Source organism: Oncorhynchus mykiss, chromosome 2, assembly GCF_057628025.1.
Source record: "Oncorhynchus mykiss isolate SJ-2025 chromosome 2, ASM5762802v1, whole genome shotgun sequence".
NCBI lineage: Eukaryota > Metazoa > Chordata > Actinopteri > Salmoniformes > Salmonidae > Oncorhynchus > Oncorhynchus mykiss.
Window position 1 is genome coordinate 89693791 of NC_143023.1, and position 101421 is coordinate 89795211.

The 101421-nt window shown below is 43.0% G+C and overlaps 5 protein-coding genes across 11 annotated transcripts; 2 read left to right on the forward strand and 3 right to left on the reverse strand.

Moving 5' to 3' along the window:
- Positions 1–205: 205 nt before the first annotated feature.
- LOC110499364 (uncharacterized) lies at positions 206–11355 on the forward strand. 2 transcript variants are annotated; one of them, XM_021576456.3, is made up of 6 exons: positions 206–352; positions 2585–2885; positions 3462–3590; positions 4372–4430; positions 10146–10451; positions 10618–11355. In XM_021576456.3, exons 2-6 carry the CDS (start codon positions 2633–2635, stop codon positions 10648–10650), a joined length of 780 nt encoding a protein of 259 aa, XP_021432131.3. In that variant the 5' UTR covers positions 206–352; positions 2585–2632; the 3' UTR covers positions 10651–11355. The 2 variants fall into 2 exon arrangements, with proteins under 2 accessions (XP_021432131.3, XP_021432149.3); XM_021576474.3 differs by having other exon boundaries at positions 3465–3590.
- Positions 11322–19354, reverse strand: tph2 (tryptophan hydroxylase 2 (tryptophan 5-monooxygenase)). Of its 2 annotated transcripts, XM_021576444.3 has the most exons (12): positions 19075–19354; positions 18748–18943; positions 17795–17938; positions 17528–17711; positions 15591–15691; positions 14766–14833; positions 14341–14537; positions 13885–14020; positions 13473–13599; positions 13233–13328; positions 12946–13079; positions 11322–12438 (listed from the first exon to the last, which is right to left on the reverse strand). In XM_021576444.3, exons 2-12 carry the CDS (start codon positions 18934–18936, stop codon positions 12264–12266), a joined length of 1551 nt encoding a protein of 516 aa, XP_021432119.1. In that variant the 5' UTR covers positions 18937–18943; positions 19075–19354; the 3' UTR covers positions 11322–12263. The 2 variants fall into 2 exon arrangements, with proteins under 2 accessions (XP_021432119.1, XP_090068108.1); XM_090211982.1 differs by lacking the exons at positions 17795–17938; positions 18748–18943; positions 19075–19354 and adding an exon at positions 17260–17287 and having other exon boundaries at positions 17528–17603.
- A 4322-nt stretch (positions 19355–23676) lies between these two features.
- On the reverse strand, positions 23677–35348 carry LOC110499378 (TBC1 domain family member 15). Its single transcript, XM_021576488.3, has 17 exons — positions 35168–35348; positions 33321–33419; positions 33169–33243; positions 32608–32767; positions 31693–31900; positions 28580–28682; positions 28167–28379; positions 27763–27891; positions 27387–27490; positions 27039–27133; positions 26518–26634; positions 26199–26299; positions 25965–26064; positions 25582–25679; positions 25265–25381; positions 25036–25122; positions 23677–24916 (listed from the first exon to the last, which is right to left on the reverse strand). Exons 1-17 carry the CDS (start codon positions 35189–35191, stop codon positions 24722–24724), a joined length of 2025 nt encoding a protein of 674 aa, XP_021432163.3. The 5' UTR covers positions 35192–35348; the 3' UTR covers positions 23677–24721.
- A 9157-nt stretch (positions 35349–44505) lies between these two features.
- Positions 44506–65113, forward strand: LOC110499385 (zinc finger C3H1 domain-containing protein). 4 transcript variants are annotated; one of them, XM_021576501.3, is made up of 35 exons: positions 44506–45272; positions 45708–46187; positions 46346–46533; positions 47402–47753; positions 47967–48184; positions 48430–48556; positions 48762–48856; positions 48941–49135; positions 49446–49607; positions 50402–50548; positions 50690–50808; positions 51028–51171; positions 51352–51526; positions 51974–52111; positions 52419–53048; positions 53259–53368; positions 53468–53599; positions 53712–53833; positions 53987–54088; positions 54226–54348; positions 54539–54719; positions 56682–56868; positions 57146–57337; positions 57534–57771; positions 58028–58133; positions 59823–60021; positions 60293–60387; positions 60545–60652; positions 60893–60997; positions 61355–61520; positions 62562–62662; positions 62920–63021; positions 63272–63311; positions 63837–63899; positions 64048–65113. In XM_021576501.3, the coding sequence occupies exons 1-35, from the start codon at positions 44720–44722 to the stop codon at positions 64183–64185; spliced, it is 6333 nt and encodes a 2110-aa protein (XP_021432176.3). In that variant the 5' UTR covers positions 44506–44719; the 3' UTR covers positions 64186–65113. The 4 variants fall into 4 exon arrangements, with proteins under 4 accessions (XP_021432176.3, XP_021432184.3, XP_036814472.2 ...); XM_021576509.3 differs by having other exon boundaries at positions 51031–51171; XM_036958577.2 differs by having other exon boundaries at positions 48430–48538.
- Positions 65114–65257: 144 nt separating this feature from the next.
- LOC110499401 (leucine-rich repeat-containing G protein-coupled receptor 5) lies at positions 65258–93068 on the reverse strand. Of its 2 annotated transcripts, XM_021576530.3 has the most exons (16): positions 92689–93068; positions 84211–84282; positions 83510–83581; positions 83348–83419; positions 81293–81508; positions 80996–81067; positions 76901–76969; positions 76740–76811; positions 76529–76600; positions 76337–76405; positions 75088–75159; positions 74851–74916; positions 68457–68582; positions 68222–68313; positions 67995–68081; positions 65258–66919 (listed from the first exon to the last, which is right to left on the reverse strand). In XM_021576530.3, exons 1-16 carry the CDS (start codon positions 92901–92903, stop codon positions 65907–65909), a joined length of 2457 nt encoding a protein of 818 aa, XP_021432205.3. In that variant the 5' UTR covers positions 92904–93068; the 3' UTR covers positions 65258–65906. The 2 variants fall into 2 exon arrangements, with proteins under 2 accessions (XP_021432205.3, XP_090068150.1); XM_090212024.1 differs by lacking the exon at positions 75088–75159.
- Between the last annotated feature and the right edge of the window lie 8353 nt (positions 93069–101421).

A 101421-nucleotide genomic window follows, 5' to 3' on the forward strand; every position in this document is an offset into this window, starting at 1 on the left:
TTATTTGTTTTTGGTAGTTTGTTCCGTTTTTGGGGGAGAATCCTGTTTCCACCCCGCACAGTAGGTGCACATGAAATTCTGTGAACGCCAATATATAACATAGAAGAAAAAAAACATCAAAGAGCCATACCAGACTCTTAAGTCTGGAGGACATGAGAGTTCGGTGTTAGCCAGACTAGAGGAACGCGCCCAAAAAATATAGTTCATCACATCCAGGGGGTGGCAGTACAGAGTAGTTTTCACCAGAAAAGTGTAGGAGGAAGTAGAATGTCCCGTTATGAATCTCAAATCTAGTTATGGTTCCTTATTCAAGGTGAAAGCATCATCATATATTTGCTGAAATAATTTATAGGTAAGTGTTTACGGTTTTGTATGCTTTTGGTTTTCTGTCGATGTTATTTGTGTAGACTGTCCTACAGCCACATCGATTTTTCAGTCAAAGAACTTTGAAAACGAGAAAGTGATTACTCCATTATTACAGTGAAAGTAACCTTGTTTACTCAAGTAGGTAACCCACGTTCGCTGTCTGTAACCGAGCAGCAAATTATTTAGTCTACGTGGCATACTGTATGGCTACAGTAAATATATTTTTGCATAAGCAATCACATGTAAAGTTTATGCGCTATTTGACTTTCACCATGAAAGTGAAACTAACTTGATGTGAAACAATACCTAAACCTTTCATAACTCCATGAAGCTGGTAGTATGGTGAACCAAAATGAGAAAACGAAGGCCAAACAAATAAAATAACATCAAATAAAGTTTGTCCACCACCAGTGGCGTGTATTCTTGCATAACAGGCTTCCCCAAATATTTGACCTATAAAATTATCTATAAAATTATCTATAAAATTATCTATCTTTGGTCAATTTTCACCGGAAAAATCACCCGAGCGAGGGAAACAGCGCCCCTCTGTCTCAGTATGGGTAGCCCACGTATCTGATTCTGTCTGGACCAAAAGAGTATGACATGTTGCCGGTGAAGCACTTGATTTGGCCTCCCTTGATAAATAAAATATAAAATAATTAGACAATCAGCGTTGAGGTGAGCTCAACTGTGGGTTGTCCTGGCGCAGAAAAACTCCCCGTAAGGGAGGCCAGTTTGAATTTGGCTTCACACCAATCAAATCACATCCGTTTATCTAACCATAAATTAATATATTGTGCCACTGGCCTGAGACGATTGAAGTTCAATATGTAGCCTAGTAGACTCACGTTAACTAGCTAGCTAGTAAGCTAGTAAGCAAGCATTTTAAGCAAGCATTTTAGCTTGGTAGCCTATGAAAACAGAAACTAAAAGTGTATGACAGCGCCATAGACCATTTGGCCAACATGACAGAGAGGAGTGTATTGGTGTTCAACTAGTCTACAACAAGCATGAGAAAACAATTATTTATTTTTTACCTTTAGGCTAGTCAGTTAAGAACAAATTCTTATTTTCAATGACAGCCCAAGAACAGTGGGTTAACTGTTCAGGAGCAGATTGACAGATTTGTACCTTGTCAGCTCAGTGGTTTGAACTTGCAACCTTCCGGTTACTAGTCCAACGCTCTAACCACTAGGCTACCCTGCGCACACACCAGTGGAGGCTGCTGAGGGGAGGACGGCTTATAGTAATGGCTGGGATGGAGTCAATGTAACATTATCAAACACATGGAAACCACGTTTGATACTCATTACTATGAGCTGTCCTCCCCTCAGCAGCCTCCACTGACACACACACACACACAGCCCGAAATCAGTAGGCCTACCATGGACAGCCATGTGATATTTAAGAACATCGATTTGACTAAATTGTTTTTGGTATCTTTAAGTTTGTTTTCAGTGTATTAAACTAAGCATATGTAGCCTAGTTGATTTGATGATGTTTAAGTTGAAACGTTGCTGGATAGTGGAGGCAGTTCTCCTGTTGTCTTTGTTCTGACTTGCGATAACTCCCTGATCAGTAGTAGTTTAGTAAACTGTCGAAAACATTAACTTTCTTGACCATGCTGCAGGTCATGTAACTGTTTAATGCAATATTTGCTTTGTGGATAGATGTTGCTCTCCAGTTTTGTGATGAAACAAACATAGTTGTAGTTATTCTGCCACTGTGTGTTGTCTTTGTTTTCTCGACCTTATTGTACTGTACATCACGGTGGCGTATGAATGAATGGGTTATAGGGAGAACAAAGCAATTATCACCACATAGGTTGTAATATGGATTTTTTTTGCTGGCTCGGCTTGGCTTCCCTAGTGATTTTGCCCACGTGCTGCCACTGTCCACCACAACCTTCAGGGAGGCAAATTTTGCACTGTAGGCCTAAGTGTCTGGTGTTGTTCGGTCCTGGGGACCCACATGCTGTGTAACATTTTGTTCCAGCCCAGTAATATGTCACACCTGATTCCACTTTATGATTTGAATCAGATGTTAATAGCCTACCCTGCTGTGCTGGAACAAAACCGTGCACTGTCTGTGGGTCCCCCAGAAAGATTATTGAAGAGGGAAACGGCGCCTGTTTTATACTAGAGATTATTGTTTTAAAATGGTTAGCGACCAACGTAAGTCAACATTACATTTCTTAATGTTTTATTTAATTCTGCAGATCCTGCAGTGTTCCAGGCTGTCAGGTTGTGTGTGGCGTGGCAGTGAGATGGAGAACCATGCAACAGCAGGGGCCGCCGTGGATGCATGCGGAGTGGACCAACGTAGCGATGAGTATCGACTGCTCATGGCTTACTGTGGCAAAAGGAAGAGGCAGCGGTCTGGCCCAATGCCTCAATGTCAAGGCCTCATTCAAAAAGAAGGTCCTCCTCCATCCAGACATAATGCTAGATTTTATGACACCGGTCCCATACACCGCAAATTTCAAGGTTGTGCTCCGTCCAGACATGGCCTAGTGGCAGGTAAGAGGTAGTTGAAAACAGTGGTGGTATGTTTCTGTGCCCTGGAACATTCTGTGGAGCTATAGGAGGACACACTCATTATAATGGCTGGAATGGAATGAATAGAACCTGTGGTTTCCTTATGTTTGATACCGTTCTATTGATTCCATTCCAACCGTTACAATTATCCCGGCCTCCTATAGATATTCTCACCAGCCTCCTCTGGTGTGGAATCATAGAATATTATATGTCAAATATATGGATTGATCACAGAATATTGTGCTACTTAGAACATGCAAGTTTATGTAACCCCTGCAACTAAAAACACTGTGTGTGGGTGGTGTGTGGGTGGTGTGGGTGGTGTGTGCGTGGTGTGCGTGTGGGTGGGTGGTGTGTGGGTGGGTGGTGCGTGTGTGCGTGCATGTGTGGGTGGGTGGTGTGTGCGTGGTGTGCGTGTGGGTGGGTGGTGTGTGCGTATGGGTGGGTGGTGTGTGCGTGCGTGCGTGTGTGGGTGGGTGGTGTGTGCGTGCGTGCGTTTGTGGGTGGGTGGTGTGTGCGTGTGGGTGGTGTATGGGTGGGTGGTGTGTGTGTGTAAAGCAGCTACTGGAGCTGCAGGAGGAGAGGGCAATACCTTGAATGGAGTAGCAGACAGGTTGACTCAGATTGCAGACTCTGTGCAGATCACAACAGACGACATAGAGTCAGACGGGACAGAGGATCAACATGGTGGGTCTCTTTCACACTTACAACAATAACGTTTATGATGATAAATGGATTAATTCTATTAAAGGTGCTATTAAAGGTGCTATTAAAGATGCATTGTAATTTCAGAAAGTGGCCGTAATATATGTGCAGTAATAGGGGAATTATAGTGTTTCACAGTACAACTTACCGGCCAGTGTTGTGATTGGCTGTGATATTCGACTATTGATTTCTCCCACCGGAGCGGCATCTGTTGTCAAAATGGGATGGCTGTGTGGCTGTGTTATCTAGTGGAAAATGGTTCAAGCGGCCAATGTAGAAGTCACTCTGTCATTTCCTGGTTGCAAAAATTTTACACTGTTCAATTTCAGTTTATGTTAGAAATCAAGCACTGAGTCGTGTAGGGAATCATTGTACCATCTAAATCGCTGAGAAATATATTTTTCAGTAACAAAAAATATATTTGTATAGCTGTTTGAAGCTGGTGGACCAAAACCGAAAGTAAAAGGCTCAAGCGTGAGTCTCCACCATGTTACGGGGAAATAGGATGTGGGTAGGGGGAGATGTGTTTTGAATGCAGCCAAGTGCTGTTGCAATTAGCTAGCTTCCACATAGGGGAGACATTCTGAGAAATGATATGTACAGCACCTTTAAGTGATTTTCCTTACAGTTGTAGCTTTCAAAGTACTTTACATGATATTGTAGGGTAATGCAATGATTTGCATAAAGTTGAACTTGAACTTAGTGCCTTTCTGATGCCGCAGATGTGAATGGACAGTTACTGATTGGTTTTGTCTCCCTGCAGATGTCATCCGAAGACTAGTGGAGTTGTTGAAGGCATCTGGAGACAAGCTGAATGAGGAGGTGTGTGTGTCTTCATGGGGAGAAAGGGGAAGGGTTTCAAATGCAATTGGACTACCCATTACAAATAAAATCTTATTTGTCACATGCGCGGAATACAACTGGTGTAGATCTTATAGTGAAATCCGGAATACAACTGGTGTCGACCTTACAGGGAAATGCTGAATACAACTGGTGTCGACCTTACAGTGAAACGCTGAATACAACTGGTGTCGACCTTACAGTGAAATGCTGAATACAACTGGTGTCGACCTTACAGTGAAATGCTTATTTACAAACCCTTTACCAACAATGCTGTTCAAGAAATAGAGCTAAGAAACTATTTACTAAATAAACTAAAGTTTAAAAAAAAATCAAAAAGTAACACAAGATATTTACAAAACAATACTAAGGCTATATACAGGGGGCACCGGTACCGAGTCAGTGTGCGGGGGTACAGGTTAGTCGGGGTAATTTGTAAAGTGACTGTGCATAGATAATGAACAGCGAGTAGCAGCAGTGTAAAAACAAAGGGATGCAATGTAAATAGTCCAGTGGCCATTTGAGTAGTTGTTCAGCAGTCTTGTGGCTTTGGGGTTCTAGCTGTTATAAGAAGCCTTTTGGTCCTAGACTTGGCGCTCCAGTACCGCTTGCCGTGCGGTAGCAGAGACAACAGTCTATGACTTTGATGACTGGAGTCTTTGACAATTTTTGGGGGCCTTCCTCTGACACTGCCTAGTATATAGGTCCAGGATGTCAGGAAGCTTTGCCTCTTCCGTCGTGACATCCCCCGAAGGCCCTTCTGCTAGCCCCGGCCCACTAGCTGTCTGAATCGCCGTGTCTCCAGCTCGCCAAGCTACTCACTGGATCCTATGATCACTAGTCTATGCATGCCTCTCCCTAATGTCAATATGCCTTGTCCATTGCTGTTTTGTGATTATTGTCTTATTTCACTGTAGCGCCTCCAGCCCTACTCAATATATATATATTTTTTTCACCTTTATTTAACCAGGTAAGCTAGTTGAGAACACGTTCTCATTTACAACTGCGACCTGGTCAAGATAAAGCATAGCAGTTCAACACATACAACAACACAGAGTTACACATGGAATTAACAAAACATACAGTCAATACAGTAGGAAAAAAAGGAAACAGTCTATATACAATGTGTGCAAATGAGGTCAAATAAGGGAGTTAAGGCCATGGTGGCGAAGTAATTACAATATGGCAATTAAACACTGGAATGGTAGATGTGCAAAATATGGATGTGCAAGTAGAGATACTGTGGTGCAAAAGAGCAAGATGAATAAAAACAGTATGGGATTGAGGTAGATAGATGGGCTGTATACAGATGGACTATGAACAGGTGCAGAGATCTGTGAGCTGCTCTGACAGCTGGATCTTAAAGCTAGTGAGGGAGATGGGAATCTCCAGCTTCAGTGATTTTTGCAGTTCGTTCCAGTCAGTGGCAGCAGAGAACTGGAAGGAAAGGCGACCAAAGGAGGAATTGGCTTTGGGGGTGACCAGTGAGATATACCTGCTGGAGCGTGTGCTACGAGTGGGTGCTGCTATGGTGACTGGCGAGCTGAGATAGGACGGGGCTTTGCCTTAGCTAGCCCTTTTGTTCCACCCCCCACACATGTGGTGACCTCACCTGGCTTAAATGGTGCCTCTAGAGACAAAACCTCTCATCGTCACTCAATGCCTAGGTTTACCTCCACTGTATTCACATCCTACCATACCCTTGTATGTACATTATGCCTTGAATCTATTATTCCACGCCCAGAAATCTGCTCCTTTTACTCTTTTTTTTTCCTGAAAGCACTAGACAACCAGTTCTTATAGCCTTTAGCCATACCCCTATCCTCCTCCTCTGTCCCTCTGGTGATGTAGAGGTTAACCCAGGCCCTGCAGCACCTAGCTCCACTCCCATTCCACAGGCGCTCTCATTTGTTGACTTCTGTAACCGTAAAAGCCTTGGTTTCATGCATGTTAACATTAGAAGCCTCCTCCCTAACTTTGTTTTATTCACTGCTTTAGCACACTCCGTCAACCCAGATGTCCTAGGCTTGTCTGAATCCTGGCTTAGGAAGGCCACCAAAAATCCTGACATTTCCATCCCTAACTATAACATTTTCCTACAAGATAGAACTGCCAAGGGGGATGAAGTTGCAATCTACTGCAGAGATAGCCTGCAGAGTTCTGTCATACTATCCAGGTCTGTGCCCAAACAATTCAAGCTTCTACTTTTAAAAATCCACCTTTCCAGAAACAAGTCTCTCACCATTGTCGCTTGTTATAGACCCCCTTCAGCCCCCAGCTGTGCCCTGTACACCATATGTGAATTGATTGCCCCCATCTATCTTCAGAGTTCGTACTGTTAGGTGACCTAAACTGGGACATGCTTAACACCCCGGGCGTCCTACAATCTAAGCTAGATGCCCTCAATCTCACACAAATTATCAGTGAACCTACTAGGTACAACCCTAAATCTGTAACCATGGGCACCATCTTAGATATCATCCTGCCCAACTTGCCCTCTAAATACACCTCTGCTGTCTTCAACCAGGATCTCAACGATCATTGCCTCATTGCCTGCGTGTGTATTTGGTCCGCTGTCAAACGACCACCCCTTATCACTGTCAAACGCTCCCTAAAACACTTCAGCGAGCAGCCCTTTCTAATCGACCTGATCCCATCAGTAGAGGATGCCTGGTTGCTCTTTTAAAAGTGCTTTCCTCTCCATCTTAAATAAGCATGCCCAGATCAAAAAAAAATGTAGAACTAAGAACAGATATAGCTCTTGGTTCACTCCAGACCTGACTGCCCTTGACCGGCATAAAAACATCCTGTGGCGTTCTGCATTTAGCATCGAATAGCCCCGCGATATGCACCTTTTCAGGGAAGTCAGGAACCAATATACTCAGTCAGTTAGGAAAGCGAAGGCTAGCTTTTTCAAACAGAAATTTGCATCCTGTAGCACGAATTCCCAAAAGTTTTGGGACACATAGAGAATAAGAGCATCTCCTCCCAGCTGCCCACTGCACTGAGGATAGGAAACTTTGTCACCAGCGATAAATCTACGATAATCGAGAATTTCAATAAGCATTTTTCTACGGCTGGCCATGCTTTCCACCTGGCTACCCCTACCCCGCCAACATCTCAGCACCTTCTGCAGCAACTTGCCCAAGCCCCACCCCACTTCTCCTTCACCCAAATCCACACATCTGATGTTCTGAAAGAGCTGCAAAATCTGGATCCCTACAAATCAGCTGGGCTAGACAATCTGAACCCTCTCTTTCTAAAATTATCAGTCGAAATTGTTGCAACCCCTATTGCTAGCCTGCTCAACCTCTCTTTTGTATTGTCTGAGATCCCCAATTATTGGAAAGCTGCCGCGGTCATCCCCCTCTTCAAAGGGGGAGACACTCTAGACCCAAACTGTTATAGACCTATATCCATCCTGTCCTGCCTTTCTAAAATCTTCGAAAGCCAAGTTAACAAACAGATCACCGACCATTTCGAATCCCACCGTACCTTCTCCACTATGCAATATGGTTTCCGAGTTGGTCATGGGTGCACCTCAGCCACGCTCAAGGTCCTAAACGATATCATAACCGCCATCGATAAAAGACAGTACTGTGCAGCTGTCTTCATCGACCTGGCCAAGGCTTTCGACTCTGTCAATCACTGCATTCTTATTGGCAGACTCAATAGCCTTCGCTTCTCAAATGACTGCCTCGCCTGGTTCACCAACTACTTCTCTGATAGAGTTCAGTGTGTCAAATTGGTGGACCTCTGGCAGTCTCTATAGGGGTGTGGGGTGCCACAGGGTTTGATTCTCGGGCCGACTCTTTTCTCTGTATATATCAGTGATGTCGCTCTTGCTGCTGGTGATTCTCTGATCCACCTCTACGCAGATGACACCATTCTGTATACATCTGACCCTTATTTGGACACTGTGCTAACTAACCTCCAAACGAGCTTCAATGCCATACAACACTCCTTCCATGGCCTCCAACTGCTTTTAAATGCAAGTAAAACTAAATGCATGCTCTTCAACCGATTGCTGCCCGCACCCTCCCACCCGACTAGCATCACTACTCTGGACAGTTCTGACTTAGAATATGTGGAAAACTACAAATACCTAGCTGTCTGGTTAGACTGTAAACTCACCTTCCAGACTCACATTAAGCATCTCCAATCCTAAATGAAATATTGAATCGGCTTCTTATTTCGCAACAAAGCCTCCTTCACTCATGCTGCCAAACATACCCTCGTAAAACTGACTATCCTACCGATCCCTGACTTCGGCGATGTCATTTACAAAATAGCCTCCAACACTCTACTCAGAAAATTGGGTGTAGTCTATCACAGTGAAATCCATTTTGTCACCAAAGCCCCATATACTACCCACCCTGTATGCTCACGTTGGCTGGCCCTCACTGCATATTTGTCGCCAAACCCACTGGCTCCAGGTCATCTATAAGTCTATGTTAGGTAAAGCCCCACCTTATCTCAGCTCACTGGTCACAATAGCAACACCCACCCGTAGCACGCGCTCCAGCAGGTGTATTTCACTGGTCACCCCCAAAGCCAACACTTCCTTTGGCCGCCTTTCCTTCCAGTTCTCTGCTGCCAATGACTGGAATGAATTGAAAAAAATCACTGAAGCTGGAGTCTTATATCTCCCTCTCAAACTTTAAGCATCAGTTGTCAGAGCAGCTTACCGATCACTGTACCTGTACACATCCAATCTGTAAATAGCACACCCAACTACCTCATCCCCATATTGTTACTTATCCTCTTGCTCTTTTGCACCCCAGTATCTCTACTTGCACATCATCATCTGCACATCTATCACTCCAGTGTTAATGCTAGATTGTAATTATTTCGCTTCCATGGCCTATTTATTGCCTTACCTCCCTACTCTTCTACATTTGCGAACACTGTACATAGATTTTTCTATTGTGTTATCGACTGTACGTTTGTTTATGTGTTACACTGTGTTGTTGTTTTTGTCACACTGCTTTGCTTTATTTTGACCAGGTCGCAGTTCTAAATGAGAACTTGTTCTCAACTGGCCTACCTGGTTAAATAAAGGTGAAATAAATCAAAAATGCAAAAGTGATGTACTGGGCCGTACGCACTACCCTCTGTAGCGCCTTACGGTTAGATGCCATACCAGGTGGTGATGCAACCGGTCAGGATGCTCTCAATGGTGCAGCTGTATAACTTTTTGAGGATCTGGGGACCCATGCCAAATCTTTTCAGTCTCCTGAGGGGAAAAGGTGTTGTCATGCCTGCTTCACAACTGTCTTGATGTGTTTGGACCATGATAGTCCGTTGGTGATGTGGACACCAAGGAACTTGAAACTCTCGACCTGCTCCATTACAGCCCTGTTGATGTTAATGCGGGCCTGTTTGACCCTCCTTTTCTTGTAGTCCACGATCAGCTCCATTTATCACCACAAGATGTCCTTGTTCCATAGTCAAACATCCCCTGACTCTCATTAACAGTATATAGTATTCTATATGTTACGAATTCAAAAATACCAAACACGGTATAAGGCTCTGTCCAAGACCAGGTACAGTACACTCTTCTTTCACAATTATGTGTTCAAATGTCTCCCTCCCTCTACCCAAACTCTTACTGACCTCATCCTCCTGGCATCCTCCTTCCCCGTCCTTTCACCCTTCCCCGTCCTTTCACCCTCCCTCCACCCTCCCGCATCTCAGATCATGAGTAACCACATCTTGCAGAGGCACCTCCAGACTTCCTTCACTTACAGTCTGTTTGAGACGGTGACCTCCACCCTGCTCCAGGGAGTGACGGGGGTAGAGGGTGATGGTCCTGTAGCCCGGACAGGCTGCCCTGCCCCTGAGAAGGAGGAGAGGGTCCAGAGGGAGCAGATTGCCCTGGCCTGCGAGGTGACTAGCAAGCTATCTGCCCTGGACCTCCACCCCATGAGCCGGGCCATGGGCTTTGGGACACGCTACCTCCAGGAGCACCACACGGCCTGGGTGAAGAAACACGGGGGCTGGGTGAGTACTGCAGAACCAGAGCAGGGTCGTCTGTCAGGAGAGTGTAAGGGGAATAGCAGCTTAAAGTGGATGATATTCCTAAATGAGAGAAAATATAGAAAAATGAACAGGGGAAAACATTGTATTGTTTTCTACATTCTGTAATTCTGTCTTTTCTTCCTTCCAGAATAACGTGTTTGACAGTGAAGACACTGATTAGACCTGTCAGGCATTTCAGCTGCTTCAACCAGCCATGGGAACTCATTTACATTTTGCTGAATATTACATGTTTAATTTGCTCCTTAAACTATGGATTCACTTACTGTACTTACATTAATAAGGCTGTTTCTTAGTGAAACTGACTACATTTTGTTCATGTTAAAGAGATCCTTCAAAAGTTATGTACTGTTAGATATTGGACATTGGTCCCAATTTAGACTTGAAATAAACAGACTTAACATGGACTTAAGTCTCATTAAAACATGGACTAAAGTATTTTTTTATTGACTTAAGTCCATGTTAAGTCACCTTATCTCAAGTTTTTAAATATTAGGGCCTATACTGAATGTATAGCTTTCAAGATGTTTGGGTTTATCTTAACCTCTAAAATGACATTGAACCTGTGATTTATGAATGAACTGCTCAGTGTGGATTATCAATGAATTGCCTTGAAATAGTTGTATGTGGGGATAAATCTAATGGTTAATACATTTCTGCAGCCAGTATGTGATGAAAGTAACAATAATCATCTTTAGATTGTTAGTTTTGGAAATTGTGTATGAACCTCTATCCCACAAACATTTTTTTTTATATTACAACATAAAGTCGTGTTAGTGGGATATGTTGCTATTTCAGTGGTGTTACTGTGATAAAGTACAAATTATTTGATACCATAAAGGAATTAAAGATTTATTTTGTCATTTAATAGTCATTCATTTGTATTCTTTTGAATATAATTGTCTTCCTCTTTGTAAAGCTGTGAATGAAGACTATACATTTGCAATGTGCAGTGAAAACAGTATAGTCGAACGATACATGAAAGCAAAAGCACAGAGATTCCAAATGGAATATTACACCAGTTACCTCATCAGAGACAATAAACCATTCCAGTCCTAGCATAACATGTATACATATACTTACAACAGTAAGGCCAAAGAAGCCTGACATTAAAAATATTAGAACAATGATTCTCTTTTCCTAATGTTTGTATTGTATTTGAATTACATTTGGGACATTTCTTTATTTCAAAGCAAATGGCAGCCGAGTTACATTTGACATATTTGCAACACATTTCGACTGCATAACAATGCAATACTCATGAATATCCTGTTGTATTCTTCACATTTGATGCACTGTACAGAATAAGTCAAAAAATATCTCTGAATTTCCCCCAACAATTTCAAATACTATATATTTCAAGTATAACATATCCATATATTATTTTCTGTATTATACTCTATCCCTCTTAAACTCAACTCTGAACGTGAAGCCAGTTCCACTGCATTTTTTTATTTGTTCCCCACTAATCAGGGACTGATTTAGACGGGTGTAATTATCAGGTAGAACAGAAAACCAGCAGCCTCCGGACCTCGCAGGGTCAGAGTTGAATACCCCTGCTCTATACAATAAACTCTGAGTGGAAAATAGATCTGATTTCTTTTTCATGTCACTTCAAACATGTTATTTATTTTTTAAGTGTAACATTTACTATTTTAATTTTAAGAGATATCTGTGCAATGTACAGGTCATGTCTGTTTCATTTCCACAAAGATGTTATATTCAACAAGATAAGTAACATATTTCCAAGATAAGTATGCCCAAGATATACAACTGCTATATTCCCAGGTATGTGTTCATCTTGCCCAGGGCATCACACACAGTGGTGAGGTCACTGCGAAGGTCCTGCACCACATTCTCAATGCTCCTGGTGTCCTTCAGCAGGTCTATGCTCTGGGTGTAGGGGTTGTAGTACACTGAGAACGGCCTCTTGATCGTCTTGGCAAACTCCCTGTTGGTAGAAGGAATATACCTAACTGCAAAGAAGAGTTACTCCAGTGGACTTCTGTCTTGTCAGCATGTAACCTACTAAACCAGTGGACTCCTGTCTTGTCAGCATGTAACCTACTAAACCAGTGGACTCCTGTATTGTCAGCATGTAACCTACTAAACCAGTGGACTCCTGTATTGTCAGCATGTAACCTACTAAACCAGTGGACTCCTGTATTGTCAGCATGTAACCTACTAAACTAGAGCATGCAGTTTTTAGGAGCAATTTGAATAACTTTGTCCTGATTCCTAGACTCTCATATTCAGTATATGTGGCCCATGTGGGAATCAAACACACAACCTTCATGTCCTAGGATGGTCTGGCCTAGCGGTTTAAGTCGCTGCCTCCAGAACACATATACTGCTGCAAAATGGGTTTCAAACAAATAATTGTGAGAGGAGTGGTACTACCCCAATCCTTAAAAATAAACTGTTATCCATTAAGCCATTGGGTTGCCCTTAGTTTTACCTCATCTTCTCTTTGGCTTCTTCAAAGCTGTCAGAGACAAAGTAGACCTCCTGGAAGGTTGTGATGAGGCACTCCTGGTAGCAGGTGGTCCCAGGGTCAAACATCTTCACTGAGGCTTTGTCAGACAGGGCATGCTGTGAGGAAATAATCAGCCTGTCACTGTGATGTCACTTTCTCTGTGTGTGTGTGTGTGTGTGTGTGTGTGTGTGTGTGTGTGTGTGTGTGTGTGTGTGTGTGTGTGTGTGTGTGTGTGTGTGTGTGTGTGTGTGTGTGTGTTTGCGCTTTACCTTCAGCTCTCCAATAGATGACAGCAAACCTGCACCATAGGCCCTCAGCTGGCCGTCTTGTTTGCACAAGCCGAACTCAATGGTGAAGAAATAACACTGTCAACAGCATAGAACGAAACAGTCAGTAAGCCTTTATTTAAAAAAATATATCAAAGTAACAAAATCCAAATCACGCTTATTTTTTTATCATTTTTTACAAATCACCCTGCATTAGGTGCATTATCAGGGTGTTGTACTCACGGTGGCTAGTTTCTGTACGTCCTCGTCAGATGCCCCTAGAGATGCCAGGCCTATCTCCTGGGAGAACTGGGCGAACTTGGGGTCGGCCAGGAGTGGAACATGACCGAGCAGCTCATGACACGTGTCCCTGTATCCAGATATCAGATAATATTCTGATATCATTAGATATGGGCTATTGAAATGCAAACGGCATCTATCGAAACTAAGAATATGCTACAGACTAAACTCCACATTATCGTTATCCCCTCTCTCTTTCTCTCCTGTTATCGTTATCCATCTCTCTCTCCCTCTCGAATAATCATACAATCGTTTATTTTACTTTGATGTTGAGTGCTTCAGTTTGAACAAGTAATGCGATGCCAAGTGCTGTGAAACTCGAAACATGTTATACCTCTGGTGATGATGTACTCACGGTTCGGGTGTGTAGAGCGGGTCAGTACTGTGCCGGACATATTGAGTGCAGTTAAACACCCGGTAAGCCAGACCGGCCAGGAAGTCCCGAGGAGACAGGTATCCTGCCACGGGCCTCACTGTGAACCCAGACGTCTCTGAAACAGTCACACACAAACAACAGGATCAATATATGATAATTATGGCCAATGCCTTTAGGGAACTTTGAAGGAAGGAACTGTCTTCTTCTTTGGACCTGAAGTTTCAATGACAGATGTGTTTTTTTAGGGTCAGCCTGAGGTTACACAGGTGAGACTGACAATGTCAGTGAGGATGAACGTGTTACCAAACTATCTGAGGCTGATTCAGTCTTGCTGTTATGAGTGAATGTGTTATGGTTCTACTGTACACTGATAATGGTGACAACAATGTGCTGTTACGGTCATCAGGGTTGTTAGAGGTATTCATCAGCCTATACCTTTCAAGAACAGGGACACGTCCTCCAGTTGGGGGATGTTGTCCTCCCGATACCCACAATGCTTAGTGAGCAGGGGGAGGTTCTTCAGGTACTCTCTACAGGCGTGTGTGGGGTAGAGCTTGGTGAGCTCCCTGTACACCACACCCCAGGTCCTCACCTCCTCTGGGGTGTACTTGATGTGGGGGATAGGCTGGCCACTGGGGAAAGGAGGTGGATGCAGAGAAGGATATAACCACACTTACATTTCACTCTTTTATTATATCATATGCACACTGAGCTGTTATTTCTTATCTGTATTTACATTGTAATACCAACTAAATAGTGTGCTAACACTGCAATTAGTATAACAGTATTAGTGTAAGAAAATAACAGGTCACCAGAGTGTTTCCACAGTAAAGAAAGAGAAGAGAAGAGACTACTCATACTATTTGTAATTCATGGCCATTTCCACAAAGTACTTCCTCCTCTGGCGGTATACGTTATCTTTGAAGCCCTGGAGTCAGAGCAGGGGACCAGAAGTTAGATAAGGAACAGGATCACACAGAGTTATCTGTCAAGTCAACCAGCCAACAGTGGTGATATACTGTAGTTCCTGTGAATTCCTGGAGTATTATCAGCACAAATATACATATATTTTTATATATATAATCATGGAATTATGATCATTAGTTGTACACTGAGTATACCAAACATTAGGAACACATAATGACTCAGAACAGCCTCAATTCGTAGGAGCATGGACTCTACAAGTTGTCAAAAGCGTTCCACAGGGATGCTGGCCCATGTTGACTCCAATGCTTCCCCACAATTGTGTCAAGTTGGCTGGATGTCCTTTGGGTGGTGGACCATTCTTGATGGTCCAGTGTTGCAGTTCTTGACACACGCCTACTATCACACCCTGTTCAAAGGCACCACTTAAAACTTTTGTCTGGCCCATTCATGGCACACATACACAATCCATGTCTTCATTTCTGAAGGCTTAACAATCCTTCTTTAGCCTGTCGTCTCTCCTTCATCTACACTGATTGAAGTGGATTTAACAAGTGACATCAATAAGGGATCATAGCTTTCACCTGGATTTGCCTGGTCAGTCTACGTCATGGAAAGAGCAGGTCTTAATGTTTTGTATACTCAGTATATATTAAAACACTATGTATCTAAGTCTTATTTACTTCCTTTGGTCATTCAGTTGAGAGACAATTCTAATTTTGAGATGATGACTCGGCCAAGCAGTGAACACACTAACTTACTGGGTGATCTGCATCAAGCTCTGATCCGTACATCAGCACTCTGTGAGAACACTGGTCGAGCTCTGCAATCTTCTGGGGGAACCAAGGAACTTCCTCCCCATCTAAGGATGCAAACACATCATATATATGCAGAATTAAGCATTACACACACACATCATATATACACTACCATTCAAAAGTTTGGGGTCACTTAGAAATGTCCTTGTTTTTTGAAAGAAAATAATTTTTTTTTGTCCATTAAAATAACATAAAATTGATTGGAAATACAGTGTAGACATTGTTAATGTTATAAATGACTATTGTAGCTGGAAACGGCAGATTTTTAATGGAATATCTACATAGGCGTACAGAGACCCATTATCAGCAACCATCACTCCTGTGTTCCAATGGCACGTTGTGTTAGCTAATCCAACTGTATCATTTTAAAAGGCTAATTGATCATTATAAAACCCTTTTGCAATTATGTTAGCACAGCTGAAAACTGTTGTCCTGATTAAAGAAGCAATAAAACTGGCCTTCTTTAGACTAGTTGAGTATCTGGAGCATCAGCATTTGTGGGTTCGATTACAGGCTCAAAATGTCCAGAAACATAGAATTTTCTTCTGAAACTCGTCAGTCTATTCTTGTTCTGAGAAATTAAGGCTATTCCATATGAGAAATTGGCAAGAAACTGAAGATCTTGTACAACGCTGTGTACTACTCTCTTCACAGAACAGCACAAACTGGCTCTAACCAGAATAGAAAGAGGAGTGGGAAGCCCCGGTGCACAACTGAGCAAGAGGACAAGTACATTAGAGTGTCTAGTTTGAGAAACAGACACCTCACAAGTCTTCAACTGACAGCTTCATTAAATAGTACCTGCAAAACACCAGTCTCAATGTCAACAGTGAAGAGGCGACTCCGGGATGCTGGCCTTCTAGGCAGAGTTCCTCTGTCCAGTGTCTGTGTTCTTTTGCCCATCTTAATCTTTTATTTTTATTGGCCAGTCTGAGATATGGCTTTTTCTTTGCAACTCTGCCAAGAAGGCCACCATCCTGGAGTCGCCTCTTCAATGTTGACGTTGAGACTGGTGTTTTGAGGGTCTGTAATTTACAACATTAACAATGTCTCCACTGTATTTCTGATCAATATGATGTTATTTTAATGGACAAAAAATGTGCTTTTCTTTCAAAACAAGGACATTTCCAAGTGACCCTAAACTTTTGAACGTTAGTGTACACAGGGTAAAGCATTACACACACACACGTCATCTATACACAGGATAAAGCATAACACACACATCATGTATACACAGGATAAAGCATCACACACACACACACACACACACACACACACACACACACATCATGAATACACAGGATAAAGCATTACACACACACACATCATGTATACACAGGATAAAGCACACACACACACATCACATCACACACACACATCATGTATACATAGGATAAAGCATTACACACACATCATATATACACAGGGTAAAGCATTACACACATTCAACTGAAGCACTACCCACTCTGAGAATTTCACATACATCAAGTAGTCATTGATGAACACTCATTCAAAAAAATGTCAAAATAGTTTTCACTAGCACTAAATTGTACAAAGAAGAAATGGTAAACAAAAGCACATTTTGTCTGGTTAAAAGTCACTCAGTACTCACAGATCTCCATTCAGATACATTTATACTCCTACAAGATGAGACAACAAACAGAACATAAGATGATATGGATAAGATGTGTACATTCACTCTGAACCATGAACAAAAGCTAAATGTCTTCATGTTCTTGCTGTAAGTCACTCAGTATTCCACATATGCCCATACAGATGTGAATGTTGAACTGAGACCTTAATAAGCTGTGGCTTATGTCCTGAATATGTCCTGAAAAACTATCAAACTGAAAGCCTACAACAAAACTCCTGGGTCATACCTGCTTCTGTAGACCACTGGTTTTGAGGCGTGTTGAAGGAGATGATATTGACGTGGTCTTTGAGGTGCTCCAGCAGCTCATTAAACTCCTTCTTGCTGCAGCTGCAGTCGGCGTAGATCTCCACCTCTGTAGCGATGCGCTTGGACATCCGCGACTCAATGTGAGCCAGGTTCACATGCTTCTCCTGGAAGAGCAGAGAATAGACAATGAGGAGAGGAGAGAATGTCGTTGGGGCAAATGGGGTGGAGCAGGACAGTAGATACTCACCTGAAAAAGGCGTAGGGCTTTGACCAGGCAGCCAACCTCGTTCTTCAGAGAGAAAACAACAGCCGTCTTCCCCGACTCCCTGCTCTCCCTGATCTCTTTGTCGGTTGGATTCTCATCTATTGGACAGAAGGAGGGCCGGCGCGACTGTCGGACAGGGAACAGAAAGTGACACAGACATGTCGATACAGATGACCAGATGTAACCCAATGTGACTGATCAGGTTCAAACAGGATTACCCACTGAGCTAAACCCTAGCTAGGCATAAGCTCAGACAGAAACAGTCTTCGGGTCTCAGGCAAGGTTACTCATCATGCGAGCGGAGGTCACTGAACCACCGTCGCTACACCAGCACATGTCCACCTGTTAACACAATTATTAATAAACAATAAACAAGTCAACACAGCACATACAAGATCTGATAGGTGATTGATGCATGAAGATAGAATGTTGATTACCAAACCATTTCCCAAGTGTAGGCCACATTAAAACCAGCCTGAGTATTTCAATCAATAGTCTCACTCAGTGCCTTAAACCATCCGTTCTACTAACACGCCTTCTTATCTTTGACATGACCAGAGAGATGAGCTAGCTAGCCATAAGAACATGTCATGAGAAAGAGGATTTCCTCCCCCTGTGATGGACACTAAGATATGGTTGCCTAGAAAACTGATTACGTGTGCTTCACTCAGAAAAGAAAGTCCATAGCAATATGCAGTCCGGTGGAAAAATAAATAAAATGGTGTGCACTAAATAGAACATGCAGTTTCTGCAGTTATCAGGAGAGCTTCAAACCTCAACCAACCAATCAATCAACCCATTCTTCAAGCCATCCATGTACTGCAGACAGTTTAAATTAATGAATCAACCAACCAACCAACCAGTCAACTAACAAACCATCCAACCCCTCCATTGCAGAGGACACTAGATCTCATTCCATGCAGTCTTTCACTTACCATCTGTCCCCCGGTATGGTGTTGTTTCTGCTGGTCAAACATGGCCGAGTCCAGAGAGAGCCCTCGCCGGGACCAGTACTTACTGGAGAACATCATCATGGCAGGCTGCATTCTTGGCACTGGCTCTGGGCCACCCCTCTTCTCCGGGCCGCCGCCCCGCTTCCTCAGCTGGGACGACGCCATCACCATGGGCTGCCTGCATGGAGAGAATGTTCTGATCAAATTCAAGTTGAAGGTTGATGACTTTCTCTTTGTAGACCCAAATGTCACAGTATGTTTTCAATATTTGATTTCTACTAAACATTAAATTGGAGAGTCACGCGTTACCTCCCAATGCACTGGAGAGGATGTTCCGGATCCAGAGTTCCTATTTGGTGTCTACTATAATTACTATTACAGTACTACCCTGTATTTACTCTCTACAATAGCTACTGCTACTACTACTACTACTACTGCCTCCTCCTCCTCCACTGAGCTACACTAGGCTCGTCTTCTGCCAGCCAGCACCACTGAAGCTCCTTTAAATAGTGTGATGGAGGCAGAGGGGGTAAGGCATCCCCTCCCTCTCTCTGCTGTTGACATGCATATAGACCAGGCAGGGGTGCGTGTGTGAAGAGCCATCTCTTCCCTTTATTTGGAGAGGCAGGAAACTCCATGGGAATACATTAGGAAATACATTTTATGGTGATCCCATTAATCTGACCAATAAGATCAGCTCTGAAAATTATCTGATGTGATTGGTCAAAAGACCAATTAGTGAAACATTTTTATTGTATTTTTTTTATTTTATTTCACCTTTATTTAACCAGGTAGGCTAGTTGAGAACAAGTTCTCATTTACAACTGCGACCTGGCCAAGATAAAGCGTAGCAATTCAACACATACAACAACACAGAGTTACACATGGAATAAACAAAACATAGTCAATAATACAGTAGAACAAAAGAAAACAAAAAGTCTATATACAGTGAGTGCAAATGAGGTAAGTTAAGGAAATAAATAGGCCATGGTGGCAAAGTAATTACAATATAGCAATTAAACACTGGAATAGTAGATCGGCAGAAGATGAATGTGCAGGTAGAGATACTGGGGTGCAAAGGAGCAAAATAAATAAATAACAGTATGGAGATGAGGTAGATAGATGGGCTGTTTACAGATGGGCTATGTACAGGTGCAGTGATCTGTAAACTGCTCTGACAGTTGGTGCTTAAAGCTAGTGAGGGAGATGTGAGTCTCTAAATGCAGCCTATGGCGTTCACTGTATTAATCCACCTTTCTGAATGCAAATCCACTAGTCAAATATGGTAACATAATAGAGGGACTCTCAATATACACTCATTCACACCAGAGAGAGGAGCCAAATCATACATAGGAATCCTCAATTTAAGTGACATATCCGATTGTATATCATAATTGTATTGGCCAGAGGAGGCTGGTGGGAGGCGCTATAGGAGGACAGGCTTATTGTTATGGCAGGGATGGAATAAATGGAACAGTCAAATGTGGTTTCCATTTGTTTTTAGTTTTTGTTTTAGTTTATTAATTTGACCTTTTTAAAAAACAAGCACACATCAAACTTGAAAAAGCCATACATGCACATGAGTAACATCAGGATAGAGGATAACACACCAAGTCTGGGACGTATTTCCATTGTTAAATCATGGAGGATAACACACCAAGTCTGGGACGTATTTCCATTGTTAAATCATGGAGGATAACACACCAAGTCTGGGATGTATTTCCATTGTTAAATCATGGAGGATAACACACCAAGTCTGGGATGTATTTCCATTGTTAAATCATGGAGGATAACACACCAAGTCTGGGACGTATTTCCATTGTTAAATCATGGAGGATAACACACCAAGTCTGGGATGTATTTCCATTGTTAAATCATGGAGGATAACACACCAAGTCTGGGACGTATTTCCATTGTTAAATCATGGAGGATAACACATCAAGTCTGGGATGTATTTCCATTGTTAAATCATGGAGGATAACACATCAAGTCTGGGACGTATTTCCATTGTTAAATCATGGAGGATAACACACCAAGTCTGGGACGTATTTCCATTGTTAAATCATGGAGGATAACACACCAAGTCTGGGACGTATTTCCATTGTTAAATCATGAAGGATAACACACCAAGTCTGGGACGTATTTCCATTGTTAAATCATGGAGGATAACACACCAAGTCTGGGACGTATTTCCATTGTTAAATCATGGAGGATAACACACCAAGTCTGGGACGTATTTCCATTGTTAAATCATGGAGGATAACACACCAAGTCTGGGACGTATTTCCATTGTTAAATCATGGAGGATAACACACCAAGTCTGGGATGTATTTCCATTGTTAAATCATGGAGGATAACACACAATACAGTCTGGAATGTATTTCCATTGTTAAATCATGGAGGATAACACATCAAGTCTGGGATGTATTTCCATTGTTAAATCGTGGAGGATAACACATCAAGTCTGGGACGTATTTCCATTGTTAAATCATGGAGGATAACACACCAAGTCTGGGATGTATTTCCATTGTTAAATCATGGAGGATAACACACAATACAGTCTGGAATGTATTTCCATTGTTAAATCGTGGAGGATAACACAAAGTCTGGGACGTATTTCCATTGTTAAATCATGGAGGATACGGGACTGAGTGTTTTTAATTTATCAAGCAAGATATTGAGCCCTGCCCATATCTTCTTGCTTAATAAAGGGTTATCTTTTGTGCCTACAAACCAGTGCAAAAATGTTGATGTTAAGGTAGACATGTTTAAGTTTTTAGAAACATCCGTTTAAGGGAATACTTTAGCTCCCCTAATCGTGATATTTCTATTGAACCAGTAGGTTGCTCACCTGCACATACTCCGACTCCTTTTAGAAGTACAAGTTATTTTGTACCTCCAACCAATCGCAATCCCTCTATTGAGACATATTGCAGACTTGTTGAAAAATATGTTGATCATCTCCTTAAGAACATACAGGAGTAAATATCTTTCCATAATTTACCTAAGGATGAAAAACAAGCTTTGCTTGATTTACAATCCGATATGTCAGTCCTTACCCACCCTGCTGTACTCATGGATAGGACTGTTTATGTAAATGAGTGTCACAGACAGTTTGACAACACCTTTTACAAGAAACACAGAAGTGACCCCACTGCCCAATTTCAGAACACAATCTTTCCTGTCCTAGATGGGTATTTAAGTTCTGGTCAGATAACCAAAAAATAACACAACTTTTTAGCTATTCAACACCCTAAAATTGCCACTTTTTATACTTTGCCGAAATTACACAACGTTACAAAACCTCCAGGGCGCCCTATTGTAGCGGACATTGATGCAGTAACGGCCCCTCTATAGACTTTTGTTGACTTTTTATTAGATCACTCGTAGAACAGCTCTCCTTCTTTGTAAAGGATACCAGCAGTAAGTCTGGGATGTATTTCCATTGTGGTCCTGATAACATTTCATGTCTGCCATTCTAGCCATTACAATGAGCCTGTCCTTCTATAGCTCCTACCACCAGCCTCTTCTGGTATTGGCCTACTGTACTTTAAACCTGATCTACAAAACCATGATTGGCATTCGAACAAAGGAAAAAGAGAATGGAGTACTTCAGATACTGTTTTAACGTCGGTTGTCCCCATCCAATAAGGTGTGGTCTTCCATCATACCCCTGGAAATGACATCATGGAGACAATCATGGACGGTGAATGTAATGGACAAAATTCTCATCTGCATATACAATTTACATGAGCTATGGTGACAACTGGATTAACTAATATTGTGTATCCTCACACAGAAACTGATGAGACTGGGTGTGTTTGGCTTCCCAACAAATTGTGCTGTCCATTCTGAATATTCACTCTTTCTGCCGTTCAGTCATTATCAACCCCAATGTTTACAGATAGGTGAGTAAGCACCTGTCAGTCAACACAAAGCAGCCTGAGCCTCTTCTTTAATGAAAACCCAGGGAGATGGCAGATAAATAAATCATAGTTGTGGGCAATAACCTATCGGCTGACTGAGGCAATTTCCTGTGGGACAGGAAATGAAAGAGCGTTGGGAGACAGGAGCCGAGGCCGGGGTGCTGCTGCTTTGTTCTAACTGCCTGCCCATTATGAACAGATTGTTGTGATAGGCAGGCTACCTCCACCTCACTTTTCCCATTCCCTCCCAGTCTGAGACCCTCAATCTATGTCTGAGACATCTCCAAATGTCTTCCATCAAAGACACAGGCATCGCTGTGAACTGTCACCAAGGCTGAAGATCGTCACGTCCTGACGTCTATCAGACTTGAAAGGGTGAAATGCCACTTGGAAGCTGTGCATGGCCTGCATTTTAAGTGGAATTATGGGGGAAGACGTGAGTTAGTCTGATACTTCAAGCAGCAGTGAAATGACTCACAGTGTGACATTTCTGCACAACTTCCTGAATGACTGGTCATTTGAATAAAAAAAGGGCATATACCATGTAAATATTGGAGACAAAAGGCTAATACAGATGGCTGACATTATGGAAAATTGCACCAAAAAAAAATCCAACAGGTTAAGGTTTTCTTGCAACACACCAAGAACACAAAAGCTATATCCCCATGTGAATTAGGACAATACCTAAAGTGACAGGAAACAGTTTTTGTAAATACGGACCTGTTATCTACGGATCTGTTATCAGTGCACACACTATCGTACATTCATGTGAACTGTTCATTTAAGGGAAGAGAGAGACGTAATTCTTAATCCGAGGTCAAGTGCATTATCAAACTATGAGATGACAAATTTGTAGCCAATTCACTAAAAAGAGTATTTCGAAACAGTAGAAATACATCCTGTTCTTAGTAATTTGGCTAAGAAAGTTGGGAAATGACAACACATGTAACAGGATCAGTCGCATATTCAACAGGATAAATTGAAATAAATCTTAAAAGGATTGCTTTTATTGCCTTAAGTAATAGTCCACAACTCAATGAGTTCTGAAGAACTCACTACTGTTTTCCTCCTGGGCCAGATAGACAGTCCACAATTAAAATAGTTGGAGAACAAGCAAAACCATTTTTTAATACTATGGTATAAACAGTCAACAAAATTGTAATACCATTGATATTTTGGAGCCCAAAAATCAATTTGAGTTTTTGCCAAATATGGTCAAAGGAAGTCTTCCAGGAAAATGTTACATACAAGTGATGTGGGTGGACTGGACCCAACCTTGCTCAAATAGTATTTTTGGGCCACGTCTACGAGGTGGGACCGGATCCTTCTACTCAAGAGGCTTTATCAATACAGTACCAGATACATATGAAATGAGAGTTAAAATGAAATCTTTCATCACTAAGAAAAGGTCCAATCTTATGGACCTAAATAAACGCATTAGTACTGATGTTTGAGTACACAATCAAAGGCTATATTTTTTATTTGAATTCACTGGTAAAGCTGAGTAACAAGGACATGTTGGTTTTTGTTTTGTTCTAAATATTTTAATCTTCAAAAGTGTCTTATTATCACAGAGCCTCAAGACAACACATATTGTACAGCCTTTTGTCATATACTATCAAATTAATATTTGGACAAATCTTAACTCCGTAAGCCTTTCCTTAACTTTTCAAAATTTGAATCAATAAACATTGAAATCCCAGGACTAGATTTTAATACTTGTGCGCATGACTCAGGAAAAGGTTATAGTTTAAATAAAAAACAGCACATTATAACTTTACAATGCAAACTCACCTTGCCCATCTTTACAAAATATCCTTAGCAAGGATTGAAGGAATGACTTACCATTTCAATGAAAGACAATATGGTACAAAAAAATTTAAATCATTTTTTTCATTCTTTTCTCTTCAAATTTCTTCTTATAGTTACTTGATAAACTGGTTTCAGTTACCAACTTATCCAATAACTGAATCCAAAATACTCTTTCTGGTATGTGGACATTGCAAAGTCTGTGTGAATGATATTGTTCACTATGATATGAAGGAGACTTTGCAGCCGTTGTGAGTAGGGGGTTCTCTGTAATGTCTGTTGTGACCATTAGAGAAGACCTCCTGTCTTTGTGTGGGTCTGGGGGAATCAAGAGTTCCAAACTCCCTCCCTTCTAATCTGGGAAATTTGCTTTCTGTGTTGAATCCCAGGATCTCACTTACTGAATAAGGCAAATCCTGAAAGGAAATGAAAAAAGAAAATGTAGATTATATACAACCAATATGTAATTATGAATCTGCAGGTTATTGACTTAATTGAACGTATAAATAAATAGCAATCCTTGAACATACTGTACCTTACAACTTCTGATTTGCATACAAATAGCCTCTGATTTGTGAAGGATTTCTTCAATGTCCAGCTTCATTGATAGTTCATTGATGTGCTGTGATAACATACAAAACAATGACATTTAAAACTAAATAACTTACAAAACACTCCAAACAACCCACCTTGAAAATATGTCTGATTAAAAAAAAAGAATTAAACTGACAAACCAGTTGAAACTTGCAAATAACAGCTGTTACCTTGAGGATCTCATTGAAGCCATAGTTTTCCTCCATGATTTTCCTTTTCTCTGAGTCTAGGATGGCACAGCACACCAGCAGATGGAAGTTTTGGCAGGGCAGGCCAGTCCACATGACCTAAGCAGAACCCGGAAGTCTTATTAACAAGAACCATCAGAATGCATAAAGATAAACCATGAAGTCAAAAAGAAATGTAATAAAAGCATCAACTAGAATCATTAAATAAATCTCATAAGCGCGAGACTGACAGATTGACTTCCCCCTAAATTACAAGGGAGACACTTACGCTGATAGGTCGATGCATGAACAGCACTCACCTCCCACAGACGAAGGACATCTGGATAACTGAGCTCCCTCTTGAAGCGGATCAGTAACCACCGGAAACAGAAATACAGGTAACCTGAATCCTGTGACTCTGGAGGAACCAAAACAAAACACTGATGAGGAGAAATCAAATGGGACCAAGGACGGTAGTCAGTCGCTACTTCCTTTTCAAAGATAGGTTGTTGTTTTTAACTTTAACTAAATTAAAACTATAAAATACTATTGGTATTGGTTGATAATCTGCATATTTGCTTAGTTTTCTTTTCAGGATTTACCTCAATCTTTATGGCTTCATGCAAAATAAAAATATATAAAAGAAGTATATACTTTTGTAAGTTGATCCTAAACAGGTGAATGTTTGAGGTGTGTTACGTACCGAGGTAGTTCCAGAAGGCCAGGTCCAGCAGCCTCAACAGAGTACTGAGCTGGATCAGCTGAGTCTTCATGCCCTGCATCGGCTCTTCGAAGTTCTGGTGCTGCGCGCACACACACACACACACGTTATGGTTGAGTAATGAAAGAGTCACACTCAGGCATATCAAAGTTAACATTAGTTTTGTTTCATCAAACTAACAGCAGCAGACAAAACAAAGCTAATCTGATTACTCACCATTTGATCCATGAAGGAGACAAAACACCAGAAGGCATCCACCTCGTTGTCCATCACATAGAGGATCGGGGAGAGGAGGTCACTCATACCCTGAACATAACCTGGAGACAAGTACAAGGAAACATTCCCACAACGTTAAATAAGGTGAACTTAACAAAAATCGCACTGATATGCAGTTGTCAGCTCATGATTGCCGTTACCACAGGTAAATTACAATAATTTCCTAAGGGACATCGATTGCATCTATGCCAATCAGATTACATTTTCATTCACATAAATTATCTCTGCTGCACTTCTTGGCAATAATGCTATAACTTACCCAGATCAAAATCATACATGCAGTACGTCATCAAGACGTCATGTAGTAACACCAGGCCTGGGTTGTCTATGCCTTCATAGAACCTGTTGGTTCTGTCTGTTCTGTTCACGTCCTTCTCTGAGAAGACAACACATTCACAGATGATAAATAAAGAACCATACTACGCCTCGTTCAGGAAAGGTACACCATGCTAAGGCAGTCATTACAGATGCATCCATTAACAAAATTGATCTAAAAGTGCATTTAAAATCACAACACATTTAACAGTAAAAACAACACAAGTGATGAAACAAAAGCCAAAAGGCTTAAAATGACTTAGATTTGTGTGCATTGGGTATATGTTGTGAAATTGTTAGATACTACTTGTAGATGTTCCGACAATGCAGTAATGAAGCACAAGCATTACACTACACTCGCAATAACATCTGCTAAACACGTGTATGTGACCAATAACATTTGATTTGAAATGAATCATCAACAACAACTCTCCTAAGACAGCAGGGTAGATATATATAAATTACCTATCAGGCTCCTGCAGTCTCTTAACCTGGAGTTTCTCCTTTCCTGCTCCTCACTCACCGACTTCCACTGGAGCTTCATCCTGAAGTACTCATCCCTTATTCACCAGGGGGAAGCAAGAGAGGGAAGAGAATATCTTCAGAATTACATTTTACTTTGCTGATATTCACAATCTCATATGGCTCTGCTGGTTAACAAAGGAAAATGTCAACAAAGACCTTATGACCTTCATGGTAACAGCCACTTTGATGGTAATGAAACCGCTCAAAATCTGCATTTGACTATTCCTGTCTTATAAGAAAGACATGTGGGTTTCATATAGAATGTCTGTCTTAGTAAAGCACACATACGTTTTCCTCCTCTGTTGGCCTTTCCGCTCGTCGTAGGTGCTGTCCCAGGTGTAATACCCCAGCAGAAACTTCCAGGCCTCTTTCCTCACCGCATGGCACAAGCCCTACAGGATCAGCACAACATTGACAGGAATCACTTTATAGACATACCCAGAATTTTTATGGATAGTTAGTTACCACACCAATGTATATAGAAGGTCAGTTTGGCAGAAACAAATTAAGCCTAGCCCTGGGCTAAACAGCATGTTCAATAGAAATTATTTTAGTCCCGTACTATGCTTATTCTGTGTCTGGGAAACTGTCCCAGAGAGTTTGGCTGGAGATTTACTAGAGAAGGTGCTTCATCATTCTGGTAATTTTACAAAACTCAACGTACGCCTTTGAATATGATTTTCTTGAGTTGAGGGACATTTTCCACCCTTCCTTCCTGGTCCTGGTGCTTAGCCCAGTCCTCTGCAGACAGTGGCTCCCTCCTTGTTACCTCTGGCCTGGCGCCCAGGTCCATCTGAGAGACACCAACCAATAAGACCATGCATTCTTCTGCGCTGTAACCACGTTAAAAGTCAAACCCCAGCTGAAGACCAGACACCCATTGTGCCAGCAGCCGTTATCATTACACCCTGCATCCAGCTGCTGGCTTGCCTCGGAAGATAAAGCCATAGTCAGACCAGGGGATCCCCTACTCACAACATGTAGTGTACGCACATACAGCAACGTCCAGGTGCAAGACACAAGTAAAGTCATGAAATAAAGATCATGTAGTTTTTATGTACTACTCACCCTGGTGATAACCTCAAAGCCAGGTTCCTCCTGCTGGTTGATCTCCAGGCCAGGGATGACCTCTCCCAGTCCCAGGATGTCCAGGTCAGCTACCTCCTCATGGGGCTTCCGCTGCTGCTGCTCCAGCTCTGGGCCGCGGAACGCATCGAAGATGTAGTTGGTGACCTTGGAGAAGCCGCCCAACGTTGTCACATAGGGATCCTTCTTCAGCTTCTGTTGGGGAAACAGGGTCAAAATAATTAGGCAACCAAACTGAGGTAAAAAAAAAAAAAAAACTCACTGAAACAGAGATGTACTACCTGAATTTATCCAATAACAAAAACTAACTTCTGTGCAAACCGTTTTGCTAAAGTAAGTTTTTTCCATACAGGTAAGTGCCATTCGTATAACAGGTATATTGCATGACACATTACAGTAACAAGGCCGTAGTTGTTGTCATCCAAAAGGTTCTCGAAGGACTGAGAGAGAGCTCGGTTGGGAGTGCTGACCAGCAGGCAGGTTTCATCATCTGGGGCCCTGAAAACATATGAGGAAATAGAGAATTTAAAAAAATACGTATTTGTTGTCAGCCTATAAGTAGAGATCCATCCCTATCAAGTGAGCTCTATTTCAGATAAAGGCATTCTATATGAGGGGAGGGACAGAACACAACATATACCCTATACCTCAAAAACGTGAGGGGTTTCTTTGTCATGCAAAGCCCATGAAAGCCCCAATATTATTCAAATTCACGTCAATTAATAGAGGATTAATCATACAAAAATAAGATATACAATTTGAGACAAGGCATGGTACAGGATGTGATGTCAATCATCGCCTGTTTTCAGTTCTAACCAGACGCCTGGCTGAAAATGGCCAGCCGGTACTTAATCCAAACAATTTCATTATGAAAAGCCATGATAAGAACTTTAATAACAGCTATCTGCTCTGACTGCGATAGAGGAGCACAGTGCCTCTATATAGGAGGAATTATCTGTTGTGATATTTGCCTCAAACAGAAAACCAGACTCTTTCATGAGGAGAAACTGCCCGCTAACCCCAACAGTCAGACAGAAGAAGGGACCAGGAGAGGGAAACCAAGTGTTTGCTATACATCTTATGCAAATCACTAGCATTAGCATATAGATAAGAAACACCATGAAAAGTCCAACAGCGTTTCAGCTGATAAAAGAATAAAAAACCGTTGTCAGAGCCAAAAAGAGGAAAAACACAGGTAGCTTACCAATTGTACCTACCAATTAACTCCTGGTCTAATGGTGGGCATTGCTACAAGAGGTAAAATGTATTCCTCAAAATCAAATAAAATTGTATTGGTCACATACACTCACAATAACATCAGCTAACCATGTGTATCGAAATGCTTATGCTTCTAGATCCGACCGTGAAGAAGTATCTAACAGGTAATATCTATCAATTCCACAACAAAACCTAATATCTGAAAAATTCCACAACAAAACCTAATACACACGATCTAGTAAAGGAATGGATGAGCAGTGACAGAGCGGCTAAGATGCAATAGATACTAAAGAATATATAGTGAAGGATACAGTATACAGTATATACATATGAGATGAGTAATGTGAGATATGTAAACATTCTTAAAGTGGCATTATTAAAGTGGACAATGATATCAAGTCTGTGGATAGGCAACAGCCTCTCTGTGCTAGCGATGGCTGTTTAACAAATCTGATGGCCTTGAGATAGAGATTGAAAAACAACTTCTGTCCCAGCATTGATGCACCTGTACCGACCTCGCCTTCTGGATGAAAGCGGGGTGAACAGGCCGTGGCTCAGGTGGTTATTGCCCTTGATGATCTTTATGGCCTTCCTGTGACATCGGGTTGTAGGTGTCCTGGAGGGCAGGTAGTTTGCCCCCGGTGATGCGTTGAGCAGACCTCACCACCCTCTGGTGACAAGACACATGTTTTGGCCTCCTGAGGTGTGCATGGACCATTTCAGTTTGTCGGTGATATGAACACTGAGTCCATCTTCTCCACTGCTGTCCCCTCAATGTGGATAGGGGGATGCTCCCTTTTCTGTTTCCTGAAGTCCACAATCATCTCTTTTGTTTTGGCAACGTTGAGGGCCCTCACCTCCTCCCTCCCTGTCGTTGTTGGTAATCAAGCCTACCACTGTAGGGTCGTCTACAAACTTGATGATTGAGTTGGAGGCGTGCATAGCCACGCAGTCATGGGTGAACAGGGAGCACAGGAGAGGGCTGAGAGCGCACCCTTGTGGGGCACCAGTGTTGAGGATCAGCGGAGTGGAGAGGTTGTTTCCTACCTTCACCACCTGAGGGGGTGGTCCGTCAGGAAGTCCAGGACCCAGTTGCACAGGGCAGGGTCAAGACACAGGGTCTCAAGCTTAATGATAAGTTGAGGGTACTATGGTGTTGAATGCTGAGCTGTAGTCAATGAGTAGCATTCATACATAGGTATTCCTCTTGTCCAGATGGGCTAGGGCAATGTGTAGTGTGATGGCGATTGCATTGTCTGTGGACGGTATGCAAACTTAAGTGGGTCTAGGGTGACAGGTAGGGTGGAGGTGATCTGATCCTTGACTAGTTTCTCAAAGCACTTCATGATGACAGAAGTGAGTGCTACGGGGAGATAGTCATTTAGTTCAGTTACCTTAGCTTTCTTGGGAACAGGAACAATGGTGGCCATCATGAAGCATGTGGGGACAGCAGACTGGGATAAGGATTGGTTGACTATGTCCGTAAACACACCAGCCAGCTGGTATGCGCATGCTCTGAGGACGCGGCTAGGGATGCCGTCTGGGCCGGCAGTCTTGTGAGGGTTAACACGTTTAAATGTTTTACTCACGTTGGCCACGGAGAAGGAGAGCCCACAGTCTTTGGTAGCGGGCCGCGTCGGTGGCACTGTATTGTCCTCAAAGAAGTTGTTTCATTTGTCTGGCAGCAAGACGTCAACATCCGCGACGGGGCTGCTGTTCTTTTTGTAATCCAGTCCAAGAAAGTCTCACAAATAGGTTTGACGCTACTGTGTAACTACTGTTTTCTTAGACTGTCTGTAAACATACACACTCATACAGTGTCTTTATACTGAGTCATTGTCCACACTGACACTCATTCACTGTCCTTTGGAGTAGTATTAAAGAACATAATCAACCTGTGATTCAAATGGGCTCATTGGCTCCCTCTGCTGGTGATACACTACACTGCATCCACTACGGTAACATTACCTGGCCTATGTAACATTGTCAGAGATCATTTAGCATCTGCGATTCCACTTAGAAACAAAATTGTACTCCTGCAATAACCACGGTGCTGGATGGAATCATAATATATCAACGTCTGATCCTTGTTCCTCTCTAGGTCTCTTTTTTCGAAAAACTTTTCACTGACCACGTCTGCTCCTGCTGGCTCTTCGGCGTCTACTCTATAGCACTTTGTGACAACTGCTGATAAATCAATTTGATTGATTAATCGTCAAACCACTATTTTCCATTTCAGAGCCAGTTGGACCATGCAAACTAGTTTAGCAGACCAGACACAGAGACTCACTCTGTGATTATGATGTATCTCCTCAGGCAGTCAATGAAGCCTTCACTGCCCCCCAGGTGGAAGTGGAGGGATGGCAGTAGGGTGGGTGGCTCCTTCATTCCGAACACCAGACGGGACCAGCCTTCCTCCTTCACTGTGATAGACCTCAAGTCCCACACACTGAAGGTGAAGGACCACTTGCTTTTCTCATGTGTGTGGTTCAATGCACCTGGAAGAAAGCAAAGGAATGAATCAGGTTTCATTCTGACCTTATCTGTTAAGTCAACATGCAATTCAAGTTCAGTCCTTAATAAACCAAAAGTGGAGATTGACAAAGGAAAGCCCAAACCTCGGCAAGAGATTATCATTCTTTCATATATAATATAATATAAATATATATATATATATATATCTCAGGGGGATATACAAGAAACGCATTTCAATGACATCCTGAAATATCACAGCTTTCAGCCAATCAGCATTCAGGGCTCAAACCACAGTTTATAATTGTAAATAGTGTATGAGGGTTGGGGTATGACCCTGGCCATCTGTAAAAAATCAAATATATATATTTGGTTTTTTTTAACTACGCTGCTTGATTTGCTTAATATAAGGAATTTTAAATGATTTATACTTTAACTTTTGATTCTTAAGTATATTTAAAACCAAATGCTTTTGGACTTTTACTCGAGTAGTTGTTTACTGAGTGACACACTATTACAGGAAAAATATAAGCAAACCCCAAATTACTTTAATTTAAAATCATATCATTTCAATCCCACTTCACACTACTTAGACAACTTCTGCTGTAAATTAACTCATGTATTGAGTGAATAAGTCTGAACGAAGCATCAGCAACAAAGCTCATGTTACATGTAGGATGCATTGCATTCCATCCGTGCGAGCTACAACGAATGCACCCAATTATCCACCCACCCTCTCCGTTGGAGCAGGGTTTCCTCTTGGGAAAGGAGACTGCGTTGATCATGTCCCACTCGGTCTCGTAGCTCTGCTGCTGCTCCAGCACCACGGCCTGCTGAGGTGACGACCTCTCCTCCCCAGGACAATAGGCCCACTCCATCACTGAGCTGGAATCCTGGGGGAATGGAATGGATATGCCTCGTTAATAACATGATTCAAGCCTTTACCTATCATTATCATTCAAATTATAGAATTTTAAAACAGATGTGTGAGAGGTGCTGCTAACTGTTGGAGTTCTGGAATTTGCTGAATCGTAAAGAATGTTAATGGAATAGTTATTGAAAGGCGGCTGTTTGTGAAGCCTATCCCTATCCGCCATTGTTGAAAACTTTGACAAATACACACAAATCTTCCATAAAGATGCATCTTAACACTTGTGATCTGAAACGCATGACCGGTTTTCCATCCAATTTACATGGTGGTAAATGTACACTGCTGCTGAACAACTGGGTAGCATTTCAGCGAGTAAAACATTTTTTTTTTTTTATAAAAATAAATAAAAATAAAAAGTCAAACCTTGCCAGCACAGAGCATGTTGGATGGATCAACAGTGTCCTCCAAGGGTTTGTATTCCACAATGATTTCACCATCCTAGTAAATATTAAAAACACAATAAGCAATCATGCAACCAGCAATTAAATATTATAAATACAATCAACAACTGATACCTTATCAATAATACGTAGGAACCCAGAAACAAGCAGATCTTGGTCTTCACTGTCTTCAGTATTTGAGTGAATGAAAACACCTTCATGTTCAAATAGCACCTGAAGAAAAAGACAATACAGCAGGAATATGAATAGGTGACATTATTTCCAAACAGCTTAGCTATCTATGTGTTTTTATATTGCCTTAAAAGCCTACCGTTGACATTCTACATGTTATTCTTCCTCACTATTACTAAGAATATTGGCCAACAATAGTTGGCAGTGGTGTAAAGTACTCAATTAAAAATACTTTAAAGTACTTAAGTAGTTTTCTGGGGTATCTGTACTTTACTGTTCATATTTTTTGACAACTTTTACTTCACTTACATACCTGAAGAAAATAATGTACTTTTTACTCCATACATTTTCCCTGACACCCAAAATAACTTGTTACATTTTGAATGCTTAGCAGGACAGGACATTTTTTAAATTCACACATTTATCAAGAGAACATCCCTGGTCATCCCTACTGCCTCTGATCTGGTGGACTCACTAAACACACATGCTTTAAGCAGTAAGGCCCGAGGGGGTGTGGTATATGGCCAATAGACCATGGCTAAGGGCTGTTCTTAGGCACAACTCAACGCATGATATACAGTGCAATATAACACGGCTTTCAGCCAATCAGCATTCAGGGTTCGAACCACCCAGTTTATAATTGCTGATTGGCTGACAGCCGTGGTATATCAGACCGTATGCATAGTGTCTAAGAACAGCCCTACCCATATACCACGGGTATGACAAAATATGTATTTTAACTGACAGCCATTTATTTACAAATTGCCAGGTCACACTCAGCCATTATTTAAGGCACGAGGGGGTGTGGTATATGGCCAATATATCATGACTAAGGGTTGTGTCCAGGCACTCCGCGAGGCGTTGTACATAACAACAGCCCTTAGCCGTGGTATACTGGCCATATACCACACCCTGTCGTGCTTTATTGCTTAAATAATGTCAGTGTTGGAGTGTGACCCTGGCTAACTGTAAATATAAAAACAAGAAAATGCTGCTGCCTGGTTTGCTTAATAAGGAACTTTAAATGATCTATACTCTTGATACTTAAGTATATTTAAAACCAAATAATTTTACTCAAGTAGTTTCTTTACTTTTACTCAAGTATGACAATTGGGTCATTTTTCCACCACTGTCTAGCAGTATTGTAACACGTTACATCCAAGTGCACTTGCCAACTACAACAACGAGACCGTTGGATACGGATGTCCACTGAAACATTATTGACATTTGCGTTCATTGGTCAGTTAGGCTCTCATGTGACAGAGAGGTAGCGATCTCAGAAAGAACAGTGCAGTATAAGATGTACTACTAAGAGCAATTTTAGTGGGAGGGTAGCTAGATGGCTAGCTAGGGAATCCATAACTGAACCAAATAGCCAGCCAGTTTAGCTAACAAGCTAAGTTACTGTAACTAGTTAGTGTTATAGACCAGCAATGAGCTAGCTAGGTAACGTTAGTAAGATGCTAATTGAGCAAACACTCGGCCGATGAATAGATTTTTTTTTGCAACTTGAAACCGGAAACTGATAGTACAACACAGGCGAGGTCATAAATTCAACTACCGAGATATATTGATATGTTTTCGTGGCATTGTGGGCGGTAAGCCAGCTAACGTTACGTTAGCTAGCAAGAAAGAGAAACAGCTGATGGAAACCACCAACAGTGGGAAAGATCAAGCGTCTGTATCAACGGACTCTACTCCATCCAGTTATATTCACATGTATTGATAGATCCATCTAAATACGAAAAAACTGACGCAAAGATATTCCACAAGTTGTGCATTTTCAGTACCTTGGGAGGAGTATCAGCCGACATATCGCCTATTACCACTTACGACGACGTAGCACAGCTCACGTGCCTGACAGCTTCCACAACAACAGTGACAAGTCATCTTCCGCATTTCCGTAGCAGCGCAGGCGCAGTAACGGCTTGGGTGTTACCACGCAGACGGAATTCCCAAATAAGGGACCATCTAAAAAGTGCCCGTTTTATTCAGATTTTTCTTGATTAGATGTAGAGGCAGGTGCATTGAATATAGCCTGTACCCCAGAGAGAGCCTTGGGAATATGAAACTCTGGTTTACCCTAAACCAAGGGATGCTGTGGTGGGAGGAGCTATAGGAGGTTGGACTCATTGTAATGGCTGGAATAGGAAAACATGGAACGGTATCAAACATATGGAAACTACATGTTTGACTCTGTTCCATGTATTCCAGCCATTACAATGAGCCAGTCCTCATATAGCTCCTCCAACCAGCCCCCACTGCCTTAAACTTGGTCAGTCACAACCATTGGCCATAAAATGGTCAAAACCTTTAAAGTGTTGGATATGTCATGGAACAGGACCATGTTGCTAACATATCCTGAACAAAAATATAAATGCAGCATGTAAAGTGTTGGTCCCATCTTTCATGAGCTGAAATATAGAATATCCCAGAAATGTTCTATTTGCACAAAAATATTATTTCTCTCAAATTTTGTCCACAAATGTATTTACATCTCTGTTAGGGAGCATTTCTCCTTTGCCAAGATTATTTAGCTACCTGACAGGTGTGGCATATTAAGAAGCTGATTAAACAGCATGGTCATTACACAGGTGGACCTTGTGCTGTGGACAATAAAAGGCCACTCTAATATGTGTAGTTCCGCCACACATCACAATGCCACAAATGCATCAAGTTTTGAGGGTGCGTGCAATTGGCATGCTGACTGCAGGAATGTCCACCAGAGCTGTTGCCAAATAATTGAATGTTAATTTCCACAAGTTACCTCCAACGTTGTTTTAGAGAATTTAGCAGTACGTCCAACCAGCCTCACACCCGCAGACCATGTGTAACTACGACAGCCCAGGACCTCCACATCCGGCTTCTTCACCTCTGGGATCATCTGAAACCAGCCACCCAGACAGCTGTGGGTTTGCACAACCGAAAAACCGTTTCAGGGAAGCTTATCTCTGTTCATCGTTCTCACCAGGGTCTTGACCTGACTGCAGTTCGGTATCGTAACCGACTTCAGTGGGCAAATGCTCACCTTCGATGAAAACTGGCACACTGGAGAAGTTTGCTCTTCAAGATTAAATCCCGGTTTCAACTGTACCGGGCAGATGGCAGACAGCGTGAATGGCGTCATGTGGGTGAGTGGTTTACTGATGTCAACGTTATGAACATAGTGCCCCGTGGTAGCGTTGGGGTTATGCTATTGGCAGGCGTAAGCTAGGACAATGAACACAGTTGACTTTTATCGATGCAATTTGAATGCACAGAGATACCGTGATGACATCCTGAGGCCCATTGTCATGCCATTCACCCGCTATCACCTTGTGTTTCAGCATGATAATACACTGCCCCATGTCACAAGGATCTGTACACAATTCCTGGAAGCTGAAAATGTCCCAGTTCTTCCATGGCCTGCATACTCACCAGACATGTCACCCACTAACCGGTGCCCCCGCACATTGGCTACCCGGACTATTTGCATTGTGTCCCGCCACCCACCCACCAACCCCCTCTTTCATGCTGCTGCTACTCTGTTTATCATCTATGCATAGTCACTTTATCTATATAGTGGCTTGCGAAAGTATTCACCACCCTTGGCATTTTTGCTATTTTGTTGGCTTACAACCTGGAATTAAAATATTTTTTTTTTTTTTGGGGGGGGGGGTTGTATCATTTGATTTACACAACATGCCTACCACTTTGAAGATGCAAAATATTTTTTACTGTGAAACAAGAAATAAACCCCCCCCCCCCCCCCCCCCCCCAAGTCAATACTTTGTCTCTCAATGCCTTTTGCAGCAATTACAGCTGTCTCTTGGGGTATGTCTCCATAAGCTTGGCACATCTAGCCACTGGGATTTTTGCCCATTCTTCAAGGAAAAACTGCTCCAGCTCCTTCAAGTTGGATGGGTTCTGCTGGTATACAGCAATCTTTAAGTCATACTACAGATTCTCAATTAGATTGAGGTCTGGGATTTTACTAGGCCATTCCAAGACATTTAAATGTTTCCCCTTAAACCACTCAAGTGTTGCTTTAGCAGTATGCTTAGGGTCATTGTCCTGCGGGAAGGTGAACCTCCGTCCCAGTCTCAAATCTCTGGAAGACTGAAACAGGTTTCCCTCAAGAATTTCCCTGTATTTAGCGCCATCCATCATTCCTTCAATTCTGACCAGTTTCCCAGTCCCTGCCGATGAAAAACATTCCCACAGCATGATGCTGCCACCACCATGCTTCACTGTGGGGATGATATTCTCGGGGTGATGAGAGGTACTGGGTTTGCACCATACAAAGTTTTCCTTGATGGCCAAAAAGCTCAATTTTAGTCTCATCTGACCAGAGTACCTTCTTCCATATGTTTGGGGAGTCTCCCACATGCCCTTTGGCCAAAACCAAATGTGTTTGCTTGTTTTTTTCTTTAAGAAATTGCTTTTTTTCTGGCCACTCTTCCGTAAAGGCCAGCTCTGTGGAGTGTACAGCTTAAAGTGGTCTTATGGACAGATACTCCAATCTCCTCTGTGGAGGGTTCATTTAGTATTTTTTTGGGGGGGGGGGGCTCAGTCGGTCTGAACTTACTGTTGAGAGTTATAATGGTAGAATACATAAAGTAACATTTTGAAATGTGGGTGTGCATCAGCAGTTTCTGTCTTGTTACTTGTATGTCAGTCACTGACAGTCACTCAATTGGCCCATGTCAGCTAAAACATTTTAGATTGGTAAATTAGCCTAGCCAGCTATCTAAAGTTGTAGTAATCATGGTCTAATTACTGACTGGGCACACAGGGTATGTGCCTAGGGGTCCTGCGCGAAAGGGGGACCCTATCAATTTGGTTAATTAACACTCACTCAGATATCATATTACGCTGGGAAAGTCATGGCAAAATGTGTAGAATTGCAGGAAATTAACTCTTAAACGTATTTGTTTTTCTCTCCGCTGTCAAGAGGGGGGCCACTAAAATGTTTGCTTTGGGCTCCCAAAAGGCTAGGGCCAGCCCTGCATACAGCTGTTCAAGAAGTTTAACTAACTGTGAATTATTTTCCATTTAATATTTTGAATAAGTAAGTTAAATCTTTAGATGCTTTGTCTCAAACAACATCTGTCTAATATATCGTAAAATAAATGATTTTGGCTATATATAGATTGTTTTATTTTGCCTCAACAGGTTGTCCACATACAGGACGAACTGGTCCCAGGAGAGTGTATGCCTGGTCCAAGGCCTCCTTACTGTCAGTAGGAACTTCATTTTTCACTGAATTTAATTTGATGTAGAATTAATTGCTATATATACATTTCATAAGCTCTGAGCTTCATCATTGTGCAATTGTATGTAACAATATTTGGTTCAAAAGTTAATATATTTTACTTTTTGACAAGGTCATCTCCTTCCATACATTTTGTTCAGAGGCAGCCCACCGAGTCTCCGAATGTGGTTCTCCTCAGAGAGAAAGTGACTCTGATGGACAATGTCATCAAAGTCCTCGAGCGTTCCGGAAGCCAAGATGGTTCAGCTCAAAAAGAGGCAGAAGGACGAGGAGCTGCAGCAGAATAGCCATTGGAAGCCCATGGCAAATAACCGTGAAACTTGGCATCAAACTAAATGAGAATATGTATAGAAGGAAGCAACGAGCCAATGACATGAACTGGTGGTGGTTGTCCTTTTTTACTTTTTATTCCCTCTGAATCCCCTAGGTTCTTCTTTAAAAAATGTCTTCCCCCTGCACCTCCCCACATCCCACCATTTACTCCTCTTTATTGTTTACTTTTCTCCCCCTCTGCCTTCTGATTTCCTTTTCTCCTTGCGACATCATCCAACATGTCTGGGAAGTTCAGTCCAAATCACTGTAACACAAACACAGCAGTTAGCTTTGGTTCTAAGACACTTATCAGTTCATGTATCAGAATTCAACACTTATTATTATAACTTCTGAGACAGCTGTGACTGATATGGCATAGGAATAATACCCAGGGAGGTGGAAACAGATCATTTTCAGATGCAAAGCTATACTGTTCTGTCATATCTATTCTAGTTCCGAAGTCCTGTTCAATAAGGTTATGAGCCTGGCATATCTAAATAACCTGAGAGATATACAACAAATCTGGAACAGCAGGTGCATGTTGACATGACTCCATAGCAACCTCTATTCAGATTTTATTGGTAGCTAAAGGGGGCATCTAGTCAGTTGTACAACTGAATGCATTCAACTGAAATGTGTCTTCTGCATTTAACCCAACCTCTGAATCAGAGAGGTGTGGAGGGGCTGCCTTAATCAAGATCCACGTCTTCGAAGCCCGGGGAAGAGTGCCTTGCTCAGGGGCAGAATGACAGATGTTTACCTTGTCAACCTGGTTCTATTCAGATTCTATCGAAGGCTAAGGCTTGGTTCAACACTCACCATCAGTCAGACTCATTCCATATCTGCCAGTCTGAATCCTCCTCTGATGTCTGTTTGTCTCTTCCTCCTCTTCGCATCATCTCTATCATTCTCTTCTCTGTCAGTTTCATTTTCACTTCCCTCTCCTTTTCTTTCCTCTCTTTTCCTGCTCCTTTTTAATTTCCTTAGTTTAAGCACTCTATTTTTTTTCCTCCTGCTTTTGTACCTTTTTCTCAGCTTCAGCCAACCTTTTCTCAGCTTCAGCCAACCTTTTCTCAGCTTTTTCGTTATCCTTCTTCTCTTTCTCCAGGTGCTTCTTTTCATCTTGTTCTGCTTCAGTCAAACTTTTCTTCTCCTTTTCTTTTAATTTCTCCTTCTCCAGGTTTATTGCTTAGGGAATGTGATTGCTTGTCCTATGTTGCTCTGTCTGTATGCTATGTCTTGCTTGTCCTATGTTGCTATTGTCTATATTGTAATTGGTTTTAATAACCTGCCCAGGGACTGCGGTTGAAAATTAGCCGGCTGGCTAAAACCGGCACTTTTACTGAAACGTTGATTAATGTGCACTGTCCCTGTAAAAATGAAAAATAAACTCAAACTCAACTCAACTCAGGTTCTTTATTCTCCTTTTCTTTTAATTTCTCCTTCTCCAGGTTCTTTATTCTCCTTTTCTGCTTCAAACCTAAGTTTCTCATGCAGTTTTTCCTTAATCTCATTCTCAAGGATCTTCAATATCTCCTTTTCTCTTTTTTTCTCTTCTTCCAATTTACTGTTTATTTCCTCTCATTCTCCAGGTTCTTAATCGTCTTTCTTTTTTCTTCCTCCAACCTGAGTTTTTCCTCTTCTTTTCCTTCTCCAGGAATATCATCCTCTCTCTTCCTTTCTATCTTTGTCAAATGTCTCCGCCAATCTTAAATCCCTCAGCCTGTTTTATCTTAATTTCATCTAGACATTTATGACTTTCCTTCATCTGTTCTATCAATTTGTTCTCTTCCTGTTTTTCTCTTCCTTGATATCTACTTTCTGTCAATTGCTCCTCACTGTTATATCCCTTCTCACCTGCGTTCTGCATCTCTCTAAATTTTTTCTCCACCTCTTTTTCCACAGTTTCATGTATTCTGACCCTGTGGTTCTCCCTCTCCTCATCTATTGTCTTCATCATAAACATCTCCTGCTCCATTTTCTGGATTATACAGTGCCTTCGGAAAATATTCAGACCCCTTGACTTTTTCCACATTTCTTTTACGTTACAGCCTTATTCTAAAATGTATGAAATAAAAACATTTCCTCAGCAATCTGCACACAATACCCCATACTTACAAAGCAAAATCAGGTTGAGAAATTTTTGCACAAAAATTCAAAACAGAAATAACTTATTTACATAAATACTTAGACCCTTTGCTGTGAGACTCGAATTGATCTCAGGTACATCCTGTTTTCCATTGATCATCCTTGAGATGTTTCTACAACTTGATTAGTCATGATTTGGAAAGACACACACCTGCCTAAATAAGGTCACACAATTGACAGTGCAAATGTCAGATAAAAAACCATGCCATGAGGTCGAAGGAATTGTCCGCAGAGCTCCGAGACAGGATTGCGTCTAGGCACAGATCTGGGGAAGGGTACCAAAACATTTCTGCAGCATTGAAGGACCCCAAGAACACAGTGGCCTCCATCATTCTTAAATCGAAGATGTTTGGAACCACCAAAACTCTTCCTAGAGCTGGCTTCCCGGCCAAACTGAACAAGAACCCACTGGTCACTCTGACAGAGCGCTACAGTTCTTCTGTGGAGATGGGAGGACCTTCCAGAAGGACAACAATCTCTGCAGCACTCCACCAATCAGGTCTTTCCATCTATACCATTTGTATTTCATTAACCTTTTGACGATTGGATGTTCTTATAGGCACTTTAGTATTGCCAGTGTAACAGTATAGCTTCCGTCCCTCTCCTCCCTGGGCTCGAACCAGCAACACAACGACAACAGCCACCATCGAAGCAGCATTACCCATGCAGAGCAAGGGTAACAACCACTCCAAGGCTCAGAGCGAGTGAAGTTTGAAACGCTATTAAGCACGCGCTAACTAGCTAGCCATTTCACTTCGGTTACAGCAGCCACATCTCGGAAGTTAATAGGCTTGAAGTCATAAACAGGGCAATGCTTGACGCACAACGAAGAGCTGCTGGCAAAACGCACGAAAGTGCTGTTTGAATGAATGTTTACACGCCTGCTTCTGCCTACCACCGCTCTGTCAGATACTTTGATACTTGTATGCTTGTATGCTCAGTCAGATTATATGCAACGCAGGACACGCTAGATAATATCTAGTAATATCATCAACAATGTGTAGTTAACTAGTGATTATGATTGATTGTTTTTTATAAGATAAGTTTAATGCTAGCTAGCAACTTACCTTGGCTTACTGCATTCGCATAACAGGCAGTCTCCTTGTGGAGTGCAACGAGAGAGAGAGGCAGGTCGTTATTGCGTTGGACTAGTTAACTGTAAGGTTGCAAGATTGGAAGGGGAAAATCCAAAAATACCTATTTCCGATTGTTATGAAAACTTGAAATCGGCCCTAATTAATCAGCCATTCCGATTAATCTGTCAACCTCTACCCTGGATTACTGACCTCTGACGGCCTCTGAGTCTGCCTGCCGCTCTGTACCTTAGGGACTCTGCCCTGGACTACCGACCCCTGCCTGCCCTTGACCTGTCCTTTGCCTGCCCCCTGTTTATATAATAATCGTCCATTATTTGAACTCTCTGCATCTGGGTCTTTTCCTGAGCGGTAATACATGATTTATTGTATGCAGAGGCTGTAAAACAGATTGGTGGAACTACAGTGTGGAATGATGGAGCTTCCATGGCTGCTTCCATGGCTGTAGTAAGTGGACCTAATGTCGGCCAGGTGGTAACAATATTACTCGGGTTGTGGAAAGCAGAAATGCCAGGTTGAAGGTTATTGTGGAGACCAGTGGTGGTCAGTGCCGTTTTAAGATGAGGGAAGAATTATTTATTTTTTCATGAGCATGGCCTTATTTCTATTACGGCATATTGGATTCATATTTCATTCACCCAGTTCAATGTAAAAGCGATAAGTTTAGGTAACTACATGATTCTCAAATTTTCCCTATCATTGGTCCAACATTTGCAAACAAGTTTCTATTGGACAAATTCGGGTATGTTTATCCCTGTTTTGTTCCGTTTGCTTCCATTTCAGAAATGTTTTTCAACAGAATTGGAGGAATGAATACACCCCTGATCACGAGTTAACACAGTTCACTTTCATAGCAGCCACGTTGTTTTACTTCTCACATCTATGCGCTTTCTTCCTCTCACCTTGTCCCTTCACTTGTGGACTTCAATGCACAACACATCAGCTCTAAGTGACCAGGTGAAAAAGCCAAACCGAGGAAAACCACCACACACAGCCTACATCGTTGTCACCATATTAGCTAAAGTAACATCATAGTCAGCATAGCTAATAGAACTAACTCATTATTAAACCCGCCACAATCATGCAGTAATGTTACTGTACAGTCAGTAAGCAGTTACACCGGCGAGCCCCGGTGGCAAATCATTAGTCAAACCAAAAGCTTACCTTGACTTGGAATAGTTCCAGTGTTGTTGGAAAGTCATAGCCAGCTAGCTAACATAGCATCCCTCTGTTTGAGCAGAGTTTTTCAGTAGGCTAAACTAGCTAGCTGCATTTGTTATCTAAGTAAGTCAAACTGACAGTTAAAAAAAGAAAAAACTTTATTTCTCTCTTGCTTCTCCTTCATTTTGGAATAAATTAAATTGTTCAACTACTGTCTTTCTCTCTCTGAGTCAACTACTCAACAACTTTTTACGCACTGCAGTGCTAGCTAGCTGTAGTTTATGCTTTCAGTACTAGATGTATTCTCTGATCCTTTGATTGGGTGGACAACATGTCAGTTTACGCTGCAAGAGCTCTGATAGGTGGGAGGACCTCCTCCGTAAGTTGTCAGAATTACTGTGTAAGTCTATGGTATGGGGTGAGAACCATGAGCCTCCTAGGTTTTGTATTGAAGTCAATGTACCCAGAGGAGGATGGAAGCTGGCTGTTCTCCGGCTACACCATGGTGATACCCTACTGAGTGCTGTTGAGGCTACTGTAGACCTTTGCAAAATAGTGTGTTTTAATTAATTATTTGGTGCCATGTGATTTATATTTAGTATAGTTTAATCTGAAAAGGACAACTTTAAAGGTTTTACCATCTTTATTCCTCCCCTTCCTCTGAGGTGCCTCCACTGAGACAGCAAAAGAGATATTGGGGGTAACAGATGGGCTCCCGAGTGGCACAGCGGTCGAAGGCACTGCATCTCAGTGCTAGAGGCGTCACTACAGACCCTGGTTTGATTCCAGGCTGTATCACAACTGGCAGTGATTGGAAGTCCCATACTGCGGCGCACAATTGGCCCAGCGTCGTCTGGGTTTGGCTGGGGTAGGCCCGTCATTGTAAATAAGACTTGCCTAGTTAAATAAAACTAAAACTAAAAACTGTTTACTGTTGAAATGGTTGATGACAATCCTAAGGATGGTGTGTTTCAGCATGATGTAGATAACGTTTAATGGGGTAGGTTTATTTATTTTTGAGGATGTGGTAGGAGTTAGTATGGATTTATTTTATTTTTCATGGTAGAACAGAATTGAGCAGATCATGATTTATCGTACTTTCCAGCACAATAGGTGGCGGCATGCACATAAACGATTGTTTGTGGACTGCAATGATCTCATAGAAGAAGAATATTTTCAAGTGCAATGGGAAGTATCGCGAGAGCAGCGGGGCAGAAGGGGAAAGCGGAAGAGCGTAGCTAGTTAGCGAACAAGCTTTATATTCGTTAATATTTACATAATATCCGATTTATAAATCCAATTTTGTAATTATAAACATATGTTGAGAGTCTAAGTATTAATCGAACTACTGTCACATTCGATTAGACTACACAATGGATTCAAAGTCAATCAATCTGTCTCCGAGAGAAGAAGGGGAGCTCGAAGACGGAGAGATCTGCGATGATGACACCGAGGAAAAGGTGTTTGCGCAGCAGCAGGGTAAAAAGAGGCCTAGTAGCATGAATAACAGCAACTTCTCACGGAATACACGAAAATCGAAACAACCGGTACGAACTTTACTACCTGTCGTGGGTAGCCAGCCTACAGATTTTCGACTTTTAATTCCATACAACCGCGGACCTCATTCGCACAGTTCCGGCTTTACCGCAAACCACAGACAGCAAGGCGGACCAAGTGGACCCGACCGGCCGCCACTGGGACCACGCTGTGACCAGAGCCCGCGTTCCAGTTTCTGGGAACGAAGTCACACAGCCCTGGATCGATTGAGGCACCGGGGGAAACTAGATGACGGTCGCGGGGATTGGGGACGAGGAGGCTGGGGAGACGGGTGTGGGGGAGGGAGAGAGGCTGGTAGGCCTCCCACTGGTCGTTATGGGCCCGGGGAGAATCACAGTAACAAGAAAGAATCTCCCTCGAGAAACAAACGTATCCTTTGGCATTCATCTCACGACATCTATGTGATTGTAAAGTGTGATACATTTGTTAGGCCTTTACCTTAACATTGTAACTACACATTATAACATTTGTTTGGCTGGTTGTGGCTTCTAGCCTTGAATATGCCTTGATTTAAGTGTAGTCATATAGGCCTTCGATTTCATTGTAGTCATAATGCATCTAACTAACAATAGAGCTGCCATTTTTTAATGACTTTTGATCATTACACAGCATTCCCCTCCCTATCATCAAGACTCAATTGATGATTTTTGTTGTTGTTGTATTAATCAAAAACAAAATACCCAGTGTTATTGAGCTGGAAATGAGTTTTTGATTAAAATACATTTCGCTATTAGGGTCCAAGTTTGTAGTCTAACCATGTCATCAAACTCATAATCGTGCCTTTCCTTCACTCCCCTACCATAGAGAAGGTAATGATGGGAAGGAATCAGGTAAGAAACCAACAGATTATGAACAACAACAATGTTGCCAAAGTCGAGAACGGGCTTGACGAGAGTTTTGAGGATCTGCTCACCAAGTACAAGCAGATTCAGCTGGAGCTGGAATGTATTAGAAAAGAAGAGAACCTGGTTCTGAAGCCCAAAGACCTGCCACCTCAGAACGAGTCTGAGGTCTCTGCAAGTATTCCCCAAACCGAGCCATTACTCGACGCTAACAGTATTCCCAATGAAGCCGCTGCAGAGGACCCGCCAGGCCCAGAAAAGACGGAAGAGAAAAGGGGTTTTCAGGCGTTCAATCTCAAACCTCTACGTCAGAAACTCCTCACTCCTGCAGAAATTGACGCGCTCAAAACAAAAACGGAAAAGAAAGACTCAGAGAAGGAGGACAGTGACATGGAAAAAGGTCAAGTTGAACCAGCTGCTATCCCGGCTGCTACTCCCAAAGGTTTGTAACAACCACTATATAACACAACACTGCAGCAATGTGGGAACACAAACTGTGGCAACGCCATGAAGCAGATTTGACTCGACTATAATCAATAATGTATTGTTTTATTAGCCACAGTGTTAACACCCTGTGTGTGTTGTGTTCTGTCTTTTCAGGAGAGGAGGAAAAAGATGGTGTGGAGAAAGAGGCAGACAAAAAAGAGGGGGAGAAGGATGCAAAAACATGTTGTGTTTGCTGTGGCAGAGAATCAGATTACCTGAAGAAAGAAGGTGAGAAGGATACAAAAGTCTGCTGTGTGTGCTGCAGCAAATCATCAGAGGACTCCACTAAATCCTCTTTCAAGGTATGAATCTATTTAAAAAAGGCAAATATGTTTTCTCCTTACCCAGAGTCAAGTGAACTTGTGGATACTGTTTTTATGTCTCTGCATGCAGTTTGAATTAAGTTGAAGTTAGTTTCTGAAGCCATTGCTAAGTAGCGTTAGTGCAATGACTGGAAGTCTATGGGATCAGCTAGCTGATTGTGCTAATGCTAGCAGATCCCATAGACTTCCAGTTATTGCGCTAAATCTAGTTAGTAATTCCAGAAACTAACTTCAACTTCCTTCAAACTACACACAGAGGTAGAACATGGCGTCTGTAGCTAGGTAACCATCCAGTTGGCGACAGATTTTTATGCGACGATTCTAAAATAATAATAAACTGCATTGTTTCCGAGATGTAGTGGTAGGGCCTCACGCCATATCATCGTGTGACTTCATGTTGACTTCGATAGGATGGTTATTATATCAATATTTGTGCATATAGGCATTTCCACCGCCAATTCTTGCTAAATACATTTTACCGACATAAATCCTACCATTTCGAACAAACAACTGATCGGTCGTCATTTTTTAAATTGGACCGACACTTCCTGTTTCCAATACAGCTGTCGTGATTGTTTTTTTTTATACAGTATGACTTTACTCGCATAAAAACTGTGAATCGAAACGTGATTAATGAGTTAATCTGACTCTAGGTAAGTAAAAAAAACAATGGTGTAATAGCCAAAATCTCAAACTATCCCCTTAAGGCATGGATCAAGAGTAAGTGATTCAAGGCACAAATATTAACTTGAGATGTGTGTTTGCAGCTCTTTTGAAAGTTTGTCTGAGTTGTGTCAATGTCAAGTTAGAATCTGGGTTGTCCGGCCCTCCTCTTGTCTTTCTGCAGCCTGAAGTGAAGGGGAGCAATGAAGATGAGGACCTGTCTGAGCTGCAGCTGCGTCTCCTGGCCCTGCAGTCAGCCAGCAGGAAGTGGCAGCAGAAAGAACAGCAAGTGATGAAGGAGAGCAAAGATAAGATCACCAAGGCCAAGCCCTCCCAGGAGAAGAGCTCCTCCACCTCCAGTGCCAAACCACCAGAGAGGGGCAGAGTCACAACCAGGTCTGCCTCTGCTGCCTCGGAGAAGGCCAAAGCTCTGGCCAACAAGCCCCAGGAGAAGACCAAGGCTGGGGCAAAGCCTCCAGCGGAGAAGGGCAAAGCTCCGGTTAAGGGGTATCCAGGGAGGAAGACAGTCAGCCCAGGTGAGCAGGGCCTTTCTGCTTATTCGGATCCAAACTGTCCTCTATGTTGATTCCAAGCATTCCATCACAATGACATTCTGGTTTTGGAAATGTTGGTCACATCTTGTGTATTCTTGTGTATTTTAATAATGCATTTTATCTCTGTGAATATTTGTATTTTAGTGGTGTAAAGTGATTGCCATTAAGTAAAGTAAATGGGTTTTGATCCCCTAGGCTCAGCAGCCAAGCAGGCGTTCCGAAAGCAGCAGCTAAGGACGTGGAAGCTCCAACAGGAGAGAGATCAGGAGGAGCAGCGTAGACAGGAGGAGGAGGAGCGCCGCCGGAGGGAGGAAGAGATCCGCAAGATCCGGGACCTTTCCAATCAGGACGAGCAGTACAACCGCTTCATGAAGCTGGTGGGCGGGTCCAAGCCGCCGCGCAACCGGAGCAAGGTAAGACGGACAGGGAGAGAAAGACCTTGCCCCACTCCCAAGGCATTTCCTTTTAGGTTATCTGATTCCTCCAATTATATGTGAACCTTTTTTAAACTAGTCTCTGCTTAACACCTGCAATGTGGTATGTGGGGTTCTTTCTCTGGAAAAGAGCTCTCCTACATTACTGTTAGTAGCATGAACATGCAACATGATTGAAGAAGAGAGCATGTGAGAGACAGACAAATGACACATTTCAATCTCAGTCCAAGGACCGAGACCACACCAGGAAGTCTTCTGGTAAACAGGGATTGGACACCTCAGGGAACCTCTACCAGTACGACAACTATGACGAGGTTGCCATGGATACTGATAGTGAGACCAATTCCCCAGGTGAGCAACCAGCTCACCTGCCAATGCACTCACTGCACTATTGAACATATCTAAAGGGATTTTATAGAACCCATCCAACATGCTGAAAGGATTGTTTATAGCCAAGGACATGGCCATCAATTCAGGCCTCTTATTGCAATGTTTGACAGTTTTATTTCTACGGCTGAATCTGATTTGTCTAAAATTCAGTTATTTTCTCTTTCAGCGTCTTCTCCAGTACATGATCCATTTGAGGTCCCAGGATGCTTCAGTCACATGCCCATGCCTTTCCCTATGGATTCCCCCACTCAATGCAGAATGGTACGTTCCACCCCAAACTCTAAACAAGGACTGTTCTATGCATCTCTTAAAGGGGTAACTAACAAGCTTCCTCTTTCTTTCCAGGATTTGGGACAGCCGCGTTTCTTGTCCGTCATTCCGTCTGCGCCCCCTCCACCCTTACCCCCAATGCCCCCACCCCCAGATGAGCTGGAGCCTCCCCCAAAGCCGCCTTTCGCTGACGAGGAAGAGGAAGAGGAGATGTTGCTCAGAGAGACCTGCCTCATGTCCATGGCCAACAAGAAGGTTCCACTACCCGAGGTATAACACTAGATGGCTCCACAGGAGGACCAAGTGCCATGCCTGTGTTATCTGTATTGTGATAGGAGTAGAGGAGGGTTCCATTAGGTCCTAGTCGTCCTCTGGAAAGTTCATTAGTCTCAACAGAAGATGCATATTTTTCACTCTTCTGTTAATTTACAAGTGTTAAACAATGTTTTAACTTATCTTGGTACACTGCTATATCAGATGGGCAACTCTGTCATATCATTTTCCAGTTCTACAGCTGCACCTTGTCTTTGAACAGTGGACTTGGTGAATCTGGCTTTAAAAATGTATTTCTCCCCTGTAGGATATGACCCTTGACAGCAGCCCCCTCTCTCCCTCCCTCCTGGTCAGTCTGGTCCAACCAGTGCCCAGGAGCAACCCTAGTGTGGTCAGCCTCAACACGGCACCCCAGCCATGGAGCAACAAGTTCAGCCGAGGGCACCACCTTCCCAGGCTACCACTGATGGTAAGGATAATACCATAGGAGGAAATCAAAACATTGAGTGATGGCCACATATCTACCCTCCTAGCCAGGCGAAGAAACCGTAGAGATCCAAATAGTTCACGTTTTTTAACGTCCTGCAGCGCTTTCACTCTTTCAACCACAATTTTCTGGAATATAGTTCATTTGGTGCCATTTGTTGACCTATATTCCAAACCGTTTCATACACATTGAAATATGCAGAAAATGTCAGTGGATTTGTGAATGATTCTTCTCTGAATGGGAAAACTGTCTTGTCTTGCATGTGCTGAAACATGTTTTAAAATATGCTCTTCTTAAATATTTTAACTTCAAAGTCATATTTTCCAACAATGAAGTTCTACTTTTTCCCCCCAGCTGAACTGTGTAAGGCTGTGTGTGGAGGCCGTGGGTGTCTTTGTGCTCAGTAACTCCATGTAGTGTTGTCTTATGAGAACAATGAGTTGGCACTCACTCTGATACTGCCATAGGCAACACGGGTGGGGTCCCATAGACAGTACATTACAGCAGCACGTGTGCCCAATGACACCCGGCCTCCGCTATGTTCCCAGAGCACTCTGGTTTCTCACCCATGAACAATAAGCTCAACTTAGACTGCATCCCAAAGCTTCTCAGAGTAGGAGGGCTGATATAGGATACATTTTGCCTTTCAGATCATAATAAGACGGAGGTGACCTGATTGGCACTCCTATTTTGAGATGAATGGATTTTGAGTTGTGAAGTCGGTGCCCATTCATCACAATGGCTAATTCAAATCATACGTTTTATTGTTTCCCCAGCTCCCACGGCACAAGGCGGTGGTGGTACAACTGAACGGTTCAGACGACAGTGACTCAGACATGGAGGCTTGCAGCAGCTCTACACAGACACAGTCTGTCTTTGGAGGCCTGGAGTTCATGATCAAGGAGGCACGCAGGAACGCAGAGGTACGTACGTGTGTGTGTCCCAACAGTTTGGCCTCTGAGGACGACCTGTCAATTTATATATGAATAGCAGAATCCTAATTTGAGATGTGTGATAATTGTATGTGGTTAAAGGGTGAATGCTCTTTCTCTCTAAACTTCCAGGCAGCGAAACCCAAACCGACTTCAGGATCTGAGAAGGAGAACAAGCCAGGCAGAACCCCGGAGGCGCTATCTGAAGAGAAGAAGACAGAGTATCAGCTGCTCAAAGACGAAATAGCCAGGTATATTTTTTTGATGAGAATGGTCTGACAAAGTGAGGTATAATTTTTCCACCCAAGCATTGTCTATGGATATGAAATTCATTAACGATTAATTAACATTCAGTGCAATATTAATGGCACCAAAGTGAGAGGGTATTTCTTTAAAATGTCAATGATGGAACAGAGTGGACGACACTCACTGAAATCTAAACAATCAGTTTTTTTGTTGTCTGATGTAAGTAGGGAGAAGCAGAAGATTCTGAAGGACCACAGTCCCCAAGGTGTGCCCTCTCCTGCAGGTTCTGATCCTGATGTGGACTTTGCTGCAAAGGCAGCGGTCGAGCTGCAGCTGACCGAGGCAGAGACTAGGCTGACTAAACACGGGTGAGGCCCTTAAACACCAGAAGGAAAAAAAACACCTAGATGAAGGCTGATGCCCAAACACAATGGTATTTTAAGTAATTGTCTCACATTAGGGAATTACTTGGACTTTTTCCATCTTACTTGGACTTTTTCCACGTTTTCCATCTCTCTCCCTTCCGCTCACTCTACCCCTCCTTTCAGGAACCTGCTCCTGAAGGATGAGGCCATCCTGAGGCAGCTCTTACAGCAGGAGCAGAAGAAGGAGGAGGCATTGAAGGCAGCTGAGGCCAAAGTGGCCAAGGTCAAAGAACAGCTCCTGGCCTCAGAGAAGATAGTCAGTGCCAACAAGACTCTCCTCAACAGACTCCAGGAACAGGTGGGAGTTAAGAGCCAGGAAGGAACCCAGAGGGAATGAAACTCAATGGGAATGAGCTGTGAAGTAAATTCCTAGCTGAGGTATTTGCGCCTGGATGGCCATGTTTATAGCAATGAGTCGGATGGCTGAGGGTTTTAGTCAGTGGAAGCTGAATGATGGAATAGGAGTTGTTTCTCCTGGTAATGTTTGGGAAAATGCCAAGCTAAAGGAATGTCTGTAAAGGACAAGACATTTCATTCCGTTCTTTTTTCCGTTGCCTTTGGAAGTGTATATAGCAGGTGTGGTCATGACAACCCTCCTCCTTGGAGAGATACTGGGTGTGCTGGATTTTAATCAACACCTGATTCAGCTAACCAAGGTTCTGATGAGATGTGTGTGTGTGTGTATGTATATATCTAATTTGTTACCAGCCTTTTAATATCTGTCATGTATGTTCCCACCCTGTAGGTTCATCGTGTTCAGCACCGCGTGTCAGTGAAGAAGAACCACAGCCTGAAGCTGGAGGAGGTGCTGGTCCAAGCCCAGGCCGCCGCAGGCAGAAAGCCAAGTGGTCAGAAACGACGCACGGGCATCAGCCACTCCTCGGTGAGCACCGTACCACACCTTACCAACCCACACTATACCATGCCAGGGCCCTTGTTGATTGATAAAGCACAGAAATGTGTTCAACAAGGACATTTCCACTAGAGAACATCATAAATTGCTTTGAAGCGGAAAATGACTCTTATTGGACTTATTGTTCTAACACTTCCTGTTTCAAAATGTATATTCTTCTAACACTTCCTCAGTTTCAAAATGTATAGTCCGGTTTCCTTTCTACCAAACACCAACCAGTCGTAAGTAAAGGCCAAAGTTCTCTAAAGCATCTTTCTGCCCACCCTCCATTCTTCAGCCTGTGAAACGTCTGTGTGTGGAAGTCTCCGTCGCTCCCCGCGGCTCAGAAAGGCACTTCGCCGACCTCCTTGCCCAGAAGCAGCGTCTGCAGCAGCTGGAGTCAGAATACGCCCTCAAAATCCAGAAACTAAAGGAGGCCCAGGCTCTCCACAACAGAGGGGCGGTCCCTGAACCCCTTCTACCCCAGGCCACCTCCACCCCTCTCCCCAGGGCTCGCCACCCCAGCATTCCCCCCACCAGCCCCTTCCCCCTGCCCCAGCCCTCCCTGCATGACCTCACCCAGGATAAACTCACCCTGGTCAGCAGCGAAGACCCTACCGAGACGGAGGAGAGAGACTTGGAACCTGCCGCCACAGCCAGGCCCTCAGCCCAGAGTGTTCGTAGACGCTCCTTCAGAGAGACCGGCTCCTTCACCAAGCCTAAGCTGGACTCTGGTGGGACTGGGCTGGTCAAGGATAGTCCAGCCAAGCCAGTCAGGGTTAAGGCCTCGGGGCCCGGGGAGCTGTTCCTGGGGCTAGAGGTGGAGGCCCTGCAGAGGAGGGACCAGCAGCAAGCCAGGCTGGGAGAGCTGCTGCTGGGGGAACTACGGGCGCTAGGAGGCGCTGTGGAGAAACCCCCTTCTGGGAAGGTAAACCATAATATATCACTAACTGACCTCGCAAACACCGAATTCAAATTCCCTTTTTTTGTGTGTTTTAAAAATTGCTCTCGACAGTTTTCTTATTTGGTTGATATGTGCAGTTACTGTAGCACACGTGTCGTGTCTAAAACTATGTTTTTCATTTATTCTCCATGGTTGGGAGACTGAAAGGTTTGTGTTCATTACTTTGATGTGCAGGTGATATCGGAGGATGTGGACACCATGGCTGCCCAATCAGGCCATGCCGAGCTGAAGCCTGTCCCGTTTGGACCATATCGCAGCCCTCTCCTGGTCTTCAAATCTTATCGGTAGGTGGCTGGTTCACTGCTAGGGTTGCTCCCAATTGCTAGTGCCAAGAACAACACCCTGCCATCAATCAAACCTTTCCATCTTGTCCCTTTCTTCAGGTTCAGTCCATACTTTCGGACCAAGGAGAAGTTATCACTCAGTTCTGTGTCTTACAGCAATGTTGTAGCGCCCAAAAAGTGTTTCTGTCGCTTTGATCTCACGGGCACATGCAATGACGATGACTGTCAGTGGTAAGTCATTCCTCCTAGTGTGTGTGTAAACAGGCATGTGAATATAGACTCATGTCTGTTTCATTATAACCCACCAACCTCTCCCTTTGGGTGATCTGGTCTATGTTTCTAGGCAGCACATGAGAAACTGCACTTTTGGTGGAAACCAGCTGTTCCAGGATATCCTGTCGTACAACCTGGCCCTGATTGGCTGCTCTGAGAGCAGTACTAGTGATGTCATCAATGTTGCCACAGGTAATAGAACCACACTGCTATCTGGCAATATTTAAATACCATTGAGCTTAGAATGTATGTATTGGTGATCGATAGATTCCAAAAAGTTCACTATTCCATGATAAATACATGAGGCTTTTACTGACAATGGTTGATTTGTTGTCCTATTTTCAGAGAAGTATATAAAACAGCTGTTTGGGGCTAACAACGATCGCATGGGGATGGACCAGAAGGCTGTTCTACTCGTCAGCAAAGTGAACGAAAGCAAAAGACATGGTGAGATTTCCATACCATTCATACTCTATTCTTACACTCAGCAGTTAGGGTTGAACACACTATTGAGCAGTTGATCTCTTTTCGAAAATGTTCAAGAATAGAACCCTTCTGACTTGTTCAACTTGTGTTTTGTCTAGTCCCTCCCTTCACCACGTGTAAGGATCTCAGGAGGTGGAGGCCTCAGCCCGCTTACCAGGCTATCCCAAACACAGGGGATGACAGCTGGGACGAGAGTAGAGACACTGGTCCAGTCAAATACGGTGAGAACTGGTTAGTCAGTAGGCTCGTCTCCTAGCAACAAACCAGTCTTCCAAGCAGAATTACGACTTATCTGAAGCACAGTGTAAATAATGGAAGTAGCACTAACAGTAATTGCCTCTCTTCAGTTGTGCAGAACTGGAGATCTGACCTTAAACCTCTGCTGTTTGTCTGTTTCCTTCCTTGTCACAGACGGTTATTCCAAGAGAAGTCTGTCTGCTACCCTGGATGTGTGTGTGACCCCTGACGACAAGCGCTACTTCATTAGTGAAACTGACGACATATCTAACCTGGAGACCAGTGTCCTAGAGAGCCCACGCAACGCACAGCTCTGGATCAAACTGGCCTTCAAATACCTCAGCCAGAAAGAAGTGTAAGAGCCTCCGGAGTGTTAAGTTGTGTCACTGAGTGTATTTTTAACCTTAACCTGGTTTAGGCTGAATGAAAAATGCAAATAGATTTGTATTTGTATTTTTTGTATTTATTATGGATCCCCATTAGCTGTTGCCAAGGCAGCAGCTACTCTTCCTGGGGTTTATTATGGATCCCCATTAGCTGTTGCCAAAGCAGCAGATACTCTTCCTGGGGTTTATTATGGATCCCCATTAGCTGTTGCCAAGGCAGCAGCTACTCTTCCTGGGGTTTATTATGGATCCCCATTAGCTGTTGCCAAGGCAGCAGCTACTCTTCCTGGGGTTTATTATGGATCCCCATTAGCTGTTGCCAAGGCAGCAGCTACTCTTCCTGGGGTTTATTATGGATCCCCATTAGCTGCCAAAGCAGCAGATACTCTTCCTGGGGTTTATTATGGATCCCCATTAGCTGTTGCCAAGGCAGCAGCTACTCTTCCTGGGGTTTATTATGGATCCCCATTAGCTGTTGCCAAGGCAGCAGCTACTCTTCCTGGGGTTTATTATGGATCCCCATTAGCTGCCAAAGCAGCAGCTACTCTTCCTGGGGTTTATTATGGATCCCCATTAGCTGTTGCCAAAGCAGCAGATACTCTTCCTGGGGTTTATTATGGATCCCCATTAGCTGCCAAAGCAGCAGCTACTCTTCCTGTGGTTTATTATGGATCCCCATTAGCTGCCAAAGCAGCAGATACTCTTCCTGGGGTTTATTATGGATCCCCATTAGCTGTTGCCAAAGCAGCAGCTACTCTTCCTGGGGTTTATTATGGATCCCCATTAGCTGTTGCCAAAGCAGCAGATACTCTTCCTGGGGTTTATTATGGATCCCCATTAGCTGTTGCCAAGGCAGCAGCTACTCTTCCTGGGGTTTATTATGGATCCCCATTAGTTGCCAAAGCAGCAGATACTCTTCCTGGGGTTTATTATGGATCCCCATTAGCTGTTGCCAAGGCAGCAGCTACTCTTCCTGGGGTTTATTATGGATCCCCATTAGCTGTCAAAGCAGCAGCTACTCTTCCTGGGGTTTATTATGGATCCCCATTAGCTGCCAAAGCAGCAGATACTCTTCCTGGGGTTTATTATGGATCCCCATTAGCTGCCAAAGCAGCAGCTACTCTTCCTGGGGTTTATTATGGATCCCCATTAGCTGCCAAAGCAGCAGATACTCTTCCTGGGGTTTATTATGGATCCCCATTAGCTGCCAAAGCAGCAGCTACTCTTCTTGGGGTTTATTATGGATCCCCATTAGCTGCCAAGGCAGCAGCTACTCTTTCTGGGGTTTATTATGGATCCCCATTAGCTGCCAAAGCAGCAGCTACTCTTCCTGGGGTTTATTATGGATCCCCATTAGCTGCCAAAGCAGCAGCTACTCTTCCTGGGGTTTATTATGGATCCCCATTAGCTGTTGCCAAAGCAGCAGCTACTCTTCCTGGGGTTTATTATGGATCCCCATTAGCTGCCAAAGCAGCAGCTACCCTTCTTGGGGTCCAGCAAAATTAAGGCAGTTTATAAAATTTTAAAAACATTACAATACATTCACATATTCCACAACACACTGTGTGCCCTCAGGCTCCTACTCCACCACTACCAGAAATGTACAGTACTAAATCCATGTGTATGTATAGTGCGGATGTTATTGTGTGTGCATGTGTCTGTGCCAATGTAGTCATGGCTGCGTGTGCCTCCCATAGTCTGTTCTGGGGACTGTGAAGAGTCCTCTTGTGGCATGTCTTGTGGGGTATGCATGGGTGTCTGAGCTGTGTGCTAATAGTTTAGACAGTCAGCTCGGTGCATTCAACATGACAATACCTCTCACAAATACAAGTAGTGATGAAGTCAATCTCTCCTCCACTTTCAGCCAGGAGAGATTGACATGCATAAATGATGTGATATGCAATATAATGTGTTATGTTGCTTCCTTGTAGGTCAGCGGCTGAGTGCCTGGATGCTTCGTTGAACACTCTGTCTCGGGCCCTGGAAGATAACCGGGACAACCCAGAGATCTGGTGCTATTACCTGTCTCTGTTCTCCCGTCGAGGGAAGAGGGATGAGGTGCAGGAGATGTGTGAGATGGCAGTGGAGCACGCCCCCGACTACCAAGTCTGGTGGAGTGTAAGTTGTCATGTCCAACCAACCCTCTGTCGACCTACTGTGGGGCATTTCCTCTACAGGGCTTTGTGTGTCCAACTCTGAGGCCTGGTTGTAGAGCGCATAGTTCAGGACCTTTGGTTTCGCCGTCCTGATGGTTTTTATTTTCCTTGGACACTTGATGTTAATGATTGGCTGAAGATGACCACACCTGGTCTTCCAGGTAGAAGTGAGTCCCTTGTTAAATAGCACAGAAGAATATCAGCAGGACTGGATGTAACCGCTGTCTTTTCCCCTTTAGTACCTAACCACGGAGAGCTTGTTTGAGGGGAAGGACTATGTGTGTGGTCGTCTGCTGCAGTACCTGCTGGACTGTGTGGGGACTAGTGGTCTCTCTGAGAGGCTGTCCTTCCAGCTATTGGAGTCTCTACTCTACAGGGTCCAACTCAGTGTGTTCACAGGCCGGCTACAGAATGCCCTGGCCATCCTACAGGTAAGAGACTGCAAAAAAAGTCAGTCTTGAGCGCCACCAATATAGCTGCTACATCAATATTCTGTTCCAAGCCATATGACACCTTACTGCTGCAATCAGGCCAAACAAACTCATACCTCTTAGATTAGCTACTGCTATACAAAATGCACAAGGTTCCCAAGATGCTCAAGGGGGAACGATAACCTGTTAATTTCAGAATGCCTTGAAGTCAGTCACTGAGCGGTGCATTGCTGATTACCTGACCATAAGTGACCGTTGCCTGGTCTGGCTGTCCTTCATCCACCTGACTGAGTTTGACCGCCTGCCGGCCAGTCTGTACGACTCGGCTAACTCCAACCCCTCCAGGGTGGTCAGCATTGAGGCCTTCGCCCTCCCCTGGAGAACCCCGCTCGACGTCCGCACAGAGCCTGACACACTAATCGCTGTGTTCGAAGGTGAGCCGTCATCATCGACACGGGGTTTAACTACACCCACATAGAATCTGTCCATGCTTTTCCCAGGTCTCCTACTTAGTTTTTTCACACAATTATGTTGACTTTTTCCACAGCTGCTCATGGTAGTTTATTTGTAGTTGTGCTATTTCCGCTCAGTCACTAGGCTTCATTTTTTCTGGCACAGTAGATCTGTAAATGTAGTGGACAGCTGAGAGAGCGGGGCATTGATTTCATACTGGTTTGTTCAACCCTTTAGATGCACTGCGACAGTGCACAGACCAGACTCTGCCTCCCAGTGAGAGAACCCTGGCCTGTCTGCCTCTACACACTAACCTCATAACTACCTATAGCCTGCTGGGAAGGTAAGCTCAACACTGGCATTCTGATAGCTGTGTGTGTGCGCGCCGAACCTAATAAAATCAGGCTTGTGTGTTTGGGCATGCAAGTTGTTAACCCTTTACATTCGTACCCTTATACGGGTTAAAAATGGCAGATTTTGACACTGATAAGCATCTAAATTGGAACGTAGTGGCTGTACAGTAACATGCTATAAATGACATCAAAGCTCAGTCTCTGTGCTTCACCGTTCTGAACTTGAGCACCACACATGACAAGAAGTTTCCCTGATCCCTCTGACTAACTGGGAAACTTTAGAAAATGTTTTTGTTGCCTGAGTGAGGGAAATGCTGTAAATTAAGAGGACTCCATGTATTTTGAAAGATGAGACGTTGAGGATTATAATAAATACTGATTTGATGTCATACAAGCAAGACAAACACCCGTGAGTCCAAATGTGCACTTCACATCATAAAACTCATGTCATATACAGTGTCAAGATGACATGGGTTGTTCTGAACAGAATAAGCTCGTTTGTTTATTGTGATGAACATTTGCCATGGCACACGCATCTGAATGAGCTCAGGACTCATTTCTTTGCGCACCAGAATTGCGATCTGTTTCTCTGAATTGCCTTGTGAAAGCCTAACACTGCATCATAGTATTTTATAACTTATAAAACTCATATTGGTGGTCTAAAGCACTGCATCGCTACAGAACCTGGTTCGATATTGGGCTGTCGCAGCCGGCCGCAACTGGGAGACCCATGAGGTGACGCAGGGGAGGGTTTGGCCAGCCAGGATGTCCTTCTCCAATTGCGCACATGCACGCTGACACGGTCGTTAGGTGTACGGCATTTCCTCTGACACATTGGTGTGGCTGGCTTCTGGGTTAAGCGTGCTTTGTGTCAAGAAGCAGTGCGACTTGGCGGGGTTGTGTTTTGGAGGACACATGGCTCTCGACCTTCGCCTCTCCCGAGTCCATATGGGAGTTGCAGCGATGGGACAAGACTGGAACTACCAATTGGATATGATGAAGTTGGGGAGAAAAAAAAAAATCATACTGGCTTTGAAACCACGCCCACTTGACCTAGATTGTGATTTACAGTGGCGCTTTTCTGGATTGCATAAACGACAGTAATTGTGTGATGGCTTGTTCTAGTTCCTCAATGGCACGGCTAGGCAAGCTTATCAAAGCACCTTATAGTGTAATGACTCTTTGTCATAAGCGCATTGAAATTGCTTAGGAACTGGGAACACTTTGGAGAGGTGTGTGGCCACGTGTAGACAGCACTTAGTCCTCTCCCTCAACCTGGTTGTGTTATGTTGCACCTACCCCACATTTTCCAGGAATATTCTTATGTTAATCAATGTATCCAGAATATTTTCTGATTTTGTTATCAACAAACGTGGCAAAAAGTGCGTGCTTTTAAAATGCACATAAAATCAAGTGTTATGTTTGGATTCAGTCTTGTCAGGCAAACCGTGTACTCACCTTTTGGTCTAATCATTTTCCCAATAGCTCCAAACTGTTCTCTTTCAATTGCTCATATTTCTTCTGTAAAACATTTCAATTTACCACTATCCATATAGGCAAATTCCAACGAGGGTAAAAGGTTGGTGTGTGTGTGTGCATTTTTGTGGTTGTCATTAAACTCTATTAATGTTTCTGCTAGTCTTAACTAAAATGTAATAAAACTGACTTGCACCCTGTAGGTACGATGCAGGCCTGGAGCTGTGTGAGTCCCTGTTGGCGCTGTGCCCGCATTCATGTGCCCTGTTGGATGCCCTGTCAGGCCTGTACGTGGGGAAGGGGGATGGTGAGCAGGCTGTTGGGGTGTGGCTACGGGCGCTGTCCCAGTGTCCACACAACGCAGAGGTCTTCTACCACACCTGCAAGTTCCTCATGGCTCAGGTCAGTCTCCCTGTCAGTGGGCTGTGTGGGGCTCCCTTTTAATACAACTTTATGTATCCATCCCTTAGGGCCAATTAAGCAAGGCATAGTCGATTTACATTTAACTGTCATTCTGTGTCATCTCAACCAACATTCTCCACAGGATTCAAAAGAAGATTTTTGAAACTGTTTAAGAGCTGAATCCTTTCAATTTTGTGCTTGAACGTCTCATGTTGCTTGTACACAGTTTCTAGCATGACCTAGCTAGCCTGTCTGATGCATCTCTGAACAGGAGAAGTCCAGCTGCATCGCTCCTCTGTTCCGGGGGTTCGTCCTGTCTTTCTGTGACGAGGAGAGAAGTGACCAGCAACCTGTGGATGTGCTACGGTTAGTCATTTTCTCCTCAAACTTAAGCAGAAATGAATGTCCTAACTCTTAAAACGTCAGAAACAACCTGACTTTTTGCAATTGAAGTTGCTTCCTTTCTATAGTGGTATACGGTTGAATGTTCCATGAATTAATGTGATCTCCACTTCTTTTCAAGGTACATCCTTGGTATTCCAACAGTGGACATCCTAAGAGGCCCAGTTATCAAAAAACAACTTAAAGAGCAGCTTAGTCACCAGATGCCTTACCTAAACCTCGTCCATTGGTAATTATTGTGACGTGATATCCCGGCTGACCCTGCACTACACGGAAGCCCAGCTCTTATTCTTATATGGCAGTTCAATGCACCGTCATTATCATTGATTGGTAACAGTTTACAATAAGGTTATGATTAGATTATTAAAAATGTAGAAATACAAGAAGACACAACGACAGTTGGGCTTCCTGATCATCATAATGTTTTACAGTGAGACAATATTTCATTTCTTGGTGTCTTGTCTTGCAGTCTGTGGCAGTGGGTGCACGGTAACGTTGGCGAGGCGATGGATGCGTTTGAGAGAGCCCTCGGAGCCGTAATGCCACTAGACGTTCTTCACAAGCTGTGGATAGAGTAAGTCTTGTCTTGCAACAAGTCCTCAGCATGTGACCGTTGCGTTCAGCCTCTCACCCACCATTGTCATCCATAAGGATAGTACTATCATCCCATGGGGTTAACGGGACAACGTCTGAAGAGGGTCAAGCCATACTTAACCAGCCAGATTGGAAGATCCTTATAGCAATGATAGCAGGCACATTTAAAATAAAAGGACCTCGAGGTAGTACAAGCTTTAATCAGGATGACAATCTAATCAGACCACAGTGTGGTTGGTTAGCAGCTAGCCTCTGAGGGGCTGCCATGTCCACACATCCAGGTGGAGGAGGGCCCAGAGACCTAACCCAACTAACAGTCTAACTGTTCTCTCTCCAGTTATCTCCTCTTTACCAGCAGTAAGATAGCTGGGAGCCCCTCCAACAGCAGAGAGCTCCGGGTGTTATCAGACCTGGTACAGCGTTGTCTAGTAACTGTCCCGTCTAGGCTTGAGGTTCCGTTCAGCTCGGCCCAGTACTGGAGCTGCTTCAGATTTCACAACAAGGTAGGTAACTGGGTCATGTTCAGCAGGGAATAACATTGAACGTTCTGATAGAAATATACACAGTGTACAAAAAATATTTTCATGACATAGACTGACCAGGTGAAAGCTATGATCTCTTATTGATGTGACCTGTTAAATCCACTTCCGTCAGTGTAGGTGAATGGGAGGAGACAGGTTAAAGAACGATTTGTAAGCATTGAGACAATTGAGACATTGACTGTGTGTATGCCATTCAGAGGGGAATGGGCCAGACAAAAGTGTTAAGTGCCTTTGAACGGCGTATGGTAGTAGGTGCCAGGCGCACCGGTTTGAGTGTGTAAAGAACTGCAACGCTGCTGGGTTTTTCACACAACCGTTTCCCGTGTGTGTCGGTAAGGGTCCACCACCCAAAAGGACATCCAGCCAACTTGACACAATTGTAGGAAGCATTGGAGTCATCATAAGCCAGCATCCCTGTAAAATGCTTGACACCTTGTAGAGTTCATGCCCTGATGAATTGAGACCGTTTAAGGGCAAAATGTGGGGTGCAATATATTAGAAAGGTGTTCCTAATGTTTTGTACACTCAGTGTACAATGTAGGACAAACATGCCTCTCTGAAATGTAAAATAAGCAATCATGTCAGCTCATTTCGATTTGCAAAGTTTGCCTCTGGGCTTTGTCGTCCCAGTACACCTACATTAACCGTATGCCATGGACCAGATCACTCCAGATGGCAGAAATCAGTGGAGGTTGGTGGGATTAGCTATAGGAGGATATGCTCATTGTAATGAATGGAATGGTATCAAACATATGGAAACCGCATCCGTTCCGTTGATTCCATTCCAGACATTACAATGAGCCTGTCCAATAGTCCCCCCCCCCCCCCCCCCCCCACCAGCTTCCACTGCCAGAAATCCACCTAACCCCTCAGATCCTATGCTTGTCAGGAATTGACTCTCCTTGAATTGATAGTGTTTCACTTTCATCGGTTAGTGGCATTGTTTGCGTCTTTAATTTAAACGTGTTCATATTTGCAAACCTCTGGACTTGTGCTCGGCAGGTTGTCTCCCACTACCTGAGCTGTCTGCCTCATACCCAGCACCCCCACGTCCTGGAGAGACTACGATACACCATGCCCACCAATGCTGAACTTGCCCTGAGGTACCCAAAGCACCCGATAGACACAGCAGACCAACCAGGAGCCAATTGTATGCTAACTAGTTTGGCTTGCTTGGACATGGACAGAGGGTTATAGAGGTTGAAATCTATTCCAGTTGGAATGATGTTTTGGCGAAATATTAAACTGTAGACTGCTGGGTATATTAGTCACTGTATGGTTATGTTAGTGTTATGGCTGGGTCTAATATTTCTTGGCTTGGGCCTGTAATATGCAGACGGTTTCATTTGTTGTTGTATAGGTTGCTGCATCAAGAATGGCAGGATGGAAACATAGAACATCTGAAATTCCAAGCCAGAATGTTGAGCAGTAGCGTTCCAAACTGTCTGGCCAACTGGAAAATGTAAGTCCAACTCTCTCCTCTTCGCTGAACAGCACTTGTGCTGCTGGTATGGCAACAAGGTGAATAGTTTTTTCTAGCTGGATTCTCACTGTTCTAATGCACTTATCAAATGCCCTTTTTCACATACAAAATGTGGCTTCTGTCCGACTTCAATCGCAGCTTTGAAAAGCTGCTGCACAGGCACTTGAATAGCAGGCAATTCCTGCTATTCAAGTGCTGACAGGCTTTTGTGCTGTGTGTTTTTCGGCAGAGTGATCGCTGTGGAGAGGGAACTAAAGGAGCGCTCCGAGGTGAGTTAGTAGGGGTGGGTGGGCAGGGGGGAATGAAAGAAGTGAGTAGGGGCAGTGAGACGATTGAGTAAAGGAGTGGATGGATGAAGGTAATAGTTTAGGGAGAGGGATATTGACATGGAGGGAGAGAGGACTGTAAATCAGCAGGGGCTAGTTTGAATGGAAAGTAAATTATGCATGTTGGTCTGTTGATGATTCTGTGTTGCTGTCACAAGCTCTTGTGTGTCGGTGTTTCACTTTGCATATTTACCTTGACCCAGCTCTCCAATGATCTTCCCTTCATTTTGTTGTAATCTATTTCTTCCCTACAGGCTATTATCAGTGTTCGCCACAATGTAATGTATGACAGTTAAAAGGCTTACATCTGACCACGGTGACTAAATGGAATGGTTGGATGTTGTATTAGAGTAAAAACTATACTAGTCACTAAAACCACTGACCTTATTCCATCTTTCTCCTGTTTTGTCCTTGTCCTCCGCTAATCTGACATGTGGCTCCCCCGTTTGGTGTTTTCCTTTGTTGTAGGTCCGGCTTCTTTATCAGCAAGCCCTGCAAAACCTTCCACTGTGTGCCACCCTATGGAAAGATGTAATTCCCCATTCAGTTACTATCTCTCTAACACACACACCTCAGCAAAAAAAAAAGTTTTTTTACTTTTTTGTTCCACCTGGCAGATAACGCACGCATGTTCAACTACCCCCCCTTCCCCTTCCCTCTCCTCTCTGTCCCTTTCCAGCGCCTGCTGTTTGAAGCTGCGGAGGGAGGTAAAACTGATAAACTGAGGAAACTTGTTGACAAGTGTCAAGAGGTGGGAGTGAGTCTAAGTGAGCCCCTAAATTTATGCTCGAGCAAAACGGAGGGAGAGGAGCACTGAGGATCAAAAAAAACTAGATTCAATCTATCAGACCAGACCACTGCCAAGTTTAGCCAGATAGGGGCAGACTCTGCTGCTAGCTGTCTTAGCAGCCCTCCCGCAGTAGCGCACTCCCTGGGCGGTCGGGAGGTGTCCGCCCCTATGAGGACGGTTGTTCGGTCATCCCTGAAGCCAATGAATGAACTCCCTCCTCCCTGTCCAAACTCTGGGCCACGCACTCAGGGTTCTATCCCCTAACATCATGTACGTAAGTATAGACCTGCTAACTAAGTGACATCTTTGCTCTTCTGTTTTTCATTTACATGTTTGTTTTTTCTCTCGTACTGTCAATTTTAATTTGCTTTTTATTTTTACCTTTATGTACGGGGTTGGAGGAGTTGACAGACTATGACATCCTGACATACGTCTGTCTTGAGTGTTTTTTAAAGGATGTTTTCCCCCAATAGTAACGCTCGCTGCTGCTATCTACAGTATGTGTAACTTTTTGTTTTCCAGTGTCTTCCAAGGGAAGAAATAAATTACTTGTTTATTTCGATATTTGTTTTAAGTGATAATTTTTTTTTTTAAATAACCACATGAAAATGAAATGGCCAGCCATGGTGACAACAAAATGGCTGCCTGCATAAGTATTTCTATTTGGCCTCTATCATCACTGACACCTTTATTTTTGAGACTGCCAGCCACAGACTGCTGAATGCTGTGATCTCCTCTCCGCCAGTCGACCAGCGGGGAAGATCCTTTAAACGCATCACTAGGCGAGGATAGTCAAACATTTACTAGTTTAAATGTTCTCATGTGCAATTTTGTTTTTGTAAAAAATATATTATAATGGTTAAGAGTATTTCAGAGGAGGAGCCAAGGATGAAAGTATTTCAACTGTTTTTGTATGTTGAAATTAAATGTGTTTATTAAATTATTTTCTAATTAATTTATTCTGTTCTGTCTTCATTTGCTTTGTAAGATTTGGTTGGGTTTGGGCGAAGAGCGAACCTTGTCAACTGGAGTGAAAACAGATGTTAAATATGTTCCATCAAGCACATAGGAATCAGACCATAAATAACAAACATGATCCAAATAATTTGCTTTATACGTTCCACATTTCAAACTCTCTACATTTAAAACTTATTTGACCTTACTGTGACATTTGGTAATATCATTCAACTTGTAGCAATAAACAAACATGTCCTTACATTAGTATTTGCTTTATATTATTTTTGGTAAACGACTTTACATTTCCTCTATTGGCCAACTGATGATTCACAAACCATAGATCAACTAGTAGGTCCAATCTTTCTAAATACTTAAGAAATATATATATATTTACACCTAGAAAAAAGGGATGCAACAAAAATATTAACAATTATAATTCATTAAACTATTCCACAGAGGTCATATAACTGTCGAAGTATGGTGACAGTTACTGTGTGTGTGCTGATATTTCAAGTACTTGAGAGTTGCTTAAAAATAACACTGTGACAGACCACTTCCATGTGTATGTATCTGAGGGTCACCTCAATGTTATCTATACCTCATGAGGACCTATCCATTCCCCAACCTGTCAAGTGTCACTATAACCATCACTGTTTTAGTGTGGGTCCCCCTGAGACTGGTCCTGAAGTGGCACTGCTTGTCACCTGGGTTAGAGTCTGGAGAGAGGTGTACTACACATGGGAGTGGGCAGGGGGACTAGCACCAGTAAGGAGTTAGATGTTCTCTTCCACTTACAGTGTGAGAGAGACAAGGGCTTGCATGGAGTCACATGACTGTTTCTCCATGTCTTCGGAGTTCACTGAGAAAAAACTAGTGTGGCGCTGCCCTTTCTTTAGCCTGTGTGTTGTCCAATAGAGAAGCCTGCTGAGATCTTCCCTGAAATTAGGGCTGAGGAGCATGTAGAGCAAGGGGTCCAGACAGGAGGGCAGGGGCCCCACAAACAGCAGGATGGCCTTAGCCACCTTAGGGCTGGAGAGCTGGAGGAGGGAGGGAAGTGTCACAGGGAAAGACAGGAGGCAGTTGGTGAAGAGGAGGCAGGCCTTAAGTTTGGTCACAGAGTAGTCCTGGACAGTGACTCCCTCTTTCTCTGCTGTGTCTCTGTCCATGTGACAGTAGTGTCTGGTATAGATGGCTGTCATCAGGAGGTAACACAGGGAGTTGAGCAGTACCAGGGCCGTGGTGTAGCTGTAGCCCAAACGGGAAGAGTGTCCGTAGGGAGAGGCCATGCAGAGAGAGAAGACCCCATACTCACCCATAGTGAGGAGAGGTAAGGCGGCAATAGCTCCAGCCAGGAAGCAACACAGAGCTGAGATACCTTGAGCACACCCCCACACCAATGGAATCCTCCTGGTCTCAGTCTCGGACCACTGTGAGCCACGGACAGTACATCCACGATATAAGACAACTGCCGTCAACAGGAAGACACTGGCCTCTGAGGAGAAGACTGACAAAAAGTCAAAGATCCAGCAACCTGGCCCACCCTCCCACCACGCACCATAATCAGTATAGTGGTCAAATGAAATGCCGTCTAGTACAGCCAGGGTGGCGCTAGAGACGCCATTGAGGAGGTGGACCCAGGCCAAGACTCCCAGTAGATGCTGGGTAGGAGAGATCGGGGACTTCGAGGAGAGGGCGATGGACACCAGGACCAGGGAGTTGGACACCAAGGAGAGGATGACGATAATCCAAACAGCGCCTCGCACCAGCCAGCTCCCAAATAAACTCTGACATGACTGGAACGGACCTGGGGACAAACAGTTGTCAATCAACTACCCCAGTATTAGATTCGTGACAGTGTCAAATGAAGTATGTATGGGCATGGAATCCACTACGGTCCTATAGAGGTACAGGGTGTGTATGGGCATGGAATCCACTACTGTCCTATAGAGGTACAGGGTGTGTATGGGCATGGAATCCACTACGGTCCTATAGAGGTACAGGGTGTGTATGGGCATGGAATCCACTACGGTCCTATAGAGGTACAGGGTGTGTATGGGCATGGAATCCACTACTGTCCTATAGTAGTGTAGTATTATGTCAATGCATAAGTAAGTTGATCTCATCAATGCGGGGTCTTTCTTGGTAGGGTGCTGTCACAACAATCCTGTTCATAACTTCAGATAGAAAGATCTAGAAAGACCATTCACAACGTAAAGCTTTTGAAAACAAACCGACAACTGTGTACCACCGCTTCAGCTGCGCGGGCCAGGAGTAACAATGAGGACTTAACCATAAACTCCAGGACTATCCTAATCTGCCTTAGTGTCTGCAAGAGCAGAAAGAGTCTCTTAACAACAAGGAACTTTGGTCCCAAATGAAGACCCAGCCGAGAAGAGATCAACATCCGACGAGCTTCTCCTTCACGTCTCTAAGGATTCAAATGAGGGTACAGGGTGTGTATGGGCATGGAATCCACTACGGTCCTATAGAGGTACAGAGTGTGTATGGGCATGGAATCCACTACGGTCCTATAGAGAGAGGTACAGAGTCTGTATGGGCATGGAATCCACTACGGTCCTATAGAGGTACAGAGTGTGTATGGGCATGGAATCCACTACGGTCCTATAGAGGTACAGAGTGTGTATGGGCATGGAATCCACTACGGTCCTATAGAGGTACAGAGTGTGTATGGGCATGGAATCCACTACGGTCCTATAGAGGTACAGAGTGTGTATGGGCATGGAATCCACTACGGTCCTATAGAGGTACAGAGTGTGTATGGGCATGGAATCCACTACAGTCCTATAGAGGTACAGAGTGTGCAGGCTTTTGTTCCAGCTTAATATTAACACACCTGATTGAACCAATCACATACCTACCTTGGGCTGGGGAACAGTGGACAGAGTGCTGGGGTCTGGCGTCTACCTCACTCTCCACCAGGAAGTTATTCTGGTCTCTAGCCTCCTCTATAAGCAAATGGTAAGTAATCATTACTTTCACTTAATACACCAACCAAAACAAAAAACATATTTCAAGGATGGTTTTTGAAGGTATGTTCCTTGGTTGGCTATGATGTGTATTTCCTTTCCAGTGACGAGATCTTTACCGATGTTCTCCGTTTTCCAGATGTAGGGGGACTTTGAGTTTTCTCCGGGTACAAAGGCACAGCACTGGAAGGCGTAGGGCATCACCACTACCCTGAGAACAATGCATAGCTTATGGTAAGACAGCTGCACGCAACCCCATAACACTTACTGCACTACATTCACTCACACACTGTCTCACCTTGAGTTGAAAACATTTTTAAGGGGCCCAGTTTAATCGTTAACTCTGTCAACTACCTGAGTTTAGGTAGTCTCTGGACAGGTAATGTGTGTCTCAGGGCAGTGTTGCCAGCGAGTCTGAGGTGTGTGAGGTCCTGAAAGCCTTCCATAGGGACGGAGGACAGCAGGTTGGAGCTGAGGTCACTGAGGGAATGGATTAAGAAACACAGATAAAGAGGAGATACTTTATTTCAATTGTATGTCTGCATGTCTATGTCAGAGTTTCTCAAACTCTGTCCTGGGGCCCCCCTGGGTTTTTTCGCCTAGCATTACACAGCGGATTCACATAATCAAAGATTGTTCGAAATAGCTGTGTAGTGTTCTGGCTGTTTTAAAGACTGTTCTTTTGTTCTTTAATATCATTTACATTTAGAGGGAATACACACAGACACACAACAATGGCAATCTTTTAGAGTAGTTCTTGCAAAAAATGTGTAATAGGGAAAAAGTTATGACATTCTTCGGGGAATTGCCAGGGACCTCACAATACCATATCACGATACTTAGTGTTGATACTATACGTATTGCGAATTCGATACTGTGATTCGATGTTACAAACATTTTGCTCACTATGTCTGCTGCAGAGGGACAAGAGAGATGCATGATAAAACAAGTTTTGATCAGTCATGGAAATGCAAGAAATATCACACAGTAAAGAGGCCTCATTAATGATTTATTTCTGGCTTTCATTATTGTCCTGTTGCCATCCTAAGCTAGAATTTGTACATTGTATTGTCAGAAATGTTAAGTGTAGAAAAAGAGGTCTGCTAAGAAGGGTGGGTTTCTTTAGGATTCAGATTAGGCAGAGATGATTGTAATGTCCAACTGGTTTAGTCAGGATGATAACACTGACATAACATCATGACACCCTTCCAAGACCTCCAATACCTCCTCATGTATACACCAAATGCCATTCTGTTTGGGCTGTACATTGTGAGATGAATTCCCCAGTGATTGGGTCTCAATGTAGGCAGCAGCCTCTCTGAGTTAGTGATTGATGTTTAGCAGTCTGATGACCTTGAGATAGAAGCTGTTTTTCATTCTCTCGGTCCCAGCTTTCATGCACCTGTACTGACCTCGCCTTCTAGATGGTAGTTGTGTGCACCCACAGTGGCTCGGGTGGTTGTTGTCCTTGATGATCTTTTTGGCCTTTCTGTGACATCGGATGCTGTAGGTGTCATGGAGGGCAGGTAGTTTGCCCCCGGTGATGCGTTGTGCAGACCGCACCACCCTCTGGAGAGCCTTGTGGTTGAGGGCGGTGCAGTTGCCCTAACAAATTGTGATACAGCCCGACAGGATGCTCCCGATTGTGCATCAGTAAACGTTTGTCAGGGTTTTGAGTGACAAGCCAAATTTCTTCAGCCTCCTGAGGTTGAAGAGGCGCTGTTATGCCTTCTTCACCACACTGTCTTTGTGGGTGAACCATTTCAGTTTGTCTGTGATGTGTATGCCGAGGAACTTAAAACTTTCCACCTTCTCCACTAATGTCCCTTCAATGTGGATAGGAGGGTGCTTCCTCTGCTGTTTCCTGAAGTACACAATCATCTCCTTTGTTATGTTGAAGTTAAGTGAGAGGTTATTTTCCTGCCACCACACTCCGAGTGCCCTCACCTCCTCCCTGTAGGCTGTCTCGTCATCGTTGTTAATTAATCCCACTACTGTTGTGTCATCTGAAAACTTGATGATTGAGTTGGGGGTGTGAGGGTCAGCGAAGTGGAGATGTTGTTTCCTACCTTCACCACCTGGGGGTGGCCTGTCAAAGTCCAGGACCCAATTACACAGGGTGGGGTTGAGACCCAGGGCCTCCAGCTTGATGATGAGTTTGGAGGGTACTATGGTGTTGAATGCTGAGCTGTAGTCAATGAACAGCATTCTTACATAAGTATTCCTCTTGTCCAGATGGGCTAGGGCAGTGTGATCGCAATTGCATCGTCTGTGAACTTGTTGGGGCGGTATGCAAACTGAAGTGGGTCTAGGGTGGTCGGTAAGGTGGAGGTGATATGATCTTTGACTAGTCTCTCAAAGCACTTCATAATGACAGAAGTGAGTGCTACGGGGCGGTAGTCATTTAGTTACATTATCTTTGCCTTCTTGGGTACAGGAACAATGGTGGCCATCTTGAAGCATGTGGGGACAGCAGACTGGGATAGAGAGTGATTAAATATGTCTGTAAACACACCAGCCAGCTGGTCTGTGCATGCTCTGAGGACGCGGCAAGGGATGCCGTCTGGGCCAGCAGCCTTGCAAGCTTTAAAACGTTGAAATGTTTTACTCACATCGGCCACGGGGAGGAGGGGGGGCGCAGTCCTTGTTAGCGGGGCGTGACAGTGGCACTGTATTATCCTCAAAACAGGCAAAGAAGGTGTTTAGTTTGTCTGGAAGCGGGACTTCGGTGTCCGTGACGTGGCTGGTTTTCTTTTTGTAGTCCATATTTTCCTGTAGACCCTGCCACATTTGTCTCGTGTCTGAGCTGTTGAATTGCGACTCCACTTTGTCCCTGAACCGACATTTTGCTTGTTTGATTGCCTTGCGGAGGGAATAACTGCACTGTTTATATTCAGCAATATTCCCAGATCTCTTTCCATGGTTAAATGCGGTGGTTCGAGCGAATGCCGCCATCCATCCACGGTTTCTGGTTAGGGTAGGTTTTAATAGTCACAGTGGGTACAACATCTCCAATGCACTTCCTTATAAACTCAGTCACCGAGTCAGCATATAGATTGATATTGTTCTCTGAGGCTGACCAGAACATATCCCAGTCCGCGTGATCAAAACAATCTTGAAGCGTAGATTCTGATTGGTGAGACCAGCGATTAATGGTTCTAGTCACTGGTACATCCTGTTTGAGTTTCTGCATACAAGACGGTAGGAGCAAGATTGCATCGTGGTCGGATTTGCCGAAGGGAGGGCGGGTGAGGTCTTTATATGCATCGCGGAAGTCGGAGCAGCAGTGATCAAGTGTATTACCCCCACGAGTACTACAATCAATCTGCTGATAGAATTTAGGTAGTCTTGTTCTCTAATTTGCTTTGTTAAAATCCCCAGCTACAATAAATGCAGCATCAGGATATATGGTTTCCAGTTTACATAGAGTCCAGTGAAGTTCCTCGTGGTGTCTGCTTGAGGGTGAATGTACACAGCTGTGACGATAACTGACTATTATTCTCTTGGGAGGTAATATGGCCGGCATTTGATTGTGAGGAATTCTAGGTTGGGTGAGCAGAAGGACTTGAGTTCCTGTATGTTGTTATGATTACACCATGAGTCATTAATCCTGAAGCATACACCACCGACGTTCCCAGAGTGGTGTTTATCTCTGTCAGCGCGATGCATGGAGAAGCCCGGTGGCTGAACTGATTCCTGACAACATATCCAGAGGCATCCATGTTTCCATGACACAGAGGATGTTATAATCTCTGATGTCTCTCTGGAAGGCTACCCTTGCTTGAATTTCATCTACCTTGTTGTCAAGAGTCTGTACATTGGCGAGTACTATACTCGGAAGCGGTGAGCGATGTGCAGGTCTATGGAGCCTGACCAGGAGGCCGCTCCATCTGCCCCTTCTGCGGCACTGTTGTTTTGGGTTGGTTTCTGGGATTAGATCCATTGTCCTGGGTGGTGGTCCAAACAGAGGATCTTCTTCAGGTAGGTAGACGTATTCCTGGTCGTAATGTTGGTAAGTTGACGTCGCACTTATAGCCAATAGTTCTTCCCGTTTGTATGTAGTAAGACTTAAGATTTCCTGGGGTAACAATGTAAGAAATAATACATAAAAAAACAAAATACTGCGTAGTTGCCTTAGGACTCGAAGCGAGGCAACCATCTCTGTTGGAGCTATCTTGGTCAATCAAACATCACCAAAATTATGTGGACATCTGCTCGTCGAGCATCTCATTCAAAAATCATGGACATTAATATGGAGTTGGTCCCCGCTTTGCTGCTATAACAGCCTCCACTCTTCTGTGAAGGCTTTCCACTAGATGTTGGAACATTGCTGCGGGGACTTTCTTCCATTCAGCCACCAGCATTAGTGAGGTTGGGCACTGATGTAGGGCAATTAGACTTGGCACGCAATCGGCGTTCCAAATTCATCACAAAGGTGTTCAATGGGGTTGAGGTCCGAGCTCTGTGCAGGCCAGTCAAGTTCTTTCACACCGATCTCGACAAACCATTTCTGTATGGACCTTGCTTTGTGCACAGGGACATTGTGATGCTGAAACAGGAAAGGGCCTTCCCCAAACTGTTGCCACAAAGTTGGAAGCTCAGAATTGTCTAGAATGTCATTGTATGCTGTTGCGTTTTGGCATGCGCCAAACCCAGATTAATCCGTTGGACTGTCAGATGGTGAAGTGTAATTCATCACTCCAGAGAACGCATTTCCACTGCTCCAGAGTCCAATGGCGGCGAGCTTAACACCACTCCAGCTGACGCTTGGCATTACGCATGGTGATCTTAGGCTTGTGTGCAACTGCTCGGCCATGGAAACCCATGTCATGAAACTATTGACGAGCATTTATTGCGCTGACACTGCTTCCAGATGCAGTTTGGAACTCGTAGTGAGTATTGCAACTGAAGACAGAGGATTTTTAGGTGCTTCAGCACGCGGCAGTCCCGTTCTTTGAACTTGTGTGGCCTATCCCTTCGGCTGAGCCATTGTTGCTCCTAGACGTTTCCACTTCACAATAACAAATCAAAATATATTTTCTATTTTAGATTCTTCAAAGTAGCCACCCTTTGCTTTGATGACAGCCTTGCACACTCTTGGCATTCTCTCAACCAGCTTCACCTGGAATGCTTTTCCAACAGTCTTGAAGGAGTTCCCACATATGCTGAGCACTTGTTGGCTGCTTTTCCTTCACTCTGCGGTCCAACTCATCCCAAACCATCTTATTTGGGCTGAGGTCGGGTGATTGTGGAGGCCAGGTCATCCATGCTTCTACATCTGCATTGCTTGCTGTTTGGGGTTTTACGCTAGGTTTCTGTACAGTACTTTGTGACATCGGCTGATGTAAAAAGGGCTTTATAAATAAATGTGATTGATTGATGCATCACTCTCCTTCTTCGTCAAATTGCCCTTACACAGCCTGGAGGTGGGTTTTGGGTCATTGTCTTGTTGAAAAACAAATGATAGTGCCACTAAGCGCAAACCAACAGGGATGGCATATCGTTGCCGAATGCTATGGTAGCCATGCTGGTTAAGTATGCCTTGAATTCTAAATAAATCACTGACTGTGTCACCAACAAAGCACCATCACACCACCCCCTCCATGCTTCACAGTGGGAACCACACATGCAGAGATCCTCCGTTCACCTACTCTGCATCTCACAAAGACATGGCGGTTGGATCCAAAAATCGCACATTTGGGCTCATCAGACCAAAGGACAGATTTCCACTGGTCTAATTTCCATTGCTCTTGTTTCTTGGCCCAAGCAAGTCTCTTCTTCTTATTGGTGTACTTTAGTCTTGGTTTATTTGCAGCAATTCGACCATGAAGGCCTGATTCACGCAGTCTCCTCTGAACAGTTAATGTTGGAATGTGTCTGTTACTTGAACTCTGAAGCATTTATTTGGTCTGCAATCTGAGGTGCAGTTAACTCTATTGAACTTATCCTCTGCAGCAGAGGTAACTCTGGGTCTTCCTTTCCTGTGGTGGTCCTCAGGGGAGACAGTTTCATCATAGCGCTTGATGGTGTTTGCGACTGCACTTGAAGAAACTTAAACATTTCTTGAAATTTTCCGGATTGACTGACTTTCATATCTTAAAGTAATGATGGACGGTTGTTTCTCTTTGCTTATTTGAGCTGTTCTTGACAGAATATGGCCTTGGTATTTTACCATATAGGGCTATCTTCTGTATATCACCCCTACCTTATCACAACTCAACTGACTGGCTCAAACGCATTAAGAAGTAAAGACATTCCACATTAACTTATAACAAGGCAGTACTGTACTGTTAATTGGCAGTACTGTTAATTGAAATGACTACCTCATGAAGCTGGTTGAGAGAATGCCAAGAGTGTGTGTAACCAGTGTGAAATGGCTCACTAGTTAGCGGGGTGTGCGCTAATAGCGTTTCAATCGGTGACGTCACTCGCTCTGAGACCTTGACGTAGTTGTTTCCCATGCTCTGCAAGGGCCGTGGCTTTTGTTGGGGCGAGGAGCGGGACGGAAGCAACAATGTTACATGTACAAAGCTGTCATCAAAGCAAAGGCTGGCTACTTTGAAGAATCTAAAATGTTACTCACAGGGTTCTGAGTTCAGTCAGCTCTAGGAAAGTGTCTGTTGGAACCTTGTGGATATGGTTTTGATGGAGGTGACTAAATACAACAACACACAAACTCACAAATGTCCCCTGGATTGTATTTATGGCTGGGTTGAGGACGAACAATAATGGTAACGAAACCACTCACATTTTCTGGATCTTTCTGCAACCACTGAAGCTGGGAAGATGCTGGATCAGGTTATGGGAGAGATCCCTGCAGGTACAGTGTTCATTATTGTTTATTTAAAATGATGTTTAGGATAACACAACAACATCTAATTTCTAAGATACGGAACCAAGAGATATTATAGTACCAAGAGATATTATAGTATCACGAGATATTATAGTATCAAGAGATATTTGGTCAATCAGTATAGGGACTTACAGCTGTATCAGGTTGGGTAACTGGTCACAGAGGGTACCTGGCAGTGATGAGATGTGTGTACCTGTGACAGCTCTGAATAGACAGAGAATTTGGTCATAGAAAGGACAGACTCAAACCACATTTACATCCACAGTTTTTATGCGAGTAAAGTCATATTGACAATTTTTTTTATATCACAAGAGCTGTGATGTAAACAGGACATTTTGGTGTAATTTTATAAATGTCTACAGATCATTTCTTCGTTCGACATGGTGAGATCTTTTTATGTCTGTAAAATTAATTATGCGGGAAATGGCGGTGGACACGACTTTACGATTTTAGCCATCACATCAAAGTAAATTTGGAGTCAGGCAATAATATGGTGTGTGGTCCTCCCACTACAACTCGGGAAACCATGCAGTTTATTAGGGTAAAGATTAAATAAGTTAGGATGAACTTGCACAGTGATGAGCTTGACGCTCCTTTCCAATAACTATTGATGGTCTTATAATTTTTAATTTATTGTTTTACTATTTTCAGTTTTTGTTTTTGGGGGTCTTATTCTGGTGACATGATGATCGAAGCTTGACTGCAATTTATCCATAATCATTTCTTCATGTAGACTAGCCAACCCGCACTGTATCTGCGAGCTGTTAGCACACGTGCCAAGACCAGAGTTGGCACATTTGCTATTTAACGCAACAGTTTTTGTGAGAAATGGAAATACATTGACATTTTTTTCTTTTTTTTGGTACATTAAAACTAAAAGGGATACTTTGGGATTTTGGCAAGGATGCCCTTTGTCTGCTTCCCAAGAGTCAGATGAACTCATGGATACCATTTTTATGTCCCTGTGTCCAGTATGAAAGAAGTTAGAGGTCGTTTTGTAAGCCAATGCTAACTAGCATTAGCACAATTAATGGAGTCTATTGGTATCTGCAAACATGCTAGTTAACAAGTTCCTTCAAACTGCACGCAAAGACATAAATGGTATCCACAAGTTCATCTGACCTTGGGGAAGTAGGTAAAGGGCCTCATTGCCAAAATCCAGAAGTGAAAAAAGTGCATTAAGTGTGCATTACTTCATAACGCACTGGTTTTTATCCGCAACAAGTCCATTTGGTGGAAACTGCACATTTTTTATTTTATGTGGATTCTAGAATATTCGCATGAAAATCTGTCTGCAATTGGATGGAAACCTAGCTAATGTGCTGAATCTGATTCATGAGAGCTGGGGTGTATTTAGGGACTTTTGAGGACTGAGACTTACAGGGTTTCCAAACTGTTTGTGCCAGTGAGGTCTGGAAACTCTGTGATATCTGTGGCTCCGTTGAGTGATCTATACAATAACAAAAAAGACGGACAAAAATTTGAAAATCACACCTGCTTAGCTTTCTTCAATTTTCATCTACTTCTTCTCAAATGAGGTAGGACAGAATGAAGAGGGATAATGGAGACTTACAGCATCCGTAGCGCTGGTAAATGCTGGAAAGCTGATTTGCCTACAAACTGGATGGGATTGTTGTAGAAGTATCTGTTAGAGAGGAAATAGAGCGCTATTGTCCGCGGGATCAAAATTACCTCACTCATCGAATCATTGTGAATCGATCATAATGATTGATTACTTATTCACGATCAACTTCACCTCAGGACGTTGACGCAAGAGCACCTACATTGTGTCGAGGGACGGGTTTCCCACGAAGGCTTCCTCTGGGACAGATCTGATGTTGTTGCTATGGAAACTCCTTGGGGGCAAATATTTCAGATTTAAGATAACTGAAAATGTGATTTGTTCTATAAGTGGCAGCACTGGAGTGTAATGAGTTTCACTCACAGCTCTTTGAGGTTAGGGAGGGCTCTGATGGCCGTGGGAAACATGGCAAGGTCGTTGTAGTTCAAATCTCTGAGGGTCGGGGGAAAAAAGGAACACATTAATTATTACAGTTGTCTGCACTGATACAGTAACTTCCCTTATTCTACTTTCATGTCAAGAATTCATGGCTGCAGTGAAGTACAGAAAGGTTCCAGACCCTCTATCTCTGTCCAGAGTTTATACCACTCATATTAGAGCCTCTTTCTCACATGAGGCTGCTTCCTGTTTGTCCAAACTAGATGCCTAGGAACCTATAGGTCTATGCTAAGAACTGTCAGGTCCGGAGGATTTACAGTAGTTTACAACCCTGCCTGCTCCTTCGTGGGCAGGGGACTATTGTACTGCTAAATATGATTTACACACATCAAGTACAGGGGGGGTTTCCTGGAACCAAGTGAGGAACCATGTGAGGACATGAAGTGCCTTCAGAAAGTATTCATACCTCTTGACTTATTCCACATTTTGTTGTCTTACAGCCTGAATTAAATAGATATAGATATATATATTAAATAGATAATCTTTTTAATACCCCATAATGACACATATTTTTTGACATTTTTGCAAATGTATTGAAAATGAAATATCTCATTTACATAAGTATTCACACCGCTGAGTCAATACTTTGTAGAAGCAACTTTGGCAGCGATTACAGCTGTGACTCTAAGAGCTTTCAACACCTGGATTGTGCAACATTTGCCCATTATTCTTTTAGAAATTCTACAAGCTCTGTCAAATTGATTGTTGATCATTGCAAGGCAACCATTTTCAGGTCTTGTCATAGATTTTCAAGTAGATTTAAATCAAAACTAACTCTGCCACTCAGGAACATTCACTGTCTTCTTGGTAAGCAACTCCAGTGTAGATTTGGCCTTGTGTTTTAGGCTATTGTCCTGTTGAAAGGTGAATTCATCTCCCAGTGTCTGGTGGAAAGCAGACTGAACCAGGTTTTCTCGACCACAGGGCATTCCTAGTCGATCACCAAATATGTTGAAAAGCCAACGATAAAGGCATAAAGGCTTGCGCTCCTTTTGTGTGTGTGGCGGACAGTGTTCCCATTTTTAACCATTTTATTTGTCTGAAAAGATGCCTACAGACCGGGAGGTCTGTGGCTAAATCGAGTACGCCTACCTCACTGGCCAATTGGATAGCTCAAATCACCATGCCTACAGCGTCCACGACCCCAGCTACATCAAAGTTTGATACTGGTCTACTTGAGATTTCATAACTTTAAAACCATTACCGACCAGAGAGACTGTCAAAGAATACAGCTGAGTCCTTTCCGTTTTTAAGAGTCAGTTGATGTCTAAGTATTTATTCAGCACTGCCAACACTGTTTTTATTCAACACTATTTATTACAAAACATAAAACGCGCTTCACCCTAGTTACACTCGCGCTGCGGGTGCAATGAATGAGTAGCCAAGTGTTTCAGTTAATTGTATTATTATTAGCAGCTCGTTGTGTCTATTTTAATATCTAGCAATATTTCACTTTCTCTGGTCATAGGAGAACAACATGAACCCCTCTCTCTGGTCAGTCTCACCAGAGGAAAGGAAGGAGAGAGCAGGGACCGTGATGGGCAGACCCTCTGCTGCTCTCTCCCTACCTCCGCTGAGACTAATGCCATGTTCAAAACAACTGGGAACTTGGAAATCTCCGACTTCAGTGCATTCATGACAACTGGAAACTCTGAAAAATAATTTTGAAGGGTCATCCATCTCAGTCAAGTCGGAAACATAGGCATCTTTCTAGAGCGCCTACTTTCTCTACCTGAACATCACTGATGTCATGACTTGATCTCGTTCAGAGTTCCCAGCTGTCATAAAAGCTCCATGACCATTAGATGCAGGTACCATCAGTTCAGTAAAATAAAAAAAAGCTAATGATTTCAACATATGCTCAGCTCTGCCTCGCAAGTGCTACACCAACTGATTTAAAAAAAAATCAAAGCTCCAGTTTTGAAATATAATAATGGTCTGAGAAAAAGAATGTTGTCAGTTCAGGCATATAGCCAATATACTCTGATAAAGTATTAGGCTTACTGCACAAACCACATTCCTACAAAACTGTTATATTAGGTTAATATTACATTTTAGTCATGTTAAAGAAAAAATGTGGCTTGCTTTTTGACTGTGAAGGTGATCTTAACTCAGGAAAGGTTGGTGCCTGTGCTTAGCTCCATTCCGTTTATTTTTATCCTGAAAAACTCCCCAGTCCTTAACGATTACAAGCATTCCCTTAACATGATGCCACTACCACTATGCTTGAAAATATGGAGAGTGGTTCTCAGTAACATGTTGTGTTGGATTTGCCCCAAACATAACACTTTGTATTCAGCTCAGAAAGGTGCTTTGCCACAAGTTTTGCAGTATTACTTTAGTGCCTTGTTGCAAACAGGATGCATGTTTTGCAGTATTACTTTAGTGCCTTGTTGCAAACAGGATGCATGTTTTGCAGTATAACTTTAGTGCCTTGTTGCAAACAGGATGCATGTTTTGCAGTATTACTTTAGTGCCTTGTTGCAAACAGGATGCATGTTTTGCAGTATTACTTTAGTGCCTTGTTGCAAACAGGATGCAAGTTTTGCAGTATTACTTTAGTGCCTTGTTGCAAACAGGATGCATGTTTTGCAGTATTACTTTAGTGCCTTGTTGCAAACAGGATGCAAGTTTTGCAGTATTACTTTAGTGCCTTGTTGTAAACAGGATGCAAGTTTTTGAATATTTTGTTATTCTGTACAGGCTTCCTTCTTTTCACTCTGTCATTTAGGTTAGTATTGTGGAGTAACTACAATGTTGTTGATCCGTCCTCAGTTTTCTCCTATCACGGCCATTGAACTCCGTAACTGTTTTAAAGTCACCCTTGCCTCATGGTGAAATGTGTTTGAAATTCACTGTTCGACGGAGGGACCTTACAGATAGTTGTATGTGTGGGGTACAGAGATGAGGTTGTCATTCAAAAATCATGTTAAGACAGTATTATTGCAAACAGGCCATGCAACTTATGTGACTAAGTGGATCTGTGTTATGAGGCTACAATAAATGGGCCAATCTAGCAATATTTCAGATCTCTGCCTGAGGCATTTAAAGCAGCCCCCCCCCCCCCACACACACACACACACATTGTAAATACAGTAGTCAGTACTGTAAATATAGTGCAAATACATATCATGTTTTAAATGTTTGTCTTTTTGATAGCAGTAACTTGTGACCTACTGCTGTATCTTCCAACATGACTCTGTTTTCTATGGTCAGTAGTATAATGGGGGTTGTTAGTATACAGTACTGGTAGCCTGCATGTTGTTTGGCTATTACCCTGCTAACACTCAGGAAACATGTGCTGCTAGATTCAGGGTAATTGGTAGAGTGCTGCATCATGCGGCCACACACTGAGATGCACCAAATCGTTGAGTGATCGTTTGAACTGCAGTGGGGGCCGTCTTGTAAAAAAGGCAAATTTAGAGTTCTGTTCTGGCATGCAAATCCATAGCCTGGGTACCTGAGTGTCTAGCCTGGGTACCTGAGAGTCTAGCCTGGGTACCTGAGTGTCTAGCCGGGGTACCTGAGTGTCTAGCCTGGGTACCCCAGTGTCTAGCCTGGGTACCCCAGTGTCTAGCCTGGGTACCTCAGTGTCTAGCCTGGGTACCCCAGTGTCTAGCCTGGGTACCCCAGTGTCTAGCCTGGGTACCTCAGTGTCTAGCCTGGGTACCTCAGTGTCTAGCCTGGGTACCTCAGTGTCTAGCCTGGGTACCCCAGTGTCTAGCCTGGGTACCCCAGTGTCTAGCCTGGGTACCTCAGTGTCTAGCCTGGGTACCTCATTGTCTATGTGTTCAACAACAAAACGTTGGCTGAAGCAAAGAGAGACTGGCACCCAGACTTGCAAAAACATATAATGATGTGTGTCATCTTGAATCAAATAATTAATTAGTAGGTTATTAGTTCATTAGCTTTTTATAATCGAATGTCTCAGTAAATACCTGGTCATTTCTGTACCGTAAAAAATTGTGTCAATCAAGTCATAAGGTGATGAAGGTACATTTGAGATAGAGGTGAACTCACAGAGTCTCCAGGCTGAGAAGCCCATCAAAACACCTATCACCCAACGACTGGATTTGGTTGTTATGGAGATGCCTAGGAAGAGATGCATGGAAAGATATCAAAAGAGTGTGAAGACCCAATAACGCCCTGCAGGGTTCTACACATTGGTAGAAAGGAAGTAGGTATGCGTAGGAGCAAAAGAGAGAGAAGGTAGAAAACAAAGAACATTGAAAGACGGAGAGAGCAAGGCTTCCCCTTAAACAACAAAAACAAATGATATAACAACCAACCGTTGGTCAATCCAACCATGCTACTCACAGGACCACCAGACTGGTGAGATTGGCGAAAGCATGGTCTGGGATGTGGGTGATGCTGTTGAGGGCCAGGGTCACTGCCTGCAGGGTTGGCAGGATGGCCAGTGCATGGACGGGCACCTCCGTTAGGGTATTATCATCCAGCCACAGGTGGCGTAAGGACGCCAGGCCCCTAAAGGAGCTCCCAGGAACACTGGCAATTTCGTTGGCATCCAACCGCCTGACAGAGAGGAAGAGTTGCAGACAGTGTCCCATACATTCAGATTTTCCTTGAAAATACAGTAATCAATTACATTCAAAGTGCATTTTTAAGAATTCTCAAGTTATTTATTTTATTCATTAACATTTATCTGTTCATTTAGATTAATTTCACAAACAAATTCATGCACCATCTACTTGTTCTATAAATACATGCTTTTACATGGCACATGTATGTCCAGTACATTAATGTAAAACATTTATATTGAAAGGTAGAAAATAAAGTTGTTTGGAAAACACAAAATAAATGTAGACCTTGTGCTTTAATTAATTTCTCATATTAAACAGCATCTCCAAGCTGCTTTTTATTCAAGAGAGACATCCTCGATCAGGGAGGTCTGTGCATTCTTTGGGTGCATGGTAGTAATTTCTGGTGTTGACATTCGCTGTAGGGACTTAGCTGTCTGACAAAGGGTCCTGGCACCACCACAAGCAGACAGCTTACTTGAGGTCATCCTTTGTCTGTCTGTCTAACGTGTGAACTTCAGATTGGTATGTCTAAACAACATGGATAGCTATTTACTCCAGCCAGAGCGTTCAAACACGAGCCTGATTGAGATGTGGAGGACAGAGGATCAGGTAAACATGTTTAGGGATGCCTTAGGGCTCAGTGTAACAACAGTTCATTTTGTAAGAGGATAATGACGGAGTGAGTTTCGTGTGTGTGGGGACGGCAGGTAGCCTGGTTAAGAGCATTAGGCCAGTGACCGAAAGGTCGGTGGTTCGAATTCCCGAGCCAACTAGGTGAAAAATCTGTCAATGTGACCTTGAGCGAGACACTTAACCCTAGTCCCCCTGGATAAGAGGATCTGCTAAAACGTGTGTGTGGCTATAATCCATTAGACTTTTTGTGGTTCTACATAATTTCGATTATAACATATTAAAGCTACTGAACTTTCAATATTAAGTGTAACTGAAGGTCGGTGTGTATGTGTGTGGCAGAGAGAAAACATTCCCACATTACCAACATTGTGCCATGTTTACAAATGACATGGACAATTACATTTGTGGCTCTCTAAGTGGCCTTAACCACAAATGTTTTCATTGAATGTTGCATTGTGTTTTCTGTGTCTGGAGAATAATACTTCCAAACAGTGAGAGCATAAACCAAACATATGAAATAAACCTGAAAATTCAGCTTAGCGTCAAATAAGGTCCATCTATCATCAGTGACTGTCAAAATTCCTTAATACTACAAGGAGCCCCTTTTTTCAGATGGAATGTCACAAAATAAGCTATTGGCGAAGGCTAAGACTGTGGACAGATGTACCAAGACTATAGAGTTAGAGGACAGACATAGGCAGCGCCATTGAGGACCATTTTAAGTTGTCAACTGGGTGGGACATCCTATGGGTTAAGGAACGATCACATAATTCCATCCAGGTCACCAGGAGGGATCAGCCAATGAATTATGAGGAAACATTCCAGAACGGCAGGTGGTAAAAAAATGTCTTTATACCTGTTCAAACACACTATGTGGCAGTGTGGACCCTTTCAGTTTGTTTACCAACTCATAGAAGTAGTAGAAGAAAATGGACTACTTAGAAAGGGAGATGGCCTCAATGGCGCTGCCCGTGCTCTCACAGACAACGATGCAATGTCTATCCAATGTCTATGGTAAAGACTCAATATGGTGGCATTTCTCTCCTCCTCTCCTTCCTCTATTCCCTGCTCAGCTCCTTCTCGAACTGCGCTGCAGAGGGGGATATATTCAGGTGGGCATCATACAGAGAAAACTAACTGGGTCTTGAATTAGCTAGTGTCATCTTGTGCATGTGTTCAGTTGTTCAGATATACTCACAGAGACTGTAGGTTCCTCAGGTTCTCAAGAGCCTTGCTGGGAACCTGCTTTAGGTGATTGTTCTGTAGCATTCTGTTCAGAAAGACAGAAGGTATTAATTCACAAAGATGCAAGTTTTTAGGAATTGATCATGTATGTGTGAGCTAGTAAAATATGACTTACAGTACTTTGAGATTGAAGAGGCCAGAGAAAGCCCCTTCAGGGATGTCTGTTAGGTAATTTCCTGCGAGTCGTCTGCAGGGTGAGAAGCAGACGAAAGATACAAATGACGATATGGGTGTGGGAAATACACGTGTACACATACTCATACACACTGTACTACATTACAGATTATTATTTGTTAACAACTGAACTTCCACTGATTCCCCCGGCACCAGTTTATTTAATTAATAAGCCAACCAGGCACCATAAACTGTAACCTGAGCCTGTTGTTTCTGAATTTCAATTTCCTGACTCCCTTTCAACAGCTCCAACAGAAAGCTGTTTCCTACATGGGCAAGTAAAGAGAATGGAGTCTAATGTTAACATCATTACTTCTGAATCCCGGTCCATTCTGATAGCACATCTATCGAGCCACATTGATCTGTCTGTTTTGTGTTTGTCTCTTACCCCATATTTACTGTCTGGTTCAAACTACATGTAGACTAGAGAGGGGGTTTTCAGCAGTGAGCAAACACTAACTCTGGGTTCTTTACTTGGGGATTTATTACAGACAATTTGGGGACCAGTGTAATACTCTTCAGCAGTCAGCATCAGACCAGAGACATTTTCCAACAGAGAAATCTAATCTCCAGGAAGGACGAAGTTTAAACTCTCAAACTCCTACTAAAGAGGGGTGCCATCTGTCCTAGACTAATACTCACAGCTCTTGGAGGAAGTGTAGGTTGGAGAGGGCTCTGTTGGGCAGCAGGGTGAGGTTGTTCATACTCAGATCACTGATGGAAGAACACAGAACAGTAACAGTTTGTTACACAGTAGCAGCAGCATCCTGTTTCCATTGAGCATCCTTGAGATGTTTCTACAACTTGATTGGAGTCCATCTGTAGTAAATTCAATTGACTGGACATGATTTGGAAAGGAACATACCTGTCTATGTAAGTTACCACATTTGACCAAGCCATGAGGTCGAAGGAATTGTCTGTAGAGCTCCGAGACAGGATTGTGTCGAGGCACCGATCTGGGGAATGGTACCAAAACAATTCTGCAGCATTGAAGGTCCCCAAGAACACAGTGGCCTCCATCATTTAAGGGAAGGAGTTTGTATCCACCAAGACTCTTCCTAGAGCTGGCCGCCCGGCCAAACTGAGCAATCGGGGGAGAAGGGCAATGGTCAGGGACGGGACCAAGAACCTGATGACAGAGCTCCAGAGTTCCTCTGTGGAGATGGGAGAACCATCCAGAAGGACAACCATCTCTGCAACACTCCACCCATTAGGCCTTTTTGTTAGAATGACCAGATGGAAGCCACTCCTCAGTTAAAGGCACATGACAGCCCACTTGGAGTTTGTGAAAAGGCACCTAAAGGACTTTCAGACGATGAGAAACAAGATACTCTGGTCTGATGAAACCAAGATTGAACTCTTTGGCCTGAATGCCAAGCGTCAGGTCTGGAGGAAACCAGGCACCGCTCATCAACTTTCCATTACCATCCCTACGGTGAAGCATGGTAGTGGCACCATCATGCTGTGGGGATATTTTTCAGAGGCAGGGACTGGGAGACTAGCCTAAATGTATGCTTGATTTGAAGATGTGGTCAGAGCCTCCATTTGGATGGTGTGACGTAATTGCAGAGCCTCCAGAGGTCATGCAGAGGCCAAATCGGGCTCTGTACCGCATCGCCATGCGCCTCCCAAATTTTGTAACAATGTGGAGGGCTCTATATAGCTCTGCGTTAACATGATTGGTTGACTGTAGGTGGAGGTGATACATCCTGTAGAAAACACAAACTCACTTCCTTGACAACAGCTCTGCAGTGCTCCACGAAGCACAAGAAGTATCAATGCCTTGACTTCTGCTGAGGCTATATCACTGTAAATGCTGCATGGCTGTAACGAATGCGCTGAGAGTCGGGAAGCAAGTAAAGGGAGTGAGTGTTTAATAAATAAATGGCACAAAAAACAAGGAACACGAACAACGCACTGACATGGAACAGAGTCAATGAAGACGTTATAATAAATTAAATGAAACTTTCACGAAAATGTTCATATGAAAACCATAACTGGCATGCAGATCGGTAGAAATTGTAAGATAAATTGTAATTCCATATGAGAAAGGTTGCCGACTCCTCATGTAGCCTATTACTGTCAACTTCAGGAGAGTAATGGCAGAATTTGCGAAAGCCAGCCTCGGTGGTAGGAGAGTAGTTGGGTCAAGTTCCGTTCTTTTTCTTCTGGTTTTCTAGATCTCTGGCGCCCTCTTGGGGCATTTGTCTTACTTCATCAAACCCTAAGCTTTAAGCATCAGACAAGCTCAATGCATATAGTTGATTTTATTAAAACACATAGGGTGTGTCTATATGGTAAAATTCATGTCTAAACATTTCGGCCAATCGACTGGTAAAAAGAACAGACAACTTTTGGTCGACCAAGATTTTTTTTAGTCGGGGCCAGCCCTAGGCTGAGTACTTTGTTTTGGGTCCCTTTGGCTGTCAGGCCTTGCAGCCTTGGGACCTTGAAAACTCATGTATTTCATGGAATAATTTGGTCAATATCTGGTATGAATTGGTCATAAAATTTGATATTTCCATGGCGTATTTAAGGAACGAGCTCTAGAAATTGAGACCACTTAGGAAAATAGTAGATACTGCAGAGGAATGTCAGCAGAAAGAAAGTTCTCTGTTCAATTCCTTGTATTATGTGTTGTAATAAAACACTGCAACACCAGTGGAGTGGTCTTTGGAAGTTACAGTCCAGCAGGCATATACTATCTCTAAAGATTTGGACATGGGGATGAGGGCTGACAGTGTCTGTGTAAAGATTTAAGGAGGGATTTGTCCCCCTTTTCTAGATAAAGGATGGACGATGTTGATGAGGCGTTGATTCTGTGTGGAGTCCTTAACATTTCACAAGTAAGACCCTCTGACATAAGCAAGGGTTTTCATGATACAAATCATGCTACTACAGTACCACTGTGTCCCTGTTAACCCCTTCCTCCCTAGACAGTTGTAATGTTTTAGACTTCTCAAATCTAGAACCTAACTTTCAGAACTACAATGTATCTATTTTCAAGCTTTTTCAAATAGTCGCAAGTCTAAAACACATAAACCCAGAATGTTCTTTAAATGTACTATCATGCATGCGCACATTCAAAAAACAGAAAGCTAACATAATGAGCCAGTACCCCAGTACACTTATGGTCTGGGACCAGAGGGGATGGATCGATTTAGATAGGCTGTCAGAGATAGAGATAATCTGTCTGCTTTAGGCACTGCCGTACATGTAGCGTTGTACTGTGCGATGTTAAGAAGCCAAGGTATCTGTAAAAAATGTACATCATATACCAAGAATCTATACAGGTCTGAACTGAAAGAACGTAATTCTTCAATCTTAAACTTGATGGCGTAACATTTGTATAGATTGAACTCCTGTACATCAAAATGGTTGGATGTGCACTGGAGGAACATTGCATTCGTGCTGCTAAGGGTGAAATGTGAGAAGCAGGCAACATGACTGACAAAATCATTGTGTTCGCAGGCTTTTAGTGGTGACAGAGAGGCATGTGGCGGATGATGTCTTTCCCTTTTTGCTCTCTCTCTCTCTCCCATTTTCTCTCTTTCGCTCTCCCCCTCTCTTTCTTTCCTCTCTATTTTTCTCTCCCCCTCTTTCTTTCTTTCCTCTCTATTTTTCTCTCCCCCTCTTTCTTTCTCTCTCTTCTCTCTCCATAGTTCCCTCTGGTCCCTAACAAAGACCCCCTTTTCCTTCAACTTTCAGTTAACCATCTGCTATGTTGTACGTATGTCAGGAATCCATAGCATTTCCTATGAAAATCCCCCAGTTCCTGCATGGCTGTCTCCAGCAGGGAATGGTTTAATGAGCTGTCCTTTTTCATCCCTTTATTATGAACAAGCACAGTATGTATGAAGCAGCACGTACAGATCAGCATGTGTCTATTTACACACACACACACACACACACACACACACACACACACACACACACACACACACACACACACACACACACACACACACACCAGTGGCGACCAGTAATATATATAAACTCATCAAAAAAGAAATATCCCTTTTTCAGGACCCTGTCTTTCAAATATAAGTTGTAAAAATCCAAATAACTTCACAGATCTTCATTGTAAAGGGTTTAAACACGGTTCCCCATGCTTGTTCAATGAACCATAAACAATTAATGAACATGCATCTGTGGAATGGTCGTTAAGACACTAACAGCTTACAGATGGTAGGCAATTAATGTCACAGTTATGAAAACTTAGGACACTAAAGAGGCCTTTCTACTTACTCTGAAAAACACCAAAAGAAAGATGCCTAGGGTCCCTGCTCATCTGAGTGAACATGCTTTAGGCATGCTGCAAGGAAGCATGAGGACTGCAGATGTGGCCAGGGCAATAAATTGCAATGTCCGTATTGTGAGACACCTAAGACAGCGCTACAGGGAGACAGGACGGACAGCAGATCGTCTGCGCAGTGGCAGACCACGTGTAACAACACCTGCACATCCGAACATCTGGTACATCCGAACATCATACCTGCGGGACAGGTACAGGATGGCAAAAACAACTGCCAGAGTTGCACAATCCCTCCATCAGTGCTCAGACTGTCCACAATAGGCTGAGAGAGGCTGGACTGAGGGCTTGTAGGCCTATTGTAAGGCAGGTCATCACCAGACATCACTGGCAACAACGTCACCTATGGGCACAAATCCATCGTCACTGGACCAGACAGGACTGGCAAAAAGTGCTCTTCATTGACGAGTCGCGGTTTTGTCTCACCAGGGATGATGGTCGGATTCGCTTTTATCATCGAAGGAATGAGCGTTACACCGAGGCCTGTACTCTGGAGCGGGATTGATTTGAAGATGAAGGGCCGGTCATGGTCTGGGACGGTGTGTCACAGCATCATCAGACTGAGCTTGTTGTCATTGCAGGCAATCTCAATGCTGTGCGTTACAGGGGAGACATCCTCCTCCCTCATGTGGTACCCTTCCTGCAGGCTCATCCTGACATGACCCTCCCACATGGCAATGCCACCAGTCATACTGCTCATTCTGTGCGTGATTTCCTGCAAGACAGGAATGTCAGTGTTCTGCCATGGCCAGCGAAGAGTCCGGATCTCAATCCCATTGAGCACGTCTGGGACCTATTTGATTGGAGGGTGAGGGCTAGGGCCATTCCCCCAAGAAATGTACAAGAACTTGCAGGTGCCTTGGTGGAATAGTGGGGTAACATCTCACAGCAAGAACTGGCAAATCTGGTGCAGTCCATGAGGAGGAGATGCACTGCAGTACTTAATACATCTGGTGGCCACACCAGATACTGACTGTTACTTTTGGTTTAGAATAGAGGTCGGCTGATTATGATTTTTCAACGCCAATACCGATACCGATTACTGGAGGACCAATAAAAGCCGATACCAATTTTTTTTAATATATTGACAATTACAACAATGCTGAATGAACACTAATTTTAACTTAATATAATACATCAATAAAATCAATTTAGCCTCAAATAAATAGTGAAACATGTTCAATTTGGTTTAAATAATGCAAAAACAAAGTGTTGGAGAAGAAAGTAAAAGTGCAATATGTGCCATGTAAGAAAGCTAACGTTTAAATTCCTTGCTCAGAACATGAGAACATATGAAAGCTGGTGGTTCCTTTTAACATGAGTCTTCAATATTCCCAGGTAAGAAGTTTTAGGTTGTAGTTATTATAGGAATTATAGGACTATTTCTCTCCATACCATTTGTATTTCATTAACCTTTGACTATTGGATGTTCTTATAGGCACTTTAGTATTGCCAGTGTAACAGTATAGCTTCCGTCCATCTCCTCGCTCCTACCTGGGCTCGAACCAGGAACACATCGACAACAGCCACCCTCGAAGCAGCGTTACCCATCGCTCCACAAAAGCCGCAGCCCTTGCAGAGCAATGGGAACAACTACTCCAAGTCTCAGAGCAAGTGACGTTTGAAACGCTATTAGCGCGCACCCCACTAACTAGCTAGCCATTTCACATCGGCTACACCAGCCTAATCTTGGGAGTTGATAGGCTTGAAGTCATAAACAGCGCAATGATTGAAGCATTGCGAAGAGCTGCTGTCAAACGCACGAAAGTGCTGTTTGAATGAATGCTTACGAGCCTGCTGGTGCATACCACTGCTTAGTCAGACTGCTCTATCAAATCATAGACTTAATTATAACATAATAACACACAGAAATACGAGTCTTAGGTCATTAATATGGTCGAATCCGGAAACTATCATCTCGAAAACAAGACGCTTATTCTTTCAGTGAAATACGGAACCATTCCGTATTTTATCTAACGGGTGGCATCCATAAGTCTAAATATTCCTGTTACATTGCACAACCTTCCATGTTATGTCAGAATTACGTACAATTCTGGCAAATTAGGCCGCCCAAACTGTTGCATATACACTGACTCTGCGTGCAATGAACGCAAGAGAAGTGACACAATTTCACCTGGTTTATATTACCTGCTAACCTGGATTTCTTTTAGCTAAATATGCAGGTTTAAAAATATATACTTCTGTGTATTGATTTTAAGAAAAGCATTGATGTTTATGGTTAGGTACACATTGGAGCAACGACAGTCCTTTTTCGCGAATACGCACCGCAGCGATTATATGCAACGCAGGACACGCTAGATAAACTAGTAATATCATCAACCATGTGTAGTTAACTAGTGATTATGATTGATAGATTGATTGTTTTTTATAAGATAAGTTTAATGCTAGCTAGCAACTTACCTTGGCTTACTGCATTCGCGTAACAAGCAGGCTCCTCGTGGAGTGTAATGTAATCAGTTGGTTAGAGCGTTGGACTAGGTAACTGTAAGGTTGCAAGATTGAATCCCCGAGCTGACAAGGTAAAAATCTGTCGTTCTGCCCATGAACAAGGCAGTTAAACCACCGTTCCTAGGCCGTCATTGAAAATAAGAATGTGTTCTTAACTGACTTTCCTAGTTAAATAAAGATTAAATAAAGGTGTCAAAATAAAATATATATATTTTTAATCGGCCAAATCGGTGTCCAAAAATACCGATTTCCGATTGTTATGAAAACTTGAAATCGGCCCTAATTAATCAGCCATTCCGATTATTCGGTCAACCTCTAATTTAGACCCTCCCCCTTTGTTCAGGGACACATTATTACATTTCTGTTAGTCACATGTCTGTGGAACTTGTTCAGTTTATGTCTCAGTTTTTGAATCTTATGTTTATATATAAAAATATATTTTTTTGGGGGGGGGCTTGACTGTTTTGCATGTTATTTTGGCATTAATATATGTCAGTACATATCAGTTTGCAAACAATGTAAAAAAAAAAATATATATAGCTTTGAGTTAATAAAGCTGCATACACACATGGTGTAATGACTTCTGCCGCAGTCTGTCCCTCTCCTTGTTCGGGCGGCGTTCGGAGGTCGGCTTCACCAGCCTTCTAGCCATCGCTGATCCACTTTTCATTTTCCATTTGTTTTGTCTTTGTCTTACACACCTGGTTTCAATCCCCCAATTACTTGTTCATTATTTAACCCTCTGTTCCCCCATGTGTGTTTGTGAGTAATTGATTTTGTATTGCGGTCCGTATTTGTGGCCTTGTATTTATACGACGTGTATTGTGATATATTTTTGTAAAATTGCTTTCATTACTCATATCTGCTGTCCTGCGCCTGACTCCTCTCACCAGCTACACACAGACACTTTACACATGGCCCAAAATGCAGGTGTTTCAACCTAGCTCAGTGCATCTGTGGTGGTGGGGCAAGCCAGCAAAAAATAGGAGCATTGCGCCGTGATTGGTTCAGTGTTCTGTCATTCATGGGGACACTACGTCATTGCGAAGTTTATGCCCTTAGTAAGGGTAGACATCCAAAAATTCAGCCCTTTGGGTCCTGCCATAGAGTTAGATTACAAGTGCTCTTCCAATAAGGCTCAAAATCATTGGTCACAGATAAAAATGACATCAAATCACGTCATATGTACAGTAGCTTTGATTGGACTGTCAACATCTTACTTTCAAAGTCTTAGCTAGCAGTCATTATCATGAATCAAGTCGACAATCTACTGGAAAATCCTTTTTAATCCTTGTCATATGAAGAGAAATTATAGATAAAACGTATCGGTGCTCATCGGCCATTGGACATAAAGATTACACAACTATTTGGAAATCGCAAATTCAACAATGAGTTGTTTGGAAGGAATCAGTGGCTAACTGCAAGCAGTGCAAAGCAACGAGTAGCCTGCTTTTCATTGTCTGCTTATATGCCCCCTTTATTTATCCAATGGTTCTGATTTGGTGTACAGGGAAAATACTGTAAGATCAGGCTATGTTCTGCATTCTGTCCCTGTACATCTCAAAAGTGCTGAACACATAGTTATATCGTCGCTCGCTCATTAATGTCTTAATCAAAATTACGGAATGCCTCTTATCCGCTCATCATTACCTTATGCCATAGTTTGTACATCTCAATTGTCAGTAGAAACCACATTTGTTTAAGTAAGTTAGCCATATCAGCTGTTTTTTAAGGCAATAAACAAGGCTGAATAATTGTTTAGCTGCCCGACAAGGCTCCGCTGATAGCCAGGTGTAGTCGTGGTAAGGATTCACTTCATTGTGCTGGAAAGAAAGCTCACAGCTTTATGTAGGCCCTAACAGTTTGTGGGCATCGCCTGTCTTCATTATAGTTAAATTAATGTATTGTTTAGTGTTGTGTAGTGTCTTTGTTGGCATGCATCTAAAAAAAAATCCCACCAAAAATGACATGCTAAAATCGCCACTGACAGACACACACGCACAAACATCAACAATCAAAAGTATGTCGTGAATGTTCTGATATTTGGATGTCATGTCTGTGACCTGGCTCAGAAAGAGGTCAGTCCTTTGGTCTTTCAACTCTTGTCAAGAACCATTACAGTAATCCTACTCAAGGCTGGCACTGATAGGGTCAGAGTGTCCTCACAGTAGAACTCTACAGCCTTCTGAGAGAACCTGCAGGGTTGCTTGTTTTAGCGTTGGTATTTAGTGTTTTATCCCCTGCTGAAAAGACAGGTGCAAACGTGTATGGAGGACAGTAAATGTTACACTCAACAGTTGCCAGCACACGAACAAGTTATGAATATAATTTAAACTTACAGGTAGGAAGTAAATACGCTCAATGTTGACGGCAACTCCGCGAGACCGAGGTCCACACAGTCCACGCGCAGAAGCATGCCGTAGTCTTCACAATTACAAAGCGACGGGCAGCCCGTGTCGGTGTCAAGAACCCCGGTCCATTCTGTGCCCGCGCAGTCCGCCACTCCAAGCAGAAAAGTGAGCATAGTAATTGCAAGAAAACACATAATAACCATACACAGAAATGTTTTTCAGATAACACTTTGCAGTTGTTCAACTAGTGTTGGACTTGTCCTCTCTTGGTTTCTTTGCAATGGCTTGCCTGGCTAGAGTAAAGCAATATTCATGGCACCGCACATCATGACAAAGTCAACAATAATAGACAGATGTGGACAAAAGGCGGAGTAGGGAGGAGGAGCCCACATTGTATTGTTATTACCATACAGTATTAATACCATGTGTCAGTGTGGGCTACTGTAGACTTCTGTAGATTGCTACCATCTCGTGGTGTATTAAAATACCCCACTCTTATTGCAGGCCTTCTTTCTCAAAGAATTGTAGAGCCTGATGGAAGCAGAGCTGCCTGGAGGTGAGTCTGAGATTGCACTCTACATCCTCTTCAACACCAAGGTTACTTTCTAAATGTAATCCGTTACAGTTACTAATCCATCAAACTCATTTGGTTGGAGCTAGGAACACAATAATTTCGCTTTAATTTTGTTTTTCAAAAGTATCTGTAATCGGATAACAATATTTTAGCTGATAATGTAATTAATTATTCTTAACTTTTGTTTTAATAATCCGATTGAAGTGCCTTCAGAAAGTATTCACACCCCTTGACTTTTCACACATTTTGTTGCATTACAGACAGATTTTTAAATTGATAAAATGTAGATTTTGTGTATCTGATCTACACACAATACCCCATAATGTCAAAGTCGAATTATGTTTTTCAGAATATTTTTGAAAATAATAAAACATGAAAAGCTGAAATGCATCAATAAATATTCAACCCATTTGTTATGGCACGTCTAAATAAATTCATTATTAAAAATGTGTTTAACAAGTCACATAATTATTATTTTTATTTTTTTTATTTTACCTTTATTTAACTAGGCAAGTCAGTTAAGAACAAATTCTTATTTTCAATGACGGCCTAGGAACAGTGGGTTAACTGCCTGTAAGTAGCATAGACTCACTCTTTGTCCAATAATAGTATTTTCAATCATTTTTAAATGACTACCTCATCTCTGGACGCCACACATACAATTATCTGTAAGGGCCCTTTGAGCACGGTGAAGTTATTAATTACACTTTGGATGGTGTATCAATACACCCAGTCACTACAAAGATACAGGCATCCTTCCTAACTCAGTTGCTAGTGAGGAAGGAAACTGCTCAGGGATTTCACCATGAGGCCAATGGTGACTTTAAAACAGTTATAGTTTAATGGCTGTGATAGGAGAGAACGGAGGATGGATCAACAATATTGTAGTTACTCCACAATACTAACCTAAATGACAGAGTGTAAAGAAGGAAGCCTCGACGCAATACAAATATTCCAAAACATGCATGCTGTTTGCAGTAAGGCACTAAAGTAAAACCACAAAAAATGTAGCAAAGAAATTACCTTTATGTCCTGAATACAAAGTGTTACGTTTGGGGCAAATCCAACACAACACATCACTGAGTACCACTCTTCATATTTTCAAGCATGGTGGTGGCTTCATCTTGTTATGGGTATGCTTGTCAACGGCAAGGACTAGGTTGAAACTAAAATGTTTTGTTGTTTCTCTTGTAATACTAGCCACCTAGCACCTTTACAGCGTTGGCTTTAGCTAGCCAGCTAGCTAGGTTCCCAATTTCCCAGCATTTTAACTAGCTACCAAGCCATTTCCGGCTATCAATCAAGTTAGAGTAGCTTGTCTAACTATCTAGACAAAAACCAAAAGGTTGCTAGACTTCAGATCAAATCAAAGTTTATTTGTCACGTGCGCCGAATACAACAGGTGTAGAACCTACAGTGAAATGCTTACTTACAGGCTCTAACCAGTAGTGCGGGAAAAAAAAGTTGTGTGTGTGTGTGTGTGTGTGTGTGTGTGAGAGAGAGAGAGAGAGAGGAGAGAGAGAGAGAGAGAGAGAGAGAGAGAGAGTGAGTGAGTGAGTGTAAAGAAATAAAAAAAAAACGTAAAAAGACATTTGAAAATAACAGTAGCAAGGCTACATACAGACACCTGTTAGTCAGGCTTATTGAGGTAGTATGTTCATGTAGGTATGATCAAAGTGACTATGCATATATAATGAACAGAGAGTAGCAGTAGCGTAAAAAGAGGGGTTGTCGGATGGTGGGTGGGACACAATGCAGATAGCCCGGTTAGCCAATGTGCGGGAGCACTGGTTGGTCGGGCCAATTGAGGTAGTATGTACATGAACGTATAGTTAAAGTGACTATGCATATAAGATAAACAGAGAGTAGCAGCAGAGTAAAAGAGGGGTTGGGGGAGGCACACAATGCAAATAGTCCAGGTAACCATTTGGTTACCTGTTCAGGAGTCTTATGGCTTGGGGGTAAAAACTGTTGAGAAGACATTATGTCCTAGACTTGGCACTCCGGTACCGCTTGCCATGCAGGAGTAGAAAGAACAGTCTATGGCTGGGGTCTTAGACAATTTTTAGGGCCTTCCTCTGGCACCGCCTGGTGTAGAGGTCCTGGATGGCAGGCAGCTTTGCCCCAGTGATGTACTGGGCTGTACGCATTACCCTCTGAAGTACCTTGCGGTTGGAGGCCGAGCAATTGCCGTACCAGGCAGTGAGGCTCTCGATGTTGCAGCTGTAGAACCTTTTGAGGATCTCAGGACCCATGACTAATATTTTTAGTTTCCTGAGGGGGAATAGGCTTTGTTATGCCCTCTTCACGACTTCCCCTAGAAATGACAAAATGTCATGAATAAGACTCACTTTCCTTTCAATCTTTTACCCAGATTTTTGCAGAGATGCAAAGAAGCATATTCAGCTTCTTAAAAAAAATAAACACCAGTCAGGAGGATACAGACAGCTCAATACAGACCCTCCGTCCTCATGTACTTCGTGCCCACTATATAACAGTGGGTGCATGATGCCCCGGAAGTGATGTTACAGCAGCTAATGCCACCCACCACCATAGCCGCGGGAAGTAGGGGTCCTGAAAAATCAGAATTAAAAAATATATATGAATTAAAAATATATTTATTTTTTGAAAATACAGTGGGGCAAAAAAGTATTTAGTCAGCCACCAATTGTGCAAGTTCTCCCACTTAAAAAGATGAGAGGCCTGTAATTTTCATCATAGGTACACTTCAACTATGACAGACAAAATGAGAAAAAAAATCCAGAAAATCACATTGTAGGATTTTTAATGAATTTATTTGCAAATTATGGTGGAAAATAAGTATTTGGTCAATAACAAACAAGCAAGATTTCTGGCTCTCACAGACCTGTAACTTCTTCTTTAAGAGGCTCCTCTGTCCTCCACTCGTTACCTGTATTAATGGCACCTGTTTGAACTTGTTATCAGTATTAAAGACACCTGTCCACAACCTCAAACAGTCACACTCCAAACTCCACTATGGCCAAGACCAAAGAGCTGTCAAAGGACACCAGAAACAAAATTGTAGACCTGCACCAGGCTGGGAAGACGGAATCTGCAATAGGTAAGCAGCTTGGTTTGAAGAAATCAACTGTGGGAGCAATTATTAGGAAATGGAAGACATACAAGACCACTGATAATCTCCCTCGATCTGGGGCTCCATGCAAGATCTCACCCCATGGGGTCAAAATGATCACAAGAACGGTGAGCAAAAATCCCAGAACCACACGGGGGGGACCTAGTGAATGACATGCAGAGAGCTGGGACCAAAGTAACAAAGCCTACCATCAGTAACACACTATGCCGCCAGGGACTCAAATTCTGCAGTGCCAGACGTGTCCCCCTGCTTAAACCAGTACATGTCCAGGCCCGTCTGAAGTTTGCTAGAGAGCATTTGGATGATCCAGAAGAAGATTGGGAGAATGTCATATGGTCAGATGAAACCAAAATAGAACTTTTTGGTAAAAACTCAACTCGTCGTGTTTGGAGGACAAAGAATGCTGAGTTGCATCCAAAGAACACCATACCTACTGTGAAGCATGGGGGTGGAAACATCATGCTTTGGGGCTGTTTTTCTGCAAAGGGACCAGGACGACTGATCCGTGTAAAGGAAAAAATGAATGGGGCCATGTATCGTGAGATTTTGAGTGAAAACCTCCTTCCATCAGCAAGGGCATTGAAGATGAAACGTGGCTTGGTCTTTCAGAATGACAATGATCCCAAACACACCGCCCGGGCAACGAAGGAGTGGCTTCGTAAGAAGCATTTCAAGGTCCTGGAGTGGCCTAGCCAGTCTCCAGATCTCAACCCCATAGAAAATCTTTGGAGGGAGTTGAAAGTCCGTGTTGCCCAGAAACAGCCCCAAAACATCACTGCTCTAGAGGAGATCTGCATGGAGGAATGGGCCAAAATACCAGCAACAGTGTGTGAAAACCTTGTGAAGTCTTACAGAAAACGTTTGACCTCTGTCATTGCCAACAAAGGGTATATAACAAAGTATTGAGATAAACTTTTGTTATTGACCAAATACTTATTTTCCACCATAATTTGCAAATTAATTCATAAAAAATCCTACAATGTGATTTTCTGGATTTTTCTTTCTCATTTTGTCTGTCATAGTTGAAGTGTACCTATGATGAAAATGACAGGCCTCTCTCATCTTTTTAAGTAGGAGAACTTGCACAATTGGTGGCTGACTAAATACTTTTTTGCCCCACTATAAAAGGTGTTTCACAAAAGTAGCGCACTGGGCCTATATTAGTATTAGCAGCCCGATATAGAATCTGTAGCGAGGCAAAAACATTTTTTTCCAGCATCTCCAAAAGGTAGTTGTAGAACTAAGAACAGTATCTTTCAGGATTCAATAGTTGGAGTTGTTGCCCTGCCCCATTCTCTGAAATTGTCATTCTAATGGAGTCTAGAAAGAACAAAACCCTGTCCTCAAACATTTACATCAAAAGGTGCAAAGTTATGGACAAAGATACAAAACATCCACATCAAATTAAATATTTTTATTGATCAAATAACATAAAAAACAAGCTCTTTTTGTGCAGTATTTATTTACCATCCTTACAAACCACTTAATGTAAATGTACATTACTGTAATGTACATAGGCTGGTCATCTAGGTTTGTACCTGTAGACTTTCCATCGCCATTAATGAAAACAAAGCACAGTACAGTAGAGTACATTGAGACATCAAGTGGTTTGTGATGATGTGATGTGATGATGTACTGTAGCTCAGTTGGTAGAGCATGGTGCTTCCAATGCTAGGGTTGTGCTTTCGAATTCCCACGGGGGATAGTACAAAAAGTATGAAAATGTATGCACTCACTACTGTAAGTTGCTCTGGATAAGAGCGTCTATTACAATGGAAAAGGAATGAATATACCATTTCAGTTTTCACATAGAAATAAGTTGCATTTGCAAGGTATTTCAAGAAACTGGAAAACATATCAAGCAAGTATTTTTATATTCCACAAGTATTATCAGATTATCTGTTTTGTACAGATAATTATTAGACGCAAGTTACAAATGCTGGTAACACTCAAATACATTGGGCCTTTACTATAATCCTGTATTAGCAGACTGATATAAACATCTTCAGCGCGGGCAAATATTTTTTCTGCATCCCCCTTCCCCAAATTGCAGCACCCCCACCCCAAACTACTTCCTGTGGCTATGCACACCACCCACCTGTCTGTAAACCACACAGTTGCTCTGGATGACCACTCTGTAAGGCACAACTATTGCCCATTGTGAAAATGGGACCCCCTGTGGTAATATCTGTCACTCCAGATTCCATTACATGCATCTCTGTGGGTTAATCTTGAGTGAGATGACTAAGAGACTGATCTCTCAAAGTTGGGAGGAAAGATTGTTCCCCATTTACTGTAAAGGAACTTTCATCATTCAGTAAACTTCAACTGAATTTCCTCATTACCTCAGAGAGTTTCCTGAATAGTTGTGACCTTTGTGTCAGGATGGACGAGTGATGTCCATAGTTGGTCATGTGTCCTTGTGACTGTGTCCAGTGAGGAACTTGATCATTTAACTGGTACATAAAGTGCATCGTCTACTACCACAGCAACTTCATAGAAGTAGTCCAGGGTCATGTAGATTATATTTCTTTATGGTTAAGGTTAGGATTTGAGTAATTTGATCCTAAATCTGTGGTCTACCTCGGGCTGGTCTTTCCACTCAACTGTCTGAAGTTGTCCTCTCTGTCCTTGCATGCTAACAGTCTGGTATTCACAGCAAATTTTGAAAAGGTATTTGATAAAGTAAGACTTCGGTGACTCTCTTTTAAAATGGGTCAAAGTAATGTTAAGCATTGTTTAAAAATGCCCTTTTTTCCTTTGTGCAGATTGCCATGTCTCATTTTCAATTAATTGAAAAGTTTTGTTGTCCTTGTTTTGTTGTCCTTGATGTTTTTGCACTGTTGTTTTCTCTCTTCCTTTGTCTTTCTCTTTTTTTCTCTTTTGTTTATTGTTTTGGTTGTTGGGGGGTGGGGTCTTGGGTGGGGAATGGATTTATTTTACTTTATTACTTTTTTTCGAAGGGCGGGGCTGTGGAGGTAAGGTCTCGGATGGTTGAGGAGCAGCTCTCTGGGAACTGTGGGGTGGGGGAGATCTTAGAGGGCTGGTGGCCTGGAGGTTAAGTGCTTGGGCCTGTGGCTGATTGGTCGCTGATTCAGGTGCCCATTTTTGACCTTGTGGGAGATCTGTCAATGTGCCCTTGAGCAGGGCGTTGACCCTGGTTGCTTCCATGGGTCGCTCTGGATGGGAGTCTGTTAGATGACTGAATGTAATGTAAATGTTGAGCGGCTTACTGCAAGAAGTAGATTGTATGTTTTAATATTACATTTAAAAAAAAATCAATTTAAGATAGACCTCAACCTTTCACATGAATGGTCAATAAGAGGAAGACAATTTTGTCTGTGGATATGAACCAAGGGATGACCTGCATACTCACAGGGATGTTATCAGGACCCCTAGACATGCTTGTGCAATTCTGCCTGATTATAAAAGGGGAAATGCTGGGACAGGAGTGCGTGTCAGGTTGTTTCCTGACCAGGATGTAAGGTGTGATCTGTGTCTTCTGTTTCAGTCATCAGTCTGGTTGGCCAGAGGAGAGGGGTCACCTCCTTTCCCAGTCGCCTCTCCCCACCTCATCCCTCCTCCTCTCCCCTCCCTTCTTCTACCAACAGAGAATACCTGGAATGTTTTATTGACAGGTAATGAAGTTGTATTCTCACTTATAATGCAATATACACTACCTGTCAAAAGTTATACATTGTAGAATAATAGTGAAGACATCAAAACTATGAAATAACACATGGAATCATGTAGTAACCAAAAAAGTGTTAAACAAATGAAAATATATTTTATATGTGAGATTCTTCAAATAGCCACCCTTTGCCTTGATGACAGCTTTGCACACTCTTGGCATTCTCTCAACCAGCTTCATGATGTAGTCACCTGGAATGCATTTAAATGAACAGGTGTGCCTCCATAAAAGTTAATTTGTGGAATTTCTTTCCTTCTTAATGCGTTTGAGCCGATCAGTTGTGTTGTGACAACGTGGGGGGTTATACAGAAGATAGCCCTACTTGGTAAAAGACCAAGTCCATATTATGGCAAGAACAGCTTAAATAAGCAAAGAAAAACTTTGAAAGTTTCTTAAAATGCAGTCGCAAAAACCATCAAGCGCTATTATGAAACTGGCTCTCATTAGGAACGTCACAGGAAAGGAAGATCCAGAGTTACCTCTGCTGCAGAGGATAAGTTCATTAGAGTTACAAGCCTCAGAAATTGCAGCCCAAATAAATGCTTCAGAGTTCAAGTAACAGACACATCTCAACATCAACTGTTCAGAGGAGACTGTGTGAATCAGGCCTTCATGGTTGAATTGCTGCAAAGAAACCACTACTAAAGGACACCAATAAGAAGAAGAGACTTACTTGGGCCAAGAAACACGAGCAATGGAATTTAGACAGGTGGAAATCTGTCCTTTGGTCTGGAGTCCAAATTTGAAATTTTTGTTTCCAACCACCGTGTCTTTGTGAGATGCAGTGTGGGTGAATGGATGATCTCTGCATGTGTTTTTCCCAACATAAAGCATGGAGGAGGAGGTGTTATAGTGTGGGGGTGTTTTGCTGGTGACACTGTCAGTTATTTATTTAGAATTCAAGGCACACTTAATCAGCATGGCTACCAGAGCATTCTTCAACGATACGCCATCCATCTGGTTTGTGCTTAATGGGACTATCATTTTTTTTTCAACAGGACAATGACCCGAAAACCTCCAGGCTGTGTAAGGGCTATTTGAACAAGAAAGAGTGATGGAGTGCTGCATCAGATGAACTGGCCTACCAAATTAAGATGGTTTGAGATGAGTCGGACCACAGAGTGAAGGAAAAGTAGCCAACAAGTGCTCAGCATATGTGGGAACTCCTTCAAGACTGTTGGGAAAGCATTTTAGGTGAAGCTGGTTGAGAGAATTGCAAGAGTGTGCAAAGCTGTCATCAAGGCAAAGGGTGGCTATTGGAAGAATCTCAAATATCAAATAGATTTTGATTTGTTTAATGCCTTTTTGGTTACTACATGAATCCATATGTGTTATTTCATA

Bases quoted from the DNA above. Each gene is read 5' to 3' on its own strand.
- LOC110499378 (XM_021576488.3), bottom strand. From the start codon at position 35,191: ATGTCGGCTGATACTCCTCCCAAG. The intron at 33,420-35,167 runs GTACTGAAAATG...CTTTTTCTTCAG, and splicing joins CGGCTGATACTCCTCCCAAG to GTGCTATTTGAACATGAAGG. The intron at 25,680-25,964 runs GTACGTAACACA...TGGTTCCTCCAG, and splicing joins GGCCTTCTGGAACTACCTCG to AGTCACAGGATTCAGGTTAC.
- LOC110499364 (XM_021576456.3), top strand. From the start codon at position 2,633: ATGGAGAACCATGCAACAGCAGGGGCCGCCGTGGATGCATGCGGAGTG. The intron at 4,431-10,145 runs GTGTGTGTGTCT...CCCGCATCTCAG, and splicing joins GAGACAAGCTGAATGAGGAG to ATCATGAGTAACCACATCTT. The intron at 10,452-10,617 runs GTGAGTACTGCA...TCTTCCTTCCAG, and splicing joins TGAAGAAACACGGGGGCTGG to AATAACGTGTTTGACAGTGA.
- tph2 (XM_021576444.3), bottom strand. From the start codon at position 18,936: ATGGTGATGGCGTCGTCCCAGCTGAGGAAGCGGGGCGGCGGCCCGGAG. The intron at 13,600-13,884 runs GTGAGTACATCA...ATCTGGATACAG, and splicing joins CCGCTCTACACACCCGAACC to GGACACGTGTCATGAGCTGC. The intron at 13,080-13,232 runs GTAAAGCGCAAA...ATTTCCTCACAG, and splicing joins CATCTATTGGAGAGCTGAAG to CATGCCCTGTCTGACAAAGC.
- LOC110499401 (XM_021576530.3), bottom strand. From the start codon at position 92,903: ATGGTTATTATGTGTTTTCTTGCAATTACTATGCTCACTTTTCTGCTT. The intron at 81,068-81,292 runs GTGAGTAGCATG...ATCTCTTCCTAG, and splicing joins CTCACCAGTCTGGTGGTCCT to GCATCTCCATAACAACCAAA. The intron at 68,314-68,456 runs GTAGTTGACAGA...CATTGTTCTCAG, and splicing joins CAGAGACTACCTAAACTCAG to GGTAGTGGTGATGCCCTACG.
- LOC110499385 (XM_021576501.3), top strand. From the start codon at position 44,720: ATGGATTCAAAGTCAATCAATCTGTCTCCGAGAGAAGAAGGGGAGCTC. The intron at 49,136-49,445 runs GTATAACACTAG...TCTCCCCTGTAG, and splicing joins AGAAGGTTCCACTACCCGAG to GATATGACCCTTGACAGCAG. The intron at 54,720-56,681 runs GTAAGAGCCTCC...GCTTCCTTGTAG, and splicing joins TACCTCAGCCAGAAAGAAGT to GTCAGCGGCTGAGTGCCTGG.